Source organism: Pantherophis guttatus, chromosome 1 (genome assembly GCF_059756535.1).
Source record: "Pantherophis guttatus breed Tessera chromosome 1, ASM5975653v1, whole genome shotgun sequence".
Lineage (NCBI taxonomy): Eukaryota > Metazoa > Chordata > Lepidosauria > Squamata > Colubridae > Pantherophis > Pantherophis guttatus.
The window spans coordinates 8,834,125-8,975,428 of record NC_142063.1 but is presented as its reverse complement, the minus strand read 5'-3'; the positions used below and the strand labels follow the sequence as shown (position 1 = coordinate 8,975,428).

Here is a 141,304-nt window from a genome sequence, read left to right as displayed (position 1 = left end):
TGGCAAGGAAGGTCATAAAATGGGCCAAAGCTCCCTTGAGAAATGTCTCGCTTAGCAACGTAAATTTTGGGCTCGCTTGCGGCCATAAGCTGAGGACCTGTAGCAACAACGCACACTACTACCCCAAGGCCGGGCAGCTGCTAGTAGGGTGTAGATCAGGGGTGTCCAACAGTGGTTGAAATCCAAATGTTTTTACTACCGGTTCTGTGGGTGTGGTGTGGCTTGGGTGGGCGTGGCTTGGTGGGCGTGGCAGGGGAAGGATACTGCAAAATCCCCATTCCCACCCCACTCTAGGGCCAACCAGTGGTGGTATTTGCCGGTTCTCCGAACTACTCAAAATTTCCGCTACCAGTTCTCCAGAACCTGTCAAAGCCTGCTGGATTTCACCCCTGGTGTTATGGACTTCAACTCCCAGAATTCCCTCGCCAGCATAGAATTCTGGGAGTTGAAGTCCGCAAGTCTGAAAGTAGCCAAGCTGGACATTCCTGTTGTAACACAGTGCGACAGCAACAACATGGGTGTTTCTCCCAAAGTTTGGGTGAATGCTTTCTTTGTTTTTAAGCCCCAGCTGGGAATCTAGTAGATCACCCAGGGATCCCCGTCTACCTTGAGCTGTAGCGTTTCGAGCAAAACAAAGACATGTAAAAGAAGGTCAAAATACTGAACGGGCACCCAGCCAAACACAGCTGGAGTAGGCCGTCTTGGCACACGCTGTCCGTTCGGAGAATGGCTTTCTGGACAGGCGATCTTTCGTCGGCAAGCAAGCATTCCTGCAAGCCCACATCGGAACACAATCGTGACATTAAAGCTGTAGAAACAGAAAACCCTCCAGTGGGTAGCTGTGGGCATTCGGAGATGCAGTGGTTTTGATAGTGGTCAGATGCAGGCTGGGAGCTGAACGGGCCTGAACAGCTTCTGGTTGGGGACTCGGGTCATAAATTGTGCCTAGCCACGCTACGTAATGTAGTTTACTGCATTAAACCATAATTAGCTGTGTTTCTACTTTGCACTAAAATGACGTCTAAAGAAGAAGAAGGATTCTTGGATAATTCTTAGGCTAAGCCATACTAGTTTCCTGCATAAAGTATAATTAGTTGTGTTTTTTCGTTTCAAATTAAGCCAACATCTGGAGAAGACACAACGTGGCTTAGCGTGATGGATAATTGTTGGGCTAAGCCATACTAGTTTTCTGCATAAACTATGATTAGCTGTGTTTTTGTTTCACATTAAACCATCATCTGGAGTAAACTCAAAGTGGCTTAACGTGATAGATAATTGCTGGGCTAAGCCATACTGGTTTACTGCATTAAACCATAATTAGCTGTGTTTCTACATTGCACTAAAATGACGTCTAAAGAAGAAGGAGAATTCTTGGATAATTCTTAGGCTAAGCCATACTAGTTTCCTGCATGAAGTATAATTAGTTGTGTTTTTTCTGTTTCACCTTAAGCCAACATTCTGGAGAAGATACAACATGGCTTAGCGTGATGGATAATTGTTGGGCTAAGCCATACTAGTTTTCTGCATAAACTATGATTAGCTGTGTTTTTGTTTCACATTAAACCATCATCTGGAGTAAACTCAAAGTGACTTAACGTGATAGATAATTGCTGGGCTAAGCCATACTGGTTTACTGCATTAAATCATAATTAGCTGTGTTTCTACTTTGCACTAAAATGACGTCTAAAGAAGAAGGAGAATTCTTGGATAATTCTTAGGCTAAGCCATACTAGTTTCCTGCATGAAGTATAATTAGTTGTGTTTTTTCTGTTTCACCTTAAGCCAACATCTGGAGAAGATACAATGTGGCTTAGCGTGATGGATAATTGCTGGGCTAAGCCATACTGGTTTACTGCATTAAACTATAATTAGCTGTGTTTCTACTCTGCACTAAACTGACATCTAAAGAAGACACTATGTGACTTAGCCACATTGGATAGTTCTTAGGCTAAGCCATTTATTGTATAAACTATAATTAGCTGTGTTTCTATTTCACATTAAACCAATATCTGGAGAAGACACAACATGGCTTAGCGTGATGGATATTTTTTGGACTAAGCCAGGGGTCGGCAACCTTAAACACTCAAAGAGCCATTTGGACCCGTTTCCCACAGAAAAGAAAACACCGGGAGCCACAAAATCCTTCCCGGGCCTGACTATTTCCTGAGAGGCCACAAAATTAGCATATGTAGTTGAATTAAACGTTCTGTTTTCTTTGGAAACTTTTCTTTTCTTGGATTTATCCATGGTTGGCCTACTGGGGGTCAAAAAGCTCAATAAATCACATGCCGCCACATGTCACACATTGGCGGCTGTGACGCATATTTTGAACGACGGAGCTGCAGCAGAGGAGTGAAAGAGCTGCATGTGGCTCCAGAGCCACGAGTTGCTGACTGGGCTAAGCTGTACTAGTTTACTGCATGAACTATAATTAGCTGTGTTTGTTTCACATTAAACCAACATGTGGAGAAGACACAAAATGGTTTAGGGTGATGGCTGTTATGCTAAGCCGTGCTAGTTTACTGCACAAACTACAATTAACTATGTTTGTTTTGCATTAAACCGACATCTGAAGACGAAACATGGCTTAGCGTTATGAATAATTGTAGCTGGCAGAGAGAGAGAGAGAGAGAGATTAAGTGATCTCCAAGATAATGTGATAAGTGATCTTCAAATTTTTCTATCTTCCAGAATTGCTTGATAACCAGGCAGTAGTCTGATTCACACATTGTGCTAAGCTATGGTTAAGTTCGAGTTTACTGGATCAAGCCAAAATTAGCTAAATTCACACAATGTGCTTAGCAATGAATCAGTTTATAAAACGAGTCCTAAGGTGGTTTGAGCTAAAGCCCAAGCAAACCACAGCTTGGCTTAGCACAAGCCCACTTTCCATCTGTTGGGGCCATGCTGGCTGAGAAGTCCTGGGAATCCCTCTTCCAACACCTCCAGACTCGGGAACGCTGGCGTCTTGCAATTTGCTAACTCCGTCTCTGTGTCTGGGGTTTGCAAATTAGATGCCATGCAAAGAAGGTTAGGCAAAGAGAGGCGTCTAATTACTTCCAAGGAGCCTCCATATTCAAGAGTATTCGGCCTTAACAATGATTAGAATTGCATTTCTCAACCTTGTCAGTGTGAAGCGGGGTGGACTTCAACTCCCAGAATCCCCTAGGCAGCGTCTAATGTCCTCTAACGAGCCTCCATATTCAAGAGCACACGGCCTTAACAAATGATTAGAATGGCGTTTCCCAAACGTGGCAACTTGAAGCGGGGTGGACTTCAACTCCCAGAATTCCCCAGCCAGCGTTTAACCTCCTCGGGAGGAGCTTCCATATTCAAGAGCAGTCTGCCTTGAAATAAACAGGGCAGTGTTTCCCAACCTTGGAAACGGCAACTCCAGGAATGGAGCTTCCCCATCATTTTTATAGCATGTGATGGTCATAAAACAGGCTGGTTATGTGTTGGACGGGATTTTATGAACCTTTTTGCACTGGTCACTAAATGAATCAGTGTGGCTGCTAAGTGAATCTGCAGCCTGGTTGGACCCGGAAGTTTTTGGATCATGCTTTCAGGAACACTGGCAAGTGGATCGCTCTGAAGCTTGGCAACTGGAAGATGGGTGAACTTCAATTCCCAGAATTCCCCAACCAGCGTCTAATGACCTCTGAAGAGCCTCCATATGCAAGAGCATTCTGCCTTGAAATAACTAGGGCATTGTTTCCCAACCTTGGCAACGTCCGTTCCCAGAATGGAGCCTGCCCATTATGGTTGTAACATGTGATGGTCATAAAACGAGCTGGTCATGTATTAGACTGGGTTTTATGACCTTTTTTTTTTTGCAACGGTCATTAAATGAATTATCATGGTTGTTAAGTGAATTCGGAACCCGGTTGGACTTCCAAGGTCTGTGGATCATGCTTTCAGGACCATCCTGGTTATAGCACATGAAATAGACTGGTTGTGTGTTGTACTGGAGTTTATGACCTTTTTTGCACTGGTCATTAAATGAACCAGAGTGGTTGTTAAGTGAATCTGCAGCCTGGTTGGACCTTCAAGGGTCCGTGGATCATGTTTTTAGGAACACTGGCCTAGGGGAGTAGATTAGTAGTGGGTTTCAATTTAGTTTGCTACTGGTTGGCTCGTGTGCACACGCGTGTTCATGTGTGAGCGTGACGCTTCTGTACATGCACAGAAGCGTCCGAGTGGGTGGGCGGAGCCTCCCGCTGCCGCCGCTACCAGTTCGTCCAAACTGGGGCGAACCGGTAGCAAACCACCACTGGAGTAGATAGCACACAAGCTTGGCAAGCGGAAGACAGGTGGGACTTCAACTCCCAGAATTCTCCCGTGCTGGCTGGGGAATTCTGGGAGTTGAAGTCTGCATCTCTTAGGCTCCGTATCCAACACATCATTTGTCTTCCAGTTTAAACACGGAAATCCGGAGACCAGTTGCAGGAAATCTAGTTTTTTGTCCCTAGCTGCCCGGAGGGAAGCCTTCGTGGGAAGGAGCAGATGGCAGCCCAGCTGGTGTCACAACCCTTGTGATGAACCACAACCACACTCCAGGTGAAGGACTCTGCCAAGCCAAAGGCGGAAACCCGGACAGAGAGAGAGAGAGAGAGAGACGCTCGGCTGTCGAGCCGTCCGACTTGTTTGTCAACCTCTGGAGAGGTTTATTATTCATGCCGCAGTCCGGGAAACCGAGCCAGGGTGGCTGGCGTCATTAAAAACACACAGGGCAGGAAATGTTTTGCTACGATGTTGACAGGTGTGTGTGTGTGGATGTGGGTGTTTCCCCATTGTGTGGTCTTCCAGGCCAGCTACTCAAGAGTTGCGTAAGAGGAAAAGAAATATCGGAGTAGGAGTCACGTCTTCCTGCAGAAGATTCTTTAAAGCGAATATACGGGCGGCCCTCGACGTACGACCACAATTCTTGCTAAGCGAGGCAGCCGTGAAGTGAGATTTGCCCCGTTTTACAACCATTCTTGCCACAGTCGTTAAATGAATCACCAGACAGAGTTAAGCTAGGGACACTGCTGAAATAGATTGCTTAGATTAAGAAAGGAACACAATTAATTTAGTTTCCACTCGGAAACCGTTTGTGGACTTTGTGCTTGGGGTGGGAAAAAAAAACGAAAGTTGGATTTTCAGTTCTGCTGATTAGGTAGGTTTGTGGTCACAGAAATGGCTAGTGTAAATTATTATATAAAAGTAAAAAGTTGAGGTAATAGTAATAATATTATTACTTTATTCTACTGCGCCAAAAAATCAGAAGTCAATGCTTTTTCTTATTCCCTGCTCCTTTCCTGTTATTTTCATTTTTCTTTTTGTATTTTTATATGTTGACAAACTAATATAAATTTGCAACAAAAGAAAGTTGCACGAGAGAGGACAGATTAAATTTACAGTCTGGATTAGTGCGCCACACCTCTCTGGGTTCGACCAAATGAACTGAGTATATGTTGCAGGAGGCAGCTGTAAAATGGGTCAATAAATCAAGCTGAGGTGGAGATCGTCTCTGAATAAGAAGGCTGGATCAGGAATTCTGGGGAAAAGGGATGGGGGATTTCAAAAAGGGAGGCCCTCTTGGATATTGTGAGCCCAGACACCATTCCTACCTGATGGATGAGCTTCAGTGAAAGTCTCCACTCACAACTTCTGAAGGCAAGTTGTTCCACTGGTTGATTGTTCAAATTGTTCTGGGTGGACTTCATCCACCCAGAATTCCCAACAAAACATTCTTTAAGATGGGTGGACTTCCACTCCCAGAATTCCCCAGCCGGCATGCTTTAAGATGGGTGGACTTCCACTCCCAGAATTCCCCAGCCGGCATCCTTTAAGATGGGTGGACTTCCACTCCCAGAATTCCCCAGCCGGCATTCTTTAAGATGGGTGGACTTCCACTCCCAGAATTCCCCAGCCGGCATTCTTTAAGATGGGTGGACTTCCACTCCCAGAATTCCCCAGCCGGCATTCTTTAAGATGGGTGGACTTCCACTCCCAGAATTCCCCAGCCGGCATTCTTTAAGATGGGTGGACTTCCACTCCCAGAATTCCCCAGCCGGCATTCTTTAAGATGGGTGGACTTCCACTCCCAGAATTCCCCAGCCGGCATTCTTTAAGATGGGTGGACTTCCACTCCCAGAATTCCCCAGCCGGCATTCTTTAAGATGGGTGGACTTCCACTCCCAGAATTCCCCAGCCGGCATTCTTTAAGATGGGTGGAATTCCACTCCCAGAATTCCCCAGCCGGCATTCTTTAAGATGGGTGGACTTCCACTCCCAGAATTCCCCAGCCGGCATTCTTTAAGATGGGTGGACTTCCACTCCCAGAATTCCCCAGCCGGCATTCTTTAAGATGGGTGGACTTCCACTCCCAGAATTCCCCAGCCGGCATTCTTTAAGATGGGTGGACTTCCACTCCCAGAATTCCCCAGCCGGCATGCTTTAAGATGGACGGACTTCCACTCCCAGAATCCTCCAGTCGGCATTCTTTAAGATGGACGGACTTCCACTCTCAGAATCCCCCAGCCGGCATGCTTTAAGATGGGTGGACTTCCACTCCCAGAATTCCCCAGCCGGCATTCTTTAAGATGGGTGGACTTCCACTCCCAGAATTCCCCAGCCGGCATTCTTTAAGATGGGTGGACTTCCACTCCCAGAATTCCCCAGCCGGCATTCTTTAAGATGGGTGGACTTCCACTCCCAGAATTCCCCAGCCGGCATGCTTTAAGATGGGTGGACTTCCACTCCCAGAATTCCCCAGCCGGCATTCTTTAAGATGGGTGGACTTCCACTCCCAGAATTCCCCAGCCGGCATTCTTTAAGATGGGTGGACTTCCACTCCCAGAATTCCCCAGCCGGCATTCTTTAAGATGGGTGGACTTCCACTCCCAGAATTCCCCAGCCGGCATTCTTTAAGATGGGTGGACTTCCACTCCCAGAATTCCCCTGCCGGCACGCTTTAAGATGGGTGGACTTCCACTCCCAGAATTCCCCAGCCGGCATTCTTTAAGATGGGTGGACTTCCACTCCCAGAATTCCCCAGCCGGCATTCTTTAAGATGGGTGGACTTCCACTCCCAGAATTCCCCAGCCGGCATTCTTTAAGATGGGTGGACTTCCACTCCCAGAATTCCCCAGCCGGCATTCTTTAAAATGGGTGGACTTCCACTCCCAGAATTCCCCAGCCGGCATTCTTTAAGATGGGTGGACTTCCACTCCCAGAATTCCCCAGCCGGCATTCTTTAAGATGGGTGGACTTCCACTCCCAGAATTCCCCAGCCGGCATGCTTTAAGATGGACGGACTTCCACTCCCAGAATCCTCCAGTCGGCATTCTTTAAGATGGACGGACTTCCACTCTCAGAATCCCCCAGCCGGCATGCTTCAAGATGGGTGGACTTCCACTCCCAGAATTCCCCAGCCGGCATCCTTTAAGATGGGTGGACTTCCACTCCCAGAATTCCCCAGCCGGCATTCTTTAAGATGGGTGGACTTCCACTCCCAGAATTCCCCAGTCGGCATGCTTTAAGATGGACGGACTTCCACTCCCAGAATTCCCTCATGCCAACTCTACTATGGAGAAATGGATCTTTTCTTTTTTCTTCCCAGCCATTCTCTTTCCCCTCAAGTCAGTTTTTTCTAGGGAGGACTAAATATTGCCAAAAACCCGAGTTTAGCTATTCTCACAACATTGGATGGAGTCAGTTTTAATCTGTGGTGCACGATTAAATCGATTTGAGGCTAAATTTAAAGGAGGGATTAGCAGTCGTGGGCGTGTGTGAGTTGGTGTGTCAAAATGCCAAGATGGCAGCTACAATTAAGAGGATCAAACTCCACCCGCCGACTTTCACTCATCACCGCATGGGACGACGATGCTCCCGTTAGTCACCCCATTAAGTGTAGGCTGCTGAAAGTTCATACGCCATCTTGAATCCGTAACCTGGACAATGTTTTGGAGTTCAATGTAATGTGTGATTTCAGGTTGGGCGGTTTGTGGAATTGCGTCGAATAAACTTTGGATCTGTTAATCCAGGGGGCGCATGCGGGGGGGCCGCATGAGCGTGTGCGGGGGGCGGGGTGCACGCATTGCATTTGGGGGACCTCCGGTTTGGCGTTGCAGCGATCCAGTCTGGGAAATAGCAGGGTTCTGCCGAGCCCCGCGAAAACTCCGACTGTTGAGCCACCACCGACAGGTCTGTGGACCTACCTTGTCCTGTAGGGACAGGAGGAAAGAGAGGGACCCCTTGGACGGCCGAGAAGAACGGGCAAGTTCTTCGGGGCCGGAGGAAGCCCTCTGAGCCGGCGGCGGGGGAGCGGCACCCATGGCGGCTGCCTTGAAGCCGGGGCCACAACTTCTGAATAACAGAATAATAACAGAGTTGGAAGGGACCTTGTAGGTCATCTAGTCCAACCCATCCAAGCAGGAACCCCTACACCATTTCTGACAGAGGACAGTCCAGTCTCTTCTTGAAAGCCTCCAGTGATGAAGCTCCCACAACTACTGAAGGCAGCTTCTGTTCCATGGGTTGATTGTTCTCACGGTCAGGAAATTTCTCCTTATTTCCAGGTTGAATCTCCCTTAAGAAATGTCTCGCTTAGCGACAGAAATTGTGGGCTCGAATGTGGTCGTAACTTGAGGACCCGCTGTCTTTTCTCCTCTTTGGTAAGGGAAGCGAGTTGGGAAAGGCAGGCGGAAACTCGCCGGAGTTGAGGATATAAATCTGTTTTTATTATACGATTGCTCCATTTCCACGGGAGGGGCGGGGGAGGTGGATTTTTAGCGGGGAGGTGACCATTCGACCAGTATATGGGGAAGAAGCGGGAAGAGGGGAGAAGGAAACTTTTTGGAGGGGATTACGCGCGCGAGCAAAACACGCACACACCAATTCCTGCAAAGGGATGGACTTTCTGCAAGACTTTTGGGCTAAATCCTGCTCCAAGTGGATACGGCCAGATCCTATGCAATCAGTTTTTGCAGCATCGGATCCGAGATGCATTAATCCTGTCCCCAGTTCGCTTCTCACGCGTTGCAGGACACGGAAGAATGCCGTGGAAGGGAGCTCCCGAGTCCAAGGGTCATACGCATGGCTTGTGTTTCTTCCCCAAATGTGTTCTTCTTAAAATGGCGCGCTCAGGTGGACCTTGGGATCCGTGAAAAGAAGAGTCCCCACCAAGAGCGACCTGAGGTCTTCGCCGAGGCCAAGATGGACGGGGCTCACAGTTCGTCGTGGGATTTTTCGGCCACGATCATCAGCTTGGAGAGTTCGGAGTGGAATTTGCCCTCCCGGTGAGACACTGGAAAGAGGAAGAGGATAGCAGGAAGATTAGAAATAGAATAGAAATGAGATAGGGATAGAAGAATTAGAATTAGAATTAGAGAATGAGAATTAGAGAATGAGAATTAAAGAATTAGAATTAGAGAATTAGAATTAGAGAATTAGAAGTAGAGAATTAGAAGTACAGAATTAAAATTAGAGAATTAAAATTAGAGAATTAGAATTAAAGAATCAGAATTAGAGAATTAGAATTAGAGAATTAGAATTAGAGAATTAGAGAATGAGAATTAGAGAATGAGAATTAGAGAATGAGAATTAAAGAATTAGAATTAGAATTAGAGAATTAGAATTACAGAATTAAAATTAGAGAATGAGAATTAGAGAATGAGAATTAAAGAATCAGAATTAGAGAATGAGAATTAGAGAATGAGAATTAAAGAATCAGAATTAGAGAATTAGAATTAGAGAATTAGAATTAAAGAATTAGAAGTACAGAATTAGAATTACAGAATTAAACTTAGAGAATGAGAATTAGAGAATTAGAGAATGAGAATTAAAGAATTAGAATGAGAGAATTAGAATTAAAGAATTAGAATGAGAGAATTAATTAGAATTAGAAATAGAATAGAGAGAGTTGGAAGGGACCTTGGAGGTCTTCTACTCCAGAGTTGGTTGAAAGACGGGTGGCTGTCTAGATGTTATAAACAAACAAACAAACAAACAAACTCACCTGCCTGTTCCGTGACCAAGAATTCCTCCTCTTTTAATGGGACATCGTTCTGTCCTCCGACACTAGCCGAGGACTGAAAGAAACAAACCCGTCAGTCAAGCAGGAGCACCCAAAGGGCTCGATCCCAGCCCTACTATTTTAATGGCCGGTCACTGAGACAAGAGGGAAGTGGGCCCAGGGTGTTGGCAACGTTCAAAAAAGGTCAAGATGGCAGCCCCAACTCCACAGAGGAGATACTAGTGCACCCAAGGAAATCCTGTGTAGTTAAGGTTTCACAACTTTCACAAGTTGATGTATGTGGTCTTTAATGCCCAGAATTCCCCAGCTAATATGGGTGGACTACAACTCCCAGAATTCCCCAGCCAGCATGGATGAATCATCAAAATGGACACCAACCCCCCTCAGGCAGTATGGTAGGACTTCAACCCCAAGAATTTCCCAGGTAGCATGGATGGATTTCAATCCCCAGAATCCCCAGCCAGCATGGATGAAATCATCAGCATGGACGTCAACCCCAGAATTCCCCAGCCCACATCGGTAGACGTCAACTTCCAGAATTCCCTAGCCAACATTTTTGGACTTCAACTCCCAGAATTCCCTAGCCCACATGGGTGGACTTCAACCCACAGAATTCTCCAGCCAACATTTTTGGACTTCAACCCCCCACAATTCTCCAGGCAGCAAGCTGGCTGAGGAATTCTGGGAATTGAAGTCCATATATCTTCAAGTTGTCCAGGTTGAAAATCCCTGCTCTAGAGCAGGGGTCTCCAACCTTGGCAACTTTAAGACTTGTGGACTTCAACTCCCAGAATTCCTCAGCCAGCTTGCTGCCTGGAGAATGCCGGCTGGCTGAGGAATTCTGGGAGTTGAAGTCCACAAGTCTTAAAGTTGCCAAGGTTGGAGACCCCTGCTCTAGAGGCTGTGAGGTATGGGGGAGAGGGAGCCAAGCAGATGTGGTTGAGAACAGCAGCACACTTGAGGGGTGGGGCGTCAATGAAAGAAAGACAACATGATCTACGCTTAAAAGTACCCGATGGGAAGCTTAAAAAGGAGTCCTCTACTCTACCATAACGAGACCAGGGAGGAAGGCCAGGGTTGAACCAAGAATAGTCTAAGGTTTATAACCAGGAGTAGGGCGACGAATGGATGCAGTTGAGAGACGCCATTTTTCCTCATTATTTACCCTTTCAAACCAGAGAGTTTATTTATCATAGATCTGGAAGGGACCCTGGAGGTCATCTACTCCAGCCCCCTGCTCAGGCAGGAAACTCTACCCCATTCAAAACAAATGATTGTCCAGTCTCTTCTTAAAAACCTCCAGTGATGGAGCACCCACAACTTCTGGTGGCAAGCTGTTCCACTGGTTAATTGTTCTCACTGTAAGAAAATTTCTCCTTCATTCTAGGTTGCTTCTCTCCTTGCTTAGTTTCCACCCATTGCTTCTTCTCCTGCCGTCGGGTGCTTTGGAGAATAGCTTGACTCCCTCTTCTTTGTGGCAGCCCCTGAGATATTGGAAGATGCTATCGTGTCACCCCTAGTCCTTCTTCTCATTAAACTAGATCAGGGGTGTCAAACTCACATCGTCACGGCATCGTCATGTGACGTATCGGGACTTTTTCCCCCTTCGATAAACCGGGCGTGGGTGTGGCCAGCATGTGACACATCTGGCCCGTGGGCCGGGAGTTTGACAGCCCTGAACTAGACCTACCCAATTCCAGCAACTGTTCTTCATATGTTTTAGTCTCCAGCCCCCTCATCAACTTTGTTGCTCTTCTCCATTAGTTCTGTCTTATCACTGTTAGTTCTTTCTGGGCCTCCTAGCAGAAGCCTCGGAGTCTTTCCCCTATATCCCTTTTTTATATGTTCTATTTACTATTGACCATTCGAAGGCACTCACCATAAGATCAGTTTTGTCCTCGAATTGCATATATTATATATGCAGGTAGACCTCGACTTACGACAGTTCATTTAGTGGCCGTTCAAAGTTACAACGGCACTGAAAAAAGGGACTTATGACCGTTTTTCCCACTTACGAACGTTGCAGCATCCCCGTGGTCACGAGAATTACAATCGGGTGCTTGACAACTGGTTCACATTTATGACGGTTGCAGTGTCCCCGGGTCACGCGATCCCCTTTTGCGACGAGCAGAGTCAATGGGGGAAGCCAGATTCGTTTAACGACCGTGTTACTAATTTAACAACTGCAGTGATTCGCTTAACCAATGGGATGAGAAAAGTCGTAAAACGGGGCAAGACCCGCTTAACAAGTTTCTCACTTTGCAATATCAATTTTGGGCGGAATTGAGGGCTACCTGTATTAGGTATATCTATGTACCTCATCAGTCCCAATATAAGGGTGAAGCTGGTTGGGTAGTGCCTCCTAGTGGTCAGCAGAAAATATAGGAAGGGCCAAGAATTTTGTAGTAGGCGAACCCTTAAACTGAGAGGGAGAAAGGGACTCCTCAATTCAAACTGGCATACAAATCCTGAGTTACAGGCACTACCTTCCCCCAGCCCCCTTCAGACGGGACTCACGTAAGCCATGGCGTACTGGATCTTTGCTCCTTTCATCTCAGCTTTAAACTGGGTGAAGAAAAGGTAAGATTTTCCTTGGGGCCTAAAAGAAAAGGGAAAAAAAAGAATGGGGATGGAGGAGGAGGAGGAGGAGGAGAAGAAAAAGAATAGGAGGAGGAGGGAGGGGAGAGGGGGGAGGAGGAGGAGAAGAATAGGGAGGGGAGGGGAGCAGGAGGAGAGGGAGGAGGAGGAGAAAAAAAGAAGAATAGGAAAGGGAGGAGAGGAGGAGGAGAAGAATAGGGAGGGGAGAGGAGGGGAGAGGAGGAGGAGAAGAGGAGGGGGAGGAGAAGAAAAAGAAGAATAGGAAGGGGAGGGAAGGAGGAGGGGAGGAAGAGGAGAAGAAGAAGAAGAGGAGGAGAAGAGGAGGGGGAGGAGGAGAAGAAAAAAGAATAGGAAGGGGAGGGGAGGAGGAGGAGAAGAAAAAGAGGAGGAGGGAAGGAGGAGCAGGAAGAGAAGGAGAAGGGGGAGGAGGAGGAAAAGAAAAAGAAGAATAGGAAGGGGAGGGGAGGAGGGGGAGGAGGAGAAGAAAAAGAGGAGGAGGAGGGAAGGAGGAGCAGGAAGAGTAGAAGAGGAGAAGGAGAAGGGGGGAGGAGGAGAAGAATGGGGAGGGGAGGAGGGGAGGAGGAGAAGAGGAGGGGGAGGAGGAGAAGAAAAAAGAATAGGAAGGGGAGGGGAGGAGGAGGAGAAGAAAAAGAGGAGGAGGGAAGGAGGAGCAGGAAGAGAAGAAGAATAGGAGAAGAAGGGGGAGGAGGAAAAGAAAAAGAAGAATAGGGAGGGGAGGGGAGGAAGAGAAGAAGAAGAATAGGAGAAGGAGGAGGGGGAGGAGGAGGAGGTGGAGAAGAAGAATGGGGAGGGGAGGAGGGGAGGAGGAGAAGAGGATGGGGAGGAGGAGAAGAAAAAAGAATAGGAAGGGGAGAGGAGGGGAGGGGTGGAAGAGGAGAAGAAGAAGAGGAGAAGAAGAGGGGGGGGAGGAGGAGGAGAATGGGGAGGGGAGGAGGAGAGGAGGAGAAGAGGAGGGGGAGGAGGAGAAGAGGAGGGGGAGGAGGAGAAGAAAAAGAAGAATAGGAAGGGGAGGGGAGGAGGAGGAGAAGAAAAAGAGGAGGAGGGAAGGAGGAGCAGGAAGAGAAGAAGAATAGGAGAAGAAGGGGGAGGAGGAAAAGAAAAAGAAGAATAGGGAGGGGAGGGGAGGAAGAGAAGAAGAAGAATAGGAGAAGGAGGAGGGGGAGGAGGAGGAGGAGGTGGAGAAGAAGAATGGGGAGGGGAGGAGGGGAGGAGAAGAGGAGGAGGAGGAGAAGAAAAAGAAGAATAGGAAGGGGAGGGGAGGAGGAGGAGGAGAAGAAGAGGAGGGGGAGGAGGAGGAGGGCAGAGGAGAGAAGACAGAAAGGGGAGGGAAAGAGAAAGGAAAAGGAAAGGAAAAAATGAATTCAATTGAATTGCATGTTTTATTTGGCCAACTCTGATTAGACACCCAAGGAGTTTGTCTCCGGCACAGAAACACTCAGTGTACTTGCAAAGCCACAGAAAGAAGAATAACAATAATAATAATAATACCAACAAAAGGAAGATTTAAAGAAGATGATAAAAAGCATAAATACTAACACAGGTAAGCCCTTGACTTACGACCCCCAATTGAGCCCAAAATTTACGGTGCTAAGGGAGAAATTTGTCAAGTGAGGTCTTGCCCCATTTTGTGACTTTTCTTGCCTTGTTTCTGAAGGGAATCACTGCGGTCGTTAAATTAGTCAGACGGTTGTTAAGTGAATCTGGTTTCCCCATTGACTTTTTTTTTTCATCAAACTAGACATACCCAATTCCTGCAACCCTTCTTGGTATGTTTTAGCCTCCAGTCTCCTAATCTTCTTCGTTGCTCTTCTCTGCACTCTTTCTAGAGTCTCAACATCTTTTTTACATCGTGGCGACCAAAAGTGAATGCATTATTCCACGTGTGGCCTTACCAAGGCCTTATAAAGTGGTATTAACACTTCAGGTGATCTTGAGTCTATCCCTCTGTTGATGCAGCCTAGAACTGTGTTGGCTTTTTTGGCAGCTGCTGCACACGGCTGGCTCCTATTTAAATGGTTGTCCACTAGGACTCCAAGATCCCTCTGTTGCTACTATTGAGCCAGGTACCACAGGAGAAGGGATGGAGGAGGAGGAAGAGGAAAAAAAGAAGGGAGAGAATGAAGGAGAGGAGGAGGAGAAGACAGGAAGGAGAGGAGGAGGAGGAGGACTCTGGGGTCCTTGGCACTTTCTGAGCTTGGTTGTTTTTCTGTAGACGTTTCATGACCCAATTAGGTAACATCATCAGTGCTAGAAGGGAGTAGGGTTTGCAGAGAGACGAGGAGGAGGAGGAGCTTACAATGGGCTGAAGATTTGCGTTGGCAACTGACCCACATTTATGATGGTTTAAGACCTGCAGTGATTCACTTGTGAGAAGAAATGTCGTAAAATGGAGCCAACTCACCTGACAGCTGTTTGACGGTCATAAGGCGAGGACTACCTGTAAAGCTTATACCCGTAACCGGGGGGGTGGGGGGTGTTGTAAAGACATACCTCCAGATTGAACAGGAAATTAACTTCTTGTCTTCGCTGACCCCAATAATCATTTCCCATTGCTGAAATCAGAGAGAAGGGCAAAGGTCAATAAATGAATAGAATAAAATAAATAGAGAAGAGAAGAGAAGAGAAGAGAAGAGAAGAGAAGAGAAGAGAAGAGAAGAGAAGAGAAGAGAAGAGAAGAGAAAATAGGAATAGAAGAGAAGAGAAATAGGAAGAGGAGAGGAGAGGAGAGGAGAAGAGAAAAGAGGAGAGGAAAATACAATATACAGTATAACACAGAAGTGAGTACACCTCACATTTTGTAAATATTTAAGTATATCTTTTCGTGTGACAACACTGAAGAAATGACACTTGGCTACAATGTAAAGTAGCGAGTATACAGCTTGTATAACAGTGTAAATTTACTAATTTACCATTTACTAAGTCTGCACTACTATTAATGTTCTCATCGTTCCCATCACCCATCTCCTTCCACTTATGACTGTATGACTGTAACTTTGTTGCTTGGATTCTTACGATTTATATTGATATTGTTTCCTAATATGATTTGATTGCTTATTTGTACCCTATGACTATCATTAAGTGTTGTACTTTATGATTTTTGACAAATGTATCTTTTCTTTTATGTACTCCGAGCACTTATGCACCAAAGACAAATTCCTTGTGCGTCCAATCACACTTGGCCAATAAAGAATTCTGTTCTGTTCTGTTCTGTTCTGTTCTGTTCTGTTCTGTTCTGTTCTGTTCTATTCTACTCTACTCTACTCTACTCTACTCTACTCTACTCTATTCCATTCCATTCCATTCCATTCCATTCATTCCATATATTCCATTCCATTCCATTCATTCCATTCCATTCCATTTCTTCTCTTCTCTTCTCTTCTCTTCTCTTCTCCTCTCCTCTTCCCTTCCCTTCCATATCTTCTATTCCATTCCATTCCATTCCATTCCATCTCTTCTCTTCTCTTCTCTTCTCTTCTCTTCTCCTCTCCTCTTCCCTTCCCTTCCCTTCCATATCTTCTATTCCATTCCATTCCATTCCATTCCATCTCTTCTCTTCTCTTCTCTTCTCTTCTCTCTTCTCTTCTCCTCTTCCCTTCCCTTCCCTTCCCTTCCATATCTTCTATTCCATTCCATTCCATTCCATTCCATTCCATTCCATTCCATTCCATTCCATTCCTTCTCTTCTCTTCTCTTCTCTTCTCTTCTCTTCTCTTCTCTTCTCCTCTTCCCTTCCCTTCCCTTCCCTTCCATATCTTCTATTCCATTCCATTCCATTCCATTCCATTCCATCTCTTCTCTTCTCTTCTCTTCTCTTCTCTTCTCTTCTCTCTTCTCTTCTCCTCTTCCCTTCCCTTCCCTTCCATATCTTCTATTCCATTCCATTCCATTCCATTCCATTCCATTCCATTCCATTCCATTCCATTCCATTCCATTCCATTCCTTCTCTTCTCTTCTCTTCTCTTCTCCTCTTCCCTTCCCTTCCCTTCCCTTCCATATCTTCTATTCCATTCCATTCCATTCCATTCCATTCCATTCCATTCCATTCCATTCCATTCATTCCCTTCCCTTCCCTTCCCTTCCCTTCCCTATCTTCTATTCTATTCCATTCCATTCCATTCCATTCCATTCTAAATGTGCCGTCCCCAAAATAACGCAACACACAGCCATTAACGTCTACACGGCTGGCAACAGCCAAGCTCAAAGAGCCTCCAGGACCCTGCAGAGAATGAGATTCTCAGGCCAATTTGGCTTCCTCACCATCACCTCCACTTCTCCCTCTTCTCGGGCTGAGACCCTCCCTCTGTAGAAGCTGGCGTGCTTCTGTATGGGAGTTCAGTTTTGCGAAACGCAGAGGTCTTGTCTAGATCCACGTCAGGGGTGGGTTCTACATTTTTTTACTACCGGTTCTGTGGGCGTGGCTTATTTTGTAGGCATGGCTTGGTGGGGGAGTAATGTGACTGGGTGGGTGTGGCCAACTTTTTTTTTTTAACTTTTAAAAGCATTTTTTCTACAACCTTAAGAGGTTGCAGAAAAAAATGCTTAGAAAAGCCTCTGACGATCCCAGCTGAGCCGCGGGCTTTTTTTTTTTTTTTACTTTTAAAAGCATTTTTTCGGCCAAAGGGTTGTAGAAAAAATGCTTTTAAAAGTAAAAAAAAAAAAAAAAAAAAGCCTCTGATGAGGTGGGGTAAGCGAGAGGTGACCGGTTCGGGGGCGTGACCAGCCAATCTTATTACCGGTTCTCCGAACTATTACAAATTTTTACTACCAGTTCTTGCGAACCGGGAGCAACCCACCACTGATCCACCTAGAATGGATCACAAGGATTGAAAGAAAAAAAAAACTTACCTCGTTCGTCCCGCCCTGAGCTGCGTAGGTAAAAGTGCAGGTAACGTCTCCCTGTTAAAAAAATAACACAAGAAATGGTAGGGAAAGCCACGGTCTTCAAAACACAAAAGGTTGGACCTGCGCGACATGCCTCATTAGAGGAAGTCCTTGGCTCACGACTGCAATTCCCGCTGCTAAGCGAGAAAGTGGTTCCGTGAGTTTTGCCCCCTTTTACGACCTTGCTTTGCCGCAGTGGTTCAGCGAATCGGTGCCCTGGTTAAGTTCGTAACACGGTTATTTAAGTGAATCGGGCTTCCCCGTGGACTTTGCTCGTCAGAAGGGATCGCAAAGGGGGATCACGTGACCCGGAACACGCTACAACCGTCATAAATATGAAGCCGTTGCCAAGTGTCCAAATTTTGATCCGGTGAACTGTGGGAAAGGGTCATTAAGTGGGAACTGCCATTCCGTGGGAAAATGATCAAAAGTCACTTTTTTCAGCGCCGTTATAACTTTGAACAGTCACTAAATGAATGGTTATAAGTCAAGGACTACCCCTCTCCTAGAAGAATGAAATATTTTAGGAAATATTAAAAAGGCAGAACATTTCCCCTAAAAGAGAAATAGATCTTAAGACAGAAACTCAGCCCCAGCTGATATTTTAGTTATCTACAAGACAAAAGACTGGGCCAGCTTATCTACAAAACAATATATCTTCACCCTCGGGACATAATAGGATTAGCCCTCTACTGTTGTGGCCCGTCAGCGGCCTGTGCAGATTGTAGCTGATTCTGACAGTGAGGAGGCTGGTGTGGTGTTGGGCCAGCAGCCTGTGCAGCTAGCACCCGAGTCAGACAATGAGGAGGCTGGAGAAGATGTGGTGCCAGAGGCGGGGATTCAGCCAGGGCCTTCAGAACCTCCAGAAGCTCCCATAAGTGAAGAGGAGGAAGAGGAGGAGCCTCTCCTCGATGCACGGGCGCGCAGAGCTACCAAAAGGCAGGAGTGGCTCCTCAGGAGGAGGTCTCCTCGAGAGTAAGGTTTGGGGCTAATTGGCCACTCCCTTAGCCTATTTAAGGAGGAACGCCGACTGAAGCAAGTTGTAGGGAACAACTTTAGTTCACTCTACTTCGCGTCTGGATTCTCTGCACATTGCTTCTGGGCTTTATTCCAACCTTCGTAAGATTGTGATTACTTTATCTTTGGTTTCTTGTAGGCTGTTAAGAAAGTTTATTAACAACCTTTGTTTTGAAAAAGACTGAGTTATTTTAGTAAATTAAGTTTTGTACAAACTTTGTGTGTGCTGTATTCTTTGGGGTCCGTAGCTGGGGCAGAACATCTACCCATCTAGCAACAGAACTCACCACACGCAATTTGGGGAGATTGCATCACCCAGCAAGATTCAACCAAGCCTGGGACACAAGACAACCTACAAAGTTACCCCTGCACAGCCCCATGGGAGTCTGTCAACTAATCAGAGTACATTTCTTACACAGGAACAGGAAGCTCCAAGGCAGGGCCCAGGAGAGGGTATAAATCTCTCTCTCTCTCTCACCCATATGCTCTTTTTGCCCAGGACCTTAACCCACATGGTCCTGTCCACCATTAAACCATCTTTCCAAGCAGCCGTCCATGTTTCCAGTGTTTTTCTCTCCGCTTGGAACTGAACCCAGATGGACATTTCTTCCAACACCATTTAGCAGCTCCTGATTTATTTATTTTTTTAATTTGATTTATATGCCGCCCTTCTCCGGAGACTCAGGGCGGCTTACAATGCGTTAAGCAATAGCCTTCATACTTTTGTATATTTATACAAAGTCAGCTTATTGCCCCCACAAACTGGGTCCTCAATTTACCTACCTTAGAAAGGATGGAAGGCAGAGTCAACCTTGAGCCTGGGGAGATTCGAACTAGCAGTAATTGCAGGCAGCTGGATGATAATAACAGGCTATTAGTCTGCTGCGCCACCAGGCTCTTCATTTGACCTGACACAAAAGCCAGGGATTGTGGTTTAATCATGATTACCTAAAAACTCTTGTTTTTAGCTTCCGTTTCACGATTAAGTTCTACTTTTGTTATGTATTTAGATTGTGCTGCTTATTTTTATTTTTTTTTCTATCCTTGTGTTGGTTTTCTTCTGGACTGTTTACAGGATAATGTTTATTTTAATTATGCTCTCCATCCACCTTTTACTGGTTGCATGTTTTTACTGGACGGCTGCGACACGCTGGAATCTGTAAATTTGGCAGTATGGAGAAGGAACACTTCCCTTTTTTTACGAAGAATGAATGAATGAATGACTAAAATTAGCTACCTACCTATTTTAATTTTAATATTTTTTATTCTGACTTTATTACTTTTTATAAGTAACGCAAGGTGGCAAACATATCTAATAGTCTTTGAATTCTGACCAAAATTGAGCCGAAAATTTATGTTGCTAAGCAAGATAGTAGTTAAGTGAGTTTTGCCCCGTTTTACAACCTTTCTTGCCACACTCGTTAAGGGAATCCCTGCAGTTGTTAATAACATGATTGTTAAGCGAATCTGGCTTCCCCGTTGACTTTGCTTGTCAGAAGGTCACAAAAGGGGATCACATGACCACGGGACACTGTGACCGTCATAAATATGAGTCGGTTGTTAAGCGTCCGAATTTTGATCACGTGACCACAGGGATGTTGCAATGGTGTGAAAAATAGAGCCGAGGTGGCGCAGTGGTTAGGGTGCAGTACTGCAGCTAGTTCAGTAGATCTGCTAGTTCAGCAGATCAGCGGATCAAATCTCACCGGCTCAAGGTTGACTCAGCCTTCCATCCTTCCGAGGTGGGTAAAATGAGGACCCAGATTGCTGGGGGCAATAGGCTATTTAGTATTCTGTCAATTGTTGTAAGCCGCCCAGAGTCCTCGGAGAGTGGGCGGCATAGAATTATGACTAATAATAATATTCTATTCTATTCTATTCTATTCTATTCTATTCTATTCTATTCTATTCTATTCTATTCTATTCTATTTTCTATTCCATTCCATTCCATTCCGCTTGAGCAGGGGGCTGGACTAGATGACCTCCAAGGTCCCTTCCAGCTCATTCATTCATTCTATTCATTCCATTCCATTCCATTCCATTCCATTCCATTCTATTCTAGATGACCTCCCAAGATCCCTTCCAACTCTATTATTCTATATTCTCTTTGGGACTAACTGTGGTCGCTCTTTATTTTTCTGCAGGACGATTATATTAAGTAATAAAAAAAAAAAAAGTAAAAAATGGGCATGTCAGTTTTTTCAGTGCTGTTATAACTTCGAATGGTCACTAAATGAACTGTTATAAGTGGAGGACATCCTGTATTCTTTCTTCCTATTCTATTTTCCCTGTAACAACAATCCTGTGAGGTGGGTAGGCTGAGAGAAAGCCCAAAGTCACCTAGCCAGCTTTCATGCCTAAGGAAGAACTAGAATTCACAGTCTCCTGGTGATTGGCCCAAAGTCACCCAGCTGGCTTTCATGCCTAAGGAAGAACTAGAATTCACAGTCTCCTGGTGATTGGCCCAAAGTCACCCAGCTGGCTTTCATGTCTAAGGAAGGACTAGAATTCACCGTCTCCTGGTGCTTGGCCCAAAGTCACCCAGCTGGCTTTCATGTCTAAGGAAGGACTAGAATTCACCGTCTCCTGGTGCTTGGCCCAAAGTCACCCAGCTGGCTTTCATGTCTAAGGAAGGACTAGAATTCACAGTCTCCTGGTGATTGGCCCAAAGTCACCCAGCTGGCTTTCATGTCTAAGGAAGGACTAGAATTCACCGTCTCCTGGTGATTGGCCCAAAGTCACCCAGCTGGCTTTCATGTCTAAGGAAGGACTAGAATTCACCGTCTCCTGGTGATTGGCCCAAAGTCACCCAGCTGGCTTTCATGTCTAAGGAAGGACTAGAATTCACCGTCTCCTGGTGATTGGCCCAAAGTCACCCAGCTGGCTTTCATGTCTAAGGAAGGACTAGAATTCACAGTCTCCTGGTGAATGGCCCAAAGTCACCCAGCTGGCTTTCATGTCTAAGGAAGGACTAGAATTCACAGTCTCCTGGTGATTGGCTTAAAGTCACCTAGTCAGCTTTCACAAGTAAGTAAGGACTAGAACTCAGTGTTCCAGTTTCTAGCCCAATACTTAACCACTAAACCAACATTCAATATAAGCTACCCTAACTGCAATGAACATCGATGTTCATACTTTTAATAAATACATATTCCTACTAATAATAATCCAATTCCCATATTGCCCAGCAATTCCCAGATATACTATGTTACCTCATTTTTTTTAACTGAAAAGGCCCTCAGAAATACTGAAACAAACGAACATGGTTAGTCCGTCTGTCACCTATTCTACTGCATTCGGTGACACTTGTCATCAGAGAAGGCATTGACAGGAGTTTCTCCGCAGCTGAATTCAGACCACCTACTCAATGGGCTCAATTGTGGTCATAAGCCGAGGACCACCTGGCAATCACCAGGAATTAAGATCCTTAACTTTTTAAAATGTTTATAGGCAGTCCTCGACTTACAACCGTTTGAAAGTTACAATGGTACTGAAAAAAAGCGACTTATGGCCATTTTTCACACTTAACCAACGTGTTATTAACTTGACTGCAGCGATTCGCTTAATAACTGCGGCAGGAAAGGTCGTAAAATGGGGGGGGCAAACCTCACTTAACAAGTGTCTCACTTAGCGACGGAAATGTTGGGCTCCATCGTGGTCGCAAGTCGAGGACTACCTGCACTTTATATAATATACAAAAAAAAAAAAAACCTTCAGCAATAACCCTGGGGAAAAAATAAGAAGTGTAACCCAACGTGCAAAGCCCGCAAAAATCGAATTTACCCCACTAATCAAGATATTAATATATAATAAAAAAAGTAATAGAAATGTTGGAAATATTTGGAAAGAGGTTTAAAGGGGCAGCCACATAAATGTAAAAAATTAAGAGGAAAGAGGCACAGCATACATGGAGCCAACGGCAAGTGCCACCATCTCATAGGCAGGAGGAAAACCATGGCAGAGGCTCTACCACCCATTTACCCCGGGCACCCACTATGAACTACAATTCTGCATTTAGCCACTTTCTACGGAAGCCTGGCCGGAACATGCCAAAACGCTCCGTCTCGCCCGCCTTCGGCTCCTAAGAGACCAATCACAGCATCACAAAAAAGACCCGCCCCTCCTTTCAACCAATCAGAAGCTATCTTTTCGGGACTGAAGACTCAAGCCCGACCAATCAGCAGGCGCCACCTAGCTCTCTGCTCTGGCTCGTTCGCTCTCACCAGATTTTTCGAATACGAGTGAACCATCCCGCCGGGTCTGACATCGAAGTCGGCCTTGATGGGCTCCTGCTTTGCCCCGACCGCCGAGAGAAGGAGTTGCAGGAGGAAGAAGAAGGACGTCGAACTGTCCCAAAGCCTCCGGTTGCCGAGTAACCTGGGCGCCACCATCTTGGAAGAAGAAACGAAAAAAAAAAAAAAACCGTGGCCAGCTGATTGAGCTACGGGGAGCTGGAGCAGCCAAAGCGCGTTTTACTGTTCAACGCAGGCGCTTCTGTTTCCGGGAGGCCAAGGCGGCCATCTTTTAAAGGGGGCGCCGGCGGCTATTCAGTGGGAGTTACCAAAACTGGGCTGCAAAGTGTGCGGACGACCTGTAGAGGGCAGCAAAGAATATCAAAATCAGGGCCTCTCTGCTGCCATTGGCTAGCAGGGGAATTCTGGGAGTTGGAGTTCACACAGCTTCACGTGGCCTAAACTGCAAAGCCGTGGCAAATCTGTTCTTATGCAAAGTTGTCTGAATAATTGTTGCATTGACCTATCTCTGTGTGGGTACCAGAGCACCCACCCAGTATCCAGTATCTCTGGTACTGGATGCAACATCAGCAGGAAGAGTGAGATGAGGCGGTAGCTAAATGTAATAAAATACTTTAAATAAGAAGAAGTGGCTGCATTACTATTAGGACCCAATGAAAGAGCTACAAAAGTCAGAAGTTGCGGAAAGGAGGAGCAAAGAGCCAATTTGGTCTAGGGGTTTAGGCACCAGAATGAAAACTGGGAGACTGTGAGTTCTAGTACTTTCTTAGCAATGAAACATGGCTGGGTGACTTTGGGCCGATCACCGGGAGACAGTGAGTTCTAGTCCTGCCTTAGCCATGAAAGCCAGCTGGGTGACTTTGGGCCGATCACCAGGAGACAGTGAGTTCTAGTCCTGCCTTAACCATGAAAGCCAGCTGGGTGACTTTGGGCCGATCACCAGGAGACAGTGAGTTCTAGTCCTGCCTTAGCCAAGAAAGCCAGCTGGGTGACTTTGGAATAATCACCAGGAGAGGATGAGTTCTGGAATTAAGGAGAAACTTTCCAACAGTAAAGACAATTAACCAGTGGAACATCCTGCCTCTAGAAGTTGTGGGTCCTTCATTACTGGAGATTTTTAAGAAGAGACTGAACTATCACTTGTCTGACATGGTATAGGATCTCCTGCTTGAGCATGGGGTTGGACTAGAAGACCTCTAAAGTCCCTTCCAGCTCTATTCTGATTGATTAATTGACTCTACATAGACTTTCTCCTGAATGCTCTTTGCTCAGCCTGGCCTTAATGTCTCTCAGTCGTGCATTTATTACTGTCGTAAATGAATCCATCTACCACCTCTTCTCGTTCCTTACTTTCCTCGTGTTAATCCTCAGCAGAGCCCCGGTTCCTGAGGGTTTCTTCACCCATTTTAATAATCGCACTCATTAACAATCCCTCTGGGCGACACGGTGCTCTCTTTTATTGCTTTTTTAAACGTCGTCAGCTGTCGGAATTGTTCCGGAGCTGAGCAAGGTTTCGAAAACGTGTCTCGTAAGTCAATTACAACTTCCCTCGAGAGATATTCGGCATACGGATTGAGTTATCTGGAAGCTGTGATAACGACAGTCAAGGCAGACAGGGGAAAGTGGGTGGGGAATATAAAGAAAACCAAACTAATCATCATTAAGTATGTCCACCAGCTATAGAACTGGCAAGGGGGATTATTAAAGGGGTGACGAGCGTCTGCCTTTTAGGATCAACCGTCGAGAGGAAAACAACTGACACCCGGCTTCTGAAGAACATTTTGTGGGGGAAAAAATTGAAAATTGACGGTGAGGATAGAAACAACATTTTAGATCTGACTTGTTTGGTTTGCTTTCGTTGGCGACTGAGCCAGGGGTGAAATGCTCCTGGTTCGGACCGGATCACCCGATCCAGTAGCGACGGAGGCAGTTGGTTCGGAGAACCGGTAGCAAAAATCCCTTCCCCCCCCCATTGCCCAGCTGAGCCGCGCAATCATCAGAGGCTTTTTTTTTATTTTTAAGAGCATTTTTTCTACAACCTCTTCGGCCGAAAAAATGCTTTTGAAAGGTAATTAAAAAAGCCTCTGATGATCGCGCAGCTGGGATCATCAGAGGCTTTTAAAAGCATTTTTTCTACAACCTCTTCAGCGGAAGAGGTTATAGAAAAAAATGTTTTTAAAAGGAAAAAAAGCCTCTGCCGATCAGGCAAGTCAGTGGGATCGTCAGAGGCTTTAAAAGCATTTTTTTTACAACCTCTTCAGCTGAAGAGGTAGAAAAAAATGGTTTTAAAAGTAAAAAAAAAAAAAAAAGTTGGCCACGCCCATTCAGTCATATTAACCCCCCCCACCAAGCCACGTCCACAGAACCGCTAGTAACAAATTTTACATTTCACCACTGGATTGAGCCAAATGAATGGATTTATAGGTCGTCCTGGACTTGGAATAGTTCATTTAGTGACCGCTCGATAGTTCATTTAGTGACTTTGAATGGTCACTAAATGAACTATTCCAAATCCAGAACGACCTATCAATCCATTCGCTTGGCTGAATCTCCAAGGAAAGCAAACCAATCAAGTCAGATCTAAAATAAAAACCACACTGAAAAGGGAACTTGGACCGTTTTTCACACTTATTTATTTATTTATTTATTTATTTATTTATTTATTTATTTATTTATTTATTTATTTAATTCAATTTGTATCCCGCCCTTCTCCTAGTGGACTCAGGGCGGTGCACAGCCAGAACTAAAACACATACCAATACAAAATTTAAAATTTTTAAAAGAATTACATGACTTTGGCCCAAAATTTAAAACATTCAAACTAAAACCCATTGACAATTTAAAAAGCTAAAAAAAAAAAGGGGAGGGGGTTTCACACCAGCCCTGCTTGATGGAAAAGAAACGTTTTTAGGGCACGGCGAAAGACCCGGAGATCCGAAATCCTTCGTATCTCCGGGGGCAAATCGTTCCAGAGGGCAGGAGCTGCCACAGAGAAGGCCCTCCCCCTGGGAGTCGCCAGCCGACATTGCCTGGCTGATGGCACCCTGAGGAGTCCCTCTCTGTGGGAGCGTACTGGTCGGTGGGAGGCTGTCGGCTGTCTTGCAGCATCCCCATGGCCAAAATTCAGAGGCTTGGCAACTGACTCATATTTATGATGCTTGGACTGGTTTAAGGGTCACGTGATCCCCTTTTGCGACCTCTTGACAAGCAAAATCAAGGGGGAAGCCAGATGCACTTAAACAACTGGGTTTATTTATTTATTTATTTATTAGTTCAATTTATATGCCGCCCTTCTCCGGAGATTCAGGGCGGCTTACAATGCGTTAAGCAATAGCCTTCATACTTTTGTATATACCTGCTTAGTAGGGCTTTTGCCCCCACACACCCCCAAGCGGTGTTTTTTTTATACAAAATCAGCTTATTGCCGCCACAATCCAGGTCCTCATTTTACCTACCTCGGAAGGATGGAAGGCTGAGTCAACCTTGAGCCTGGTGAGATTCGAACTTGCCAGTAATTGCAGGCAGCTGGTGCTAGTTAACAGCACTTTAGTCTGCTGCGCCACCAAGGCTAACTTAACGACTGTGGCCAGAAAGGTTGTAAAACGGAACAAAATTCACATGGCACATTTTCACTTCGCAGCAGAAATGTTGAGCTCAACTGTGGTCGTAAGGTGAGGACTACCTGTATAATAGTCCAATTCAGTGAAAAGCAATTACGCACATTAACAGAGTAACAGAGTTGGAAGCAGGGATGAAATCTAAAATTTGTTACTACCGGTTCTGTGGGCGTGGCTTGGTGGTGGTGGGGGTAATGTGACAGGGTGGGCGTGGCCAACTTTTTTTTTTTTTTTTTAACTTTTAAAACCATTTTTTCTACAACCTCTTCGGCCGAAGAGGTTGCAGAAAAAAATGCTTTTAGAAGCCTCTGACGATCAGGCAACTCAGCTGGGATCGCCAGAGGTTTTTAAAGGCATTTTTTTTTCCTACAACCTCTTCGGCTGAAGAGGTTGTAGAAAAAATGCTTTTAAAAGCCTCTGATGATCCCAGCTGAGTTGCCTGATCGTCAGAGGCTTTTTTTTTACTTTTAAAAGCATTTTTTTGGTTGAAGAGGTTGTAGAAAAAATGCTTTTAAAAGTAAAAAAAACCAGCCTCTGATGATCACGCGGCTCAGCAGGGCATGGGGGGGGTGCACAGGGATTTTTGCTATCGGTTCTCTGAACCACCCGCCGCCATCGCTATCGGATCGGGCAAGTCGGTCCGAACCGGGAGCATTTCACCCCTGGTTGGAAGGGACCTTGGAGGTCTTACAGTCCAACCCACTGCTCAAGCAGGAGACCCTATGCCAGTGATGGCTAACCTTTTTGCCATCACGTGCCTGCTGCGGGGGGGGGGAGAGGGGGTGTCACGCGCACACGTGCCCACATCCATAATTCTATGTGCCCCGCCCCTGCGCATGTGTGTGCGACCCCCCCTCCCCCCTGTTCCTGGCATGCGATGGCATGTTTCTCTCTCCCTCCCCCACCAGGCTCCAGAGCCTTTCTAGGAGCTTGGGGAGGGTGAAAACAGCCTTCCCCACCCCCCGGAGGCCCTCTGGAGGCCGGAAACGGCCTGTTTGTCAACTTCCGGTGGGCCCAGAAGGCCCGTTTTTTGCTCTCCCCAACCTCCAGAGCTTTTCTATGAGCCTGGGGAGGGCAAAAACGGCCTTCCCCACACATACCCCGGAGGCCCTCTGGAGCAGGGGTGGGTTCTAAATTTTTTTACTACCGGTTCTGTGGGCGTGGCTTATTTTGTGGGTGTGGCTTGGAGGTCATGTAACTAGGTGGGCGTGGCTAGCTGGTCAGAGTCATTTTTGGAAGGTCCTCGCACTTTCGACCCGACTCATTTGTTTGCTTTTAACACTGATCAGCTGTAGGACGGCCCTTTGAAGCGGCAAGAGTTTAAACAGTTTTTTTCCCTCTAGTCATCAGCTGGGACTCAGGAGGCAGCAATAGGTTGGGGGTGGGGCCAAATAAAAGGTAAGAATAACGTGGGGGGGTGGGGAGGTGGGAGGCTGGGGGAGAGAACTGGTTCGGTGACGTCATATCGTCACCGCTACCGGCTCGGCCGAACCGGACCGAACCAGGAGGAACCCACCACTGCTCTGGAGGCAGGAAACAGCCTGTTTCCCTACTTCCAGTGTGCCCAGAAGGCCCAAAAATCAGCTGGCCGGTGCATGCATGCGCACTGGAGCTGAGCTCGCGTGCCCATCAATATGGTTACGTGTGCCACCTATGGCACGCGTGCCATGGATTCGCCATCATGGCCCTATGCCATTTCAGACAAATAGTTGTCCAATCCCTTCTTAAAAACCTCCATTGGTGGAGCACCTACAACTTCTGGAGGCAAGATGTTCCACTGGTTAATTGTTCTCACTGTTAGGAAGTTTCTCCTTAGTTCTTGGTTGCTTCCCTCTTTGATTAGTTTCTGTCCTTTGCTTTTTGTCCTGATCTCAGGTGCTTTGGATAATAGGGTGACCCCCTCTTCTTTGTGGCAGCCCCTCAAATATTGAAGGACTGCTATTGTGTCAACCCCTATTCCTTCTTTTCAATAAACTAGACATACCAAATTCTTCAATTCATATGAAGACCGATGGCTATCCTTAAGCAACTGTGCCCCACCGCAGACCAAAGACAGAATTGAGGGGAGGTTTTCCAATGGTGGGATTCAGCCGGTTCGCACCACTTCGGGAGAACCGGTTGTTAACTTTCTGAGCAGTTTGGCAAACTGGTTGTTGGAAGAAATCATTAGGGCAGAGAACCGGTTGTTAAATTACTTGAATCTCACTGAGGTTTCCTCTGCTGGCCGGAGACACCAAATGGAAGGGGAGATCACCACTGCTTTGCCATTGTCCCTACTGACGCTTTCCTACGGCCATGTCGTAAACCAGTAGGCCCGATAGGCCGCTAATCAGGACAAAAAAGGGCAAAAAAGAGCAACTAAGATGATTAAAGGCATGGAGCCTAAAACGGTTGCAGGCATTGGATATGTCTAGTTTAACGAAAAGAAGGACCAGGGGTAATATGATAGCAAGAGTTTTACGGTAATATTTGAGGGGCTCAAACTTATTTTCCAAAGCCCCTGAAGGCAGGACAAGAAGCTGAAGGGAAACAATAATAAGGATATAATAAATAATACTAGATTCTGTAACCATTAGGTTCCTGTAATACATATATGCCTTTATATTTGTATCTCCTGTAACAAACATATTCTGTTATTAGGCCCCTGTATCTGGTATTTGTCAAACGTATGCCCCTGCCATTTGACCTGAACCCATATCAATCTTCTTCCAATTTTTCTTGTGCCATCTAAGAGCATGGTAGGTATCTCCAAGGGATAATTTACACCTCAGTTCTAATTTATGTTTGATCTGGATAAACTCCTGGGTCTTCCAGAGCCAGGGGGCTAAGTGGCCAATTGGGTAAACAAAGAAATGCTTAAGATAAAACTAATTGGGAAGTTTCTATTCCCCCTTGCAAGGCAACAAGGAATACACAAACCTAAATTAGGAGGCCAGAATTGGGTACTAAGCTGACGTCTCTGAGGGTATAAAAGGAAGCCATACCTTCCCCAAGGTGTGGCTATCTCCTCGCATGCATTGTATCTGTATGTTCTGGATATAGTTCCACCCAGTATTTTGTTTTTGGCCATAAATAAAATCTGGTTTTTTTTGCAAGCCTCGTCTTGAGTCTTTCTCTTTGGCATTCTGGTGACTCAAGTGTATTTTGGGACCTTACAAAGCAAAGGATGGAAACTAACCAAGGAGAGAAGCAACCTGGAATTAAGGAGAAATTTCCTCACAGTGGGAACAATTAATCCAGTGAAACGACTTGCCACTAGAAGTTGTGAGGGCTTCATCACTGGAGGCTTTAAAGAAGAGATTGGACAACCATTTGCCTGAAATAGTATAGGGTTTCCTGCCTGAGCAGGGGGTTGGACTAGAAGACCTCCGAGGTCCCTTCCAACTCTGTGATTCTGTTAAATTCACCTCCAAGGTCCTTTGCAAATCTGTTATTCTGATCTCTTATTCTGATTGCTAAACTGGGCTTCACAGGCCTCTAATCTGATTCTGATTCCTATCATTAAAGCTGTTTGGTTACAACACCACAAACGATCCGAAGCTGTTCATTAAAGAAGCAGATAAGGGTGGAATGAAAGATAACCATCAAGCAGTTAAGATTGGGGTGGCACTGAAAGTGAAGAGAACCACCAGATGCTCTATCTTCTTTTAGTCACTAAGTGGGACCTTCGATGAAGAGCCCTTCAGTTGATTGCAGGTAGCTCTCGACGTAGGATCACCGCCGAGCCCAAAATTTCTGTGGTTAAGCGAGACATCTGTTCAGTGAGTTTCGCTCCATTGTACAGCTTTTCCCGCCACAGTTCTTAAGCAGAATCACTGCCGTTGTTAGAGTTAGCAACACGGATGTTACTGTAAGTGAATCCGTTCAATTCAGAATAGAGCTGGGAGGGACCTTGGAGGTCCTCTAGTCCAATCCCCTGCTCAATCTGATCACATGACCTCGCCGGGATACTTTATCTTTCTCCTTCTGTCCTGGCCACTTTTTACAGAGGCACGACTGAGGGTGTTTTAACAAACTGCGTCACGGAATGTCTACAGAGATTCTCAGTCATCCAGGCCATGGTTGTCCCCAAAGTGTATTTTTTCTTTTTTTCTTTTTCTTTTTTTTTTTATTGAAAAAGTTTTACAAACAACAAATTTTTCCCCCATTTCCCCCCCATCCCTCCCCAACCCCCGCAAACCCTCCCTCCCCATGACTTCCCCAAGGTGAAATCCATCCACATTATATTATGTCATACTTTACCACCTCTCTATTCCCCTCCCTGTGCACTATAAATTTTGACATCACAATAAACAATTTCGCCTCCTATAAACTATACATTTCTACACAACATTTAGCTAAAAACTATCTGGTACTTCCTGGTTTGGTATTTATTCTGCACATAATCTATGCAATTCTTCCATTCCCATACATAACTCTCTTGAGTCCGGTCTTTTAAGTATGCTGATATCTTCGCCATTTCTGCGAAACTGGCCATCTTCAAGGTCCATTCTTGAATTGTAGGCACATCAACCCTTTTCCAATATTGACCAATCAGTAACCTGGCTGCTGTCACCATATACAATATCAATTTTGTTTCACCCACTGAAAAACCCTTAACTATACCCAATAAGAACAAATGAGGAGAAAATTGAATTTTTTTCTTTAAGACATTTTGCATAACCCACCAAATTTTTATCCAAAAAGCATTAACTTTCTTGCATGTCCACCATATACGATAATATGTAGCATCTAAACAATCGCATCTCCAACACTTCGGTTGCACATTAGGATACATACATGACAATTTCTTAGGATCTAAATGCCACCTATAAAACATTTTATAAAAATTTTCCCTTAAATTCTGCGACTGTGTAAACTTAACATTCTGAACCCATATTTTTTCCCATGTTTCCATCATAACTGGTTCTCCAAAATTTTGCGCCCATTTTATCATACAGTCTTTAACCAATTCATTTTCTGAATCTCTCTCTAATAAAACATTATAAATCCTCTTAATATGCATTGGGCCTTTCTCTTTTATCTGTCTAACCAATTCTTCTTCATGCAGCATTAAACCAGTTTTCTGATCTTCTCTCCATCTCAATTGAAGTTGATTATACTGTAACCAAGTTAAATTAATCCCTTCTTCCAACAGTGTCTTCAATGTCTTTAGTTGCCATCTGCCCCCATCATTAAAAAGTGTATTTTTTCAAGAGGCAACTGGACTTTCTGGTTTTTCCTTGAAGACATTTCACTTCTCATCCAAGAAGCTGCTCTTATTGCATCATCAGATAACTGCCCGACCGCCCTGTTTAGGGCGACCCACTCCCTGCTCCACCAGGAAGCGCGGGAGGACCCCTTGGAGGGTAGAGCCGAGGACTTTGTTCAGTATCTGTATGACAAAATCACTCAGATTCAGGAAGATCTGGACTCTGACTGGGTAGTTTCAGGAGGGATGACTGAGGCAGGTCTTGAGAATGTTATCTGGGATGGATTTGATCCTGTGACTCCTGATGACTTGGACAGGATTCTGGGTGGACTGAATGCGACCACATGTTTATTGGACCCGTGCCCCTCCTGCTTAGTGCTGGCTTCCCGGGAAGTGACGCGAGGCTGGCTCCAGGGGATTATAAATGCTTCGTTGGGTGAGGGTGTCTTTCCCGCCGCCTTGAAAGAGGCGGTGGTGAGGCCTCTCCTCAAGAAGCCTTCCCTGGACCCAGCAGTGTTGGTTAATTATCATCCAGTCTCCAACTGGGGTGGAGTTCCATCAGTACGCTGACGACACTCAGCTGTACATCTCCACCCCGGGCCACCCCAACGATGCCCTTGAAGTGATGTCCCAGTGCCTGGAGACCGTGCGGGCCTGGATGGGGAGAAACAGGCTCCAACTCAACCCTTCCAAGACCAAGTGGCTGTGGCTTCTGGCGTCCCGATATAGCCAGCTGGTGCCATCCCTGGCTATTGGGGGCGAATCACTGGCCCCCACAGAGAGGGCTCGCAACTTAGGCGTCCTCCTGGATGCATGGCTGTCTTTAGAAGAGCATATGATGGCCGTGGCCAGGGGGGCTTTTTATCAGGTTCGCCTGATACGCCAGTTGTGTCCCTTTCTGGATCGGGACTCCCTACGCACAGTCACTCAAGCACTCATCACTTCCCGCCTGGACTACTGCAATGCTCTCTACATGGGGCTCCCGTTGGGGTGCACCTGGAGGCTGCAGTTGGTCCAGAATGCAGCCGCGCGGGGGATTATGGGAGCGACGGGGCGCTCACATATAACACCTCTCCTACGCGAGCTGCACTGGCTTCCTGTGGTCTTCCGGGTGCACTTCAAGATGTTGGTGACCACCTTTAAAGCGCTCCGTGGCTTAGGGCCGGGGTATTTGCGAGACCGCCTTCTGCCGCCAATAGCCTCCCACCGACCGGTTCGCTCGCACAGAGAGGGCCTCCTCAGGGTGCCGTCGGCCAGACAGAGCCTTCTCTGTGGCAGCACCTGCCCTCTAGAATGACCTGCCCCCTGAGATACGCACGTATCAGACCTCTGGACTTTTCGTCGGGCCCTGAAGACACACTTGTTCCATCTAGCTGGGCTGGCTTGATCCCATGCTCTCAGTTTTTTAATCGAATTCGGTTTTAATTGGGTTGTTTTAAATTCGGGCCAAAATTATTTAATTGTTTTTTAAAATGTTTTTAAATTTTATATGCTATGTTTTATCCTGGCTGTACACCGCCCTGAGTCCCGCAGGAGAAGGGTGGTATAGAAATAAAATAAAATAAATAAATAAATAAAATTCACAATCAAATATCTCAATTCTCTATTATATGTTTCTGGCAAAATCCCTAATAAAAAAATCTCTGGTTTAAAATCTATATGTTTTTTTATCATTTTTTCCAACCATGTGTGGATTTTAGTCCAGTATCTTTTAGTTTCTACACATTTCCACCACATATGGTAATATGAGCCCGGTGTCTGATGACATTTCCAACACTTTTCAGATGTACTTCACGTGATTTTGATTCTGTGCCTCTGTTTAACAAGTGACATTCTGTAGTTTACAACCTTTGCTATGCAATTTGCAAATAAGCATATGTTTTGCTATGCACAGTGAAATTTAAACACTAGCAGCTGTCGGATGATTTGTTCTCAAAAGATCGGGGGACTGGGAATGATATTCCCCTCAATTTCCCTTTAATAAACTCTTTTCTTTCAGTTGCACCAAGTTCACCAACACTTTTGTGGTTGCTGTCAAAAGTGCCGTCTGACAACTTGACGTACGACATGGAACACTTTCATTACACATAATGCTTCCCCACTGCGTTCAGTCACGCCAAATGACTCTGTCCAGGCCTCTTGCAATGATCTTCCACGATCTGTTTTTGCTTTTTTTGCAAATGGGATGGGGGGGGGAGGGAGGTGTGATCTATACATGAAGTCTGCTGCTGGGCAGAAAACAACTTGGCATGGCAACGGTGCACATGCCCACAGAGACGGCTCTGTGTGCCACTTCTGACACGTCTGCCATAGGTCAGTGGTAGGTGGGGTAATGTGCCATACGTCAGTGGGGGGTGAGTAATGTGACTGGGTGGACGTGGCCAATTTTTAAAAAAAAAACTTTTAAAACCATTTTTTCTACAACCTCTTCAGCAAAGAGGTTGTAAAAAAAATGCTTTCAAAAGCCTCTGACGATCCCAGCTGAGTTGCCTGATCAGCAGAGGCTTTTTTTTCTTTTAAATGCCTCTGATTTAATTTAATTTAATTTAATTTAATTTCCAATTTATATACCGCCCTTCTCCCTGAGGACTCAGGGCGGTATACAGCCAAGATAAAAAACATAGAATACAAATATTAAAACATTTAAATATATATATAAATTTTGGCCCGAAAGTTAAAAAATCACAGATTAATTAAAAGAATTTAAAAATTTCTTCTTAAGCCAACCCGGCTTGCTGGAAAAGATGGGTTTTCAGGGAACGACGGAAAGCATTGAGGTCATGGATTCTCCTTATCTCCGGGGGCAGCTGATTCCAGAGGGTGGGAGCCCCCACAGAGAAGGCCCTCCCCCTGGGGGCCACCAGCCTACATTGTTTGGCTGATGGCACCCCGAGGAGGCCCTCTCTGTGGGAGCGCACGGGACGATGGGAGGTCGTCGGTAGCAGCAGGCGGTCTCGCAGATAGCTAGGCCCTAAGCCATGGAGCACTTTAAAGGTGGTAACCAACACCTTGAAGTGCACCCGGAAGACCACCGGGAGCCAGTGCAGCTCGCGCAGGAGCGGTGTTACATGGGAGTGCCATATTGCTCCCATCACTACCCGCGCTGCTGCATTCTGGACCAGCTGGAGCCTCCGGGTGCTCTTCAAGGGGAGCCCCATGTAGAGAGCATTGCAGTAGTCAAGGCGAGAGGTGACGAGGGCATGAGTGACTGTGCACAAGGAATCCCGATCGAGAAAGGGCCGCAACTGGCGAATCAGGCGAACCTGATAAAAGGTCCCCCTGGTAACAGCCGTCAGATGTTCCTCCAAAGACAGCTGCCTATCCAGGAGGACTCCCAGATTGCGAGCCCTTTCAGTGGGGGCCAAAGACTCGCCCCCAATAGTCAGTGATGGAGTCAACTGACTATATCGGGATGCCGGGAGCCACAGCCACTCAGTCTTGGAAGGGTTGAGCCTGAGCCTGTTCCTCCCCATCCAGATCCGCACAGCCTCCAGGCACTGGGACATCACTTCAAGGGCATCGTTGGGGTGGCCTGGGGTGGAGATGTACAGCTGGATGTCATCAGCGTACTGATGGTATCTCACCCCAAAGCCACGGATGATCTCACCCAGCGGCTTCACATAAATGTTGAACAGAAGGGGCGAGAGGACCGATCCCTGCGGCACTCCACAGATAAGAGGCCTTGAGGTCGACCTCTGCCCCCCTGCCAACACAAACTGCGACCGGTCGGAGAGAAAGGAGGAGAACTACCGCAACACAGTGCCTCCCACCCCCAACTCTTCCAGCCGGTGCAGCATGATACCATGGTCGATGGTATCAAAAGCCGCTGAGAGATCTAATAGGACCAGAACAGAGGAATAACCCCTGTCCCGAGCCCTCCAGAGATCATCCACCAACGCGACCAATGCCATTTCCGTGCTGTGCCCAGACCTGAAACCCGACTGGAACGGATCTAGATAGGATGTTTCCTCCATGAATTGTGGAAACTGTTGTGCGACCACACTCTCAACAACCTTCGCAATGAAGCGAAGGTTGGAGACAGGACGATAGTTAGCCAATATTGCCGGATCCAGGGACGGCTTCTTGAGGAGAGGCCTCACCACTGCCTATTTCAGGGCAGCGGGGAAGTGACCCTCACTCAACGAAGCATTAATGACGCCCTGGAGCCAGCCTCGTGTAACCTCCCGGGAAGCCAGTACCAACCAGGAGGGACACGGGTCCAGTAAACATGTGGCCGCACTAAGTCTCCCCAAAATCCTGTCCACATCATCGGGAGTCACAGCATCAAACTCCTCCCAGATAACATTCTCAAGACTGTTCCTCGTCACCCTGCCCTGATCTACCCAGCTGTGTTGCCTGATTGGCAGAGACTTTTTAAAAAAAGCCTCTGGTGATCAGGCAACTCAGCTTGGATCGTCAGAGGCTTTTAAAAGAAAAAAAAAGCCTCTGATGATTGTGCGGCTCAGCTGGGCATGGCGGGGGGGGGGCGGTCAGGGATTTTTGCTACCAGTTCTCTGAACCACCTGTCTCCATCGCTACTGGATCGGGCGATCTGGTCCGAACTGGGAGCATTTCACCCCTGCCATAGGTTCACCATCACAGTGCTAGGCAAAACCCGTAGAACATAGGTCCGGAAAAGCTCAATCGACATCATTTGTTATAAAATGGTTCACGGTTGAAGAACCCAACCCTCCGTTGCTCAAATAAAGGTGGACCCACAATTGACATTTTCTGCCCACAGTTAATAACAACTGTGGTTGATTTTGAACCCCCTGCTTGTGGGTGGAAGGAGCAGGGTGGAGCAGGATATGCTTCTCGGAAGGACCAAGATAGACAGAAAAACTAGATGGAAATCAAATATGAAATTTATCTCCTTAAAAGTGTCGCAACCACTGAAAGCCACGGAATTTTCCAGAAACAGGAGATACAAATCAGATCAGCAGTCTGAATAGGGGTGTGGGGAGTGGGCTCTGGTCACTTTCCCCAACATTAGACGCCCCCAAAGAGAGAGATTTAAAAGAGCATTATCTGATTGCAGCAAAAAAACATCCGTTTCCAAGATATCTAGAGATACGGTGGGCATTCCCTTGCCAGTGTCCGTTAAAGGCAGTGGGGAGTGGCAATTTCATACTGTCTGCCTTTATATAAAAAGGGGGCAGCTACAGTTTGGTTTTCACAACTGCCTCTTCGCCTTCCGCTTGAGGTGAGGTCTCCGTTTTCTTGCTAAAGTCCACTCTGTGTAGCTCTTACAAAGCCACACTTTTATTTTTCCAGTTGCCATTAGGTTAGACTCTCCAAATATTTCCGAGGTACTTATTGGGTCCGTGTATTTATTGATTTATTTATTGGCAGTAATTTATATAGAATTGTTTTATCATCCAAGGTCAGGGATGGGGAAGCTGTAGCCCACCAGTTCTTGCTGGCTTGCAAATCTTAAGAATTCATGCCCCATTAATGCTGTTCTCTGCTTCTCTTCCTTCTCCTAGAGAAAGACAATGTTGTCCATCTCGGTGGTGGCCCTGGCCTGGCTGTTCTCCCTGAGGACCTTGTCCACAGCGCTGGATCCGACCCTGGAGGGGACATGGAGAGACTGGAAGGCCACTCACAGTAAAGAATACGAATTGGTGAGTTTGCTCCACCAGAAGTCCAATCAATCAATCCGAATAGAGCTGGAAGGGACCTTGGGGTCTTCTAGTCCAGCCTTCTCCTCAAGCAGGAGACCCTATAGTATACCATGTCAGACAGGTGACTGTCCTTTCTGTCCTTATTCAATCAGAATAAGAGAACAGAATAACAGATTTGCAAGGGACCCTGGAGGTCTTCTAGTCCAACCCCCTTCTCAGGCAGGAAACCCTATACTATTTCAGGCAAATGGTTGTCCAATCTCTTCTTTAAAGCCTCCAGTGATGAAGCACTCACAACATCTGGAGGCAGGTAGTTCCACTGCTTAATTGTCCTCGCTATCAGGAAGTTTCTCAATTCCAGGTTGCTTCTCTCCTTGGTTAGTTTCCATCCGTTGCTTCTTGTCCTGCCTTCTGGTGCTTTTGAAAATAAGTGGACACAGCCCCCCCCCTCCTCATCTTTGGGGCAGCCCCTCAAATACTGGAATACTGCTATCATGTCACCCCTAGTCCTTGTTTTCTCTAGATTGGCCATACCTAATACCAAAGGTGAAATTTTTATATTTCCTTTTCTTTTTAATCTTTATTTACATTTTACCATTAAAAACAAAAAGAGAACGACATATTATATAAATAAAGGAGAGACTGGAAGAGCCTTGATAGCACAGTGGTCTAGAGCACCCTGTTATTAACACAGCTGCCTGCAATTACTGCTGGTTCGAATCTCTCCAAGGCTCAAGGTTGACTCAGCCTTCCATCCTTTCTAAGGTAGGTAAATTGAGGACCCAGATTGTGGGGGCAATAAGCTGACTTTGTATAAATATACAAAAGTATGAAGGCTATTGCTTAATGCATTGTAAGCCGCCCTGAGTCTCCGGAGAAGGGCGGCATATAAATCAAATTAATAATAATAATAATAATAATAATAATAATAATAATAATAATAATAATAAACATACAAAACAACACAACAAAAACCAACAAAGCTAGCATACCTATAAACAGTACCTTAATAACCTAATACTTGGTACTGTATATCTATATTATAATCCGGAGAAGAAAGAACATCTTACATATCTTTATAAAACAATTAGGTCTATCCAACCTCACTTTACTTGTATAATATAAGTTTCTCAGTACATATAGTTCCTCTTCTAATTTGGGTTATATTTTCCTTTTCTCTAGCCACCTATAGAATTTTTCCCAAGATAAACATACTTGTGTTTGATCTCTATCTTGTAATTTTTTGGTCAATTTATCTGCTTCCGCACAGTCTAAAATCTTTTTTATAATAGCTTCCTCTGATGGGATACTTTGATTTTTCCAAAGATGAGCATACGCCAATCTCGCCGCTGTGACAATATGTAATGCAAGATACCATACATTTCTTTTAATACCTTCCGGTTTGGGGCCGAGCAGGCATGTCTCTGGTCGCCATTCAATCGTTTGATTTAGAATCTCATTCAGCCATTTTTTTAATTTTCCCCCAGAATTCTACTCCTTTGGGGCACGTCCACCACTGATGGTAGTAAGTGCCACGCTCACACCCACATTTCCAGCATTCTGCTGATTGTCCAGTGAACATTTTAGCTAGTCTATTGGTTGGGAAGATGCCATCTGTATATCACCTTGTAAATATTTTCTTTGAAATATGAAAGGTGAAATTTTTATATTTCAATTCAATAACTCTGCCACATTTGGAGCTGAGCTGGCTGTCACCACTGATGTTCTCAAGAGGCTGTGTCCCACAGAATTTTTTTTTTCTTAAATTCACTTCAAGTGTACCGGTTTCATACCTTGATTTTAAAGAACAGAACAGAATAAAAGAGTTGGAAGAGACCTTGTAGGATTTAGGTCATCTAGTCCAAGGGTCTCCAACCTTGGCAACTTTAAGGTTTATGGACTTCAACTCCCAGAATTTTGGGAGTTGAAGTCCACAAGTCTTAAAGATGCCACGGTTGGAGACCTCTGATCTAGTCCAACCCCTGACCCAAGCAGGAGATCCTACGCCATTTCTGACAGATGGCAGTTCAGTCTCTTCTTGAAAGCTTCCAGGGATGAAGCTCCCACAACTTCTGAAGGCAACTTCTGTTCCATGGGTGGATTGTTCTCGCTGTCAGGAAATTTCTCCTTATTTCTAGATTGAATCTCTCCTTGTTCAGTTTCCATCCATTATTTCTTATCCTGCCTTCAGGTGCTTTGGAAAATAGCTTGACCCCTTCCTCTCTCTCTCTTTTTTAAAAAGTTTTTTAGTTTTATTTCTCATAAACACATTTACATGTACAGTCATTTATCTATCATTTTTCATTCATCTTATCTTTTAACTTTCATTTTTCATTTTTACTTTTTCGGGGCTGCTCTTTTACCCTTTACCTTTACTCCAACCTTTCCTCTTCTCCTCCCCTTCTCTTCCTTCCTTTTTCTCTTCCTACTTTCTTCTTTCTTCTCCTCCTTCTCCTTCCTACTTCCCTTGCCCTTCCCCCACTCCTCTCTTCCTCCCCCCTTCTAACCTTCTCTTCTACTCCTCTTTCCCCTCCCTTTTCTTCCTCTCCTTTTCCCTTTCTTCTTTCTCCTCTCCTCTCTTCTCCCTGCCTCTCTCTCTACTCCTTCCCCTCTCTCTTGTTGTTTCCCTTTTCGGTTCAATCTAAAGTGAAATTCGAGCAGCCCCGATTTTCTAATTATCTTTATTCTCATTTCAATTTTTGATTCAATTCATATTTATTTTTATTTCATCATTTGTGTACATTTTTATAATATTTCACTTTTTTTCCCGTTCTCCTTTTACTTGGCATCATCTGGGTATCTATTTTTTTAATTGTTTTCTCCCATCTGTACTCTGTCTATTTTATCTCTATACCCTTATTCATATTGCCTTTCTAATCAATCATAAATTTTTTTCCCATGTCTTGAAATACATCGACTCCTCTTTATTCTCAATGTTAATCTATTCATTTCTGCACATTCTAAAATTTTCTTTATAATTTCTCCTTCCAACAGGATTTTATCTGCTTTCCAGTTTCGTGCAAATACAATTCTAGCCGCTGTTATTATATGAGTAATCAAATATGTATCTTCTTTACTGTAATTCTCTGGTAAAATTCCCAGTAAGAACATGTCTGACTTTAACTCTATATGTTGCTGCAACATTCCCTCTAACCATGTTTGTATTTTCACCCAATAATGTTTTGCTTCTTTAGACCCCTTCCTCTCTGTAGCAGCCCCTCAAATATTGGAAGACTGCCATCATGTCTTCCCTGGTCCTTCTCTTCTGGCAATGTTTATAAAGTTACTTTCTGCTATCTGCCTTCAGACAGGGTTTGTGAGGAATAATGTCTGGTATATCAAGTAGAAATGGAAAGAGCTTTTGGTCCCTTCCTGGGCGATTGAATTCTAGTTTGGGAAACCTTTTACGGAAGAGAAGAATGTGAGTTCTAGATCTTCTAGGTGCCACTTGTTTAGGCAGATGCGACTAAGGGATCTTCTTGATCTTGGCTTCCCAGGAAGAGGAAGAATCCTATCGAAGAGCCGTGTGGGAGGAAAATTTGCAGATGATCCAAGACCATAACCAGGAGGCTGACCAGGGAAAACACTCCTACAAGCTCGGGATGAATCACTTTGGTGATATGGTAAGTCTGGATCAGGGCTAGTTTGATTTATTTACTAGACATAGATGGTGGTTTGTTCAATTTCTATAGCTGCCCATCTCAGTCAATGACCCCGAGCAGTTTTCAGTTCATCCATTCAACTAATTTACATCCTGCGTTCCTCGTTTTTGTTTTTGTTTTACAAATAATTCAGGATAGTGAATGTATCCAAGATACCTTCCTCCTCCTATTTTGCCAAAAACAATCCTGTGAGGTGGGTTGGGCTGAGAGAGGGACTGGCTCAAAGTCACCCAGCCAGCTTTCATGCCTAAAACGGGACTAGAACTCACATTCTCCTGGTGATTGGTCCAAAGTCACCCGGCCGCAGGGGTGAAATCCAGCAGGTTCTTACAGGTTCTGGAGAACCGGTAGCGGAAATTTTGAGCAGTTTGGAGAACCGGCAAATATCACCTCTGGCTGGCCGCAGAGTGGGGTGAGAAATGGAGATTTTGCAATATCCTTCCTCGAGGAGTGGGGAGGGAATGGGTATTTTGCAGTATCCTTCCTCTGGAGTGGGGTGGGAATGGGTATTTTGCAGTATCCTTCCCCTGCCACCCCACCAAGACACGCCCACCAAGACACACCACACCCACCAAGCCATACCCACAGAACCAGTAGTAAAAAAATTTGGATTTCACCACTGCCCAGCCAGCTTTCACGCCTAAGATGGGACTAGAACTCACCATCACTTGGTAATTGGCACTAAGTCACCCAGCCAGTTTTTCTTGCCTAAGGTGGGACTAGAATTCACTGTCTCCTAGTGATTGTCCCCAAGTCACACAGCTGATTTTCATACTTAGGGCGGTACTAGAACTCACAATTTTCTTGCTTCTAGCCTGGTGCCTTAACCACTAGACCAAACTGGCTCCGGTAACTGATGTTTGAAATTCATACTCTTTGCAATCCTCAGACTAATGAAGAGATTAACAAGAAGCTGTACTGCTTGCTTCCTGACTTGGATCTTGCATCGCAAAAGAACGTAGTCACTTTCAAATCCTCAGAAAACCTGCAGATTCCCTCTCGGGTGGACTGGCGAGCGAAAGGTTTTGTGACTGAGGTCAAAGATCAGGTGGGTGAATGGTTCTGACAAGCCATGAATTGAGGACTGATGCAGAGATGCTTTTTAAAGAAAAGGAAGGAGTTATGATTTGCCTATTTAGACCCGAGTCAGAATTTGATGGCTTCATGAAAACTTGAAACTAAATTATTTCCTCTCTTAGTTGAATCTCTGAAGCTTCAATCTTGTCGGAACTCTTATATCAACAGAGCACACCTCTAGCACTGATCATGTTACTTAGTTGGGTAATGAAACGTTTGCAAGAAAATACCTAAGCTCAGAAAGTACCAAGGACCCCACAGTCTTCCTCCTCCTCCTCCTCCTCCTCCTCCTCCTCCTCCTCCTCCTCCTCCTCCTCCTCCTCCCTGTAATCTGCTCCTCCACTCCACAAACCCCCACTCCCTTCTAGCACTGATCATGTTACTTAGTTGGTTAATGAAACATCTGCAAGAAAATACCCAAGCTCAGAAAGTACCAAGGACCCCACAGTCTTCCTCCTCCTCCTCCTCCTCCTCCTCTTCCTCCTCCACAAACCCCATTCCCTTCTAGCACTGATCATGTTACTTAATTGGGTAAAGAAATATCTGTAAGAAAATATCCAAGCTCAGAAAGTACCAAGAACCCCACAGTCTTCCTCCTCCTCCTCCTCCTCCCTGTAATCTGCTCCTCCAATCCACAAACCCCCACTCTTTTCTAGCACTGATCATGTTACTTAGTTGGGTAATGAGACCTCTGCAAGAAAATACCCAAGCTCAGAAAGTACCAAAAACCCACAGTCTTCCACCTCCTCCTCCTCCTCCTCCTCCTCCTCCTCCTCCTCCTCCTCCTCCTCCTCCTCCTCCCTGTAACCTGCTCCTCCACTCCACAAACCCTCACTCCCTTCTAGCACTGATCATGTTACTTAGTTGGGTAATGAGACATCTGCTCAAACCCCATCAAACTCGGAGAGCACCAAGAACCTCACAGTCCTCCTCCTCCTCCTCCTCCTCCAAACCCAACTCTGGTCTAGCACTGATGATGTTACCTAGTTGAGTAATGAAAGGTCTGCAAGAGTTCAGAGAGCACCAAGGAAGCCCTCGTTCCAACCCTAAGCCGCTCTTCTATCGGAACTCATACCTTGCCCAGCTGCCTACTACCAAAAACTGAGAACAAGTCATTTGTGAAAGGAACATTAATTGGGTTGCTCCGTGGGTCACTGCAGCTTTGTTTTTCCACAGGGTTCATGTGGCTCTTGCTGGGCCTTCAGTGCCACCGGAGCTCTGGAAGGCATGAATTTCAAGAAGACGGGGAAGCTGATCTCGCTGAGCGAACAAAATCTTATCGACTGTTCTAAGCAAGAGGGGAATCATGGGTGTCAGGGTGGATTTACGACCCAAGCTTTTGTAACTGTACACCAGCTACACGGGATCAATTCAGAGGAAAGCTACCCATATGATGGACTGGTAATTTTCAATGTGTTCCTGTGAATGCTTCAAACTATAGCTTGTTTACTTTGCTTTGGCTACTTTGGCTAGTTAGCAATGGCACTAGCAACAGCACTTAGACTTATATATCACTTCATAGTGCTTTTACAGCCTTCTCTAAGCGGTTTACAGAGTCAGCCTCTTGCCCCCAACAATCTGCGTCCTCATTTTACCCACCTCGGAAGGATGGAAGGCTGAGTCGACTTTGAGTTGGTCAGGATCGAACTCCAGGCAGCGGGCAGAGTTAGCCTGCAATACTGCCTTCTAACAAGAGGGAGGGAGGGAGGAAGGAAGGAAGGAAGGAAGGAAGGAAGGAAGGAAGGAAGGAAGGAAGGAAGGAAGGAAGGAAGGAAGGAAGGAATAGCACTTATATACCACTTATATAGTGCTTTTACAGCCTTCTCTAAGCGGTTCTAAGCAGTTTACAGAGTCAGCCTATTGCCTATTCTATTCTATTCTATTCTATTCTATTCTATTCTATTCTATTCTATTCATCCTATTCATTCCATTCCATTCCATTCCATTCCATTCCATTCCATTCCATTCCATTCCATTCCATTCCATTCCATTCCATTCCATTCCATTCCATTCCATTCTATTTCTATTTCTATTTCTATTTCTATTCTATTCTATTCTATTCTATTCTATTCTATTCCATTCCATTCCATTCCATTCCATTCCATTCCATTCCATTCCATTCCATTCCATTCCATTCCATTCCATTCCATTCCATTCTATTCTATTCCATTCCATTCCATTCCATTCCATTCTATTCTATTCTATTCTATTCTATTCTATTCCATTCCATTCCATTCCATTCCATTCCATTCTATTCTATTCTATTCCATTCCATTCCATTCCATTCCATTCCATTCCATTCCATTCCATTCCATTCTATTCTATTCTATTCCATTCCATTCCATTCCATTCTATTCTATTCTATTCTATTCTATTCTATTCCATTCCATTCCATTCCATTCCATTCCATTCCATTCTATTCTATTCTATTCTATTCTATTCATCCTATTCATTCCATTCCATTCCATTCCATTCCATTCCATTCCATTCCATTCCATTCCATTCCATTCCATTCCATTCCATTCCATTCTATTCTATTCTATTCTATTCATCCTATTCATTCCATTCCATTCCATTCCATTCCATTCCATTCCATTCCATTCCATTCCATTCCATTCCATTCCATTCCATTCCATTCCATTCCATTCTATTCTATTCCATTCCATTCCATTCCATTCCATTCTATTCTATTCTATTCTATTCTATTCTATTCCATTCCATTCCATTCCATTCCATTCCATTCTATTCTATTCTATTCCATTCCATTCCATTCCATTCCATTCCATTCCATTCCATTCCATTCCATTCTATTCTATTCTATTCCATTCCATTCCATTCCATTCCATTCTATTCTAGATGACCTCCCAAGATCCCTTCCAACTCTGTTATTCTATATTCTCTTTGGGACTAACTGTGGTCGCTCTTTATTTTTCTGCAGGATCATTATGATTGTCGTTATGAAGCTGAGAATTCTGTCACAGCTTGTTCCAACATGGGACTCATCCCGTCAGGAGACGAAAAGGCCCTTTTGCAGGCAGTGGCCACGATTGGCCCGATTGCTGTCTCAGTGGATGCCAGGAGCTCTAAGTTTCAGTTTTACAAGTCGGGTAAGGTTCCTGTGGAATAGGAAGGAGGGGGGGGCTCTTGCATTTCAACTTTGAATGTTCCTTTGATTACCTCGATTGGCTGATACTCAATGCCCTGGATGGGCAACCCTCATCTTGAGGAAGGAGGGCGAATACTATTCCAGCAGTGGTGGGTTTCAATTTTTTTTACTACCGGTTCTGTGGGCGTGGCTTGGTGGGCGTGGCAGGGGAAGGTTACTGCAAAATCTCCATTCCCTCCGGATCAACTGGGACTTGGGAGGCAGGGAATAGATGGGGGCGGGGCCAGAATTTTTACTACCGGTTCTCCAAACTACTCAAAATTTCCGCTACCGGTTCTCCAGAACTGGTCAGAACCTGCTGAAACCCATCTCTGTATTCCAGGTAGGAAGACATATCTTCCCTTGAAAAATATCTCTTTTGTTATGTTTTTTATTATTATTATTATACATTTTCCTTCGTTATACATCACGTTTCCTTTTCTGCAATGACAGTGTACTGTCCGTATCAAAACTTTTTTGAATACACATAATATTATACACCATATAGCCATTATTCTCATAATATATACAAAATAATCTTCACTTCTGGGCGTTCTACACAATTTAATCTGTAATCAAATGGAATCCAATAATAATAATAATATTGCTGATAGTGTTATGCTTATATATATATATCCATATATCCATTTTACCTCTATTTTATTAATCATCCTAAATTATAAATTTACTAACTTCTTATTGAAAAATATCTGAAGGGCTCTACGTAAAAGCCTCTTCAGGGGTGCCTGTTTTACCTAAGCGGTGCTCCCATTAAAAAGAGTAAATTCTAAGATGGAGTGACATTCCTGGCTGCCCTTTTGGAAATCCAGATGATCAGGCAAAGAAGCATGGAGCTTTCCCTTGATCAAATCTTCCAATATTTGAGGGGCTGCCACAGAGAGGAGGGGGGGTGCCAAGCTCTTTTCCAAACCACCCGAAGGCAAGACAAGGAATAACGGATGGAAACTGATCAATGAGAGATTCACCCTGGAAATAAGGTGGAATTTCCTGACAGTGAGAACCATCAACCTATGGAACTGAAGTTGCCTTCGGAAGTTGTGGGAGCTTCATCACTGGAGGCTTTCAAGAAGAGACGGGGCTCAATCTGTCAGAAATCGTGTAGGGTTTTCTGCTTTAAGGGCGGGTTGGACTAGGTGACCTACAACCGTGATGGCGAACCTATGTCACGTGTGCCACCGGTGGCACGCAGAGCCATATCGGTGGGCATGCGAGCGTTGCCCTAGTTCAGCTCTGGCACGCAGGTATGTGCCAGTCAGCTGATTTTCGGGCCTTCCGGGCCCACCGGAAGTTGGCAGACAGGCTATTTCCAGCCTCTGAGAGCCTCCAGAGGGGGTGGGGCAGGCTGTTTTTGCCCTCCCCAGGCTCCAAGAAAGCCTCTGGAGCCTGGGGAGGATGAAAAACGGGCCTACTGGGCCCACCGTGCCATCGCATGCCAAAAGAGGGAAAGCGCAGGGGTGTTGTGCGCACATGCGCGTGGGGACAAGGCGTATTGAATTATGGCTGTGGACACACGTGGGTGTGACACCCCCCCCCCATGCTCCTTCTTCTTTTGGCACACAAAGGCAAAAAGGTTAGCCCTCACTGACCTACAAGGTCCTTTCCAACTGTTTATCTATTATCTCTTCAATGTTTTCTCATCTTCCTTCTCTAGGTATCTTTAAAAATCCCTGGAGTGGAGACCTGCAATTGACTCATACTATGCTGGTGGTTGGTTATAACAGCACCAGGTACTGGATTGTGAAGAACAGGTGAGGGAAGGGAAGGTCCCTAGAGGGGAACTTCTACTATTGTACTATTGCAGATTGTCTCAGTCTTGGCCACTTGAAGATGCCTGGACTACAACTCCCAGAATTTCCCAGTCAGCAAGATTTCCTATACCCGTGATGGTGAACCTATGGCACGCGTGCCACAGGTGGAATGCGGAGTCACCTCTGCGGGCAAGTGAGCTGTCGCCCTAGGTCAGCTCCACCGCGCATGCGGGCGCCTCCTGCCGGCCAGTTGATTTTTGGGTCTCTGAGAGATGTATGCACATGCATGGAGGCAGGGAGTAAAGCGCGCATGCATGGTGGTGGTGGAGTCATGCACACATGGGCGGGGACTGGGGAGGGAGCGGCATGCCCCCCCCATTTTGGGCCTAGCAGACCTCCCTGAGCTAGACCCAAAATAGGGCCCGGGGGGGTTATGCGCACATGTGTGTGGGGGTGGGAGGAGCAGGGGGGTCGCACACGCATGTGCAGGGGGCAGGGGGAGCATGGGGGATTGCATGCGCATGCATAGGGCAGTGGAGCGCAGCGGAGGTCGCATGTGCAGGGGGACAGGGCGTGCAAGGGGGCATTGCATTATGGGTGTGGGCACACATGAACGCGCTGTCGCACGCGTGCACATCAGTGGTGGGTTCCTCCCGGTTCAGCCCACTTCGGCCGAGCTGGTAGCGGTGACGATATGACGTCACCGAACCGTTTCTCTTTGTTCGGGAACTGGGCCCTCCCGCCCCCCCCCATGTTATTCTCACCTTTTATTTGGCCCTGCCCCCAATCTATTTGCTGCCTCCCGAGTCCCAGCTGATCGGCTAGAAGGAAAAAGACTGTTTAAACTCTTGGCGCGGGGCTTCAAAGGGCCGCCCTACAGCTGATCAGTGTTAAAAGGCAGTGTGGTGGTAGACCACGACGCTCCAAGAATTAATGGGTAGACCGGTACAGCTCTGCAAGCAGTTAAAAGCCTGGTAGACCAGTACCTCTGCTAAATCCTAAAGAATTGTCACATGACCATCAAGCCACGCCCACAAGAGAAGCCACGCCCAAAGAACCGTAGTAAAAAAATTTAGAACCCACCCCTGGCGCACATGCTTTCGGCACCCGAGAGAAAAAAGGTTAGCCATCCCTACCCTATACTGACACTCCCCAACAATTCTAGTTCCATGGACCGGCAGCAGCGGCGGGGGTGGGGTGGGTTGGTAGAGGGGTGGGATCCTACCAGTTTAACAACCGGTTCTCTGAGCATGCGTGCTCAGTTTGCAGAAAAGTCACCTTCCGCATTGCTGACGGCTAGGAAAACAGCTGAAACGCGGCAATCCACTCTGCCGCGCCAATCAGCTGGGCTTCGGAAATGGAAATATAGGTGACTATAACACAGGGGCGGGCAGGCGGCCCCATTTCAAAGTCAGAGCGAACCGGTTCACTCACGGCTGAAAGTCGGAGCTAACGGTTCGCCTGAACCAGTCTGAACCGCTAGAATCCTACCACTGGTTGGTGGAGCGAATGGTTTCATGTGTGCAATCTAGTTCCCACACATGTGCAAATGAAGCTTCACGTGCTCGCCCACCGCTTGTGCGGCCCACACAGGTCAGTACCAGTCCACAGCCCGGAGGTTGGGGACCCCTGCCCTACATGGTTTTGAAAAAAATGTCTTGCATGCTTCTCTTCACAGTTGGTCACGCGCATGGGGAGCCAACGGATACATGTTCATGGAACAGGGATCAAATCCATGCGGCATCGCCACCTTAGCTTCCTATCCCATTCCGTAACCAGACAAGTGGACCATTTGAGAAGCAGGACCAAAAGGCCACCAGGAATAATCTGCAGTTTCTGAAGCTTCTGGAGAACCAGAAAAAAATAGATATATACGCTAAAAATCAATAAATGCTTTGATGCAATGCTGCCTATTATCTAATCTGACTCTTTTATGATGTGTCTGAATTTGAATGGACGCCACAGTATTATCAATGCTGGCACATCTTCTCAGGGAATTCAGAAAGTCTGAGGCATCTAAGTTGGTAAAAGGCACCTAAAAATTGAAAGGTATAGCATTTAATCTAAAGAGCATACAAAGAACGGTTGCCGGAATTGGGTATGTCTAGTTTAAGGAAAAGAAGGACCAGGGGTGACATAGCAGTGTTCCAGTATTTGAGGGACTGCCACAAAGAAGAGGCGGTCAAGCTATTCTCCAAAGCGCCTGAGGGTAGAACAAGAAGCAATGGGAAACCATCAAGGAGAGGAGCAACTTAGAACTAAGGAGAAAATTCCTAACAGTTAGAATAATCAATCAGTGGAACTACTTGCCTCCAGAAATTGTGGGTGCTCCAACAATGGAAGTTTTTGAGAAGAGATTGGACAACCATTTGTCTGAAATGGTATAGGATTTCCTGCTGGAGCAGGAGTTGGATTAGAAGACCTCCAAGGTCGATTCCAACTCTATTATTCTATTCTAACTGCAGCAACTTTAAGACTTGTGGACTTCCAACTCCCAGAATTCCCCAACCAGCTATGGTTGAAGTCTACAGGTCTTAAAACTGCCAAGGTTAGATACCCCCTGTATAGAGGTTTCATTCAAATCCAGTTTCAGATCACTTTTCACAAGCCAGTTGTTAAGAGTCCTCTGATTCTCATTTGTCATCTGCAACCGGTAACATACAAGTAACAATCTCCAGATACCATTTTCATCCTGCGTGATGGCATTATGTGTCACCCTAGTTCATATCAGAGGGGATATGATTTGCAGAGCCCTTGATGCTCTCTGGGCTTGGTTATCTTCTTGTGCACATTTCATTACTCAACTAGGCAACATCATCAGTGCTAGCCTGATTTGGATCTGATTTTTAACATCTCAACTCATATGAGTCCATTGGTTCATGGAACACATTAGCCATAAGCCATTATAAACTACAGAAACTAGATTCAGCCAAGATGCTAAGCCAAAAACATCCATGTTTTTTCTCAGTGGAATACGTAGGAAGCAAACGAGGTTCTTCTTATCCAACTTCCAAGGAAGTCCGTCTCTGTGTGTGTGTCTCTGTGTCTCTGTCTGTCTGTCTGTCTGTCTGTCTGTCTGTCTGTCTCTCCATCCATCCCTCTCTCTCTCTCTCTGTCTCTCCGTCCGCTGACCCCGCCGTCACCAAAACGCTTCTGTGCATGCGCCGAAGAGCACACGTGTGGCCCCACTGCGAACTGGTAGTAAAGGTAAGTAGAATCCACCCCTGGCCTACACGGGCTCCTGCTGGGTGGGGCTGTCAGTGCCACTGCTGTGACGTGAGAGAGTGGAAGACATCCTCCAAAAATACGGCGTAATGCCTCTTTTGGAGGGGGGAAAAAAGACTGGGCCTTATTTTCAGGGAAAGACGGCATCTATTGCGAACCCCAAGGCCAAATGTTTGCCTGTGGACACATACCACCACCACCAATATAGTAATTCAAAGCTTAGAATAGCAGTGACTGCGAAACAGCTTTGAAAGGGACCTTGGAGGTTTCCTAGTCCAATCCTCTCCTCAAGGGGGAGACCCTACACCAGTGATGAGTAACCTTTTCCGCACTGAGTACCCAAAGCACGTGGGGGAATGCGCCCAAACCCCCAAAATGGAATGTGCGTGCGGCAGGGGTGGGTTCTAAATTTTTTTACTACTGGTTCTGTGGGCGTGGCTTATTTTGTGGGCGTGGCTTGATGGTCATGTGACAATTCTTTAGGATTTAGCAGAGGTACTGGTCTACCAGGCTTTTAACTACTTACCGTCTACCCATTTATTTTTGCAGGCACCAGTCTACTCATGTGTTTTTGCAGGCACCGGTCTACTCATGTGTTTTTGCAGGCACTGGTCTACCCATTTATTTTTGTAGGCACCAGTCTACCACCAAACTGCCTTTTACCACTGATCAGCTGTAGGGCGGCCCTTTGAAGCCCCGCGGCAAGAGTTTAAACAGTTTTTCCTTATAGCCCATCAGCTGGGACTCAGGAGGCAGCAATAGGTTGGGGTGGGGCCAAATAAAAGGTAAGAATAACACGGGGGTGGGGGTGGGAGGGGGCCAGAACCGGTTCAGTGACATCATATCGTCACCGCTACCGGCTCGGGGGAACCGGGCCGAACTGGGTTTCATCCCACCACGTTTCTGTGATTCCAACCAGTGGTGATATCCAAAATTTTTTTACTACTGGTTGTGTAGGCGTGGCAGGGGAAGGAAACAGCAAAATCTCCATTCCCACCCCACTTCAGGACCAGCCAGAGGTGGTATTTGCTGATTCTCTGAACTACTCAAAATTTCTGCTACCGGTTCTCCGAACTGCTCACAATTTCCGCTACCGGTTCTCCAGGACCTGCCAGAACCCGCAGGATTTCACCCGATTCCAACTATATCATATCTACTTTCATGTATTAATAATTTGAGTTCAACCTATTTGTTCCCCAGGCTTTGTGCAGTTGTATATATTTGAGATCTTTATGTCTGACTCTAGGTATGCTTCCTATGTCTCCCACTTGGTATTTGTCTTCCTTCCCATCCGTCCTTATCTCATTATTTGACTTGTTTCCTAGGGGTTTTTGCTTGGAATTAGATCCTGGAGATCCTAAAGATTGAGCAAAGATTGGTTCTCTTTTTATATGTTTCAGCCATTACTCCTTGTCTTACGCACAGATGTTTGGAGAATAGGTTGACCCCCCTCTTCTCTGTGACAGCCCCTCAAATACTGGGAGACTGCCATCAGGTCATCCCTAGTTCTTCTCTTTGTTAGATGAGACATATCCGGCTGCAATCATTCATCGTATGTTTCATCCTCCAGTCTAAACTAAGCCAAAAAGCAAATATGTCCAGATTTTGCCACACAAATAAGCTTAAAATCTATTAGATTTGATTTGATTTGATTATATTTCTATACCGCCCTTCTCCCAAAGGACTCAGGGCAGCGTACAGCCATTTTAAAACAAACCCAACACAAAAATTAAAAACCATTAAAACTAATATAAGCAATTGGCCGTTATTAAAACCCTTAGCTAAAATCACTTTAAAACCAATTTAAAACCCATTTAAAATTTATTTATTTGGTCAGGTCGGCTTGGTGGAACAATAGAGTCTTCAGAGCCCGACGGAAGGCGCGGAGATTGGGGATCCTTCTTATATCTGGGGGTAGTTCATTCCATAGGGCAGGAGCCTCCACAGAGAAGGCTCTCCCCCCCGGGGGTCGCCAGCCAACATTGTTTGGCCTATGGCACCCTGAGGAGGCCCTCTCTGTGAGAGCGTATTGGACGGCGGGAGGGCGGTCCTGTAGGTATCCCGGTCCTAAGCCATGGAGTGCTTTGAAGATGGTGACTGGCACCTTGAAAGGCACCCGGAAGACCACTGGGAGCCAGTGCAGCTCACGCAAGAGAGGTCGCTCCCCTAACCACTCGCACGGCTGCATTCTGGACCAGTTGGAGCCTCCGGGTGCTCCTCAAAGGGAGCCCCATGTAGAGAGCATTACAGTAGTCCAGACGGGACATGACAAGGGCATGAGTGACTGTGCGTAAGGCGTCCCGATCCAGAAAGGGACGCAACTGGGAAATCAGGCGAACCTGATAGAAAGCCCCCCTGGCCACGGCCGTCATATGATTGTCTAAAGTCAGCTGCGTATCCAGGAGGACGCCCAAGTTGCGAACTTTCTCTGAGGGGGGCAAGATCTTATCCCCAATAGTCAGCCCTGGTGTCAGCTGGCTATATCGGGGCACTGGAAAACACAGCCACTCGGTCTTGGAGGGGTTGAGTCTGAGCCTGTTCCTCCCCATCCAGATCCGCATGGCCTCCAGGAAACGGGACATCACGTCAAGGGCATCATTGGGGTGGTCCGGGGTAGAAATGTACAGCTGTGTGTCATCTGCATACAGCTGACACTTCACCCCAAAACCACGGATGATCTCACCCAGTGGCTTCACATAAATGTTGAACAGGAGGGGCGAGAGGACTGACCCTTGTGGCACCCCACAAGTAAGGTGCGTCGAGGTCGACCTCTGTCCCCCCGTCAACACAGACTGCATACGGTCAGAGAGAAAGGAGGAGAACCACCGCATCATGGTGCCTCCCACTCCTAGTCCCCCCAACCGACGCAGCATGATACCATGGTTGATGGTATCAAAAGCCACTGAGAGATCGAGGAGGACCAGGACTGAGGAGCATCCCGTCCCGAGCCCTCCAGAGATCATCAACCAATGTGATCAATGCCGTTTCTGTGCTGTAGCCCGCCCTGAAGCCCGACTGGCATGGATCTAGATAGACAGCTTCATCCAGGTATCGAGGGAGCTGTCGCGCCACCACACTCTCAACAACCTTCGCCGCGAACCAAAGGTTGGAGACTAATTGGCTAATACAGCCAGGTCCAGGGAAGGCTTCTTGAGGAGGGGCCTCACGACCGCCTCTTTCAAGGCGGCTGGGAAGATACCCTCACTCAGAGAAGCATTAATAAGTCCCTGAAACCAGCCTCGCGTAACCTCCCGGGAGGCGAGTACCAGCCAGGAGGGACACGGGTCCAATAAACATGTGGTAGCGTAAAGTCTCCCCAAAATCCTGTCCATGTCCTCGGGAGCCACAGGGTCAAACTCCTCCCAGATAACACTCTCAAGATCCGCCCCTATCACTCCATCTGAGGCCACCCAAAATTTATCTCCTTATCTCCTTAAAACTGTCGCAACCACAGAAAGCCAGGGAAGTTTCCAGAAACAGGAGATACAAATCAGATCAGCAGTCTGAATAGGGGTGTGGGGAGTGGGCTCTGGTCACTTTCCCCAACATAAGAGGCCCCCAAAGAGAGAGATTTAAAAGAGCATTATCTGATTGCAGCAAAAAACATCTGTCTCCGGAGATAACTAGAGATACGGTGGGCATTCCCTTGCCAGTGTCCGTTAAAGGCAGTGGGGAGTGGCAATTTCATACTGTCTGCCTTTATATAAAAAGGGGGCAGCTACAGTTTGGTTTTCACAACTGCCTCTTCGCCTTCCGCTTGAGGTGAGGTCTCCCTTTTCTTGCTAAAGTCCACTCTGTGTAGCTCTTACAAAGCCACACTTTTATTTTTCCAGTTGCCGTTAGATTAGACTCTCCAAATATTTCCGAGATACTTATTGGGTCCGTGTATTTATTGATTTATTTATTGGCAGCAATTTATATAGAATTGTTTGATCATCCAAGGTCAGGGATGGGGAAGCTGTAGCCCACCAGTTCTTGCTGGCTTGCAAATCTTAAGAATTCATGCCCCATTAATGCTGTTCTCTGCTTCTCTTCCTTCTCCTAGAGAAAGACAATGTTGTCCATCTCGGTGGTGGCCCTGGCCTGGCTGTTCTCCCTGAGGACCTTGTCCACAGCGCTGGATCCGACCCTGGAGGGGACATGGAGAGACTGGAAGGCCACTCACGGTAAAGAATACGCCTTGGTGAGTTTGCTCCGCCAGAAGTCCAATCAATCAATCCGAATAGATTGTTTCACTGCTTAATTGTCCTCGCTGTCAGGAAGTTTCTCAATTCCAGGTTGCTTCTCTCCTTGGTTAGTTTCCATCCGTTGCTTCTTGTCCTGCCTTCTGGTGCTTTTGAAAATAAGTGGACACAGCCCCTCAAATACTGGAATACTGCTATCATGTCACCCCTAGTCCTTGTTTTCTCTAGACTGGCCATACCTAATACCAAAGATGAAATTTTTATATTTCAATTCAATAACTCTGCCACATTTGGAGCTGAGCTGGCTGTCACCACTGATGTTCTCAAGAGGCTGTGTCCCACAGAATTTTTTTTTTTCCTAAATTCACTTCAAGTGTACCGGTTTCATACCTTGATTTTAGAGAACAGAACAGAATAACAGAGTTGGAAGAGACCTTATAGGATTTAGGTCATTTAGTCCAGGGGTCTCCAACCTTGGCAACTTTAAGATTTATGGACTTCAACTCCCAGAATTTTGGGAGTTGAAGTCCAGAAGTCTTAAAGATGCCACAGTTGGAGACCTCTGATCTAGCTCAACCCCTGACCCAAGCAGGAGACCCTACCCCATTTCTGACAGATGGCAGTCCGGTCTCTTCTTGAAAGCTTCCAGGGATGAAGCTCCCACAAATTCTGAAGGCAATTTCTGTTCCATGGGTGGATTGTTCTCGCTGTCAGGAAATTTCTCCTTATTTCTAGATTGAATCTCTCCTTGTTCAGTTTCCATCCATTATTCCTTATCCTGCCTTCAGGTGCTTTGGAAAATAGATTGACCCCCTTCCTCTCTCTCTCTTTTTTAAAAAGTTTTTTAGTTTTATTTCTCATAAACACATTTACATGTACAGTCATTTATCTATCATTTTTCATTCATCTTATCTTTTAACTTTCATTTTTCATTTTTACTTTTTTGGGGCTGCTCTTTTACCCTTTACCTTTACTCCAACCTTTCTTCTTCTCCTCCCTTTCTCTTCCTTCCTTTTTCTCTTCCTACTTTCTTCTTTCTTCTCCTCCTTCTCTTTTCTACTTCCCCTGCCCTTTCCCCACTCCTCTCTTCTTCCCCCCTTCTAACCTTCTCTTCCACTCCTCTTTCCCCTCCCTTTTCTTCCTCTCCTTTTCCCTTTCTTCTTTCTCCTCTCCTCTCTTCTCCCTGCCTCTCTCTCTACTCCTTCCCCTCTCTCTTGTTATTTCCCTTTTCGGTTCAATCTAAAGTGAAATTCGAGCAGCCCCGATTTTCTAATTATCTTTATTCTCATTTCAATTTTTTATTCAATTCATATTTATTTTTATTTCATCATTTGTGTTCATTTTTATAATTTTCACTTTTTTTCCCTCCCCCCCCCTTTCTCCTTTTACTTGGCATCATCTGGGTATCTATTTTTGTAATTGTTTTCTCCCATCTGTTCTCTATTTTATCTCTATACCCTTATTCATATTTCCTTTCTAATCAATCATAAATTTTTTCCCATGTCTTGAAATACATCGACTCCTCTTTATTCTCAATGTTAATCTATTGATTTCTGCACATTCTAAAATTTTCTTTATAATTTCTCCTTCCAACGGGATTTTATCTGCTTTCCAATTTTGTGCAAATACAATTCTAGCCGCTGTTATTATAATCAAATATGTATCTTCTTTACTGTAATTCTCTGGTAAAATTCCCAGTAAGAATATCTCTGGCTTTAACTCTATATGTTGCTCCAACATTCCCTCTAACCATGTTTGTATTTTCACCCAATAATGTTTTGCTTCTTTAGACCCCTTCCTCTCTGTAGCAGCCCCTCAAATATTGGAAGACTGCCATCATGTCTTCCCTGGTCCTTCTCTTCTGGCAATGTTTATAAAGTTACTTTCTGCTATCTGTCTTCAGACAGGGTTTGTGAGGAATAATGTCTGGTGTATCAAGTAGAAATGGAAAGAGTTTTTGGTCCCTTCCTGGGCGATTGAATTCTAGTTTGGGAAACCTTTTACGGAAGAGAAGAACGTGAGTTCTAGATCTTCTAGGTGCCACTTGTTTAGGCAGATGCGACTAAGGGATCTTCTTGATCTTGGCTTCCCAGGAAGAGGAAGAATCCTATCGAAGAGCCATGTGGGAGGAAAATTTGCAGATGATCCAAGACCATAACAGCCAGGCTGATCGGGGAAAACACTCCTACAAGCTCGGGATGAATCACTTTGGGGATATGGTAAGTCTGGATCAGGGCTAGTTTGATTTATTTACTAGACATAGTCAGCCACCCAGCCAGTTTTTGTTGCCTAAGGTGGGACTAGAACTCACTGTCTCCTAGTGATTGTCCCAAAGTCACACAGCTGATTTTCATACTTAAGGCAGTACTAGAACTCACAATTTTCTTGCTTCTAGCCTGGTGCCTTAACCACTAGACCAAACTGGCTCCGATAACTGATGTTTGAAATTCATACTCTTTGCAATCCTCAGACTAATGAAGAGATTAACAAGAAGCTGTACTGCTTGCTTCCTGACTTGGATCTTGCATCGCAAAAGAACATAGTCACTTTCAAATCCTCAGAAAACCTGCAGATTCCCACTGGGGTGGACTGGCGAGCCAAAGGTTTTGTGACTGAGGTCAAAGATCAGGTGGGTGAATGGTTCTGACAAGCCATGAATTGAGGACTGATGCAGAGATGCTTTCTAAGGAAAAGGAAGGAGTTATGATTTGCCTATTTAGACCCGAGTCAGAATTTGATGGCTTCATGAAAACTTGAAACTAAATTCTTTCCTCTCTTAGTTGCATCTCTGAAGCTTCAATCTTGTCGGAACTCTTATATCAACAGAGAACACCTCTAGCACTGATCATGTTACCTAGTTGGGTAATGAAACATTTGCAAGAAAATACCTAAGCTCAGAAAGTACCAAGGACCCCACAGTCTTCCTCCTCCTCCTCCTCCCTGTAATCTGCTCCTTTTCTCCACAAACCCTCACTCCCTTCTAGCACTGATCATATTACTTAGTTGGGTAATGAGACATCTGCAAGAAAATACCCAAGCTCAGAAAGTACCAAGAACCCAGTCGTCGTCCTCCTCCTCCTCCTCCTCCTCCTCCTCCTCCTCCTCCTCCTCCTCCTCCTCCCTGTAATCTGCTCCTCCACTCCACAAACCCCCACTCCCTTCTAGCACTGATCATGTTACTTAGTTGGGTAATGAGACATCTGCTCAAACCCCATCAAACTCGGAGAGGACCAAGAACCTCACAGTCCTCCTCCTCCTCCTCTTCCAAACCCAACTCCTGTCTAGCACTGATGATGTTACCTAGTTGAGTAATGAAAGGTCTGCAAGAGCTCAGAGAGCACCAAGGAAGCCCTCGTTCCAACCCTAAGCCGCTCTTCTATCGGAACTCATACCTTGCCCAGCTGCCCACTACCAAAAACTGAGAACAAGTCATTTGTGAAAGGAACATTAATTGGGTTGCTCCGTGGATCACTGCAGCTTTGTTTTTCCACAGGGTGAGTGTGGCTCTTGCTGGGCCTTCAGTGCCACCGGAGCTCTGGAAGGCATGTATTTCAAGAAGACGGGGAAGCTGATCTCGCTGAGCGAACAAAATCTTATGGACTGTTCTAAGGAGAATCATGGGTGCCAGGGTGGACTTATGCCCCAAGCTTTTACATTTGTACACGAGCAGCAAGGGATCAATTCAGAGGAAAGCTACCCATATGATGGAAAGGTAATTCTCTATGTGTTCCTGTGAATGCTTCAAACTATAGCTGGTTTGCTTTGCTTTGGCTACTTTGGCTAGTTAGCAATGGCACTAGCAACAGCACTTAGACTTATATATCCCTTCACAGTGCTTTTACAGCCCTCTCTAAGAGGTTTACAAAGTCAGCCTCTTGCCCCCAACAATCTGGGTCCTCATTTTACCCACCTCGGAAGGATGGAAGGCTGAGTCGACTTTGAGTTGGTCAGGATCGAACTCCAGGCAGCGGGCAGAGTTAGCCTGCAATACTGCCTTCTAACAAGAGGGAGGGAGAGAGGGAGGAAGGAAGCAAGCAAGCAAGCAAGCAAGCAATAGCACTTATATACCACTTATATAGTGCTTTTACAGCCTTCTCTAAGCGGTTCTAAGCAATTTACAGAGTCAGCCTATTGCCTATTCTATTCTGTTCTGTTCTATTCATCCTATTCATTCCATTCCATTCCATTCCATTCCATTCTATTCTATTCTATTCTATTCTATTCTATTCTATTCTATTCTATTCTATTCTATTCTATATGACCTCCCAAGATCCCTTCCAACTCTGTTATTCTATATTCTCTTTGGGACTAACCGTGGTCGCTCTTTATTTTTCTGCAGGACGATTATAGTTGTCGTTATGAAGCTGAGAATTCTATCGCTTCGTGTTCCAGCATGGGACTCATCCTGACAGGAGACGAAAAGGCCCTTTTGCAGGCGGTGGCCACGATTGGCCCGATTTCTGTCGCAGTGGATGCTGGGAGCACTGAGTTTCACTTTTACAAGTCGGGTAAGGTTCCTGCGGAATAGGAAGGAGAGGGGGGGGGGCTCTTGCATTTCAACTTTGAATGTTCCTTTGATTACCTTGATTGGCTGATACTCAATGCCCTCATCTAAATAAGAGCCTTGGTGGCGCAGCAGACTAAAGCACTGTTAAGTAACACCAGCTGCCTGCAATTACTGCGAGTTCGAATCTCACCGGGCTCAAGGTTGACTCAGCCTTCCATCCTTCCGAGGTAGGTAAAATGAGGACCCAGTTTGTGGGGGCAATAAGCTGACTTTGTATAAAAAAGAACACCGCTTGGGGGGGGGGCAAAAGCCCTACTTAGCAGGTATATACAAAAGTATGAAGGCTATTGCTTAATGCATTGTAAGCCGCCCTGAGTCTCCGGAGAAGGGCAGCATATAAATCGAACCAATAAATAAATAAATAAATAATTCTTGAGTACAGAGGGCAAATACTATTCCAGCAGTGATGGGTTTCAAATTTTTTTACTACTGGTTCTGTGGGTGTGGCTTGTTGTGCGTGGCATGGCTTACTGGGTGTGGCTTGGTGGGTGTGGCAGGGAAAGGATACTATAAAATCTCCATTCCCTCCCCAATCCAGGGGAGGTTACTGCAAAGTCCCCATTTCCTCCCGATCAGCTGGGATTTGGGAAGCAGAGAATAGATGGGGGAGGGGCCAGTCAGAATTTTTACTACCGGTTCTCCGAACTACTCAAAATTTCCGCTACCGGTTCTCCAGAACTGGTCAGAACCTGCTGAAACCCATCTCTGTATTCCAGGTAGGAAGATATATCTTCCCTTGAAAAATATCTCTTTTGTTATGTTTTTTATTATTATTATACATTTTCCTTTGTTATACATCACGTTTCCATTTCTGCAATGACAGTGTACTGTCCGTATCAAAACTCTTTTGAATACACATAATATTATACACCATAATTACAGCCATTATTCTCATAATATATACAAAATAATCTTTACTTCTCGACGTTCTACACAATTTAATCTGTAATCAAATGTAATCAAATAATAATAATATTGCTGATAGTGTTATGCTTATTCAAATAATAATAATATTGCTGATAGTGTTATGCTTATATATATATATCCATACATCCATTTTACCTCTATTTTATTAATGATACTTAATTATAAATTTACTAACTTCTTGTTGAAAAATATCTGAAGGGCTCTACGTAAAAGCCTCTTCAGGGGTGCCTGTTTTACCTAAGCGGTGATCCAGTGGTGAAATCTAAAATTGGTTACTAACGGTTCTGTGGGCGTGGCTTGGGGGGGTAATGTGACTGGGTGGGCGTGGCCAATTTTTTTTTTTAAAAGTTTTAGAACCATTTTTTCTACAACCTCTTCGGCGAAGTGCTTTCAAAAGGCTCTGATGATCCCAGCTGAGTTGCTCAAAAAGCCTCGGCTGATCAGGCCACTCAGCTGGGATCGTCAGAGGCATTTAAAAGAAAAAAAGGTTTTTTTTCTTTTAAAAGCCTTTGAAGTTCCCACCTGAGCCCCGCGATCATCAGAGGCTTTTTTTATTATTTTTAAAAGCATTTTTTCAGCCAAAGAGGTTGTAGAAAAAATGCTTTTAAAAGTTAAAAAAAAAAGCCTCTGATGATTGTGTGGCTCCCGCCTCCATCGCGACCGGATCAGGCGAACCGGTCCAAACCAGAAGCATTTCACCCCTGCGGTGATCCCATTAAAAAGAGTAAATTCTAAGATGGAGTGACATTCCTGGCTGCCCTTTTGGAAATCCAGATGATCAGGCAAAGAAGCATGGAGCTTTCCCTTGATCAAATCTTCCAATATTTGAGGGGCTGCCACAGAGAGGAGGGGGGGTGCCAAGCTCTTTTCCAAACCACCCGAAGGCAAGACAAGGAATAACGGATGGAAACTGATCAATGAGAGATTCACCCTGGACATAAGGTAGAATTTCCTGACAGTGAGAACCATCAACCCATGGAAGAGAAGTTGCCTTCGGAAGTTGTAGGAGCTTCATCACTGGAGGCTTTCAAGAAGAGACTGGACTGCCATCTGTCCGAAATGGTGTAGGCAGGGTCTCCTGCTTTGGGGGAGGTCGGTCGGACTAGATGACCTACAAGGTCCTTTCCAACTGTTAATCTACTATCTCTTAAATGTTTTCTCATCCTCCTTCTCTAGGTATCTTTAAAAATCCCTGGAATGGAGACCCGCACTTGTCTCATGCTATGCTGGTGGTTGGTTATAACAGCACCAAGTACTGGATTGTGAAGAACAGGTGAGGGAAGGGAAGGTCCCTAGAGGGGAACTTCTACTATTGCAGATTGTCTCAACCTTGGCCACTTGAAGATGCCTGGACTACAACTCCCAGAATTGCCCAGTCAGCAAGATTCCCTATACCCGTGATAGCGAACCTATGGCACATGCGCTGTCGCCCTAGGTCAGCTCCACCACGCATGCGTGCGCCACCTGCCGGCCAGCTGATTTTCGGGTCTCTGCAGAGATGCGTGCGCATGCATGGGGGCAGGGGGTCACGCATACATGCACGGTGGTGGGAGGGTCATGCGCACATGGGCGGGGACCGGGGAGGGAGCAGCAGCCTCCACCCACCCATTTTGGGCCTAGCCGGCCTCCCTGAGCTAGACCCAAAATTGGCCATGGGGGTTGGGGGTTGTGCGCCGATGTATGTGGGGGTGGAAGGAGCAGGGGGTCGCACACGCATGTGCAGAGGGCAGGGGGAGCATAGGGGGTTGCACGCGCATGCGTAGGGCAGTGGAGCGCAGCGGAGGTTGTGTGTGCATGTGCAGGGGGGCAGGGCGTGCAAGGGTAGCATTGTATTATGGGTGTGGGTACACACATACGTGCTGTTGCACGCACGCACATCAGTAGTGGGTTCCTCCTGGTTCGGCCCAGTTCGGCCAAGCCGGTAGCGGTGCCGATATGACGTCACCGAACCGGTTCTCTTTGTTCGGGAGCAGGGCCCTCCCACCCACCCACCCCCACCCCCCCACCCCCGCGTTATTCTTACCTTTTATTTGGCCCAACCCCCAATCTATTGCTGCCTCCTGAGTCCCAGCTGATAGGCTAGAAGGAAAAAAACTGTTTAAACTCTTGCCACGGGGCTTCAAAGGGCCGCCCTACAGCTGATCAGTGTTAAAAGGCAGTGTGGTGGTAGACCGGTGCCTCAAACAAATGAGTAGACCCGATTTCCAATGGGCCACAGATCGGTACCAGTCCACGGTCCGGGGATTGGGGACCCCTGCCCTACATGGTTTTGAAATAAATGTCTTGCATGCTTCTCTTCACAGTTGGTCACGCTTATGGGGAGACAATGGCTACATGCTCTTGGAACAAGGATCGAATCAATGCGGCATCGCCAATTTAGCTTGCTATCCCATTCCGTAACCAGCCAAGTGGACCATTTGAGAAGCAGGAGGAAAAGGCCACCAGGAATAATCTGCAGTTTCTGAAGCTTCTGGAGAACCAGAAAAAATAGATATATACGCTAAAAATCAATAAATGCTTTGATGCAATGCTGTCTATTATCTAATCTGACTCTTTTATGATGTGTCTGAGTTCGAATGGATGCCACGGTATTATCAATGCTGGCACATCTTCTCAGGGAATTCAGAATGTCTGAGGCATCTAAGTTGTTAAAAGGCACCTAAAAATTTAAAGGTATACTATAGCATTTAATCTAAAGAACAAACAAAGAACGGTTGCCGGAATTGGGTATGTCTAGTTTAAGGAAAAGAAGGACCAGGGGTGACATAGCAGTGTTCCAGTATTTGAGGGACTGCCACAAAGAAGAGGGAGTCAAGCTATTCTCCAAAGCACCTGAGGGTAGAACAAGAAGCAATGGGTGGAAACCATCAAGGAAAGAAGCTACTTAGAACTAAGGAGAAAATTCCAGCTAGGCAACATCATCAGTGCTAGCCTCATTTGGATATGATTTTTAACATCTCAACTCATATGAGTCTATTGGTTCATGGAACACATTAGCCATAAACCATTATAAACTACAGAAACTAGATTCAGCCAAGATGCTAAGCCAAAAATGAATCCATGTTTCATCTCAGCGGAATACGTAGGAAGCAAACAAGTTTGTTCTTATCCAACTTCCAAGGAAGTCCGTCTCTCTCTGTGTCTCTCTCTGCATCTCTGTCTCTCTCTGTGTGTGTGTCCCTTTCTCTCTCTGTGTGTTTCTCTCTCTGTCTCTTTCTCTCTGTCTCTCTCTCTCTCTGTGTCCCTTTCTCTCTCTCTGTCTCTGTCTCTGTCTCTGTCTGTCTCTCTGTGTCTCTTTCTCTCTCTCTGTCCCTGCTCTCTCTCTGTCTCTGTCTCTTTGTCTCTCTCTGTCTCTGTCTCTTTTTCTCTCTGGGTCTCTCTCTGTTTCTCTCTCCATCCCTCTCTGTCTGTCTGTCTGTCTGTCTGTCTGTCTCTCTCCCTTTCTTTCTCTCTGTCTCTCTCTGTCTCTGTCTCCCCTTCTCTCTTTCTCTCTCTCTGTCCCCCCTCTCTCTGCCTCTGCCTCTGCCTCTCTGTCTCTCTGTGTCTGTCTCTCTCTGTCTCTGTCTCTTTCTCTCTGTCTTTGTCTCTCTCTTCTCTCTCTCTCTTCTCTCTCTCTCCCTCTCTCTCTCTCTCTCTCTCGTGTGTGTGTGTGTGTGTGTGTGTGTAAGAATGTTTGGTTTCATTCAACAGCGTTCTAATTTCAATTCTTAAAGTTGCCATTCCCAAGAGTTTAAAGCTAATTTTAAAAAGACAAAACATCGACATTCCAAATCACATATAAAATACGTTTTATTTCAAGTCAAGTTCTATTTTCTTTGGGGAATCACACCGCTAATACTTCCTTTTTTGAAAAGCCACAATGGTGGAGTCAATCTGCAACTTGAAACCCAACTTAAAGGATGCATATAGCAAGCAGTGCTAGTGTTAATCCAGATAAGGAAGGATTCACACCAGACAAATAATCCAGCAGAAAACAATGTCCTAATCAAGGCACTACCAAAGAGAAAACTGCAATCCTATCAATACTGGCAGGACATACTACTATATATTAACAGGGAGAAAACCCCACATTCACCAACAGGGATGATGTTCCCTAGTCGGGTAACGAAACCTTTACTCAAGAAATAAATGAAACTCCAACAAAGGAACTATCAACTCAGACAAACAAGCTAACAGTAAACAACAGCCTAATCAATGAACTACCATGAAGAAAACAACATTCCCACCAATACTGACAGGACAAGCACTTGAAAGCAAACTGCAACCTTCTTTCTAATACTGATGATGTTACCTAGTTGGGTTATGAAATGTCTTCAAGAAAACAACTAAGCTCAGAGAGCACTAAGGGTTCCACAATTCAATCTTCAGCTACAGTTACAAATATTTTCTTTTATTAACAGCCCAAAGAAAGACACTAAAAAGGAGTCAGATGCCAGCTGTTCTGCCAATTGTTACTATTGAATTGGTATTCATTGGATATTGCTAGCTCTTCATCTCCTTCTTACCCCATGCCATATTTTGGTTAGGCCTAAGTGCAGGGTTTCCCCAAAAATAAGACCTATCCCTAGCTTGATTTTTACCCGTGCACCCAATATTTTATTTTATTTTATTTTACTTCAAATTTATATACCGCCCTTCTCCCTAGGGACTCAGGGCGGTGTACAGCCAAGTAAAAATACATAAATACATAATACATAATACATAAATTAAGAACAGATTAAAAGGAAATATCTCAATTTGGTCCAAAATTTAAAAAGATAAACAAATTTAAAATCATTTAAAAGGATTTGTTAGGCCAGCCCGGCTTGTTGGAAAAGGAAAGTTTTAAGGGTACGGCGGAAGGCACGAAGGTCTTGGATTCTCCTTATCTCTGGGGGCAGTTGATTCCAGAGGGTGGGAGCCCCCACAAAGAAGGCCTTCCCCCTGGGGGTCACCAGCCTGCCCTACCCCCAAAATAAGCCCTAGTGAAGACCCTGCCAACTCTGTTGCAAGAGGTGCATGGGTAAAAATCAAACTAGGCTGGGAATGGGGGCACTGGTGAAATCCAATTTTTTTTACTACCGGTTCTGTGGGCGTGGCTTGGTGAGCATGGCAGGGAAAGGATACTGCAAAATCTCCATTCCCACCCCACTCTGGGGCCAGCCAGAGGTGGTATCTGCTGGTTCTCCGAACTGCTCAAAATTTCCGCTACTGGTTCTCCAGAACCTGTCAGAACCTGCTGGATTTCACCCCTGGATGGAGGGTGGAGCTGCCCCATGTGACCACACCCACTTACCTTAGGACAGTTGCAGCCAGGCCTTTCACGCCCCAACACCTGCCTCAGCTTGCCGGTCCGTTTCTTCTGCGGCCGCTTGCACCCATTGCCCCTGACCTCCATTTTGCCATCAGAGGCCTTCAGGAAAGGCCTCTGCAGCCCACAAATGATATGTGTGGTGCCTCCCGGCCTCTGTTTCACCGTCAGAGGCCTTTCCTGAAGGTTTTTGATGGCAAAACGGAGGAAGGGAGGCACCATGCGTAAGCAGCGGCAAGTGACTGCAGAAAAAGTGAGCTGGCAGTGTCTACACCAGTGGTGGGTTGCCCCCAGTTCGCACCGGTTCTATAGAACCGGTAGTAAAACCGGCAGGAGGCTCCGCCCACCGATCCCACTGTCACCAAAATACTTCTGTGCATGTGCAGAAGAGCATGCGTGCGGCCCCACTGCGAACCGGTAGTAAAGGTAAGTAGAACCCACCCCTGGCCAGCACGGGCTCCTGCTGGGTGGGGCTGTCAGTGCTACTGCTGTGACGTGAGAGAGTGGAAGACATCCTCCAAAAATACGGCGTAATGCCTCTTTTGGAGGGGGAAAAAAAGACGGGGTCTTATTTTCAGGGAAAGACGGCCTCTATTGCGAACCCCAAGGCCAAATGTTTGCCTGTGGACACATACCACCACCACCAATATAGTAATTCAAAGCTTAGAATAGCAGAGACTGCAAAACAGATTTGAAAGGGACCTTGGAGGTTTCCTAGTCCAATCCTCTCCTCAAAGAAGAGACCCTATACCAGTGATGGCTAACCTTTTTGCTGTCGTGTGCCAAAAGCATGGGGAGCGTGGGGGGAGTGTCACGTGCGCATGTGCCCACACCCATAATTCAATGTGCCCCGCCCCCCCCATGCATGCGCGCATGACCCCCCCCGTACTTCCCCTGCTTTTGGCACGTGATGTCACAGTGGGCCCGTTAAGCCCATTTTTCGCCCTCCCCAGGCTCCAGAGGCTTTCTTGAAGCCCGGGGAGGGCAAAAACGGACTTCCCCACACCCCCAGAGGCTGGAAACGGTCCATTTCCCGACTTCCGGTGGGCTCGGAAGGCCCGAAAATTAGCTGGCTGGTGTGCACGTGCGTGCTGGAGCTGACCTAGGGCAACGCTCGTGTGCCCACTGATATGGCTGGTAGAGTGGTACAGTCTCCCCATGCGGAGCTGCAGCTCACTTCGCCCTTCACTGCCTCTCTGCCCCAGCTCCTGGAAGACTTGGCAACAAGCAGCTGGCCCGACCAGCATCTTCTCCGCTTCCAGCGGCTTGAGCCGGGTGCTCACTGGCTTCGCCTACATCAACATGGTGAGGCCTGGGAGGCGTGCAAGTGGGGGAGGGAACAGGCGCTCGCGCGGGGCTTGATGGCGCACGGAGGGAGCCTCTCTCTGCTGGACCCCCTGATAATAAGGCCAAGCCCTTATTTCGGGGTTCAAAAGAAAATAAGAACCTGTCTTATTTTTGGGGAAACCCGGTAGTTAAAAGTATTCCAAACATTACAATCTCATCTAAACCTTGCTTCAATTCATTTATAGTTCTATTTCTCAAATCTCATTATTTTTTAATGTAAATCCAATTTTTGATTGTTTTTTCAAATATATATATTTTCTATAGCTCTTCAACACTATCTTACTCTCCTCTTATTAAACAATAAACCTAATTAATTTTCATAATACAATATAATTTCCAATGTTTTAGCTAAATTCCATGGTTACAATTAAAAATATTCAGAATATTACAATCTCATATATTGAACTTATTTGTATTTATAAATCTTATTTCAATTTAAACAGAATTAATTTTCAGCTTAATTTCTAAAATTCATTCATATCTATAAATCTTACATCATGCTTTTTCAAATATATATATATATTCTATATTTCTTCAACAATATCTTAATCTCCTCTTATTAAACAATAAACCTAATTAATTTTCATAATACAATATAATTTCCAATGTTTTGGCTAAATTCCATGGTTACAATTAAAAATATTCAAAATATTACAATCTCATATATTGAATTTATTTGTATTTATAAATCTTATTTCAATTCATTTATAATTCAAAGATTTTCTGCTTAATTTTAAATGTTTTAGTTAATTTCATTATTAAAATTAAAGACATTCCAAGTATTACAACCTAAACTATTGAGTTTCCTAAAATTCATTTATATCTATAAATCTTACTGTAATTCATTTTTAGTTCTAAATGTATACAACATATTTCTCTTTTCCCTTTCCATCAATTACTTTTTTCTCTCTTTCTTCCATTTTTTTTTTATTTTCTTCTTTTCCCTCCTTTTTCCCCCTCCATTTTAAAATCCTGAACTCTTCTATTTTGCCCTATATTTCCAATTACTCAGTCCTGCTGAAATTCAATGGGGAGGGCATTTCTGGAAAATAAATACCAAATCATAACCATTTTAACGTGAGCAGTAATAAACAAGGTTGAAGAACCCAACGTGACATTTGCCCAAATAAAGATGGATCCTCAATTGACATGTTCCCCCACAATTAGTAATAACTGCAGTTGTCTTTGTCTATGGAGATTCTCAGTCAGCCAGACCATGCTTTTTTTCAAGAGGCAAGTGGACATTCTTGTTTTTCTTTGAAGATGTTACACTTCTCATCCCAGAAGCTTCTTCAGTATGGGATTGAGCTAGAAGACCTCTAAGGTCCCTTCCAACTCTGTCCTCTTATTCTGATTGCCAAACTGGGCTCGATAGGCCTCTAATCTGATTCTGACTCCTATCATTAAAGCTCTTTGGTCACAAGGAAGTCACAACACCACAAACGGTCCGAAGCTGGGCATGAAAGAAGCAGATATGGGTGGAATGAGAGATAACCATCAAGCAGTTATGACTGGAGTGGCACTGAAAGTGAACAGAACCACCAGATGCTCTATCTTCCTTTCGTCACTAAGTGGGACCTTTGATGAAGAGTCCTTCAGTTGATTACAGGTAGCCCTCGACGTACCACCACCGTCAAGCCCAAATTTCTGTGGTTAAGCGAGGCAATTGTTGAGTGAATTTTCCCCATTGTATGGCCTTTCTTGTCACAGTTGTTAAGCGAATATCAACACGGTACAGTAACACAGATGTTACTGTAAGTGAATCGGTTCAATTCAGAATAGAGCTGGAAGGGAACTTGGAGGTCCTCTAGTCCAGGGGTCCCCAACCTTTTGGACCTCAGGGACCACCAAGTTCATAATTTTAAATTTCGCGGACCACTAATACAAATCCAGCGCGCCGCTTGCTGAAGCACCTGGACTCCCAGTGACGGGATGGGGTCCTTCAGGCACTCTCCCTCCTCTCTCTTTCTCTCTCTCTCCCCACTCTTTCCCACACTTTCTCTCTCTCTTTCTCTCTCTTCCCCCTCTCTCTTTCTCTCTCTCCCTCTCCCCCACTCTCTCTCTCTCTCATTCTGATTCTCTCTCTCTCATTCTCTTTCATTGTCTCTCTCTCATTCTCTCTCTGATTCTCTTTCATTCTCTCTTTCTCTATCTCTCATTCTCTCTCTCACACTCTCTCTCTGATTCTGTCTCTCTCTGTCTCTCATTCTCCCTCTCATTCTCTCTCTTTCATTCTCTCTCTTTCTCTCTCTCTCTTTCATTCTCTGTCTCTTTCTCTCTGTCTCATTCTGATTCTCTCTCTCTCTTTCTCTCATTCTCTCTCTGTCTCTTTCTCTCTCTCTCTCTCATTCTCTCTCTTTCATTCTCTCTCTCTCTCATTCTCTCTGTCTCTTTCTCTCTCTCTCTCATTCTCTCTCTTTCATTCTCTCTCTCTCTCATCTCATGGGCCAGCCAGTGTCTTGGGGCTGAGAGGAAGTCAAGCATCTCCCTGAGAGACCAAGGTGCATGGAGCACCAACAAGGGCTAGAAGAAGTGCAGGAGCGAAGCACTACTTGAACTTGCGTGGCATGAGCATTCGCCTCGGTATATTTGCGCCAGCCAGTGCCGCAAGGCAGCCCTCTTCTCCTGCTGCTTAGGACTTGGAGCGGTAAATGGCGTCTGGTTCGGGGAGCAGCCAGATTTTGCTCTCCATCGCGGACACCAGATCGGCCTCCTGAAAGCTCTCATCTCTTGAGGAGCGCTCCCTGAAGAGGCGCTGGAAACTTTGGTTGGGCTCCTTGAGAGACGAGAGCTTGCAGGGGGCCGATCTGGTGTCTGCAATGGAGAGCAAAATCCGGCTTCTTCTCTCTGCTGTAGTGCGGTATCAGGATTCTGCCTTGGTATATTTGCAGCGCAAGGCAGCCCTCGTTTCCTGCCGTTTGGGACTCAGAGCAGTAAACAGTGTCTGATTCGGGGAGCAGCCAGATTTTGCTCTCCATTGCGGAATGCTGTTGCTATGCAAATGAAAGTAGTGCTTCACTCCCGCAGCTTCCAGCCATCACAACTGCCACTTTTGCCCGCTTGTGCCGCCCCCTCCCCCACTGCCACAACAGCACCATTATTTCATTCCAGACAGTGAGGGCTGCGCTCCTTTTTCCGTATTTTTTTTTTAAATTTGATTTATATGCCGCCCTTCTCCGGAGACTCAGGGTGGCTTACAATGCGTTAAGCAATAGCCTTCATACTTTTGTATATTTATACAAAGTCAGCTTATTGCCCCCACAATCCAGGTCCTCATTTTACCTACCTTAGAAAGGATGGAAGGCTGAGTCAACCTTGAGCCTGGTGAGATTTGAACTTGCAGTAATTGCAGGCAGCTGATGTTAATAACAGTGCTTTAGTCTGCTGCGCCACCAGGGCTCTTGCACCACCTGCAAAGTTGCACAGAGCAGAGATTTCCAGCCCCACCACGGCCAGTCCCATATTCCAGAGCTGTAGTAGTCTAACTCACAGGACTGACCCATTGGTCATCCCGGAGCAGCTCCTCTAGCAGGGTACACCGGCCTGCCGGGGAGTAGGCAGCTGCTTTGGGATGACCAACCGGCCAGTCCTGTGACTACTACAGTCCCATCCAGAGGCCTTGCAGAAGGAGAGATGTAGACCCGAAAGGTGGCTGAAGCTTCCCCCCAGGCAACCATTCGGCTGAGCATGGCGAGCTCTTGGTCTTACCTTCCAGTTCCAATTCATGTGGCTCGCACTGCTCTACTCAAGGTGAGGTTTGCGCTCGGCCTTAAGAGTGTGGGCTGACGTGTGGGCAGGGTGATATCGGCGGTGCAGCTGTGTGTTCCCACATGCGGGCCAGATTAATTGCTCTTGGGCCATATCCAGCCCAGGGGCCATAGCTTGAGGATGAGTGCAATATAAAAAATGCAAAAATACGAAAATTTCTCCCCGGACCACCAAAATTTTCTCCCGGACCACCAGTGGTCCATGGACCACCGGTTGGTGACCACTGCTCTAGTCCAATGCCCTGCTCAATCTGATCACATGATCTGCATCTGCATCTTTTCCCTTCTGTCTTGGCCAGTTTTTACAGAGGCACAACTGAGGGTGTTTTAACAAACTGCGTCACGGAATGTCTATGGAGATTCTCAGTCATCCATGTCATGGTTGTCCCAAAGGTGCTTTTTTTCAAGAGGCAACTGGACTTTCTGGTTTTTCCTTGAAGACATTTCACTTCTCATCCAAGAAGCTGCTCTTATTGCGTCATCAGATAACCGCCCGACCACCCTGTTTAGGGCAACCCGCTCCCTGCTCCACCAGGAAGCGCAGGAGGACCCCTTGGAGGGTAGAGCCGAGGACTTTGTTCAGTATCTGTATGACAAAATCACTCAGATTCGGGAAGATCTGGACTCCGACTGGGGATGGTGGGGAATGGAAGGATATTTATTCCTTGCAGAAAGCTGGTTATTTGCATTCTTTTAGCAGGTCGTTAAGATCACCTGGAGGTTTCTCTGTGTCATCAGGGTCACCTGAGTGGTGCAAATGGGTATAGAGTCTTCTTGGAATTGTTGAAAGGACTGTGTTGTAGATTGGAGGTAGATGATGTCATATCCCTCCTCCTCGGTTGAGAGAGGGCTGTTCAGTTTTGACATAGATGCCCTCTTTAATCCTTCTTTCAAACCAGAGATCCTCTGTTCAAAATATGGATTTTGTTGTCTTCAAAAGAGTGGTCTGTGTCTTGTAAATGCAGATTGACTACGGAATCTAGTCCTGATATGTTTGCTCTCCTATGTTGTGCCATGTTTATGAAGTGGTTGTTTTGTTTCCCCAATGTACAAATCTGCACATGGTTCACTGCATTGTACTGCATATACGACATTGCTTAGTTTCTGTCTGGGTATTTTATCTTTGAGGTGGACAAGCTTCTGCCTTAGTGTATTCTTGGGTTGGAAGTATGCACATACAGTATGTTATGTTGGCTGAAGTTCCTCCTGAGCTTTTCCGATATACTTGCAACGTACAGAATGACAATGTTGCTTCATTTATTATTCTAGTCATTGTCTGTTACAGAGGGTCTTTGTTGTCTTTGAATCTCCTGCTTGGGGGAAGGAGAAGGGTAGATGGAGCACATGCATGATAGACAGAGGAGCTAGATAGAAATCAAGCATGAAATTTATCTTCATTAACCGTTATTAAAACGGTTGCAACCACAGAAAGTCAGTGAAGTTTCCAAGGATAGGAGATACAAATCAGGTCAGCAGTCTAACCAGTGCCTTTTTTCAGTTATTTTGCTTTATAGAATTACCTCCCACCAATATAAAATCTCCAAGAAAGAGATTTAAATGATTATCTTACTGAAATGAAAAAAAACATTGCCTTCCCAAGATATCTAGAGATATGTTATTTCCGTGTAAATGTCAATTAAATCCAGTGGGAAGTGGCAGTTATATGTTTGGAGGAAAGTTGTTTGGAGAAAGTTGTCCATGGGGTTGCGATGGGTCGGACACAAGTTCGCAACTAACAACAACAACATTAAATTTCTATGCTGTCCATCTCCCCTACAAGGTGGCTCTGGGCAGCTTGAACGTTACACAAATGAAGGAATACATTATTGTGTGTAGGTCACTCAAGAAAACAGAAAGTTGTGAAAAAATGTATAAACATAATGAAAAGAAGGAAAGGTGTGTAAACATATTTTTGGGGACAAAAGGAAATCATATCAAAGTCCATTCTCCTTGTGGACAAAGAAGTGCAAGCAAGCAAGAAGATGAAGAAAGAAGAAAAGTTTTGCATTTTTTTCACATCTTCAGAAGCCGGACACATTAAAGATAAGATCACCTTTATTGTCATTTTTTAAATGAAATTCTGTTGCCTGCTCTCAAAAGAACCTATATATCAGTGGTGGGTTGCCCCCGGTTCGGACCAGTTCTATAGAACCAGTAGTAAAACCGGCGGGAGGCTCTGCCCACCGACCTTGATGTCATCAGGGAGATTCTGTGCATGCGCAGAAGAGCGTGCACGAGAGAGAGAAAGCGAACAGCGTGCATGCGTGCAGCCCTGTTGTGAACCAGTAATAAAGGTAAGTAGAACCCACCCCTGGTATATATCTAACCCAGGATTTTATTAGTTTCTTTGCTGCTGCTGCACACGGCTGGCTCACATTCAAATGATCATCCACCAGGACTCCAAGGTCCCTCTCTCAGTTACTGTTTGGAGCCAGGTCTCGCTTAATCTGTACTGATACTTTTGATTTTTCTGTCTAAATGTAAAACTTTGCTTTTCTCCACATTAAAATTCATTTTGTTCAAGTTTGTCAAGATCTTTTTGGATCCTGAGCTTGTCTTCAGGGTTAACAACTGTGGCAAAAATGGTCATAAAATGGGACTAAACTCATCTTAACAAATGTCTCACTTAAACACAGAAATTTTGGGCTCAATTGTGGACGTAAATCGAAGACTACTTGTATAAAGAATCATATGTCTTCATGGGATCGAAAGGCAACTCCAACAACTGGGTGGGAAGTGTCACACAGAAATGCTTAACATATAACCCACATGCCAGGCAGCGTGGGGAGGTAAGGGTTAAACTGAAACACCCACACATACCCTCTCTCCTCAGCCCCTCCTTACCTTGACTCTGCCTCCAGGGTATATAAATTGATGTCCAGCAGTCCAGAGGTTGTCCTGGATGATCACCTGTAGAGTGAAAGATATGTTTGAATAAATGTTTATTGGTTTAACTACCTCAATTGAGGCTAGATCCTCAATTTTATTGTCACAATATGGTAGCAGAGGATGGTTCAAAACGCCCATAACTCCGAATTATGAACAAAAATAAGAAGAGAATAAATACCCGAGCATATACGAGGCTAATGGCGGCGCAACTATCACCAACCGGAATCATCACAGAGGGAACGCCAGACAAGGGAGAACAAGCAATGGACCCAAAGCGCATGCCAGAAAACGATGGAAAGATAACCGCAGAGAAAGTCAAACCTACAACCGACCCATGAGAGGGCTACGACCTGAGGCAGAGCCTACTGAAACTGCTAAGGACACCCACCAACAACGAGGACCTCGTCGCGAACCTCCGACACCTGATCGAGGAACATGGAGCAGCGAACAAGAGCCACGGACTGGACTCCGGGAACATTGGAGCCTGCCCGGTAGGTGACGAGTCGCCCGGCGACACTCCACATGGGGCTGCTGGGGACAGTTTCGCGCCACTTTCCGAATGGTGGCCATCTTTGATTGAGCAATCAGCAAAGGTGGCCGACCTCCAAACAATAGGATGCCCTGATTCAAAATGGCCGGCGTGAAACGAAACTTGCCCAGACCCAAGGGAAACAACGACCGACGACCACGAGGAAGAATCCGAACCAAACCACGAGAGCTCGCCTATCAAGCTCGAAATAGAAAGGGCCATAAAAACACTCACTACTGCTTTTGGCCCCGACTTAAAAACACCTGCTCTCCTCCTGAACGAAGGCGGAGCCCACTCGGGAGGCATCCCCGCCAACACCTGGACACCCACACCGTGACCCATTCTGGATGAGGACCACACCCACACACCACCGACGCAAGCACCGAAACCCAGAGACCAGAACAGAGGCTCACCGATCCTGCTGATTCACCCGGACGACCAGGACTCCCCGCCGGACGACACTCCAGCGATCCAGGCAATGACTCGACCACTTCCCGTTCACCGCTGGCTCCCAAAGGCTGAACCCCAACCCTGACTAATAGGACAAGGCCTCTACTCAGGAGCTGCAGCAACAGGAACCTCTCCCGACAACGCCAAGACGAAAATGAGACTCGCGCAGGCGCAAATCCACCCTGAAGGACCTGAAGGAAAAAAAAATGCAAGCCTGTCTGTTTAAATTGCCGGCTAGCATTCCGATGCCATACTGTGGCTTCCCACACATTCAAAACCATGGACAGCTGCCCTCTGTAAGTAATATTTCTCATAGCCCTGGGACTTTACCCAGTGATTTCCCAAAACTAAAATTAGATGGGTCTAACCTTATAGAATGGAACCAACAACTCCAGGTGGCTTTCTTAAGAGAAAATATTCTATTTCTAATTACTGACCGTCCTGAGAGACCATGGACATTTGAAATAGATTGTTTGCACCACAAAGCTTTTTACCTGCTGATAGCCAGTATCTCACCTAGTATATATCCCAGCATCAACCACTACTTGACCATGACTGAACTGATCTAGGAAATGTTTGATCTATTTTATAGTAAGAGTGTGGCCACCACAACTAGAATCTCTAGAGAATTTCATTCAGCTAGACTCAAGGCAGGAACATTCATGAGTGTGCATCTACTAACTTTAAACGCCACCAAAGCCGAACTATCACAGAGGGGGGAAATCATATCTGAAGAGAGTATGAAAAGTATTATAATTAATTCATTAGACCGCAGCTGGGATAACTTTATCGCACAGCTAGACAGCCTTACTCTAGGACACTTCTCAACAAAAACCCTAACAAATAAATTGATAGCCGAAGACAATCTAAGGAAAGACCGCTCCCTACAATGCAGAGATCACAGACCCATTAAGAGAGTGGGGTTCCAAAATAGAGACCACGACATACCCGAGTGTTTCCTATGCAGCTCTAAGAACCACTACAGAAGGGACTGCCCCAGAAATACCAGAGGAAGGGAACACAATCAGCACAGGGACAGACAGGATTACAGGCCCAGGTTTCAAGAGAGACACTTCCCAGACCGCAGATACAGGCGCAGGGACTCACCAAACCCAAGAGACAGGATAGGGCTGAGAGACAGTTCTAGGGAAAGTCAGTCAGGATCACTTTACGGTCTCGGAGATCAGGGACACACAGTCAAACAAGCAAGAAAGGGAAACACCTGGCTCATAGACTCAGGGGCAACTAATCACACCACATATAACCAGAAGTTACTAACTTCATTCACGAAGGAGAACTACCTAATCAAAGTAGCTAATCAGAACAATGTTTTAGTAACTAGAAAGGGAGACATACATATACCAGGAATAGGCAAAGTAGAGGGGGTATTACTTGTACCCAAAATACCCTACAACATATTAGCCACATTAAAGTTAAGTAAAGACACGGGCATTGAGACCACATTCAAAGAAGGGAAGGCATATATGACTAGGAATAAGAAAAACATAGGTAAGGTCATAGTCAGCGGAGGTCTACCATACCTCTACCCTGAAGGGGATATTCACCCACGTGTAAATGCCAACCTAGACACCAAGGAGAGCCCAGCACCCACCGAAAGAGAAGAGGGTGATTGTGAGGAAATAGAGGGAGACAACCCAGAAATCACACTCAATGACAATCACACGCTCAATCCACCAAACAGGGAAAAGGTTTCAATAGGCAAGCCCATACATGATGACTGCACACATCTCTTACATAGGAAACTGGGTCACACTAGCTTCCCTGTCATACAAAAGATGATTGATTGTTCTGATGGCTTGAAAGTAAAAGGTTGTAAAAATTATCTTGAGTGTTCCGTGTTCTAAACTTAAAACCAAGCCTACACCAAAAAAGGCAACACGCACCACTAATTCCATTTTTCAGTTAGTTGACATGGACCTAGTAGGACCATTGAAACCTTCCATAAAATACAAAAAAAGATTCTTTCTGACCATCATGGACGACTTTAGTCATTACGGGTTTGTATACATGCTCAACCACAAGAACGAAGCATACCAAAAATTTAGGGAATTTTACAAGAGAGTGGAAGTACAGCACAACACAAAAATTAAGCAGATAATGACTGATCGGGGGTCTGAATTTCTGTCAAGGGATTTTTCAAACTGGCTAAAAATGCAAGGGATACTACATTTCACTTCTTCACCGTTTTCTGCCTTTCAGAACGGTGTGGTAGAACACAGGAACAACACACTGCAAACCATGATGAGGTGTGCCTTAGAGGATGCAGGGTTAGGGCAATCTTTTTGGACTGAGGCACTCATTTATTCCAATTACACTCTAAATATGGTCCAGTGTAATAGACAAAACACCCTATGAGATAATGTATAAAAGGAAACCACAAATTGCACACTTACATATATTTGGGGTCACTGCAGATGTACACATACCAAAGCAACTACGACATAAGGGAGACAAAGTGTCGAGAAGGTTGAGATTTATGGGATACGAACCTGGAACAAAGGGATTCAGGTTCATAGATAAAAACAATAGATTTATAATATCCAGAACAGCAGTTTTTCATGAACATGCCAAGTGGTCAAAGATACACCTAAATGAAGTACTCTACAATTGGGAACAAACAAATGACAAACAAGGTGAGGCTAATCAAATCATAACGAGGAACAGGGAAGCAGGGAAACACAAACCAAAACACCAGGAAGTACAGTCAGGTCCAGAAATATTGGGACATCGACACAATTCTAACATCTTTGGCTCTATACACCACCACAATGGAGTTGGAATGAAACAAACACAATGTGCATTAACTGCAGACTGTCAGCTTTAATTTGAGGGTATGTACATCCAACTCAGGTGAACGGTGTAGGATTTACAGCAGTTTGCATATGTGCCTCCCACTTGTTAAGTAATGGGACAGAATAATAATCATAAATCAAACTTTCCCTTCTTAATACTTGGTTGCAAATCCTTTGCAGTCAATCACAGCCTGAAGTCTGGAACGCATAGTCATCACCAGACGCTGGGTTTCATCCCTGGTGATGCTCTGCCAGGCCTCTACTGCAACTGTCTTCAGTTCCTGCTTGTTCTTGGAGCATTTTCCCTTCAGTTTTGTCTTCAGCAAGTGAAATGCATGCTCAATGGGATTCAGGTCAGGTGATTGACTTGGCCATTGCATAACATTCCACTTCTGTCCCTTCAAAAACTCTTTGGTTGCTTTTGCAGTATGCTTTGGGTCATTGTCCATCTGCACTGTGAAGTGCCGTCCAATGAGTTCTGCAGCATTTGGCTGAATGTGAGCAGATAATATTGCCCAAAACACTTCAGAATTCATTCTGCTACTTTTGTCAGCAGTCACATCATCAATAAATACAAGAGAACCAGTTCCATTGGCAGCCATACATGCCCACGCCATGACACTACCACCACCATGCTTCACTGATGAGGTGGTATGCTTAGGATCATGAGCAATTCCTTTCCTTCTCCATACTCTTCTCTTCCCATCACTCTGGTACAAGTTGATCTTGGTCTCATCTGTCCATAGGATCTTGTTCCAGAACTGTGAAGGCTTTGTTAGATGTTGTTTGGCAAACTCTAATCTGGCCTTCCTGTTTTTGAAGCTCACCAATGGTTTACATCTTGTGGTGAACCCTCTGTATTCACTCTGGTGAAGTCTTCTCTTGATTGTTGACTTTGACACACATACACCTACCTCCTGGAGAATGTTCTTGATCTGGCCAACTGTTGTGAAGGATGTTTTCTTCACCAGGGAAAGAATTCTTCAGTCATCCACCACACTTGTTTTCCATGGTCTCAGAGGTCTTTTGGTGTTGCTGAGCTCACCGGTGCATTCCTTCTTTTTGAGAATGTTTCAAACAATTGTTTTGGCCATGCCTAATGTTCTTGCTATCTCTCTGATGGGTTTGTTTTGTTTCTTCAGCCTAATGATGGCTTGCTTCACTGATAGTGATAACTCTTTGGATCTCATCTTGAGAGTTGACAGCAACAGATTCCAAATGCAAATAGCACACTTGAAATGAACTCTGGGCCTTTTATCTGCACATTGTAATTGGGGTAATGAGGGAATATCACACACCTGGCCATGGAACAGCTGAGAAGCCAATTGTCCCATTACTTTTGGTCCCTTAACAAGTGGGAGGCAAATATACAAACTGCTGTAAGTCCTACACCGTTCACCTGAGTTGGATGTACATACCCTCAAATTAAAGCTGACAGTCTGCAGTTAATGCACATTGTGTTTGTTTCATTCCAACTCCATTGTGGTGGTGTATAGAGCCAAAGATGTTAGAATTGTGTCGATGTCCCAATATTTCTGGACCTGACTGTAAATACCAGGGAGTGGAAGGAAGATCACCCAGTTATAAAGTTAGACACACTCACCAAAAAGGAAGCCAGAGACGCAACCAGACAGACCAATTAGAACGAGCAGGAACAGAATCCCCAAAAGATTTGAGGACTATGTATTATCCATACGAACCGACTCACTAACCCCTAACTCTTACGAAAAGGTAATCAACCTGCCCCAAGAGGAAAGAGTTAAATGGGAGCAAGCCATGGAAAAAGAGATGATCAGTCTTAGGGAGCTAAACGTATACAACCCCTCCAAAGTACCAAGTGATAAAACCCCAATTGGAACCAAATGGATCTTTAAAATCAAGACATTAGAAGACAATAAAGCATTATACAAAGCTAGATTGGTAGCGCAAGGTTTTGCACAAAAATATCCTGATGACTACACTGACACATACTCTCCCGCTGTCAGAGCTGAGAGTGTCAAAAGTGCATTAGTGATAGCATCCATCTTGGGGCTCGAGGTATATCAATTTGATGTACAGACTGCATACCTACATGCAGACCTTGACAAAGAAATTTACATTAGAGCCCCACCTGGAAAAGACACACAAAAAGGGGACACATGGCTCTTAAACAAAAGCTTATATGGAGTGAAGCAATCAGGGAAAAGGTGGTATGAATGCCTAGCCAAAATCCTCAGGTCAATGGGCTTCACCGCCACTTCAGCAGACATCTGTTTTTTCATCAGGAGAGAAGGGACATCCATTGAATATGTACTCATATACGTAAATAACATATTGTACATGGGCCACCAAAAACACAAATGTGATGAATTCGCTGAAGAACTGGGCAAACACTTCACTCTAAAAATCTTGGGAAGGGTAAACAAGTATTTAGGAGTACAAATCAACAGGACAGAAAAGGGTTCCGGCTCTCACAGAAAGACAAAATCATAGAGCTCTTACATAAATGCAATATGATGGATGCAAAACCCAGTGAAACACCAATGCAACCGGACTTCTTGAAGAACATGTATAATGAAGCCGACGCATTCAAAGACAACATGCTCTAAAGATCTATTTTGGGGTCCCTACTGTATATCGCAAACTGGACAAGGCCAGACATTACCCTGTCCGTCAACCTCCTATCCAGGCATGTCAGCAATCCAAACACATATCACTGGGAGGCCATTAAATGAATACTCAGATACCTAAAACACAGCTTAGATGCTCGCCTATGTCTGGAGCCAGAAAACTCCAAGGAACCAATTCTAACTTGTTACGCCGACGCCGACTGGGCAGGGGACGTAAAAAGCAGAAAGAGCACATCTGGGTATATATTTTTCATAAATAACAGTCCAGTACACTGGTATACAGGCAAGCAAAACTTAGTGGCAACTTCCACCGCAGAAGCAGAATACATATGTTTGTCCAAGGCGGCCAATAACTTAACTTGGTTTGATGACTTGCTCTCCAGCATCTGGGCCGAACCCACGTACCCAATAATAATACACGAGGACAATAAAGCGGTCATCGATATATCCAAGGCAGACGCAGTAGGCCAAAGGTCAAGGCACATTGACATCAAACACAAACACGTCAGACAACTTTCGAACATTGGGTTCATCAAAGCCACACATTGCGAGACTGAAGAACAAACCGCTGACATCCTCATCAAACCATTGCAGAATAAACAACATGCTTATCTAACATCAAAACTGTGTGTTCACTGATAACACTCCTTCATCATGGTCAACACACACTCCAATCCCTGTTAGGCATTTAGAGGGGGTTTTGTCACACATAAATGCCTAACATATAACCCACATGCCAGGCAGCGTGGGGAGGTAAGGGTTAAACTGAAACACCCACACATACCCTCTCCCCTCAGCCCCTCCTTACCTTGACTCCGCCTCCAAGGTATATAAATTGATGTCCAGCAGTCCAGAGGTTGTCCTAGATGATCACCTGTAGAGAGAAAGATATGTTTGAATAAATGTTTATTGGTTTAACTACCTTGGCCTATGTGAATTATTGGGCTAGATCCTCAATTTTATTGTCACAGGAAGTAACTTATTTTCTTGGGGGAATTATACCGCTAATACCTCCCTTTTTGAAAAACCATAATGGTGGAGTCCATCTACACCTTAAAACCCAAATTAAAAGATGCATATAGGCAAGCAGTGCTAGTGTTAACACCCAGATAAGGAAGGATTCACACCAGACAAACAATCCAGCAGAAAACAATGTCCTAATCAAGGCAATACCAAAGAGAAAAACCACAGTCCTACCAATACTGGGAGGACAAGCTACTATATATTAACAGGGAGAAAACCCCACATTCACCAATAGGGATGATGTTTTTTTTTTTAATTTGATTTATATGCCGCCCTTCTCCGGAGACTCAGGGCGGCTTACAATGCGTTAAGCAATAGCCTTCAAACTTTTGTATATTTATACAAAGTCAGCTTATTGCCCCCACAATCCAGGTCCTCATTTTACCTACCTTAGAAAGGATGGAAGGCTGAGTCAACCTTGAGCCTGGCGAGATTCGAACTTACAGTAATTGCAGACAGCTGAATGTTAATAACAGGCTATTAGTCTGCTGCACCACCAGGCTCTTATGTTTCCTAATCAGGTAACAAAACCTTTACTCAAGAAATAAATGAAACTCCAACAAAGGAACTATCAACTCAGACAAACAAGCTAACAGTAAACAACAGCCTAATCAATGAACTACCATGAAGAAAACAACACTCCCACCAACACTAACAGGACAAGCACTTGTATATAAACAGAGAGCAAACTGCAACCTTCTTTCTAATACCGATGATGTTACCTAGTTGGGTTATAAAATGTCTTCAAGAAAACAACTAAACTCAGAGAGCACTAAGGGTCCCACAATTCAATCTTCAGCTACAGTTACAAATATTTTCTTCTATTGACAGCCCAGAGAGACACTGAAAAGGAGTCAGATCAGTGGTGGGTTGCCCCCGGTTTGGACCGGTTCGCAAGAAACCAGCGGGAGACCCCACCCACTGCCCCGGATGTCGTCATCGGCGATTTGCGCATGCGCAGAAGCAAGGCTCGTGCACTCGCTTTGCTCGCTCGCGCGCACGATCCCATTGTAGTAAAGGTAAGTAGAAGCCACCTGAGTCAGATGCCAGCTGTTCTGCCAATTGTTACTACTTAATTGGTATCCATTGCCTATTGCTAGTTGTTCATCTCCTTCTTACCCCATGCCCTATTTTAGTTAGGCCTAAGTATCTGTTGAAAAGCACAAGGACAAGAGTTTGGAACTTTGGACACATACCACCACCACCAATAAAGTAATTAAAAGTTTAGAATAGTAGTAATGGAATAGCAGATTTGAAAGGGACCTTGGAGGTTTCCTAGTCCAACCCTCTGGTCAAGCAGGAGACCCTATACCATTCTAGACAAATGGTTGTCCAATCTTTTCTTGAAAACCTCCAGAGATGGAGCCTCCATAACTACTGAAGGCAAGCCTTTTCACTGGTCGATTGCTCTCATGATGAGAAATTTCTCGTAGTTCAAGATTTATTTTTTATTTTATTTATTTTATTTTATTAAATTTCTATACCGCCCTTCTCCCGAAGGACTCAGGGAGGTGAACAGCCAGAAGATAAAACACAGAGATACAAAATTTAAAATAGATTAAAACGAATTAAATAATTTGGCTGAATTTTAAAATACCCCATAATTAAACAGATTAAAATTTGTATTTAAAATTTAAATTTAAAAGAGGAGAAGATTTAGGCCAGGCCAGCTTGGTGAAATAAAAACGTTTTAAGGGCGCGACGGAAGGTGCGCAGATCCGGGATCCTCCGTATCTCCGGGGGGAGCTCGTTCCAGATCGTAGGTGCCCCCACAGAGAAGGCTCTCCCCCTAGGGGCCGCCAGTCGACATTGTTTGGCCGACGGCACCCAGAGGAGCCCCTCTCTATGGGAGCGTACTGGCCGGTGGGAGGCTATTGGTGGTAGCAGGCGGTCCCGTAGATAACCAGGTCCTAAACCAAGATTGGTCCTTTACATACAGTGCAACTCCACCTTCTCTTTTTTGGGCTCTGGGTTTTTTTTTTTGAACAGTCTGTATCCTTCTATCAGTATGTTCCAGTCATGGGTTTCATCCCACCATGTTTCTGTGATTCCAACTATATCATAGCTACTTTCATGTATTAATAATTCAAGTTTACCCAGTTTGTTCCCCAAACTTTGTATATAGGCACTTGAGATCTTTATGTCTGACTCTGCATGCTTCCTATGTCTCCTGTTTGGTGTTTGAGTTTGTCTTCCTTCCCACCCCTCCTTATCTCACTGTTTGACTTGTTTTCTAGTGGGTTTTGCTTGGAATTAGATCCTGGAAATCCTAAAGATTGAGCAAAGGTTGGTTCGCTTTTTATAGGTTTCAGCCATTACCCATTGTCTTACTCTCAGATGCTATGGAGAATAGGTTGACTCCCTCTTCTCTGTGACAGCCCCTCAAATATTGGAATATCAAGTCATCCCTAGCCATCTCGTCTTTGTTAGACGAGACATATCCAGTTCCTGCAACTGTTCGTCATATGTTTCGTCCTTCAGTCTAAACTAAGCCAAAAAGGAAATATATCCAGATTTTGTGGAACAAATAATCTTAAAATCTATTAGACAAAAGTCTGCACCCAAAAAAACATATTTCCATTAGGAAAACATTCAAAAATGCATGACAATTCAGAGTTGTTTGCCAAACCTTTATTAGGCCTGCTGAAATTGCATATAGATGCTATGTCTGGTAAATTGTGGGGGCAATAAGTGACTTTGTATAAAAAGAACACCGCTTAGGGGGACCCAAAAGCCCTACTAAGCAGGTATATACAAAAGTATGAAGGCTATTGCTTAACACATTGAAAGCCGCCCTGAGTCTCCGGAGAAGGGTGGCATATAAATCGAACCAATAAATGAATGAATGAATGAATGAATGAATACCAAATCATAACCATTTTAGCGTGAGCATTAATAAACAATTCTAAAGGTTGAAGAACCCAACGTGACATTTGCCCAAATAAAGATGGACCTTCAATTGACATGTCCCCCAATATTAGTATTAACTGCAGTTGTCTTTGAATCTCCTTCTTGGGGGAAGGAATAGGGCGGAGCTCATGCTTTCTCCAAGAATCAAGATAGACAGAAGAGCTAGATAGAAATTAAACATGAAATTTATCTTTATGAACCGTCATTAAAACGGTTGCAACCACACAAACTCAGTGAAGTTTCCAGGGATAGGAGATACAAATCAGGTCAGCAGACTAACCAGTGGCTTTTTTGCAGTTATTTTGCTTTATAGGATTACCTTCCCTGCCCAAATAAAATCTCCAAGAAAGAAAGATTTAAAAGAAGATTATCTTACTGAAAGGAAAAAACATTGCTTTCCAAAGGTATTTAGAGATATGCTATTCTGTTGTAAAATGTCAATTAAAGGCAGTGGGAAGTGGCAGTTATATCTTCACTTATAAAAGGGGCTGCTGCAGTTTTGTTTAACAGCTGCCTCTTTGCCTTCTGTAAAAACCTGCTTGAGGTGAGGTTCCAGCTGGTTACTCTTACCTCAAACTTTCCAGAGATTCTCATTTGATCAATGCATTTATTAACAGTAATTGAATAGTTTTAATTTCTCTTTTTAGCACTGTAAATCAGAGTTTGCAATCTGTAGTCAGCTAGATGTTGCTGGCCTTAATTCTTACCATGTTGCTACATTGACCCTGTTTTCTCTTCTCTTCTCTTCTCTTCTCTTCTCTTCTCTTCTCTTCTCTTCTCTTCTCTTCTCTTCTCTTCTCTTCTCTTCTCTTCTCTTCTCTTCTCTTCCCTTCCCTTCCCTTCCCTTCCCTTCCCTTCCCTTCCTTATTCTATTCTTTCTGTTCTAATCTGTTCTGTTCTGTTCTATTATTCTATCCTATCCTATCCTATCCTACCCTACCCTACCCTACCCTACCCTACCCTACCCTACCCTACCCTACCCTACCCTACCCTACCCTACCCTACCCTACCCTATCCTGTATTATCTATTTTCGTCTCCTAGAGAAAGACAATGCTGTCCATCTCGGTGGCGGCCCTGATCTGGTTGGTCTCCCTAAGGACCTTGACCACAGCTTTGGATCCAACCCTGGAGGGAACATGGAGAGACTGGAAGGCCACTCACAGTAAAGAATACGTTCAGGTGAGTTTGCTCCAATAGAACTCAAGTTAAATTTCTGTATTTTGGTTGAAGAGTTCCGATTACAATGGGGGCAGAGTTGGCTGTCACTGCTGATGTTCTCAGAGTCTTCTGTAGTTTCTGTCCCACAGGAACTAAAATCCTACTTTCACTTCAAGTGTTCCAGTTCCATACCATGATTTCAACTTAGAATAGCAATGTTTATAAACTTTCTTTCTGCTATCTGTCTTCAGACGTGCTTTGCGAGGAATAATGTCCTGTGTACTAAATGAAAATTGAAAGGAGTTTGGTCCATTCCTGGGCAATTGAATTTTAGTCTGAGAAATCTTTTATGGAAGAGAAGAATATGAGTTCTAGATCTTCTAGGTGCCACTTGTTTAGACAGATGCAACTAAGCAATCTTCCCGGTCTTGGCTTCCCAGGAGGAGGAAGAATCCTTTCGAAGAGCCGTGTGGGAAGAGAATCTGCAGATGATCCAAGATCATAACAAGCAGGCTGACCTGGGGAAATACACCTACTGGCTTGGCATGAACCACTTTGGCGATTTGGTAAGCCTGGATCATTAATCTATCTATCTACCTACCTACCTACCTACCTACCTACCTACCTATCTATCTATCTATCTATCTATCTATCTATCTATCTATCTATCTATCTATCTGTTATCTATCTCTATCAGATTTCTTTAGTCACCAATCTCAGCAAATGACTCTAGTTTTGACTTATTTATTAGCCATAGACATCCCTTTTCCTAGAAGTTCCAGATGCCAAATCTAGTATCAAATATCAAAAACCTCAAGACAACGATTGGGGTACTTGCTCTTTCTCAGACCAAAGGCATCCAGTGAGCTTCCATGACTGAAGAGGTCATGAACTTGTCTTTTCCAGTCCATGGCTTTTACAATTGTACTATACTGCAGAATTTGAATCCAATGACCAATGTTATATTGATGACTATATATATTACGCTTAGGTCAGACCAAAGATGGTGAAGTTCTAAATTGTCTAAGCCCAAAATTCCAAGTCTGGTGGCATAAGGTATTTTGTTGTGAGCAGAGGAGTGGAGGACACTTCTGGTGAAATATCTCTGGACTCGTTCGATTGTATTAATGTTCAATATGCAGTACGGGTTCCAGACAGATGAGCTGCATCCAAGAATTGAATACAGTAGTTAAGTAGTTAAGTAGATTTAACTAAACACAAAATCCTCTGTGGTAACCAGGTTTGGTTTGTTCATAACATATATTCTTTGTATTTGATCATGGGATAAACTGATTAAGGAGAAAGATGAGAAGTGGAAATGGAGAGCTGTTAAGATTGTCCTTCTCCTCCTCAGACCAATGAAGAGCTTGACAAGAGGCTGCATTGCCTGCTCTCTGATGTTGATAATGTAACTAAAGTCAACGGGATCACGTTCAAATCCTCAGATGATCCAAATATTCCTGACCACGTGGACTGGAGAATCAAAGGTGGTGTCACCGAAGTCAAGGATCAGGTGGGTTGTGGTGGATGGTTCTGGGTATTACGTAGAGATGTTTTGAAGGAAAAGAAGAGTGTTCTGATCTGTCCATTGGGCCACAAGTCAGAATTTGACAGATTCACGAAGACTGGCAGATAAAGCTAAATTCTTTTCTCTCTTAACTTCATCCCCAAAACTTTAATCCTGTCAGAACTCATTTTTGCCCAGCTGCTTACTACCAAGTACTGAGAGCAAGTAACCTGTTAAAAGGAATATAAATTGAGATCATTTAATCAGTGTTTCCTCGAGAAGTTGTGTGTGTTTTATCACTGAAAGTTTTAAAGAAGAGATTGGATAGCCATTTGTCCGCAATGGTATAGGGTCTCCAGCTCAAGCAGAGGGCTGGATTAGAAGACCTCTGAGTTCCCTTCCAAATCTGTTGTACTATATTCGGAATTTTCAGATGCTCAGTGGATCACTCCAGCTTTTTTTTTTTTTAAACCCAGGGTGAGTGTGGCTCTTGGTCCTTCAGTGCCACTGGTGCTCTGGAAGGCATGCATTTCAAGAAGACGGGGAAGCTGGTCTCGCTGAGCGAACAAAATCTTATCGACTGTTCTACAGAACGACAGAATAGTGGTTGCTTCGCTGGATTTATGCACCTAGCTTTTGAAACTGTGCGGAAGCAAGGAGGGATTAATTCAGAGAAAAGCTACCCTTATGATGGAGAGGTAATAAATTATTAAATCTGTGCATCTCCCAGCCCTTTCCTTCTGCATGCTTCAAGCTGAATTGTTTTACTCTATGTCTCTGCCTGAAAATGCCTCCGGCAATAGGATGGAAAAGGTTTGAGTCATGGGTGGAGACAATTTCTATTAAAGCCCATCAATGGCAACGATTTCTTTGGATCACCATTTTTTTTCTGCAGTATAGGGGGAGTTGTCGCTATGATCCTGAGCAATCTATTACCAGATGTAAATCATTCGGAAAGATCATGGAGAATGATGAAAAAGGTCTTCAGGAAGCTGTGGCCAAGATTGGTCCAATTTCTGTTAAAATAGATGCTCGGAGTATCAAGTTCCAGTTCTATAAGTCAGGTAAGATTCCTGAGGGCTGTCACTGTTGACCTTCTGGTTCTTGCCATCTCCTCTGCCAACAAATATTCAACACTGATGAGGCCAAACTCCATCTAAGTATTAAGGGGTTATGTTGTTCTTGTTGTTTTCAAGATGGTGACAAGAAGGAGAGCTCTTTGTTTATTTCAGGTCAGGTAATGGAGCTTTTTATGTTAGATTTGCTGGTTTGTTTTGAAGGCTTTGCTTTATTAGGTTAACATGGTGGCACAGTGATTGGAACGCAATATTGCAGGCTAACTCTGCCAACTGCTACCAGTTTGATTCTGCTAACTCTGCCAACTGCCACCAGCTCAAGGTTGACTCAGTTCTTCCAGATTGGTAAAATGAGGGCCCAGATTGTGGAGGGCAAAATGCTGACTCTGTAAATTGCTTAGAGAGGACTGTAAAGCATTGTGAAGCAGTATATAAGTCTAAGTGCTACTGCTCAGTTATCTTGGTGGTTATTGGGGCAATTTTCATTTGATCTCAGAGGCTTCTCGGATTGCATCATTGTTGGAATGGTGGGGCCAACTGTATCTCTCTCAGAGCCCAACTTTTGAACACAGCTCTTTCCTTGGAGATGGTCACTACTGTCCATCTTCCAACTAACAGCCCAGTGCCAATCAATATTCTCCATCATCCACTGCTTTATTTATTAGTTATCTATCTTTCAAATTGTGTGTATCTCTGGAGAAGAAAAATGGCTGTGTGACAGAATGTCTATCATCTTGCTTCTTCTGGACCTCTTACTTGTCTGTGGGTTGTTTACTCCATCTTTTGTGGGATATACTGTGTTTGGGAGCATTCGGTCCCTCCAGGATCAAACATTTGGGGATTTTAGCAATTGAATATAAGCCCAGATGACCTAGAAAAAGAGCAGAGAAGAGCAACAATGATGATTAGGGGACTGGAGGCTAAAACATATGAAGAACAGTTGCAGGAATTGGGTATATCTAGTTTAATGAAAAAGAAGGACTAGGGGTGACATGATAGCAGTCTTCCAATATCTAAGGGGCTGCTACAAAGAAGAGGGGGTCAACCTATTCTCCAAAGCATCTCGTTCCTTCTCTTGACTTTCTGACCACCGCACCCCAACGCAGGGAGGCGGAGCCGACCAGGTGGTTCCTCCCCAGGCGCCTGATGGATCCTGATAGGTTCCAGATGGAGCTTGGGCCATTTCCTGAGACTCTGGCTCACGACTCAGTTGAAGACCTGATGGCTGCCTGGGATAGTGCGGCTGCCGGGGCTTTGGACCGTGTCGTGCCTTTGCGGCCTCTGACCCCGCATTGAACTCACTTAGCTCCTTGGTTCTCCAAGGAGCTGAGGGAGATGAAGCGCTGGAAAAGATGCCTAGAGAGCGGTTGGAGGGCCATCCGATCCGAATCTGACTTGACACTGGTAAGGTCTCAGATTAAGACCTACCTAGTGGCGATAAAAGTGGCGAAATCTAGCTATTTTGCCGCTCTTATCGCGTCATCAGATAACTGCCCAGCCGCCCTGTTTAGGGTGACCTGCTCCCTTCTGCATCTGGGAGCGCGGGATGACCCCTTGCAGGGCCGAGCTGAGGATTTTGTACAGTATCTGTATGATAAAATAACTCAGATTCGGGAAGACTTGGCGCTGACTGGGTTAGTTCAGACGAGATGACTGAGGCAGGCCTTGAGAGTGTTATCTGGGAGGAGTTCGATCCTGTGGCTCCCGAGGCTGTGGACAGGATCTTGGGACGGCTGAACGCGACCACATGTTTATTGGACCCGTGTCCCTCCTGGTTGGTGCTGGCTTCCCGGGAGGTTACACGAGGCTGGCTCCAGGGGATTATTAACGCTTCTTTGAGTGAGGGTGTCCTGCCAGCCACCTTGAAAGAGGAGGTTGTGAGGCCCCTCCTCAAGAAGCCATCCCTGGATCTGGCTGTTTTGGCTAAGTATCGTCCAGTTTCCAACCTTCGTTTTATTGCGAAGGTTGTTGAGAGTGTGGTGGCGCGACAGCTTCCCCAGTACCTGGATGAAGCTGTCTATTTAGATCCGCTCCAGTCCGGCTTCAGACCTGGGTACAGCATGGAAACAGCATTGGTCGCGTTGGTGGATGATTTCTGGAGGGCTCGGGGTAGGGGTTACTCCTCTATCCTGGTCCTGTTAGATCTCTCAGCGGCTTTTGATACCATCGACCATGGTATCATGTTGCGCCAGCTGGAGGGACTGGGAGTGGGGGGCACCGTCTTGTGGTGGTTCTCCTCCTATCTCTCCGACCGGTCGCAATCCGTGTTGACAGGGGGGCAGCTGTCGACCCTGAGGTGCCTTGTTTGTGGGGTGCCACAAGGGTCGGTCCTCTCGCCCCTCCTGTTCAACATTTATGTGAAGCCGCTGGGTGAGATCATCCGTGGTTTTGGGGTGGAGTTCCATCAGTACGCTGATAATACTCAGCTGTACATCTCCACCCCAGACCATCCCAACGATGCCTTGGAAGTGATGTCCCAGTGCCTGGAGGCCGTGCGGGTCTGGAGGGGGAGAAACAGGCTTCGACTCAACCCTTCCAAAACCGAGTGGTTGTGACTGCCGGCATCCCGGTATAGCCAGCTGGCGCCATCGCTGATTATTGGGGGAGAATCATGGGCCCCCATGGAAAGGGCCCGCAACTTGGGCATCCTCCTGGATGCACGGCTATCTTTAGAAGAGCATATGATGGCCGTGGCCAGGGGGGCTTTCTATCAGGTTTGCCTGATACGCCAGTTGCGCCCCTTTCTGGATCGGGACTCCCTACACACGGTCACTCAAGCACTCGTCACTTCTTGTCTGGACTATTGTAACGCTCTCTACATGGGGCTCCCCTTGGGGTGCACCTGGAGGCTCCAACTGCTGCAGAATGCGGCCACGCGGGGGATTATGGGAGCGACGGGGCGCTCCCATGTGACTCCTCTCCTGCGCAAGCTGCATTGGCTTCCGGTGGACTTCCAGGTGCGCTTCATGGTGTTGGTGATCACCTTTAAAGTGCTCCATGGCTTAGGGCCGGGGTATTTACGGGACCGCCTTCTGCCGCCAATTGCCTCCCACCGGCCAGTTCGCTCCCACAGAGAGGGCCTCCTCAGGGTGCCATCGGCCAGACAATGTCGGCTGGCGACCCCCAGGGGGAGAGCCTTCTCTGTGGTGGCACCTACCCTCTGGAACAATCTACCCCCAGAGATAAGAGTGATCCCAGACCTCCGGACTTTTCGTCGGGCCCTTAACACTTATTTTTTTCAGTTAGCCGGGCTGTCCTGATTTTATGGTTGGTTTTTAAAATTTGATACTGATTTTAATTCAAATGTTTTAAATTATGGGTCAAACTTTATTTAATTATTTTAAATCTATTTTAACTTTTGTGTACAAATGTTTTATTTTGGCTGTTCACCGCCCTGAGTCCGAAAGGAGAAGGGCAGTATAGAAATCTGAAAAATAAATAAATAAATAAATAAAAATAAATCTGAAGGCAGGACAAAAAGTAACCAGTGGAAGATCAGGAGCCTTGGTAGTACAGTGGTTTAATGCACCCTGTAATTAACACAGCTGCCTGCAATTTCTGCAGGTTCGAATCTTACCAGGCTCAAGGTTGACTCAGCCTTCCATCCTTTCTAAGGTAGGTTAAATGAGGACCCAGTTTGTGGGGGCAATAAGCTGACTTTGTATAAATATACAAAAGTATGAAGGCTATTGCTTAACGCATTGTAAGCCGCCCTGAGTCTCCGGAGAAGGGCGGCATATAAATCAAATAAAAATAAATAAATAAATAAATAAATCATTAAAGAGAGATCCAACCTGGAACTAAGGAGAAATTTCCTGACAGTGAGAACAGTTAATCAGTGGAACAGCTTCAGAAGTTCTGGGTGCTCCAACACTGGACGTTTTCAAGAAGAGATTGGAAAGTTGTTTGACCAGTATGGTGTTGGGTCACCTGCCTGACCAGGGATTGGAATAGAAAATCTCCCAGGTCTCTTCCGATTCTGTTATTCTGTCTCCTGTAACATCAGTGCCTGACATGTCTTTATGGGGCTGTGCACAGGAGGCATATGGGTCCCTTCTTAAAAGCCTCCAATGTTGGAGCACCCATAACTTTTGAAGGCAAGTGGTTTCACTGAGTGATTGTACTTACTGTCAGGTTGAATTAATAAAGCTAGTTCGTCTGAGATGCTTCAGATAGTTGGAGAACTTCTTAAGGTTATTCTTTGAAATACAAAAGAGGTGATTGCAGCTTCAGATAAATCTCTATTTACTCAGGCCACTGGGATCCCAACCAGAAATTGTCAAATTTCCTCCTGGCTTCAGATGTATATATTAAACATACATAGAACTGCTAAGTTTACAACTAAGACGCTGTTCCTATGAACCCAATACACTGAACAATTGGGGCACGTTGTAAGGGGGATTCATTTATTTAATTATTGTCTCTCTGTATTAACACATTTGTATCTCAAGAATGAAGGTGAATACACGTATCCCAGGATAACGCTGCAAGATTCAATCTGGGTTGGTCACCGTGACCAGAAATTAATCAATCAACTACTAGTACGCAGAAGTAAAGAATTTTTCTTGAGTTACACCACAACGACACAAACCCTTCTCAATCAATAAGAGGAGAATGTTTGTAGCTCAGGGTGGAAATGAGGGGGCTTTAGTGCTGCGTTTGGTGGTTTCCTTGCAGAGGTTTCATCAGTAATGATGTTACTTAGTTGGGTTATGAAATGCCTGCAAGAAAACATCCAAGCTCAGAGAGCACCAAGGACCCTTCTCGATATTCTCTATTTTTAGAGTGACTTTTTTTTTCAGCACAGGATAAAATAGTTACTAAACATATTAAACGGACAAAAAAAGAAAAGCTAAAAGACACCAATAAAAAATAAGAAATCTGTTTGATCAACATAGTCCTAGGGGATTGGTTCTCTAGAAAAAGCTGAGAGATACCATTATAGTCTAAGGGTTTTGTCCAGTGCTTGAACATCTGAGGGGCCCAGGTGAAAACATCTCCAGGAAGACATGTTTCAAATTAGAGATGCAATCATTAAAAAGGCAGGTAAGATAGGGCGGGGCATCTGGCAACGACCAAGGATGGGTCATTTCTTATTCTCTCTATCCAGGAATATTTAGAGAACCCAACAATGGAGCAAAACAGACAAATCATGATATGCTGATTGTGGGTTATAACAATTCCAGTGAGGGCAAAGGCTACTGGATCCTAAAGAACAGGTGAGTAAATAGACATCAGTCTGCAGAAGTGTAAGAAATGGGAAATTTATTTACTGTATAACTTACTTGTTTTCCCCATTGAATTTTTCCACAGAAAAAAATATTTTATTTATTAAATTTATTGGCTGTCCATCTTACCACAGGGTACCTCTGGGCGTCTTAAAATGTTAATTTTGCTTCTCCGAAGAATGTCCTTTGGCTGGGTTGGAAGACAATGCTCCTGAAGTACTTGGAGATAGAGGGTGTTGTTATCCAACTCCTACCGAGGATGTTAGCTGAGGAACATTTTATCTAGATTAAAAAGTCCATATAAAATATGAATGTTAAAAAATTCTGTATTCAGATAAAAATGTCTAGGCCATCTAACCATTAAGGCACAGCATCATTTATATGAAAAACAAAATCTGATACTGGAGCGGTATATGCCCTCAGTTTACAGTCAGTCACAGTGTGATATACACCCAGTCACACTGAGGGGAGGATACTATGCCCCATTTATGCAGTGAGTCCCAGCAGATGCTGAGTGACATCTGCAGGCTAAACATACCCAGATCTTCTGATGCTTAGTTTCCATCTTGAAGTCATGTTGCATATCCTCTGTGAAGCCATGGACCCGGAAGCTGGTCTGTTGTTGCTCCTTTTAAAGATGGCTGCCTCCCTGTTAACCTATGGCAAAAAGCCTCCTTTTGCACCAGGCTTTTGGGGATGGCGAAACTTCAGCTAGAATCATGACTGATCCACCTTGCTGCAGAATTCTAGAAATAAACATTCTGTATTCTTCCCTTCACAGCTGGTCCACTCTTTGGGGTGAGAAAGGTTACATGCGCCTAGCCAAAGGATCAAATCAATGCAAAGTCACTGAATACGCCGTCTTTCCTGTCCCAGATCCCAAGAAGGGAAAGTAATTTCTTCTTTCAGCATAAGGATCGTTTGAGATATAGAGCTAAAAGTCACCAATGAATGACCTGCTGCTTCTGAAACTTCTGGAAGAAAAAAAAATGTTAATAAATGCTTTTGGGCAATGCTACTCAAAACAGACCCAGCACACTCTGTTCTATTATGTGCATGTGTTTGTTAGGGACATAGTGTTGGAATAAATGTGGCATATTTCCTCATGGAATGTCAGAATTCCTGATGCATCTAGCCCTGTAAAAAAACACAGAAAATATGCATTAGAAATATGTATTCATTTCATACACATGTGGTTTGAGACAGTGGTGAAATCCAAATTTTTGTACTACTGGTTCTGTGGGCGTGGCTTGGTGGGCGTGATGTGGCTTGGTGGGTGTGGCAGGGGAAGGATACTGCAAAATCTCCATTCCCACCCCACTCCAGGGGAAGGATACTTCAGAATACCCATTCCCTCCCCATTCCAGAGGAAGGATATTGTAAATTCTCCATTCCCACCCCACTCTGGGGCCAGCTAGAGGTGGTATTTGGCAGTTCTCCGAAAGGCTCAAAATTTCCACTACCGGTTCTCCAGAACCTGTCAGAACCTGCTGGATTGCACCCCTGGTTTGAGATAACAGTTGAGATGACAGTTTATTGGGTGCAGTGCAAAGAAATGTGCTCCTAGGACTACATCACACAACATTGCCCATTGAGAGCCCTCAGTACTCAAATTGGCATGCCTATTACACACGTTTGGAAAACAAAGCACAGGATCAATAATAAGTAATTGGTGGGTTCATTCCTACAATATCACATTCCACACCCCTCTATCCCTAATTGATAGGGCTGATAGTTAAGTATGCAAACCTTTCAAGATAATTTATCAGCAACATGAAAATGGGAGATGATGATGATGATGATGATATTCATTCAATTGTGTCCAACACTTGGCATCTTATGTGTCAGGTCTCTCCACATCTTCCAATCTTGCACTATTTCTTTGAGTTGTTCTATGCTTTGTTGGTGTTAGGTTTGAGGGTGTCCAGCCACCCTATTCTTTCGTGGGCTGGTTTCCTTTTACCGCCAATTCTTTCAAACATAATTGCTTTCTCCAGGGAATGGTCAAAAATAATGGGATACATTTTAAGTAATGGTTTGCAATAAGAAGAGGGGTCAGCCTTGTTTTCACTGCTGCTTTCCTTCAGGATGATACGTATTCTTTGCTGCCATGCAGCCTTCCAAGAATTTTAGGGCCAGGATCAGTGGTGGGTTTCTACCAGTTCACCCCCGTTCAAGCGAATCTGTAGCAGGAGTGTTGGGAGGCTCCGCCCACCCACCTGGATGTCATCAAGGACGCTTTGCCAATGCACAGAAGGTTTTCTGCAGGCACAGAAGTGCCGCGTGTATGCGGAGCAAGCAAGCGCACATTTGCACTCACAGTTTTGAACCAGTAGCGAAGGTAAGTAAGTGAAACCTACTATTGGCCAGGATGTAAAGCCCAAGAATGAGAGGCTCCAAGACAAAAACATCTAAGAAAAAGTAGTGAGCAAAATGAACATCTTTCAACAAATGGGATCTCTCTGGCTAAAACCAGTTATACAGCCAGTCCTCTACATACCACCATTCGCTTAATGACTGTTCGAAGTTATAACACCACTGAAAAAAGTGACTTACAACCAGTTCTGATGCTTGTGATCTGAGCAACATCCTCACAGTCAAGTGATCAAAATTCGAGAACTTCGCAACAAGCTCATGCAAAGACGGTTGCAGCATCTCAGGGTTTTGTGATCGCCTTTTGCAATCTTCCCAGCTGGCTTCTGACAAGCGAAGTCAATGGGGAAACCAGATCCACTAAAAACTGTGTGAATAATTCAACAACTGCAGTGATTCACTTAACAAATGTGGCAAGAAAAGTCATAAAATGGGGCAAAACTCACTTAACCAATTTCTTACTTAGAAACATAAATTTTGGGCTCAATTGTGGTCATAAGTTGAAGACTACCTATATTTCACTACCTGCTGAACTTGCATGTAGAACCCATGTCTGGAATACCAAATCATACCAAATCATTTTAGCGTTATTCCTAAACCATTTTAGGAAGTTTGAAGAATCCAACGTGACATTTGCCCAAATAAAGATGGACCCTCAATTGACATGTTCCCCCACAATTAGTAATGACTGCAGTTGTCTTTGAGTCACCTGCTTGGGGGAAGGAGCATGGTGGAGCTCATGCTTTTTTCAAGAATCAAGATAGACAGAAGAGCTAGATAGAAACCAAACATGAAATTTATCTTCCTAGGACATTAAAACAGTTGCAACCACAGAAAGTCAGTGAAGTTTCCAGACATAGGAGATACAAATCAGGTCAGCAGTCTAACCAGTGGTTTTTTTTGTAGATAATTTTCTTTATAGAATTACCTCCCCCCTGCAAATAAAATCCCCCAAAAAGAAAGAGTTAAAAGAAGATTATCTTACTGAAAGGAAAAAACATTGCTTTCCAAAGATATTTAGAGATATGCTATTCTGTTGTAAAATGTCAATTAAAGGCAGTGGGAAGTGGCAGTTATATCTTCGCTTATAAAAGGGGCTGCTACAGTTTTGTTTTAACAGCTTCCCCTTTGCCTTCTGTAAAAACCTGCTTGAGGTGAGGTTCCAGCTGGTTACCCTTTGCTCAAACTTTCCAGAGATTCTCATTTGATCAATGCATTTATTAACAGTAATTGAATAGTTTTAATTTCTCTTTTTAGCACTGTAAATCAGGGTTTGGAACCTTTAGTCAACCAGATGTTGCTGGTCTTAACTCTTTGCATGTTCCCACATTGACTCTGGTCTCTGAGCTCTTCTCTTCTCCTAGAGAAAGACGATGCTGTCCATCTCGGTGGTGGCCCTGATCTGGTTGGTCTCCCTGAGGACCTTCTCCACAGCTTTGGATCCAACCCTAGAGGGGACATGGAGGGACTGGAAGGCCACTCATGGTAAAGAATATGTTCAGGTGAGTTTGCTCCAGTAGAACTCAAATTAAATTGCTGTATTTTGGTTTAACATTTCCGATACAATGGGGACTGAGTTGGCTGTCACTACTGATGTTCTCAGAGTCTTCTGTAGGTTCTGCCCAGTGGTGGGTTGCTCCCGGTTCTGTCCGGTTCTATAGAACCATGCGCTCCCTTTGCGAACTGGTAGTAAAGGTAAGTAGAACTCATACCTGGTTCTGTCCCACAGGAAAAAAAATCCTACTTTTCCTTCAAGTGTTCCTGTTCCATACCTTGATTTCAACTTAGAATAGCAATGTTTATAAACCTTCTTTCTGCTACCTGTCTTCAGATATGTTTTGTGAGCAATAATGTCCTGTGTACTAAATGAAAATTGAATAGAGTTTGATCCATTCCTGGGCAATTAGATTCTAATCTGAGAAACCTTTTATAGAAGAAAAGAATATGAGTTCTAGATCTTCTAGGTGCTACTTGTTAGGGGAGATGTGACTAAGGTATCTTCCCTGTCTTGGCTTCTCAGGAGGAGGAAGAATCCTTTCGAAGAGCTGTGTGGGAAGAGAATTTGCAGATGATCCAAGATCATAACAAGGAGGCTGACCTGGGGAAATACACCTACTGGCTTGGCATGAACCACTTTGGCGATTTGGTAAGCCTGGATCTATCTATTTATCTATCTATCTATCTATCTATCTATCTATCTATCTATCTATCTATCTATCTATCTATCTATCTACTTACCTACCTATCATCTATCTCTATCTGATTTCTTTAGTCACCAATCTCAGCAAATGACTCTAGTTTTGACTTATTTATTAGGCATAGACGTCCCTTTCACTAGAAGTTCCAGATGCCGAATCTAGTACCCCCACTTCCCAAATCAAAAAACTCAAGGCAAAGATTGGGGTGCTTGCTCTTTCTCAGCCCAAAGGCATCCAGTGAGTTTCCATGACTGAAGTGTTCATGAACTTGTCTCTTTCCAGTCCATGGCTTTTACAATTGTACTGTACTGCAGAACTTGAATCCTATCAGCAATGTTATATTGATGACCACATGATTCCGATTCTGTCACCTGGCTCCCTCATTTACATCATATTGTAGCTTCATAATGCCAAGAGCACATCCAGCAGACTGAACCAAAGACCACTAGCAATGTAATTATTGATAATTTGCAAGCATTCCATCTGAGTACGGAATTCTAATATTCCATCACTTACAAAACATAATTTTAAACACTGGATGCATTTAGCCATTTCTGTGAATTCATCTTTACCATCTCTCCCAGTCTATTATCCAGATTGGGAATGTTACCATCTTACTTGCCAGGTGTTTGACCTGATTCATGGAGGTTGTGCAATTCTGGGAGTTGAAGTTTAGACATCTTAAAAGTTGCTAATTTTTTTCAAATAACTTTTTATTTTATTTTATTACAAACAATCCATCTTCCATTAAACAGTGTATCATCTGGGTACAAATGTTTTGTGCAATAACATTTAAAATTTACAATCATATTCATTATTTAATCTATTCTTAGGTTAATACCAATACCTTTAAGTATCTAATACTATGACAATAACAACAATCCTCTTCTTGATTTATTTAACTCTATTGACTCTATTAATATGTTTTCTATATTTTACTCATCTACTTCTATTTCTAATTTTTATATGTATTCTCTTACCATCGATAAAATGATTCCCATATAGTATAATAATTGTTTTGTTCTTTCTCTTTGATTGCAGTATTAATTTGTTCATTTCTGTACATTCTAATATTTTCCTAATCACATTCTCCTCTGTAGGAATCTCTTCACTTTCCCAGTTTTGTGCAAATTCAATTCTAGCTGCTGTTATTACATGAATAATCAAATATACATTTTCTTTGCTGTAAGTTTCTTGTAAAATCTCCAACAGGAATAATTCAGGTTTTAAATCAATATGTTATTGTATCATCTTGTCCAATTTTGGTTGGAAAAGTTGCCAAAATTGGGAAACATGCTGTAGACTTAACTAAATACAAACTGCCAAACCAGGTTTGGTTTGTTCATAACAGATATTCTTTGCATTTGATCATGGGATAAAATTTATTGAAGAGAAAGATGAGAAGTGGAAATGGAGATCTGTTAAGATTGTTCTTCTCCTCTTCAGACCAATGAGGAGCTTGACAAGAGGCTGCATTGCCTACTCTCTGACGTTGATAAAGTAACTAAAGGCAACAGGATCACATTCAAATCCTCAGATGATCCAGATATTCCTGACCAGATAGATTGGAGAACCAAAGGTGGTGTCACCAAAGTGAAGGATCAGGTAGGTTGTAGTGGATGATTCTGATTATTACGTAGAAGGAAAAGAAGAGGGTTCTGATCTGTCCATTGGGCCACAAGTCAGAATTAAACAGATCCACAAAGACTGGCAGATTAAAGCTAAATTCTTTTCTCCCTTAACTTCATCCCCAAAACTTTAATCCTGTCAGAACTCATTTTTACCCAGCTCCTTACTACCAAGTACTGAGAGCAAGTAACTTGTTAAAGGAACATAAATTGAGAACATTTAATCAGTGGAGTGGCTTCCTCGAGAAGTTGTGTGTGTTTTATCACTGGAAGTTTTTAAGAAGAGATTGGATAGCCATTTGTCCGCAATGGAATAGGATCTCCAGCTCATGCAGAGGGCTGGACTAGAAGACCTCTGAGTTCCCTTCCAACTCTCTTATTCTGTATTCTGAGTTTTCAGATGCTCAGTGAATCACTCCAGCTTTTTTTTTTTTTAAATCCAGGGTGAGTGTGGCTCTTGCTGGTCCTTCAGTGCCACTGGTGCTCTGGAAGGCATGCATTTCAAGAAGATGGGGAAGCTGGTCTCACTAAGTGAACAAAATCTGATTGACTGTTCTGAGGAGAATTATGGCTGCGATGGTGGAATTATGGAGCTAGCTTTTGAAACTGTGCGGAAACAAGGAGGGATCAATTCAGAGAAAAGCTACCCTTATGATGGAGTGGTAATAAATTATTAAATCTGTGCATCTCCCAGCCCTTTCCTTCTGCATGCTTCAAGCTGAATTGTTTTACTCTATGTCTCTGCCTGAAAATGCCTCCGGCAATAGGATGGAAAAGGTTTGAGTCATGGGTGGAGACAATTTCTATTAAAGCCCATCAATGGCAACGATTTCTTAGGATCACCATTTTTTTCTGCAGGATAGACAAAGTTGCCGCTATGATCCTGACGAATCTATTACCAGATGTAACTCATTTGGACAGATCATGGAGAATGATGAAAAAGGTCTTCAGGAAGCTGTGGCCAAGATAGGTCCAGTTTCTGTTGGAATAGATGCTCGGAGTAGCAAGTTCCACTTCTATAAGTCAGGTAAGGTTCCTGAGGGCTCTCACTGTTGACCTTCTGGTTCTTGCTATCTCCTCTGCCAAGTAATATTCAACAATGATGAGGCCAAACTCCATCTCGGTATTAAGGGGTTATGTTGTTGTTGTTTCAAGGTGGTGACAAGAAGGAGAGCTTTTAGTTTATTTCAGGTCAGGTAATGGAGCTTTTTATGTTAGGTTTCCTGTTTTGTTTTGAAGGCTTTGCTTTGTTAGGTTAACATGGTGGCACAGTGATTGGAATGCAGTATTGCAGGCTAACTCTGCCAACTGCCACCAGTTCAATTCTCACCGGCTCAAGGTTGACTCAGCCTTCTATTCTTCCAGATTGGTAAAATGAGGACCCAGATTGTGGAGGGCAAAATGCTGACTCTGTAAATCATTTAGAGAGGACTGTAAAGCACTGTGAAGCAGTATACAAGTCTAAGTGCTATTGCTCGGGTATCTTGGTTGTTATTGGGGCAATTTTCATTTGATCGCAGAGGCTTCTCGGATTGCATCATTGTTGGAATGGTGGGGCCAAATGTTGGGCCAATGGTGGGGCCAAAAGTTGGGCTCTTTCAGAACCCAAATTTTAACACACTATTAATATTAATAATTCAATTAAATTACCTAATCCTAAATCTCTATCTACTAATCTTAACTTATTTTAGTTGTGGTAAGTTATATTATCTATTAATATATTCCTATTTCTCCCATTTTATTAATATATTTTCTCATTATCCATCATCTCTTAATCTTTTTAAAGTTCCGTCATTTATTGACTTTTTAATCAGCCTTTTCTCTCTCTCTCTTGGAATCTTGTATCTCTTTTTGATGTTTTTGTGCCTACTGAAATTTCCCTTCTGGGTACCCTTTTAAAATATTAAGGATTAGAAATTGTGAGGATTTTGAGATAGATTCCCGGGATTGATTAAATATTGTTAATATCTAGCATTATTAGTAATACTACACATCTGGAATATTGAAGTTATGGTGGAATAATGAGTAATTCTTAAAATATTAAATAATAGTAATTTAATAGAGGATAATAAATACATGGCATAAAGAAATGTTATGTATGTTTAAATGAATTAATGGGAAAAATGATAAAGGATTATGAAGAGAGAATAGTATTGTTGAAGTTGGAAGATTAGAATTATACATACTTATTTGTATTATTATTGTCAGCATTGTTTTAAAAAGACTTGACCTAGTCAATACACTGTCCACAAAATATGTATGGAATTATTATACTAAAAAGTAAAAAAATATATATATAAAAAAGAAGTTGTGGGTGCTCCAACACTGGAAGTTTTCAAGAAGAGATTGGAGAGTTGTTTGACCAGTAATGGTGTTCGATCTTCTGCCTGAGCAGGGGTTGGAATAGAAAATCTCCCAGGTCTCTTCCAATTCTGTTATTCTGTCTCCTTCAACATCAGTGCCTGACATGTCTATATGGGGCTGTGCACCTTTTGTTCCCTTGGTTCCCTTATAGCTTCTGGTGGAGTTAATGGAAAATAACAGAATTATTATTCTGTTGGAAGGGACCTTGGAGGTCTTCTAGCCAATAAACCCCCTGCTCAAGCAGAAGACCCTATACCATTTTTGACAAATTCCAGTCCCTTGTTAAAAGCCTCCAGTGTTGGAGCACTCACAACTTTTGAAGGCAAGTTGATTGTTCTTACTGTCAGGTTGATTTGATAAAGCTAGTTTGTCTGGGGTGCTCCAGATAGTTGGAGAAATTCTTAAAATTGTCATGTTTCCTCCTGGATTCAAATGTATATATTGAGCATAGAACTGCTAAGTTTATAACTAAGACATTGGTCCTATGAACCCATTACACTGAACAATCGGGGTTCCTTGCAAGGAGGATTAATTTATTTAATTATAGTCTTCTTGTATTAACACATTTATATCTAACGAATGAAGGTGAATAACATTGAAGAACTGAATCTGGGTTGGTCACCAGGACGAGAGATTGTCATCTTCTGAGCTTTTGGACTGGTGCTGGAGAGAAATTCCCTGAAGATGACCTCCAGCATGAGTCCGAATAAGTCAGAAGACAAAGCCTTTGGTCCCGGTGACCGATCCAGATAGCATCCTACAATATTTGTATCTTATCACTTTATTTCCTCCTGTCGACTATGTAATTTACTCTATTTTATTGGTAAGATTGCAAGACTAATCAATGAACTACTAGTACGCAGATGTAAAGCTCAGAATTTTTCTTGAGTTACACCACAACGACACAAACCCTTCTCAATCGATAAGAGGAGAATGTTTGTAGCTCAGGGTGGAAATGAGGGGGCTTTGGTGCTGCGTTTGGTGGTTTCCTTGCAGAGGTTTCATCAGTAATGATGTTACTTAGTTGGGTTATGAAACGCCTGCAAGAAAACATCCAAACTCAGAGAGCACCAAGGACCCTTCTTAATATCTTTATTTTTAGAGTGACTTTTTTTTCTAGCACAGGATAAATTAGTTGCTAAACGTATTAAACGGACAAAAAAAGAAAAGCTGAAAGACACCAATGAAAAATAAGAAATCTCTTTGATCAACATAGTCCTAGGGGATTGGTGCTCTGGAAAAAGCTGAGAGATACCATTATAGTCTAAGGGTTTTGTTCAGTGCTTGAACATCTGAGGGGCCCAGGTGAAAACATCTCCAGGAAGACATGTTTCAAATTAGAAATGCAATCATTAAAAATGCAGGTAAGATAGGGTGGGGCATCTGGCTACCACCAAGGATGGGTCATTTCTTATTCTCTCTATCCAGGAATATTTAGAGAACCCAACGATGGAGAAAAACAGACAAATCATGCTATGCTGATTGTGGGTTATAACGACTCCAGCGAGGGCAATGGCCATTGGATCCTAAAGAACAGGTGAGTGAATAGACATCAGTCTGCAGAAGTTTAAAAAAATGAGAAATTTACTTACTGTATAACTTACTTGTTTTCCCTATGGAATTGTCCCACAGAAAAATTTATTTTAGTTATTAAATTTATTGGCCGTTCATCTTACCACAGGGTACCTCTGGGCGGCTTAAAATGTTAATTTTGCTTCTCCCAAGAATGTCCTTCGGCTGGGTTGGAAGACAATGCTCCCGAAGTATTTGGAGATGGAGGGTGTTGTCGTCCAACTCCTACCGAGGATGTTAGCTGAGGAAGGTGATCTCCATGTAGCATCACCTGAAAATAGAATGGGAAGCTTTTGCTTACCTGGAGCACTTGGATATATGAACTCTGTATCTTATCTTCCTGTAAAGATGAGCAAGACAACCTAGAGGACTTGCTCTGAGCACGCAGTGTTCTCAGGAGTGCATCTTCCTTACAACCCCTATCTTGTGTTAATATTCCATGTGAAGATATCATGCTGTGCTATGGGAAATTGCAAATGAATTCTCATTGGGGCCAAACGTTTATCCAAATTACCTCGAAGGTCCTTCTGAAGTTTAGCTTCTTCCGTCTCCCTTGTAATTTTGGCCCAGTGCTTCTTTTCTAGTCATGTCATCTGGGGCAATATGGAAAAAGGCCATTCCCATGTTACAACCCCCTTCAGACATCAGTCCCCCTCGGCCATCCCTTCTGCAGACAATTTATTTATTTAGCATATTTAGCATATGGCATATTTAGCACAGCATCGTTTATATGAAAAACAAAATCAGATACTGGAGCGGTATATGCCCTCAGTTTACAGTCAGTCACAGTGTGATATACACCCAGTCACACTGAGGGGAGGATACTATGCCCCATTTATGCAGTGAGTCCCAGCAGACGCTGAGTGACGTCTGCAGGCTAAACATATTCAGATCTTCTGATGCTTAGTTTCCATCTTGAAGTCATGTTGCATATCCTCTGTGAAGCCATGGACCCGGAAGCTGGTCTGTTGTTGCCATATAGTTCCTCTTTTAAAGATGGCTGCCTCCCTGTTAACCTATGGCAAAAAGCCTCCTTTTGCACCAGGCTTTTGGGGATGGCGAAACTTCAGCTAGAATCATGAATGATCCACTGTGCTGCAGAATTCTAGAAATAAACGTTCTGTATTCTTCCCTTCACAGCTGGTCCACTCTTTGGGGTGAGAAAGGTTACATGCGCCTAGCCAAAGGATCAAATCAGTGCAAAGTCGCTGAATACGCCGTCTTTCCTATCCCAGATCCAAAGAAGGGAAAGTAATTTCTTCTTTCAGCATAAGGATCGTTTGAGATATAGAGCTAAAAGTCACCAATGAATGACCTGCTGCTTCTGAAGCTTCTGGAAGAAAAAAAAATGTTAATAAATGCTTTTGGGCAATGCTACTCAGAACAGACCCAGCACACTCTATTCTATTATGTGCATGTGTTTGTTAGGGCCATTGTGTTGGTATAAATGGCATATTTCCTCATGGAATGTCAGAATTCCTGATGCATCTAGCCCTGTAAAAAACACAGAAAATATGCATTAGAAATATGTATTATTTTCATACACATGTGGTTTGAGACAGTGGTGAAATCCAAATTTTTGTACTACTGGTTCTGTGGGTGTGGCTTGGTGGGCGTGATGTGGCTTGGTGGGTGTGGCAGGGGAAGGATTCTGCAAAATCCCCATTTCCCCCCCCACACTCCTGGGGGAAGGATATTGCAAAATCTCCATTCCCACCCCACTCTGGTGCTAGCTAGAGGTGGTATTTGCCAGTTCTCCGAAAGGCTCAAAATTTCCACTACCGGTTCTCCAGAACCCGTCAGAAGCTGCTGGATTTCACCCCTGGTTTGAGATAACAGTTGAGATGACACTGTTTATTGGGTGCAGTGCAAAAAATGTGCTGTCAGGACTAAATCACACAGCATTGCTCATTGAGAGCCCTTGGTACTCAAATTGGCATGCCTATTACACACATTTGGAAAACAAAGCGCATGATCAATAAGAAGTAATAGGTAAAAAGCAACAAAGTATTCATACCCCTGATAGAGGATGCTCCTTCCAGAAAGTGGGTTCATTCTGTTGGAAATGAATTCAACCAACAAGCATGGATCGATGAAAACAAAGAGATTTTATTAAAAGAAAATAGTAAAAGCTATTTTGCAAAATAGGGTGGGTATACCCCAGCAGATCTCAACAGAGGAGTTTAAGCCAGGAAGCCACACCTAAAATTTTAAAAGCATTACATTTCATAGTTTCCTATTCTGACAGCCCATTTCCCACCTCCTTTGGATTTATTGGACAGGTCCTCCGGGGTTTCAGCTAATCCAAGATGCCTCAAAGGAATACATTATCTATCTCTTTGTTTTCTCAGATTACTTTCTCTTCAGCACCTCCCGTACCTCTCCGTACCTGTCCATTACCCATCTACATAGCATCTCAAAACTGAGAGATGTCTCCGTGCACCCTCAGCAGGCCCCTCTCCTACGCCAAAGAACAGAATAATGCCCACATGTCCTTCTCCAAGCATATGCACCATAGACACGGGAGAAAAGTTCCACAAAGCATGTAATCTAACTACATTGTAGATGGGAGATGATGATGATGATTATATTCATTCAATTGTGTCCAACACTTGGCATCTTATGTGTCAGGTCTCTCCACATCTTCCAATCTTGCACTATTTCTTTGAGTTGTTCTATGCTTTGTTGGTGTTAGGTTTGAGGGTGTCCAGCCACCCTATTCTTTCGTGGGCTGGTTTCCTTTTACCGCCAATTCTTTCAAACATAATTGCTTTCTCCAGGGAATGGTCAAAAAAAATGGGATACATTCTAAGTAATGGTTTGCAATAAGAAGAGGGGTCAGCCTTGTTTCCACTGCTGCTTTCCTTCAGGATGATACGTGTTCTTTGCTCTCATGTAGCCTTCCAAGAATTTTAGGGTCAGGGTCAGTGGTGGGTTTCTATTGGTTTGCCCCGATTCAGGAGAACCGGTAGCGGCAGCAGTGGGAGGCTCCGCCCATCCACCTGGATGTCATCACGGACACTCTGCCAATGCACAGAAGGTTCTGTGCTGGTGCAGAAGTGCCGCGTGTACGTGAAGCAAGCACGCACACATGTGCATTCACAGTATTGAACCAGTAGCGAAGGTAACCTACCTACTAACCTAACCTACTATTGGCCAGGATGTAAGGCCCGAGAATGAGAGGCTCCAAGACAAAAACATCGAAGAAAAAGAAGTGAGCAAAATGAACATCTTTCAACAAATGGGATCTCTCTGACTAAAACCAGCTATACAGGCAGTCCTCTACATACCACCATTCGCTTAATGACTGTTCAAAGTTATAACACCACTGAATAAAGTGATTTACAATCAATTCTGATACTTGTGACCTTAGCAACATCCTCACAGTCAAGTGATCAAAATTCGAGAAATTCAGAAACCAGATCCACTGAACAACCGTGTGACTAGTTTAACAGCTGCAGTGATTCACTTAACAAATGTGGCAAGAAAAGTCATCAAATGGGGCAAAACTCACTTAACAAATTTCTTACTCAGAAACATAAATTTTGGACTCAATTGTGGTCGTAAGTTGAGGACTACCTATATTAGGCCTGCCGAAATTGCATGCAGACCCCATGTCTGAAAAATAAATACCAAATAATAACCATTTTAGTGTGAGCATTAATAAACAGTTCTCAAAGTTGAAGAACCCAACATGACTTTTGCCCAAATAAAGATGGACCTTCAATTGACATGTCCCCCAATATTAGTATTAACTGCAGTTGTCTTTGAATCTCCTGTTTAGGGGATGGAGCTCATGCTTTTTCCAAGAATCAAGATAGACAGCAGAGCTAGATAGAAATCAAGCATGAAATTTATCTTCATAGGACATTAAAACGGTTGCAACAGAAAGTTATTCAAGTTTCCAGGGATAAGAGATACAAATCAGGTCAGCAGTCTAACCAGTGGCTTTTTTTAGCTATTTTGCTTTATAGAATTACCTCCCCCCCCGCCCCCGCCAAATAAAATCTCCAAGAGAGAGTTAAAAAAATATTATCTTATTGAAATGAGAAAAAAAATACATTGCTTTCTAAAGAATTGTAGAGATGTGCTATTTCCTTGTAAAATGTCAATTAAATCCAGTGGGAAGTGGCAGTTATATGTTCGCTTATAAAAGGGGCTGCTGCAGTTTTGTTTAACAGCTTCCCCTTTGCCTTCTGTAAAAACCTGCTTGAGGTGAGGTTCCAGCTGGTTACTCTTACCTCAAACTTTCCAGAGATTCTCATTTAATCTATGCATTTATTAACAGCAATTGAATAGTTTTAATCTCTCTTTTTAGCACTGTAAATCAGGGTTTGGAATCTGTAGTCAGCTAGATGTTGCTGGCCTTAATTCTTACCATGCTGCTACATTGACCCTGTTTTCTCTTCTCTTCTCTTCTCTTCTCTTCTCTTCTCTTCTCTTCTCTTCTCTTCTCTTCTCTTCTCTTCTCTTCTCTTCTCTTCCCTTCCCTTCCCTTCCCTTCCCTTCCCTTCCCTTCCCTTCCCTTCTCCTAGAGAAAGACAATGTTGTCCATCTCGGTGGTGGCCCTGATCTGGTTGGTCTCCCTGAGGACCTTGTCCACAGCTTTAGATCCAACCGTAGAGGGGACATGGAGAGACTGGAAGGCCACTCACGGTAAAGAATACGCTCAGGTGAGTTTGCTCCAGTAGAACTCAAATGAAATTGCAAATTTTAGTTTAACATTTCTGATACAATGGGGGCTGAGTTGGCTGTGACTACTGATGTTCTCAGAGTCTTCTGTAGGTTCTGTCCAGTGGTGGGTTGCTCCCGGTTCTGTCCAGTTGTATAGAACCGTGCGCTCCCTTTGCGAACTGGTAGTAAAGCTAAGTAGACCTCATACCTGGTTCTGTCCCGCAGGAACAAAAATCCTACTTTTCCTTCAAGTGTTCCAGTTCCATACCTTCATTTCAACTTACAATAGCAATGTTTATAAGCTTTTTTTCTGCTATCTGTCTTCAGACATGCTTTGCAGGGAATAATGTCCTGTGTACTAAATGAAAATTGAAGGGAGTTTGGTCCATTCCTGGATGATTGAATTCTAGTCAGATAAACCTTTTATGGAAGAGAAGAATATGAGTTCTAGAACTTGTAGGTGCCACTTATTAGGTGAGATGCGACTAAGGGATCTTCCCCGTTTTGGCTTCTTAGCAGGAAGAAGAATCCTTTCGAAGAGCCATGTGGGAAAAGAATTTGCAGATGATTCAAGATCATAACAAGCAGGCTGACCTGGGGAAATACACCTACTGGCTTGGCATGAACCACTTTGGCGATTTGGTAAGCCTGGATCTATCTATCTACCTATCTACCTATCTTTCTATTTCTATCAGATTTCTTTAGTTGCCCATTTCAGCAAATGGCTCTAGTTTTGACTTATTTATTAGGCATAGATGTCCTTTTTTTTAGAAGTTCCAGATGCCAAATCTAGTATCCCCACTTCCCAAGTCAAAAAAACTCAAGACAAAGATTGGGGTGCTTGCTCTTTCTTAGCCTAAAGGCACCCAGTGAGCTTTTATGACTGAAGTAGTCATGAACTTGTCTCTTTCCAGTCCATGGCTTTTACAATTGTACTATACTACAGAACCTGAATCCAATGACCAATGTTATATTGATGACCACATGATTCCAATTCTGCCACCGGGCTCCCTCATTTACATCATATTGTACCTACAGAATGCCAAGAGCACATCAAACAGACCCAGCCAAAGGCCACTAGCAATGGAATTATTGATAATTTGCAAGCATTCCATCTGAGTACAGATTTCTAATATTACAGCATTTATGAATACTTAATTTTAAACACTGGATGGCTTTAGCCATCTCTGTGAATTTATCTTTACCATCTCTCCCAGTCTATTATCCAGACTGGGAATATTAGCATTTTACCTGCCAGGTGTTTGAGCGGAATTCTGGGAGTTGAAGTCTAGACATCTTAAAAGTTGCCAAAATTGGGACACATGCTGTAGACTTAACTAAACACAAACTGCTCTCTGATAACCAGGTTTGCTTTGTTCATAACATATATTCTTTGCATTTGATCATGGGATAAAACGTATTAAGGAGAAAGATGAGAAGTGGAAATGGAGAGCTGTTAAGATTGTCCTTCTCCTCCTCAGACCAATGAAGAGCTTGACAAGAGGCTGCATTGCCTACTCTCTGACGTTGATAAAGTAACTAAAGGCAACAGGATCACATTCAAATCCTCAGATGATCCAGATATTCCTGACCAGATAGATTGGAGAACCAAAGGTGGTGTCACCGAAGTCAAGGATCAGGTGGGTTGTGGTGGATGGTTCTGGGTATTACGTAGAGATGTTTTGAAGGAAGAGTGTTCTGATCTGTCCATTGGGCCACAAGTCAGAATTTGACAGATTCACGAAGACTGGCAGATAAAGCTAAATTCTTTTCTCTCTTAGCTTCATCCCCAAAACTTTAATCCTGTCAGAACTCATTTTTGCCCAGCTGCTTACTACCAAGTACTGAGAATTGTTAAAGGAATATAAATTGAGAGCATTTAATCAGTGGAGTGGCTCCCTCGAGAAGTTGCGTGTCTTTTATCACTGGAAGTTTTTAAGAAGAGATTGGATAGCCGTTTGTCCGCAATGGTATAGGGTCTCCAGCTCAAGCAGAGGGCTGGACTAGAAGACCTCTGAGTTCCCTTCCAACTCTGTAGTTCTCTATTCTGAGTTTTCAGATGCTCAGTGGATCATTCCAGATTTTTTTTTTTTTTTAACCCAGGGTTCATGTGGCTCTTGCTGGTCTTTCAGTGCCACTGGTGCTCTGGAAGGCATGCATTTCAAGAAGACAGGGAAGTTGGTCTCGCTGAGTGAACAAAATCTTTTGGACTGTTCCAAGGAGAATTATGGCTGTGATGGTGGAATTATGGAGCTAGCTTTCGAAACTGTGCGGAAACAAGGAGGGATCAATTCAGAGAAAAGCTACCCTTATGATGGAACGGTAATAAATGATCAAATCTGTGTATGTCCCAGTCCATTCCTTCTGCATGCTTCAAGCTGAATTGTATTGCTCTATGTCTCTCCTGGAAAATGCCTCCAGCAATAGGATGGAAACTGTTTGAGTCATGGGTGGAGACAATTTCTATTAAAACCCATCAATGGCAACTATTTCTTCAGATCACCGTTTTCTTCTGCAGGATGGGGAGAGTTGCCGCTATGAACCTGAGGAATCTATTACCAGATGTAACTCATTCGGACAGATCATGGAGAATGATGAAAAAGGTCTTCAGGAAGCTGTGGCCAAAATTGGTCCAGTTTCTGTTGGAGTAGATGCTCGGAGTAGCAAGTTCCACTTCTATAAGTCAGGTAAGGTTCCTGAGGGCTCTCACTGTTGACCTTCTGGTTCTTGCCATCTCCTCTGCCAACAAATATTCAACACTGATGAGGCCAAACTCCATTTAAGTATTAAGGGGTTATGTTGTTGTTGTTTTCAAGATGGTGACAAGAAGGAGAGCTTTTAGTTTATTTCTAGGTCAGGTTATGGAGCTTTTTCTGTTAGGTTTCCTGTTTTGTTTTGAAGGCTTTGCTTTGTTAGGTTAACATGGTGGCACAGTAATTGGAATGCAGTATTGCAGGTTAACTCTGCCGACTGCCACCAGTTCGATTCTCACTGGCTCAAGGTATACTCGTTCTTCCATTCTTCTAGATTGGTAAAATGAGGACCCAGATTGTTGGGGCAAAATGCTAACTCTGTAAATCGCTGAGAGAGGGCTGTAAAGCCCTGTGAAGCAGTATATAAGTCTAAGAGCTATTGCTCAGGTATCTTGGTGGTTATTGGGACTGCTAAGTTTATAACTAAGACATTGGTCCTATGAACCCATTACACTGAACAATCGGGGTTCCTTGCAAGGAGGATTAATTTATTTAATTATAGTCTTCTTGTATTAACACATTTATATCTAACGAATGAAGGTGAATAACATTGAAGAACTGAATCTGGGTTGGTCACCAGGACGAGAGATTGTCATCTTCTGAGCTTTTGGACTGGTGCTGGAGAGAAATTCCCTGAAGATGACCTCCAGCATGAGTCCGAATAAGTCAGAAGACAAAGCCTTTGGTCCCGGTGACCGATCCAGATAGCATCCTACAATATTTGTATCTTATCACTTTATTTCCTCCTGTCAACTACGTAATTTACTCTATTTTATTGGTAAGATTGCAAGACTGATCAATGAACTACTAGTACGCAGATGTAAAGCTCAGAATTTTTCTTGAGTTACACCACAACGACACAAACCCTTCTCAATCGATAAGAGGAGAATGTTTGTAGCTCAGGGTGGAAATGAGGGGGCTTTGGTGCTGCGTTTGGTGGTTTCCTTGCAGAGGTTTCATCAGTAATGATGTTACCTAGTCGGGTTATGAAACGTTTGCAAGAAAACAACCAAGCTCAGAGAGCACCAAGGACCCTCCTCAATATTCTTTATTTTTAGAGTGACTTTTTTTTCTAGCACAGGATAAAATAGTTGCTAAACACATTAAACGGACAAAAAAAGAAAAACTAAAAGACACCAATGAAAAATAAGAAATCTCTTTGATCAACATAGTCCTAGGGGATTGGTTCTCTGGAAAAAGCTGCGAAATACCATTATAGTCTAAGAGTTTTGTCCAGTGCTTGAACATCTGAGGGGCCCAGGTGAAAACATCTCCAGGAAGACATGTTTCAAATTAGAGATGCAATCATTAAAAAGGCTTCTGCTGCCGCTAAGATAGGGCAGGGCATTTGGCTGCCAGCAAGGATGGGTTATTCACTAGGTCATTTCTTATTCTCTCTGTCCAGGAATATTTGGAGAACACAACAATGGAAAACAAGAGCTAACTCATGCTATGCTGATTGTGGGATATAACCATTCCAGCGAGGGCAAAGGCTATTGGATCCTAAAGAACAGGTGAGTGAATAGACATCAGTTTGCAGAAGTTTAAAAAATGAGAAATTTACTTACTGTATAACTTACTTGTTTTCCCTATGGAATTGTCCCACAGAAAAATTTATTTTAGTTATTAAATTTATTGGCCGTCCATCTTACCACAGGGTACCTCTGGGCAGCTTAAAATGTTAATTTTGCTTCTCCCAAGAATGTCCTTCGGCTGGGTTGGAAGACAATGCTCCTGAAGTTCTTGGAGATAGAGGGTGTTGTCGTCCAACTCCTACCGAGGATGTTAGCTGAGGAAGGTGATCTCCATGTAGCATCACCTGAAAATAGAATGGGAAGCTTTTGCTTACCTGGAGCACTTGGATATTTGAACTCTGTATCTTATCTTCCTGTAAAGATGAGCAAGACAACCTAGAGGACTTGCTCTGAGCATGCAGTGTTCTCAGGAGTGCATCTTCCTTATAACTCCTATCTTGTGTTAATATTCCATGTGAAGATATCATGCTGAGCTATGGGAAATTGCAAATGAATTCTCATTGGGGCCAAATGTGTATCCAAATTACCTGGAAGGTCCTTCTGAAGTTTACCTTCTTCCGTCTTCCTTGTAATTTTGGCCCAGTGCTTCTTTTCTGGTTGTGTCTTCTGGGGCAATATGGAAAAAGGCCATTCCCTCTTCCATGTTACAACCCCCTTCAGACATCAGTCCCCCTCGGCCGTCCCTTCTGCAGACAATTTATTTATTTAGCATATGGCATATTTAGCACAGCATCATTTATATGAAAAACAAAATCAGATACTGGAGCGGTATATGCCCTCAGTTTACAGTCAGTCACAGTGTGATATACACCCAGTCACACTGAGGGGAGGATACTATGCCCCATTTATGCAGTGAGTCCCAGCAGAAGCTGAATGACGTCTGCAGGCTAAACATATTCAGATCTTCTGATGCTTAGTTTCCATCTTGAAGTCATGTTGCATATCCTCTGTGAAGCCATGGACCCGGAAGCTGGTCTGTTGTTGCCATATAGTTCCTCTTTTAAAGATGGCTGCCTCCCTGTTAACCTATGGCAAAAAGCCTCCTTTTGCACCAGGCTTTTGGGGATGGCGAAACTTCAGCTAGAATCATGAATGATCCACCTTGCTGCAGAATTCTAGAAATAAACATTCTGTATTCTTCCCTTCACAGCTGGTCCACTCTTTGGGGTGAGAAAGGTTACATGCGCCTAGCCAAAGGATCAAATCAGTGCAACGTCGCTGAACACGCCGTCTTTCCTATCCCAGATCCAAAGAAGGGAAAGTAATTTCTTCTTTCAGCATAAGGATCGTTTGAGATATAGAGCTAAAAATCACCAATGAATGACCTGCTGCTTCTGAAGCTTCTGGAAGAAAAAAAAATGTTAATAAATGCTTTTGGGCAATGCTACTCAGAACAGACCCAGCACACTCTATTCTATTATGTGCATGTATTCTTTAGGGACATAGTCAGGATTCCTGATGCATCTAGCCCTGTAAAAAACACAGAAAATATGCATTAGAAATATGTATTAATTTCATACACATGTGGTTTGAGACAGTGGTGAAACCCAAATTTTTGTACTACTGGTTCTGTGGGTATGGCTTGGTGGGCATGGTGTTGATTGGTGGGCGTGGCAGAGGAAGGATACTGCAAAATTCCCATTCCCTCCCCACTCCAGGGGAAGGATATTGCAAATCTCCATTCCCACCCCACTTTGGGACCAGCTAGAGGTGGAATTTGCTGGTTCTCCTAACTACTCAAAATTTCCACTACCGGTTCTCCAGAACCTGTCAGAATCTGCTGGATTTCACCCCTGGTTTGAGATAACAGTTGAGATGACACTGTTTATTGGGTGCAGCCCAAAGAAATGTGCTGTCAGGACTAAATCACACAGCATTGCTCATTGACAGCCCTCGGTACTCAAATTGGCATGCCTATTACACACATTTGGAAAACAAAGCGCATGATCAATAAGAAGTAATAGATAAAAAGCAACAAAGTATTCATACCCCCCTCAGGGGTCACAGAGTCAAACTCTTCCCAGATAACATTCTCAAGACTATTTCTCGTCACCCTGCCCGAATCTACCCAGTCAGAGTCCAATTCCCCCCCGGATCTGAGCGATTTTGTTATACGGATATTGTCCAAAATCCTCAGCCCTGCCTTATAATGCCCTGGTAAGACCACACTTGGAATATTACATCTAGTTTTGGTCACCACAATGTAAAAAAGATGTTGAAACTAGAAAGGGTCCAGAGAAGAGCAACAAAGATGATTAGGGGACTGGAAGCTAAAACATATGAAGAACGGCTGCAGGAACTGGGTATGTCTAGTTTAATGAAAAGAAAGATTAAGGGAGACATGATAGCAATCTTCCAATATCTAAAGGGTTACCATAAAGAGAGGGTCCACCAATTCTCCAAAGCACCTGAAGGCAGGACAAGAAGCAACGGATGGAAACTAATGAAGGAGAGAAGCAACCTAGAATGAAGGAGAAATTTCCTGACAGTGAGAATAATCAATTTAAGAGATTGGACAACCATTTGTCTGAAAGGGTTTTCGGTTTCCTACTTGAGCAGGGGGTTAGACTAGAAGACCTCCAGGGTCCCTTCTAACTCTATTATTCTGTTTAATTTTACAAATATTAAAGGGACTCCAGTGGGTTTCTAAGTCAGTTTAGTTCCTTGCACATTGGTGTTGGAAAGCCAGATAAATAGGAAGTGACATTTTCCAAAAAGATTTCCCAGAGAAGATCAGAACATTTTGAGGTTTGCAAAAAGCCAGAAATAATAGCAACCAAGGGTCAGCTTTATATCACTTAATGAAGGATGTGGCCAACTGATACTGAAATGACCCCAGGTCTGGATTGCACAATTTGCACAACCCCTCACATCCTGGACATAAATTGTTTCAACTCCTACCCTTAAAACGCCGCTATAGAGCACTGCACATCAGAACAACCAGACACAAGAACAGTTTTTTCCCCAAACACCATCACTCTGCTAAACAAATAATTCCGTCAACACTGTCAAACTAGTTACTAAGTCTGCACTACTATTAATTTTCTCCTTGTTCCTATCACCCATCTCCTCCCACTTATGACTGTATAACTGTAGCTTATTGCTGTATCCTTACGATTTATATTGTTTCCTAGTAAGATTTGATTGCTTATTTGTACCCTATGACTATCATTAAGTGTTGTACCTTATGATTCTTAACGAATTTATCTTTTCTTTTTATGTACACCAAGAGAAAATGCACCAAAGACAAATTCCTTGTGTGTCCAATCACATTTGGCCAATTAAGGATTGGATTGGATCTATGAAGGCATTTTGTCTGACAGTTTGGTCTTGGTCATTTTCCCAAAGCCCAAACCTGTGTGTGTTTAATGCAGTGTTCCACAAACTTTAAGACAGGTAGACTTCAACTCCCAGAATTCCCCAATCAGCCATGCTGACTGAGGAATTCTGGGAGCTGAAGTCCACCTGTCTTAATAGAATAGAATAGAATAGAATAGAATAGAATAGAATAGAATAGAATAGAATAGAATAGAATAGAATAGAATAGAATAGAATAGAATAACAGTGTGAAGGGACCTTGGAGGTCTTCTAGTCCAACCCACTGCTCAGGCAGGAAACCCTATGCTATGTCAGACAGTTGTCCAATCTCTTGTTAAAAACTTCCAATGTTGGACCACCCACAACTCCTTGAGGCAGGTTGTTCCACTGAATAATTGTTCTAACTGTCACGAAATTGTCAAGGCTGAGAAACACTGACTTAACACGTGGATTTCAACCAGTCCCTTAATGAAATAGTCGATTTAAAAAATCTTGGTTCCTTTCCCACAAGAGTCCCTGAGGGTTTCCCGCCAAAACGAGCCGGGCGAATCAACCGCGCCCGCCGTTTTCCCGCCCGGGAAGGAATGCCCTTCAGAGGTGTAGCTGTACAACGATGAGTGACATGGCCGCCAACCCATCAGCGGCCGCCCTTGCCGCCTTTCTGAGCCCGCCCCTCGGCGCCTGCGTGTTGGCGGCTGTAGGTCTGAGGGAAAACAAAATTGGCGCGCTTTTGTTGGTTTTTCCCGCCAAGCGCGCTTCGCCTCATCGATTCTTCTGAGGAGATGGAGCGAGCCCGGCCAGATATGGCCTCTCAGCTTGGGCCATGGCAGGAGAGACGAAAAACTGCACCCTCTGGTCGTCCTGAGGGGATAAGCTCCTGAGAGAAACGCAAGGAGTCCGGGAAAAGCTCCCCTCAGGGGCTGAGGAAGTATCATGAGCCCTCAGAATAATGACCTCAAGGCATTTAGCGGGGTTGGTTACCTCACAAAAATGCTGCCAATGCTTTCGTGGTGTGGAAAGGGGGCGCTTTTCGGAGAACTCAATTTACCCACCATATTGCAGCAGGTCTTGGGACCTTCGTTTGGGTCATTTATGTGAGTGGGGGGGATTAGACTTTTTTTGTCTCCTCTGTGTTTGCAGTGAGGCTTTTATTATATAAAATTAACTATCTGATTTCTTACCTTAATCATTTGTTACTAACACTATGTTATTTTACCTTAAAGTCATACCAGTATTTACGTTTATCTTATTCCCAAAGAATCCATTCTTGGTTTATTTATATATTAGATATCTGTCCTGCCTTTATTACTTCATCAAGTAACTCAGGGCAGTAAACATGCCTTTTTACTTCTTCCTCCTATTTTCCCCGCAACAACAACCCTCTGAAGTGTTAGGCCCAAAATGTCTATGGAGATTCTCAGTCATCCAGGTCATGGTTGTCCCAAAGGTGTTTTTTTTCAAGAGGCAACTGGACTTTCTGTTTTTTCTTTGAAGACGTTTCGCTTCTCATCCAAGAAGCTTCTTCGGCTCTGACTGGATGGTGGGGAATGGAAGGATTTATTCCTTGCAGACAGCTGGTCATTTGCATTCTTTTAGAGAGTCCTTGACTTGGAGAACCCTCAATAGAGGGGGAGAGATAGGACATCATCTATCTCTAGTCTACAACACAGTCCTTTCAGTAGTTCCAAGAAGGCTCCACACCAATTTGCACCACTCAGGTGATCCTGATGACACAGATAAACCTCCAAATGGCCTTAATGATTCTCTCAAAGGATGTAAATGACCAGCTGTCTGCAAGGAGTATAAATCCTTCCATTCCTCACCATCCAGTCAGAGCTGAAGAAGCTTCTTGGATGAGAAGTGAAATGTCTTCAAAGAAAAAACAAAAAGTCCAGTTGTCTCTTGAATAAAAGCACCTTTGGGATAGGCCCCAAAATACCTAGTTGGCTTTCGTGCTGAAAGTGGAACTGGAATTCACTGTCTCCTGGTGATTGGCCCAAAGTTATCCAGCTGATTTTCATGTCTAAGACGGGACTAAAACTCACCATCTGTTTGCTTTCTCAACTACTACCCAGATTGACACCAAGCATTGGCTTGGCAGTCTCTCAGTCTCTGCTGGGATAGAAAAGGAAGGAAGTTGGCTGGGACTTCTGAGTGAGGTTCTGTGCTGTTTTCAGTTTGTCTGATCCTCCCTTACTATTGGTTGCTGTTTGAGCTGATAATTACTTATCTCCCTCAACTGCAAATTCTTGTTTTTGCTCTCCTACACAGTACAAATTTTACTCCCAACCTACCTACTCTGGGTGCTATCCTTTTATAATTGAAATCCAGATATGGTACAATGCTTTTCAGATTGCCTTAAAGCCCCAGAGAAGAAAACCAAGAGAACTGAGAATGTCTATAGAGATTCTGAATCATCCAGGTCATAGTGGTCCCAAAGGTGCCCACCATTTTGGAGCATGGAAAGAGCAGGTCTTGGGAACTTCAGTTGGGTCACATCCAAAAGGCAACTGGACTTTCTTGCTTTTTTTCTTGAAAATGTTTCACTTCTCATCTAAGAAGCTTCTTCAGTTCTAACTGACTGCCGGGGAATGGATTTATATTCTTTGCAGTCATTTGGTCATTAGCACTCAGGATCAGTCATAACCCTGAGAAGCAAAAGGTTTTCAAAGAAAAAAAACCAAGAAAGTCCAATTGCCTTTTGGAAAAAGCGCCTTTGGGACAAGGAAATTGTTATCTTTCATGGTTCAGTGGAAAAGGCATTCTGTATTAGAGATGAAGGTGTTTTACTAGTTACACAACAGATTGCTGGAGTGCCCTTTGCTCTTAGATACACAATGTATTATTTTCAAATCATTATTTTAAGATTAAAAAGAAATGGCTCTATTAGGAACTGTAACGTAGCCTAGAGGCAAGTCATTAAATGAACAGCTGTGGAGTGGAGGTTAAGGTTATTGGCTAGAAGCAGGAAGATCTTGAGCTTGAGACCATCTTTATCTCTTAAAAGTTGCTTGTTGACTTTAGGCTGGTGAATCTCTTTCACCCCAATGATCTCAGGGTTGATGGTCTTTCTGGTCCCTTCCAATTCCAGTTTTTTTTTAAATTTATTCTATGACAATAAAAACAAACTCAAAGGAATAAATAGAAATAGTAAAAGCTCAGGAAATAGAACAGGAAAGGCACTTAATCCAAAATATCATCAGCAAAAGCAAATACAGGTAATCCTCAATTTACAACCACAACTCTTTTTCAGATGTTGGAATACTGCCCAAGTAAACGCTATTTTCCAAATAAACCACAGATTGTGGTGTAGAGAAAAATTGAGAATATCATTACTGTAAAAACAACAAGACCTCAATGAAAAAACAAATTAATTGAAAACAGAAAACTGCCTGGAGAAGAAGTTCAATACAGAGACTAAACAAATACTAAAGAAGAAACATTTCAAAGAAATTAAATTAATTGAATTGGGCTGTACTGTATAAATCTGTCATGAGGTTAAACTTGAATCCTGTTGACTAGCAGAAACCTCCGTGCTGTTTTCTTGGCATAATAAAAAATGAGTTCAGCATTTCTTTTTAATTTGTTGAATTGCTGCTACAGAAATCTAAGCTTATGTTCACCAAGCAATAACATTTACACTTATATACTGCTTCACAGTGCTTTACAGCCCTCTCTAAGCAGTTTACAGTGTCATCCTCTTGCCCCCACAGTCTGGGTCCTCATTTTACTGACCTGTGAAGGATGAAAGGCTAAGTCAATCTTGAGCCAATCTGGATCAAACTGCTGGCAGTGGTCAGTTAGCCTGCAATACTTCATTCTAACCATTGTGCCATCACAGTTCTTCAGCTCTGGCTTTTGTCCAAATGTCAGTTTTGGAAATTGATACAAGTACTTTATATTTGTCTGAATATTGATACATTTAATAGCATGTTCAGAAAATTGATTGATTACAAGACTGAAAATATAAGTATGATATAGCCTCACTTATCCAAGAAGGGTATAAAACTAGATCTAATGTCTTAATGCTTAACTAATGATTTTTTTTAATTGATTACATGCCATCAAGTCTTTGTCAACTTGTTCTTTTATGAGAAGAGCTTTCCAATTTTCAGTAAAAGATAAGACTTCAAGCTCTGCTTCTGATTCTTAGTTGTTGGAGAGGAGCACTAAGAGCCTTGTCCTGTCCTATGGAAAATAGGAATTTATATAGGGGAAAAAGCAAGTTTTTACAGTGTTGGCTTTCAGTTACATTTAGTGTTACAGTCACAGCTAACAAGAGATCAATGAATGGTTTTTGAGGATTGTCTTTCAGTCCAGCTATCTCACAAGATTGCTTTTATGAGAAAAAAAACCTGGGAAATCTCCCATGTACAGTAATTTGCCTTGATAAAGCCATTTTATTTATTCATAAATGCAAAGAATAAGTAAGTGGATCTCTGAATATTAGCTTTCTAATTCTTCCTGCAACCAAGATAATATGAGTGCAAAAGAAAATGACTTGGGATAAATACAAAAATACACAATTTCGAAAATTTATTTCAAAATTCAAAGCAAAAAAAAACACATTCCCATCTATGACAAACAAGTTGTGGCACAAAAATATTACAGACGAAACTGAAGTGATTCGCTATGTACCATGCAGTTGGTGTTGACTATTCACCATAGAAATATTTTTCCATTAAAATCTGCCCAATACAATTGTGCACAAGTGAAATTCAGATGGAGGAAAAGCAAAAGCATAATTCAAAGCAAGGTTTTACCTGCACAATTTACAACATCTTGATAAACTATAGAATTTATACAGATTCAAAAGGCAAAATGTGATTCAGTGTATGAGTAGGTATGTACATAACCTTAATATAACTTGGTATTTTCCTGGGCTTGTGCAACTAACCACACAATTCAAGAAAAGATGTGTTTGATAAAGTATTCCCAATATGAGTACCAGTTTGGTATTGTGGTTAAGGTGCTGGCCTAAAAACCAGGAAACTGAATTCTAGTTCTGCCTGAGGCATGAAAAACCAACTGGGTTACTTTGGATCAGTCCCTCCCTCACAGCCCAACCCACCTCACAGGGTTGCTTTCTTTAGGGAAATAGAAGGAGTATTGTGTATGTTCACTACCTTAAGTAACTTATAAAGTACAATAATTAAAAGCAGGATAAAATCTTTATGCTACATATGCACCCATGCACTTTCCAAATCACACTTTTGCCTTTTGCCAAATTCATATTGCTTCTCAGATCCAATAAACTTAATTTGCATCAGAAAAGTAATAATAACCATGAAATGAAGTGGCCATATGTAATAGTTATAGCAGGCACAATTAGCAATTTTTATTAAAATTTAAGTTTGCTAATTCTTAACAAATTTGGAGAAATTGATAGCAATGGACATTGGAAAAAGTCAGTCAAATATCTAGGAAGATCCAGATAAAAGTTATACAGAATAGGGCTGAAATAAAATTTCCATTAGAAAATATAATACAAACGGTGAACTAAAGCTTTTAAAAAACAATAAACCCTAATATTGACAGTTTAGGGACCAAATAGGCTGAGCTGAACTGAAAACTAGTCCTCTATTTATAATGGGTCGCTTAGCAATCATTCAGATTTATGAAAGATGCCCATAAGGTTCTTACCACCCAATTTTGAAGTTACAACACTTGATTCAAAACACATGCAGTCATGTGATTGCACTTTGGGTGCTTAGCAAGCAGCTTACATTTACTGCTATTTGCAGCATCCCATGGTCACACAATCACAATTTTTGACATTTTTTGCAATTTTCCAGTATTTATTTCCAGTTTCCAATAAAAATGCCCATTGGGTATAATGGATTTGGTTGCATTTGGTTAAACACGGTATTTGCTTAACAGCCACTGCAAAATATGTAAAGGTGTGTCCAGTCACATGGTGACCTACTTAATATCCACATTGACTTACAACCGTAATTCCAGATTCAATTATGGTTGTAAATCAAGGGTTACTTAAAATCTGAGGTTAGCCTGAGCTCTGCAAACAGGACATAGACCAAAGAACAATGTCTTACCTACTTTCTCAGAGAAAGCAAAAAGAAGCTGCAGTTCAAAATGCTTTTTGTGTTTCTTTGTTTTTTAAAACAAAAAGTTATGAACCACAAAGATCAAACAAGAATATTAAAAGGGAGAGTCTACAGACACTTCCAAATGTCCTGCTTTCAGGCTATTTTCCTCTTGTTTTCACTAAACATTTGTTCTATATTTATTTTTCTAATGGATTCATCACTATATTTTTAAAAAGATGAAACTTTCGGACCTAAATATATTGCAGGACAGGGGAGAAAAACCTACAGTACTAGGAAACTAAGTATTAGAACAAAAAGTGAGAGACAGCTCTAGTCTGGGGGAATCTGTTTGCCTAGCAGATGGGAAATCTGCTAGATTCTGTTTAATCCTGCTCATATTATTATAAGCAATCTTGAGTCACAGCCTTGTCTTCACTACAAAGCCAGCTTACAACATTTCTGGCAACGACGACGATAACGGCTTATACACCCACACCGCCTTCCTAACAGTTTCTTGGTTCCGTTGATGGATATTAGACAAAGCTTTCCCAAATTTTCAGACCGATGCTTGCTCCGTTTTCTTCTGTAGGCGAGAGCCAGCTGTTAAAATAATAATCATCTTGTTGTGATTCAGACTTGACAATGGAGCTATGCAATTAAAGCAAAGGCAATAAACTGAGATACAGATAGAATGGCTTAAGCCTGATTATTGCCTTGGTTTGGCAGGATTGTCCTGGTTTGGCACCCAAAATCAGGCATCCCTGCCAACCTACAAAAGAATCCTGGAAAATGGGATTTAATTCCTTGAAAACATGGTAAGCCTAGTCAAAAAACAGAGTTTGAAGTTTTCTTTCCTGAGGTGGGAGGGAAGCAGGTATACAGGTTTTCTTTGGTGCAGATTTGAGAAACTAAAAGACTCCTTAGAAATAGGACTTGTTTCATCAGCTAAGTTTTTAAAAAATGTGACATGAAGTTAGCTGAGCTGAAAATGTATGGCTTTGAGGACAGAGCCTAGAGTAGATTGTAAACACAACTAGTACAGGCAGTCCTCGACTTAAAACCAGAATTGTGTCCAATGTCTGGCTAAGCAAGATAGCTGTTGAGTTTTGCCCCATTTTACGGCCTTTCTTTCCATTGTTATTAAGTGAATAACCGCAGTTGCTAAGTTAGGAACAAGGTTGTTAAGTGAATCTGGCTTCCCCATTAACTGCTTCAGAAGGTCACAAAAAGTGATCACGCATGATCCCGGGACATTTCAACCATCATAAGTACATGTCAGTTGCCAAGCATCTGAGTTCTGATCACGTGACCATGGGGATGCAGCAACCATCAAAAGTATAACAACTCTGATGACACTTTTTTCAGTGCTTTTGTAACTTCTCAAAGGTCACTAAATGAATGGATATAAGTTGAGGAGTTCCTGTACATCATCTCCATATCTACCATGGCCAAGGACATATGATGACCACTTGAGGAACATAAGTGAAGTGGATTGCTCCAAAAACAGGACCAAAGCAGATAAGTAATTTGTGTTAAGGCTGGACTGAAAGCAGCTGAGGAGAAACTGAGTCTGCAGGATTGAACCCCGTTCAAAATGGAAACTGGAATTCTCTGCATGAAAGGAAGGGTCTCTGGCTTAAAGCAGGGGTGTCAAACTATATTTCATTGAGGGCCACATCAGGGTTTGTGTTTGACCTCGGAGGGGTGGGGATGGGGGTGGTTGGGGTAGGAGTTTGACACAGGCTCAAGATGCATTTTTCCCCCTTTGATTTCAAAACAGCTATTCCAGACAAAAGGAGATTTACTTTCTGGCACAAATAGTCTCAATTCCATAATGTAGAGATTAAAGACAAGTAGAGTCCCCAGCTACAATGGAGCTTGACTCTTGTATAGAGCAGAGCATAAATGAACTGACAATTTCTCCAGATGTCTCTAAAAACTGTCTGTCCAACAGACTATCAATCTTTGTTAGTACCTCTGACGCAGCCCTAGAGGAGAACTTAATATTAGTAATAATTTACAGTATAATATAAGTATATTATGTCCACAGTATTTCAGTGGTATACTAATTTAGTCACTTACTGGCTGGAAACCCCTGATGGACTTTGCTGGAAAAAAAAATGTACCTCTCCTCCCAAAGCATCTGACAGGCTTTGTTTCTTCCATTCCTACTTTAAGGGAGATGCCAGAATGTAATTTTGGGAGGGTCCACTTCTCCATGGCCTTGGTCTATGGAAGACTACAGGCCCTCCTCTTCCCCCCCTCCCTTACGAATGTCCCAGGTGGGATCACCTGGAATTCTGGAGCTCGACATTATTTTTATGGGGTAACTCTGAGATCTGTTTATGCAGCACTGCTGGCCAAAACAGGCTACGAGGAGACCCCTGCGTGGCCCATTTTCAGCCTCCATGGCTTCCTGCAGCACTCTGCCAGCTATAAATGGTCCAGGGGGGGGGCTTGCGTGGCCCATTTTGGCCAGCAGAGGCACTGCAGGCTGGTCCTTTTGATATTTGCAGGCCGACCCCGCAGGCCAGATCTAAGCACCTTGCAGGCTGGATCTGGCCCACAGGCCTTGAATTGAACACCCCTGGCTTAGAGTGAGCTATCTATCCAAGACTGTTCAAGGACTCACCTGGTCTTTTCTTGAAGTGCCATAACGTCTCTGATGACATTTCTTGGGCTTGGGTGTCTGCTGAATGTCTGGTGCTTGGGGAAAGCCTTGAGAAGCATTGTCAGGATCAACTGTCTCAGGAAGAAGACCTCCCATCATGTGTTTCAATTCTTCATCGGTCTGAGAGAAGAATGAAGTTACATTACCTTTTGCTTAAAAGGAGGCTTTCTAGGGCTTAAAAGTACCACTTTATAAAACCTTAGTAAGATCACACCTGGAATACAGCATCCAGTTTTGGTCACATTACAAAAAAGATGTTGAGACTTTGGAAAAAGTGCAGAGAAGAGCAACTTGCAGGAAGTGGGTATGGCTAGTCTAGAGAAAAGAAGAACTAGGGGATAACATGAGAGCAATGTTTCAGTATTTGAGGGGCTACCACAAAGAAAAGATGGTCAACTTATTCTCCAAAGCACCCGAAGGCAAGACGAGAACAATGGATGGAAACTAATCAAGGAGAGAAGCAACTTGGAATTAAAGAGAAACTTCCTAACAGTGAGAATAATTAGCCAGCGGAACAGCTTCCCTCCAGAAGTTGTGGGTGCTTCATCACTGGAAGCTTTTAAGAAGAGATTGGACAGCCACTTGTCTCAAATTGTACTGGGTCTCCTGCTTGAGCAGTGTGTTGGACTAGAAGACCTCCAAGGTCCCTTCCAGCTCTATTCTGATTGAATTGATTGAGGCATACTTGTGTGGCATATTTGCCTGATCCCTGCAGACTCCTTCAGTCATTTTTGTCTCAACTCCTGCAAAAGACAAGATTTGGCAAGCCGAATCCAGGAAATTGTAAATGTCTCTGACCACAAGACGTGATCCCAGGCACTTCAGGCTTGTTGTAATTGCTTGTTTACATGTCTGCCTCTCTGAGGTCATTACATTTGATTTTACAAATTGGACAGTGAGAGTGATCAGAATGATGCCTATTACCTTTTTCAGGCTGATGTGGACCCACTCCTCTTCTCTAGTCTGAACATTATTGTATCCTGCCATTTTAATCTCCCCTTCAAACTTGTTTATGAGCAAGAAAAGTTTGTCTAGCAGAATAGTGAAACAGGGCTAGAATGCTCAGATAACAGGATGGGAGTTCAAGGCTGAAATAAACACTGGACACGTGCACATCCCTGTCAGTTACATCCCAAAAATTGCATAGAGGAATCTGGAAATAGACACTCGGGTCTCCCTGGATGAACACAAGTCACTCAGCCTGACCTATATCATGAGATTTGTGTGGGGGAAAACGGGAAGATGGAGAACTGCAAATAGAGCTTTGAGCTCCAGATAAATGGCAGGATTTTAATAAATAAACAAGGAACGAAAGGAAATGACTAAAACATGTGAGTCAGATCCCTTCATGGCTCCTGTTTGTTTAAAAAGAACAACTCGGCTTGAATTACGACCAAACGGTGTAAGTATAAGAGAAGGAACAAAGAAAGAGAAGAGCCAGAAAAAATATGTAGCCACACTTATCCCATTCTTGCTGAAATACCACTGTCAGATGTTGTCCTTTCTGGCTGGTGATCCGCAAAGCAGGGAGAGCATCAAAGCCAGAAGGTTCGAATCATCTTGCTTGTCACATCAGACAAATTAAGAAAACCCTATTCAGCACAGAACAGTCAAAAGAGGCAGGACAAGGAAAGAGTGCAGAGAAGAGCAACAAAGATGATTAAGGGACTGGAGACTAAAACATATTGCTGGAATTGGGTAGGTCTAGTTTAATGAAAAGAACTCGGGGTGACATAGCAGTCTTCCAATATTTGAAGCGCCACAACGAAAAGGATGTCGACCTGTTCTCCAAAGCACCTGAAGGCAGGACAAGAAGCAAAGAATGGAAACTAATCAAGGAGAGAACCAACCTAGAACTAAGGAGAAATTTCCAAGACAGTCAGCACAATCAGTGGAACAACTTGCCTCCAGAAGTTGTGAATGCTCCAACACTGGAAGTTTTCAAGAAAAGATTGTACAACCATTTGTCTGAAATGACATAGGATTTCCTGCCTGAGCAGGAGGTTGGACCAGAAGACCTCCAAGGTCCCTTCCAACTCTGTTATTCTGTCAAGGACCTGCAATCTTTATGCTGCTACTTAATCTTCCAACTCAAGCATTCACCCATGGGGGGGAGGAGAGACACACCTGCTTCTAAATAGCAATGGATGCGTGCTAATATGAAGTATTACTACCGCTTTCTAAAGCCTTAGGCCACTCCTGGAATACTGCATCCAGTTTTAGTCACCACATTACAAAAAAGATGTTAAGCCTTTGGAAAAAGTACAAAGAAGAGCAACTAAGCTTATTAAAGGCTTGGAGACTAAAACATATGAAGAACAGTTGCAGGATTTGGGTTTGGCTACTCTAGAGAAAAGAAGAATAAGGGGGGGATATGATAGCAGTATTCCAGTATTTGAGAGGCTTCCACAAAGAGAAGGGGGTGAATTTATTTTCCAAAGCATCAGAGGGCAGGACAGCAAACAATGGATGGAAACTAATCAAGGAGAGAAGCAACCTGGAATTGAGGAGACACTTCCTAACAGTGAGGACAATTAACCAGTGGAACAGCTTGCCACCAGAAGTTGTGGGTGCTACAACACTGGAGATTTTTAAGGAGAGACTGGACAGCCACCTATCTGAAATGGTATAGGGTCTCCTGTTTGAGCAGGGGGCTGGACTAGAAGACCTCCAAGGTCCCTTCCAGCTCTATTCTGATTGTATGAAGATTTTCCTTCAACATGTATGAACTCTGAATCAGCGGTATACTCCCGAGTTTGCTTACCAAATCACTAAACTGGTTCATATTCACCCAATAGGTGTGTTTTCCCTCATCGGCCTCACGGTTGTGCTGCTCAACCATCTGCAGATTCTTCTCCCATGTGGCTCTCCGGGAGGCCTCTTCCTCCTAAGGGAACCAAATTAGACATGGTATATTCTCTCCTATCTCAAAGCATCATTTGTGGATTGAAGAACAGCTTAAATCTTAGCTTCTCAAAATGGATCTGATTTATTTGATTTTTATCCAGCCTTTTATTTTAGAACTCAAGGTGGTGAACATACATAGTACTCCTTTCTCCCAATGGTGGTGAGATTGGTGTTCAGCAGGAGAGTAGAAGGCCTCTGAGTACATATTGAATGTTTTTCCCTGGGTTTAAGATGAGTACCAACCAGTGGTGGGTTGCTCCCGGTTTGGTCCGGTTCTATAGAACCGGTAGTAAAACCAGCGGGAGGCTCCACCCACTCACCACAACGTCATTATGGGTGATCAGCGCACACTCCTATTGCGAACCAGTAGTAAAGGTAAGTAGAACCCACCCCTGGTACCAACCTCTATATACTCTAGTTCGGAGCATGTGTTAAAATAGAATTGTAGGACCCTGAACAAAGGCCACAAAAATCTAGAAAAAGATGTAGGAAAATGGAAGACAGTCCTTCAAAAAGTAAGTTTGTACCTTCAAAGAGCAAGTTTGCACCGCATCTCTTTGGGTGCCATTGGAACTTTCTTTAAAAAGAGGAGGAGAAGCAGAAAGAAGGAGGGAGGAGAAGGAGAAGAATCTTAGAAGCACTAAATTGATGTCTTAGAATTACTGAAACATGAATTAGACATTTATCTCTTTCAGAACAAAGCAAACTCACATCAGTGTACACTTTCTCATAGGTCTTCTTCCAGTCTCTCCAGGCTTCTTCTAGAGCCGAATCCTGCGCTACGGAAAACTCTTTCAGGAAAACCATCCAAGTAAGCAACATCACCCAGCTTGAGAGCATTGTCTTCTTCTAGAAAGGCAAAAAAAAAACCCTTCGTTACCTATTTGAAATCAGCCAAATTCCCCAATATCACCAGGTAAATCCCTGCCATGAAATTACCACGGTTGGCACCTTTCTCAGTGTCTTCTACCGGTAGTCATATAATCCGTTTTCACTTTCTAATTTCCTGGAGAAACAAGTATTTAGTTTTATCCTTCAGCCCCGTTGCTGTAACTGCATCCACGAAGGGACTTTTGAGTTGTAAAGACTGCCTTCTAACCTTTGAACTGTTGCTCTGCGTTTAAAAGGACTGGCTTAATAAGTCTCTGAAGAGTTCCGGAGAGCCTTTACAGTGCCTTGGTTCAACCTATCTGTCAGGATAAAGCACATGCAATTTTTAGGGATGGGTTGCATGCCCTGTTTGTGGCTATCTCACCAACTTCAATCTGCTTCTGAGGATGGGAACATCAGGAGGAGTGTGTGAGAGCAGCCAATTGTTGTTTTTGTTAGCCGGCTGAAAATCCTCCTCCTGTTGCACTGGGATATTTATTGGAATTTGGGACCGAGGGGGGAAAAAAATAACAGCTTTCCCTGCTCGCTCCTTGTTCACATCAGAAAAACGAATGGACTGGCCAGCAGTCTTGTTTTTCTTTCCCTGCCGTACTCCTGTGACTTATGGGTTTCTCTCAGACAAAAAAACTGCAGCCAGGAGAATTGGCAGGAAAAGAAACACGATGAGGGATGGGAAATCAAGAGATATTCAGTGAGGATAGATAGCATGTGTGACAGAGGGAGAGCCTGAGTAAATAAACTTCATGCAGTGAGGAATTAAAAGGAAGTTCAGAGAAAGAATGGAAGGAAACCCTCCTGTTGCTGCTGAGGGAAGGCAGGCAGTGCAGATCTTTGGAGGAGGCCGCAACTGGGGGGGTGGGAGAGGGAGGGAGGGAGGGAATGAGGAGGGAAGGGGAAAGAGAGACAACAATAACAGTTGGAAAGGATCTTAGAGGTTTTGTAGCCCGATGCCCTGTTCAAACAGATTACCATTTCAAACAAGTGGCTGTCCAATTTTGTCTTAAAAACTTCCAGTGATGGAGCACCCACAACTTCTGAAGGCAAGCTTTCCACTGGTTAATTGTCCTCGCTGTCAGGAAGTTTCTCCTTAATTCCAGGTTGCTCCTCTCCTTGGTTAGTTTCCATCGGTTACTTCTTGTCCTGCCTTCAGGTGCTTTGGAGAATAGGTTGAACCCCCTCTTCTCTGTGACAGCCTCTCAACTATTGGAACACTGCTGTCATGTAAACTACTCTTAAAGGCCGCCTGAATTGGCTGTGAACACCACATATTGTGGCATCATCTTCCACAGATTGATTACCTGCTTCATGGCGAAATACATTTTCTTTCTGGCTTCTATCTTATTTCCTGTGAAAATTGCCAATTTTACCTGGTCTGTAGTTTTCCATTAGTAAACCAGGCACCAGCCCCTCAGGACCTCCTCTGCACTCCTATGATGACTCAACTCACTCAAGAAACTTGGATGAGCGTCGTCAGAAGCAATATCAACAGTTGCTTCCATCCCATAATTGTTGATATCTTGAAAGAACTCAGATCAATGTGGTTGGACCTATCTTGCTGACTACTTTTTCCCAACTGGTCAAAGAAGTGGCTGTCCCTCTTCACCCACCACTTTCCCAAGCCTGGAGATCAGCCACCTGAGATGAAAGATGACAACTAAAACTTTGAGTTCAGGGACCTGAAATCTTCAAAAGGGTTGACTCTGCCCTTTCAGGAAAAGGGAATTAAGCCTGCAGATCTAGCCATCTTTCAAAGTCATCGTCAAGTCCTGCTATGCTACAACCAGTACCTGGTTCTCTTTCTGGCTAGTGAGGTTGAGAAGTATATTTAGAACATGGAACATAGAATCATAGAGCCAGAAGGGACCTTGGAGGTCTTCTAGTCCAACCCCTTGTTCAAGGCAGGAGACTTACACTATCTCAATGGCTGTCCAATCTCTTCTTGAAAACCTCCATTGATGGAGCATCCACAACTCCAGGAGTCTTCAAGCCATTCCACTGATTAAACGTCTGTGGAGATTCTCAGTCATGGTTGTCACAAAGGTACTTTTTCCAAAGGCAACTGGACTTTGTTTTTCCTTTAAGATGTTTTGCTTCTCATTTAAGAAGCTCCTTCAGTTCTGACTGATGGTGGGGGACGGATGGAAGGATTAGTTCTGATTGGATGAACTAATGAACCAATTGGAAATAATCCTTCCATCCCCTTCCACCATCTAGTCAGAACTAAAGAAACTTCTTGGATGAGAAATGAAACGTCTTTGCCAAGGAAAAAACAAATGCTTTTAAAAGGTTTTTAAAAAGGCTCTGACAATCACAGCTGTGACACGCGATTGTCAAAGCCTTTTCTTTACCTTTTAAAAGCATTTTTTACAATATTCGCCCAAATAGTTTGTAAAAAAATGCTTTAAAAAAGTTTTTTTTTAAAGTTGGCCATGCCCACCCCAATGACATTAGCCCCTCCCAAGCCACGCCCACAGAACCAGTAGTAACAAATTTTACATTTCACCACTGCCTCAGATGCTTTGGAGAATAAAACAATCCCCTTTTTTCTATGACAACCTCTCAAGTACTGGAAGACAGTCATCATGTCCCTATAAATATTCTTTTCATAAACTACATAGCCAGTTCCCTCAGCTGTTCATACGATTCAATCTCCAATCCTTTAATCATCTTTGTTGCTCTTCTTTGCACACTTTCCAGGGTCTCAATATCTTCTTTTATATCGGAAGACCAAAACTGGATGCACTATTCCAAGTATGATCTCACCAGTGCGGTATAAAGAGGTACTATCACTTCTCATGATCTTAATACTATCCCTCTGTTCATGTAGCCTAGGACTTGCACTGGCTTTTTTGGCAGCTGCAGCACATTGGGGCAGGCTTCCACATCTGGAAATGGAGAACGCCATTCTCCAGCGGCCAGTAAAATAGGCCATTTGGATTTGCAGAGAGGATAACAAAGCTATGTCTGTTTCATTGCCTGCTCGGAGGCACAATAATTAGTTTTTAAATCAATCTCAGATGTGCATTATTTTCCTTTTGTCGAGAACACAAATATATTCTGGAATGCAAGTATCAAAATGAGGCCTTTGTTGAGATGGCTGTAATAACAGAATCTTGCAAGTCTGATTATGCAGGGGGTTGGACTAGAAGACCTCCAAGATCCCTCCCATCTCTGTCTCCCATCCCTTCTTATTTTTATTTATGTATTTATTGAATTTATATTGCCGCCTATTCGCCAGGGGTGAAATGCTCACGGATCAGACTGGATTGCCCGGTCCGGTAGCAATCTTGGCTGTTGATTTGGCGATCCAGTACCAATGGCGGAGCAAAGCTCCGCCCACCCACCCAGGTGTCATTACTTCCTGGTTTTAACCAGAAAGTAATGTGTTTTTTACCTTCTGCGTATGCGCAGGTTTTGCACATGTGCAGAAGGCTTTGCGCATACGCAGAAGGTCTGCACACAGCGCGTGCACTTCCAAACCGTAATGAAGGTAAGTAGATTTCACCCCTGCTATTCGCCCATGGCGACTCAAGGCGGCTTACAGAATATAAGACCACATTTAAAACAATAAAATCTAACAAAAAGAATCAAATAAATTAATATAGTACAATATAACAAAATCACCCCCTACCTCCCACCCCCTGTCCTGGCGTCAGCAGTTCACATGAGCCATTTAATGGGCTCCATCCCGCTCTGGATTCCCCAGGCCCGCTGGCAGAACCAGGTCTTCAGTGCCTTCCGGAAGAGTGTTAAGAGTGGGGGCCATTCTAATCTCTGGGGGAATGAATCAATTATGATCCAATGAATGAAGAAAGTGTCTCTGAGCCACTTCCAAATGTTATCTCGCTGTTCTGGACTTTAAAAATAGAAATAGCATGGATATATTACTGTACTAAGAAGTATTGACGTTGCAGAGCAAACTTGTAATTTACAATTCCTCTTTTCTCAACTGTAGTACCACAATGTTGATCCCAGTCCATTTGTCTACTAAGATAACCAACATTGGTCTCCAAATACAAGTAGTCCTCGACGTCCAACCGCAATTGAGCCCAAAATTTATATTGCTAAGTGAATTTTGCCCCGTTTTATGACCTTTCTTGCCACAGCTGTTCAGTGAATCACTGCAAGTGTTAGTTTAGTCACATGGTTGTTAAGTGAATCTGACTTACCCCATTGACTTTGTTTGTCAGAAGGTCACAAAAGGGGATCACATGACCCCAGGACACCGCAACCGTCATAAATATGAGTCAGTGGCCAAGTGGCTGAATTTGGATCACGTGACCAAGGGGATGCTGCAACGGTCATAAGTGTGAATAATGGTCATAGGTCACTTTTTTCAGTGCCATTTTAACTTTGAACAGTCACTAGATGAACTGTTGTAAGTCGAGAACTATACCAGCAATTATGTGTAAGGGTGTGTAGAACCTGCTCAGTTGCACAAAGTAACATTTCCAAGCTGAAAGGGTCCCTCCCGGCATCAGATACAAACTATATCTACAGGAACAGAAAAGACTCAAATTACAGATGATTGAATGCAGGACAGGTGTCAAATGACTTTGTAGCTGGATATAAATCAAGTCATGATAAGGTAAATATGGGTATTGTGTTTCACAAAAATATGCACCATGTGGTTTTTTGCCTCTTATCTGCTTAATGGTGTATAACTAGCAAAGCAAACAAACTTTCTGACAAGTGTGAGAAATGGCTATGAGAGTACAATACTCTAGAATACTAGAAATTAAAAATTCTCATTCTAGAACGATTACAATGAGAGTACAATATTGTGACGCTGAAAAAACGTAGGAAAATCCCCATTTGGGATGTTAAAATTGTTGCACATCAACATAAGCATGCAGCATAATAAAAGACAGAAATACAAGTAGTCCTCGATTTACAATGGTTCATTTAGTGACCAAAGTTACAACAGCTTTGAAAAATGTAACTTGTGACCATTTTGCACACTTACAACCATTGCAGCATCCCCCATGGTCCCGGGATCAAAATTCAGATGCTTGGCAACTTACTCGTATTAATGATGGTTGCGTGGTTTGGCTTCCATCGCTGTCAGACGGTCCCTTGGGACCGCCAGCCCCGTCGCCCGTAAAGAGCCGCCTTCACAGCTGAAAGGCAGCTCAAAAAACTCCATTTCCATAAGGAAATGTGAGATAGAGCAGGCGAGGGCAGGTAGAGCCCTCTGCGAAGTCCCCAGAGTTTTTCTTTTACTCTTGGGGACGAAGCAGGATGAGGCTCCCTATTTCCTTCGCCGCTGCTCCGGGCTTCGGGAGACCTCTGCCTTTTGCAGAGCCAGGCGACATGATCAAGCCTTTTAACAAAAATCAACATGGTTTAATTAAAGAGGACGAGATTTGGACTTGGGACCCTAAATCGCAAGTATTTTTAACGATTTTACAAGCGTTTTTAAGTGAAGGGAAAAAAAGTTTAAAATGGCGACTGCTGAGGCTTGAGAAGAAGAAGAAAGCTGAAAGCGAAAGTCCTTCCGTAACAAGCTACAAAGTAGCAGAATAAACAGTGCTGGCTAGAATCTAGAAGAAAAATATCTATTCTATTTTAAGGTGGGGTTTTTTTGGAGATTTGATATTGATCTTGTTTGGGGAGAAGTTTTCTTTCTTTAAAAAGAGTTCGTCTGTGTAGCAGGATGGCGTTAAAACTAATAAAGCCTGACAAACAAGCAGCGGGGGGAGTGTTCCCCCATTCACAATTATGTGAACAAGTTTCGAGCTTACAGACTCAGAAGAATGGCTTTAATTTAAAAGAATTTGTCCTGGAGGAAATGGCAAGATATCACGAGACTGTGAACCAGAATTTTGAAAAATTTAGGCAGGAAATTAAAGAATTGATACAACTAAAGTATGATAATTTGCAACGAAAGATTGTAACAGTGACTAATGCTTTTTCAGAAATAGTTATAAAGATGGATACAAATATCAAGTTATTAGAGTCTAAAATGGAGGAAGTTGATGATAAGATTTATAATTTGGACAATAAAATACAAAGAATTGAAAATGATTTGATAAATATTCAAGACTATAGTTTAGAAGTAAAGTCTAAAAAGGAAGCTGGTCACGAGACTTACAATGCAGAAGATATAAAGCAAGGGATTGAAAAAGAAGTTACAATGATGCAATACAGGCTCACGGAATTTGCGGTTAGAATGAGGATTACAGGAAAATAATAGAGATGATTTAAGAAAAATATCTGCTCAAGTTCTGGCCGGGATTTTAAAGGTTCATCCTGAGGAGGTATCTTGTAAGATTGACAAGGCCTATAGAGTAAACTCTTGGATTGCAAAGCAAAGGCAATTGCCTAGAGATGTGGTGATTTACTTTACAGATAAAGAAATAAGAAATGATATTGTGCAGAAATCCTTTAATTCTACTCTACAATTGTATAGAAGAAAGATTTGGATATATAAAGAGTTGCCGCCCAAGATGTTAAAAGATAGAAAGAAATTTGGATTTTTGGTGACTGAGCTAAAGAAACAAAACATTTCATTCAGGTGGGGCATTCCAGTTAGCATAATATTGAGATATCAAGGAGAAAGAGATCAACTAAATACTGTTGAAAAAGCGGAAGAATTTTACTACAAGGTTCTCAAAAAGCAAAATCAACAAGAGATAGAAATTCAGGATAAGCAGAAGGAGGTGGAAGTAATGGAAAAACAACAAGTTACAGAGGTTTTTGTAGATGAGCCGATTCTGGACTCTCCTTCAGAGGTCTCAGCTGGACTATTTATAAATACAAGAGAGGCGGCTCTGGACTCTAATGTGATGACTTATCAAGTTACAGACCAGCACGGAAATCAGTCAGTTGATATACAACTCAGAACCAGAATGGAGATTTAAGCCACAAAAGCAAAACCAACAAGATCAAGTTATAGATCAGCATGAAAACCAAACAGTTGATATACAATTTATAGAAAGGAAATCAGGATGGAGATCTAACCCACAAAAAGTCAAGAAAAGAAGAAGCAGGTCTCACAAAAACAAAAACTTTTAAACTAAACAACAGTGTAATGCCAATTATCTAAGAGATGATTGAATATATGAAAAGATAGCTGAGGCAAAGTATTGGTTGATATTATCTTGAGGAGAGTGACAGATCTCTGCAGTGCTGTACTTTTGGGATGTGAAAAGGGCCTTAAACTGAATGGATTGGAACTATCTTTTTTTTTTTTTGATTCTTTGATAAATGTACTACGTTTATGCTGAGCTACAAGGCAAGAGAGTTATGGGATTGGGGCACGCAGATGATCTGGTTGTTACCCTATTACGGTGGTTGGAATTAATAATTTAGATGAAAGACACTACTATAGACACTACATGGAATACAAATATAAAGTCACTCGGGTGGTTTTTTGTTTTTTGTTTTTTAGAAGTTATTTGCTATTGATGGGGGCAGATGGTAATTGAAGATACCGAACATACTGTTGGAATTAGGATGTGATGTTACCCTAACATGGGTGATGGAGTTAACAACCCAGCTGAAAGACATTACAGAAGATATCATATGGATTATAAGCTTAAAGTCATTTTAAGAGGATTTTATTTACATAAGGGAATACTTTTTAGTGGTGTGGGCAGAAGAATAAAGATATTAAAAATTATTAAGTATGGTAGTCTTGTAGGAAAGTGGGTGGAGACAGATTAGCTTATTGATTGTTTAGTTTAAGAAAAGGGATATTGTGTAGATATGAATATATGTAAAAGATTTGAGTTAAGAGATATATCTATGGGGGTGGAGGAAATGGGCAGACTATGAGTTGAATCAATGTTAAATTAGGACTTATTATATAGTCTTATAGTGGAAGGTTGCTTTGAAATGTTATATTAATATACATAAAAGATTTGATTTAAGAAATATATGTATGGGGGAGAAAAAGCGTAGATTATGAGCAGAAATTGTTAAACTGGGAGATATAATAATATTATGCTAAATTAGTTATTATATAATGTTATAGTAGAATGTTATTTTGAAATGTATAGTATAAGGGGGATATAATAATAATATTAGAAAGAAAGGGTCAGCGTATGGTGGATGGAGCAAGGGGATGTTAAAGTATTATATAATCTGTTATGAATTTGGGTTTTATTTTGAAGAAGCCACAGGGGGAGGGGAGGGGGAGGGGGGTTAGGGAGGAGGGGGGGGAAAAGGGGAAAAATTTGTATTTGAAAAACTTTTTCAATAAAAAAAAAATGATGGTTGCAACATCCTGCGAGGTAATCACTTTTCATAACCTGACTAGGAAAGTCAATGGGAAAACCAGATTCACTTAACAATCGTCTTACTAACTTAAATGCCCTGATTCACTTAACAACGGTGGCAAGAAAGGTCGTAAAATGGGGCAAAACTCACTTAACAAATGTCCCACTTAACACAAATTTTGGACTCCATTGTGATCATAACTCGATTAACTGTATTGGATGAAATTGGATTATTTTGCATTGTGCATGCTACCTGAAGCCACTTAAAGACTCAACTTCCACCTGCCTGACTAGCTTTGCAAACATAATTCTTACACATGTTTACTCCAGAGGAAATCTCACTCCAAAGAGATTAGGGCACGCATGCATGACAGCCTAACAGCGGCTATCCTAAATATCTTTATTAATTCCCAAACAGCTCAGTAGGACTTTCTCCTAAACAGGATGCCATTCTGATGATTAAGCTGATTCTTGAGAATCTGCAGATACATTTACACAATTAGGGTCCACAGTGCCGAAGGAGACACATTTTTCCAGGATTCTGCATCTCTTGGTCTTTTCACTTTTAAAAAAACATTCTGTCTTTGCTTCATTTAGGATGAAGTGACAACCAGGCCGAAATCAGGAAAAGCATCTTAGGCAGTAAAGAGGGAAAGGGACTCACCATGGTCACCCTTACGTTGTGAAACGAATTAGAAGAAAGCCTCAGATTTCAAGCTCTCTTGGCTTGCAAAGTTCCTCAGCCGCACTATTTACACAACTGGCTCTCTCTTAACTCCCTCAGATGCTCCTTAGAAAACATGGGCTGATTAAGGCCATGTGGGTTGACATGGGAGGGCAAGCGGGAAGTTGGGTTTGTAATACACCCACATGGGAAGAATAGAGTGAGTCAGAGATGGGAAGTCAACACTGAGACAGGAATTAATAGGATGGGTGAGTGCAACGAGGGAGAGATCCATTCTGTTCAAAATAGACTGGGTTAATAATTCAGAATAACAGTTGGGAGGGACCTTGGAGTCCTTTATTCCAACCCCCTGCACAAGCAGGAGACCCTAGTCCATTCCAGACAAATTATTGTCTAATCTCTTTAAAATCTCTAGTGTTGGAGCACTCACAACTTCTGGAGGCAAGTTGTTCCACTGATTAATTTTTCTCACTGTCAGGAAATTTGTCCTTAGTTCTAGGTTGTTTCTCTCCTTGATTAGTTTCCATCCATTGCTTCTTGTCCTGCCCTCAGGTGCTTTTTTTGGGGGGGGATTTATATGCCGCCCTTCTCCGGAGACTCAGGGCGGCTTACAATGCGTTAAGCAATAGCCTTCATACTTTTGTATATTTATACAAAGTCAGCTTATTGCCCCCACAAACTGGCTCCTCATTTCACCTACCTTAGAAAGGATGGAAGGCTGAGTCAACCATGAGCCTGGGGAGATTCGAACTGGTGTAATTGCAAACAGCTGGATGTTAATTTGTTAATCTTTGGAGAATAGCTTGACTCCTTCTTTATGGCAGCCCCTCAAATATTGGAACACTGCTATCATATCACCCCTAGTCCTCTTCACTGAGCTAGGCATGCTCAGTTCCTGCAACCATTCTTCATATGTTTTAGTCTCCAGTCCTGGAATTATCTTTGTTCCTCTTTTCTGAACTCTTTCTAGAGTCTCCACATCTTTTTTATATTGTGGTGACCAAAACCAGATGCAGGATTCCAAGTGTGGCCTTACCAAGGCATTATAAAGTAGTACTAACACTTCATGTGATCTTGATTATATACATCTGTTTAAGTAGCCTAGGATTGCATTGGCTTTTTTTGCCAGCTGCAGCACAGTACTGGCTCATATTTAAGCAATTGTCCACTAAGCCTGTAATTTCTTGTCTGTATATCTGATTTTTGTTGCCTAAGTGTAAAAACCGTACTTTCCTCACTGCTGAATTTCATTTTGTTAGATAGGGCCCAGTGTTCACGTCTGTCAAGATCGATCAATCTATCAAGTCCTTGCAGGAATCTGGACCTTCACAGAATCCAGTTTGAAAAACTCAGGCCAATTTAGTTCCCAATTCCGAAGAATGTCCCAATTCTTCAATAACAGGTACTGTGCAGCAAAATTAAAGAATCAGAAGGCAGGTGTTATCGGGACCCACTAATATCAGGTATCTCTGATTTTTCCAAATTAAGTACATAAGGACAAGCATCTAGAAACAGTATAAATCAGGGTACCCAACCCCCAGGCCAGTACCGGGCTGTTTGGAACTAGGCTGCGGAAGTGGTGGTGTGTGCACGCAGCTCCATTTACACACTCACACAACTCACCACCACTCACACAAATGCATGGACGTGCTCACCCATCACTTGTGTGGGACCATCCCATCTCCCCCCCCCAACCGATCCACAATGCCAGAAAAAACGGGACTGCTGGTGTAGATAATGACAGTCCATTGAAGCAAACCAACATTCTCCTGTTTTGTGCCCATCCGAGGAAGTGTGGAAAGTGTTTTTTATTCAATAGTGAAGTCTGAATATGGCAGTATGAAACCATTTGGTTCCTGGTCATCTGAAGACAATAGGTATAGCAATAAGATCCCCAAATCTGCTGCTTCTGTGAAGTTCCTTGGAACTCTCCACTGATAGAGCTCTCATGATCTCAGTTATGGCCATTTTTCACATGACTGACCGTTGCAGCATCCCCATGGTCCCATGTTCAAAATTGAGAAGCTTGGCAACTGATTCATATTTATGACAGTTGTAGTGTCCCATTATCACGCGATCCCCTTTTGCAACCTTCTGACAAGCAAAGTCAACGGGGAAGCCAGATTCAGTTTACAACCGTGTTACTAATTTAACAACGGTAGTGATTCGCTTAACAACCACAGCAAGTAAGGTCATAAAATGGAGCAAAGTTCAATTAACAACTGTCTCACTTAGCCACAGAAATTTTGGGTTCATTTGTGGTTGTAAGTGGAGGACTCTCTGTATTCCATCACTGGAATATAATGGAATATGGAAGGATGCTCCATCACTGGAAATTTTTAAGAAGAGATTGGACAGCCATTTGTCTGGAATCATATAGGGTTTCCTGCTTGAATTATGGGTATGGACTAGAAGACCTCCAAGGTCCCTTCCAACTCTGTTATTCTGTTATTTTCCTCTCGTGTGTTATCCCTCCAAGATAAAGGATCCCAAATATTTTAGCCTTTTCTCTTTGAGCCCCCCCTCCCCTCCCCTGCCATTCATTTAGTCTGACATCTTCCAAGCTTTTGCCAGCAATATAATAACCCCTTTTCAAATCGGGCAGTCAGAACAGGACAAGAAGGGCACCCTGCGTGGAATGTATTGTGGCTTAATCATGCCTTCAAAAGGATCTTGGGAAACTAAGCTAGCGGGAAGGAGTGAGAAAATAACAAGGAAATGATTTGATTTGAATGCTAATTGTCCCCTGCTCCAGGGAAGTGGATTTTAATGAATGTTTTCTTAAACCTTCCTGCTGTTTGAGGCAGTCATGCTGTGGCTTTAAGCAGACAAAAATGCAGGTTATTGTGTCTTTCGGCCTTAGTCTCCCCACGGGAATTTAGCCGAATAACACAACAAAGTTAGAAGGAACCTTGGAGGTCTTCTAGTCCAACCCCTCACTCAGGCAGGAAATCCTACCCCATTCCAGACAAATTGCTGTCCAATCTCTTCTTAAAGTATTGGAGGACCCGCAACTTCTGGAGGCAAGCAGTTCCACTGGTTAATTGTTCTGTCAGGAAATTTCTCTCTTATTTCTAGGTTAGCTATCTCCTTGGTTAGTTTCCATCCATTGTGTCTTGTCCTGCCTTCTGGTGCTTTGGAGAATAAGTTGATTCCCTCCTCTTCATGGCAGCCCCTCAAATATTGGATCACTGTTATTATGTCACCCTTAGTCCTTCATTAAACTAGACATATCCAATTCTAGCAACCATTCTTTATATGTTTTAGCCTCCAGTCCCCTAATCCTCTTTGTTGCTCTTCTCTGCCCTCTTTCTAGAGTCTCAACATCTTTTTTATATCATGGTAATCAAAACTGGATGCAGCATTTCAAGTGTGGTCTTACCCAGGCATTATAAAGTGGTATTAAGACTTCATGTGATCTTGATTCTAGCCCTCTAGCTGGGACCTCCTTTTTCCCCAATAATGGGGATCAATTCAAGTTTTTATCACCCGCAGAACTGGCAGAAACAGGATCGTCAAACTGCCAGACCTCAAGATTTTGAAAAGAGTTAAATAAGCAGAGCAAAGGCAGATGTTTTATTGCTGTGAATTGTGAAAAGAAAGGCAGCGACACAGTGAATTTTCGTACAGATCCTCTGCTGAACCATGCAAGGAAATTATTAACCACCTTTGTTCCCCTGTTGCTTTATCTTATGATGCCCCCACCTGTCCAGAATTTCCAATTTTTTTAATGTCAGGGTGGAAAAATAGTGGATTGCCAACATTCCTTCTGTGCCCACCCAGAATTACTAGAGCTAAAAATTCCATTGTGCCTTAAAGATGCTTAAGAAAGCCAGTTTCCCCCTTAAAACTCCTGACTGCCCCTCCAGAAATGCCCTCACTCCCCAGCCGCTATTGAAATGCAGTCTCCCTAGGCTACTTTGACCCAGGTTGGCCCTTCAGACAACACACACAGACTTAAATGCAAAAACCGACATCTTAATATTTGGAATAGGCTGAGCATCTTGCTTCCAATGGAGGCGGTCTATGAAGATTCTCAGTCATCCAGGTCACGGTTGTCCCAAAGGTGCTTTTTTCAAAAAAGCAACTGGACTTCCTTTGTTTTTCCTTGAAGACGTTTCGCTTCTTATCCCAGAAGCTTCTTCCGTTCTGACTGAATGATGGAGAACAGAAGGATTGCAAGGAATATAAATCCTTCTGTTCTCCGCCATTCAGTTAGAACTGAAGAAGCTTCCTTGGATGAGAAGCGAAACGTCTTCAAGGAAAAACAATGACAAGTCCATCATTGGAAGTTTTCGAAAAGAGATTGGACAACCATTTGTCCGGAATGGAATAGAGACTCCTGCTTGAGCAGGGGGTTGAACTAGATGGCCTCAAAGATCCCTTCCAACTCTTATTATTCTGTATTCTGAATGCTTAGAGACCATTTGAAGTTACAAACGACTACCCAAAAGCTACTTGCAACTTGGTTTCAAAGATACGATGGCTGCAGTAATTCACTCTTATGACCGACTGCAGGGATGCTGCAGGGCTCACCCACCCATCCGCCATCCCGCTGGGTACCTTCGTCCACCCAATGGAAATCAGGCAGTGGCACCAAATCAGCTGGAGCTCAGAAGCCAAAGAAAGGAAGGAGAAATGAGAATTTGGGGTTCAGAAGCCACAGAAACGAAGGGGAGATCTCACCCAAGCAGGACCCAAGTTTGCTCCAGGGGCCCAGCTAACTTGTCTTTTTTATTTTTAAGCCTCGGAGAAAGTCACCTGCCCCTGCAGGATCAGTTTCTTACGCAGGCAGCCGGCCACATGGCAAACTTCTGCAATATTTTGCAACAGGGTCATGGACCCAACGACCCTGTTCCAAAATACTATAGGAATCAAAAGTTTATGAACCTGTTACAACATTTTGGTGCCACTGATTCTCATCCTCATCAGTTCTCATACAGGAATTGGGTATGCCTACTTCAGGGGTCCTCAAACTTGGCAGCTTTAAGACTTGTGGACTTCAACTCCCAGAATTCTCCAGCCAGCTATGCTGGCTGGAGAATTCTGGGAGATGAAGTCCACAAGTCTTAAAGCTGCCAAGTTTGAAG

General features: G+C 43.7%; 7 protein-coding genes and 2 long non-coding RNA genes across 14 annotated transcripts; 5 read left to right on the top strand and 4 right to left on the bottom strand.

Annotated features, from left to right (window-relative positions):
* Positions 1–8,704: 8,704 nt before the first annotated feature.
* On the bottom strand, positions 8,705–23,087 carry MYDGF (myeloid derived growth factor). The gene is made up of 6 exons (XM_060681693.2): positions 22,762–23,087; positions 17,486–17,536; positions 15,131–15,192; positions 12,539–12,620; positions 10,004–10,076; positions 8,705–9,292 (listed from the first exon to the last, which is right to left on the bottom strand). Exons 1-6 carry the CDS (start codon positions 22,927–22,929, stop codon positions 9,213–9,215), a joined length of 516 nt encoding a protein of 171 aa, XP_060537676.2. The 5' UTR covers positions 22,930–23,087; the 3' UTR covers positions 8,705–9,212.
* A 13,582-nt stretch (positions 23,088–36,669) lies between these two features.
* On the top strand, positions 36,670–48,792 carry LOC117657005 (cathepsin L2-like). 2 transcript variants are annotated; one of them, XM_060681695.2, is made up of 8 exons: positions 36,670–36,802; positions 37,086–37,223; positions 40,721–40,846; positions 41,775–41,933; positions 43,139–43,363; positions 44,901–45,069; positions 46,780–46,876; positions 48,555–48,792. In XM_060681695.2, exons 2-8 carry the CDS (start codon positions 37,095–37,097, stop codon positions 48,649–48,651), a joined length of 1,002 nt encoding a protein of 333 aa, XP_060537678.2. In that variant the 5' UTR covers positions 36,670–36,802; positions 37,086–37,094; the 3' UTR covers positions 48,652–48,792. The 2 variants fall into 2 exon arrangements, with proteins under 2 accessions (XP_060537678.2, XP_060537677.2); XM_060681694.2 differs by having other exon boundaries at positions 36,775–36,908.
* A 4,770-nt stretch (positions 48,793–53,562) lies between these two features.
* Positions 53,563–62,319, top strand: LOC132709052 (cathepsin L2-like). The gene is made up of 8 exons (XM_060681711.2): positions 53,563–53,863; positions 54,147–54,284; positions 56,379–56,504; positions 56,756–56,914; positions 57,779–57,997; positions 58,625–58,793; positions 60,956–61,052; positions 62,083–62,319. The coding sequence occupies exons 2-8, from the start codon at positions 54,156–54,158 to the stop codon at positions 62,177–62,179; spliced, it is 996 nt and encodes a 331-aa protein (XP_060537694.2). The 5' UTR covers positions 53,563–53,863; positions 54,147–54,155; the 3' UTR covers positions 62,180–62,319.
* A 10,707-nt stretch (positions 62,320–73,026) lies between these two features.
* LOC132709056 (uncharacterized) lies at positions 73,027–95,685 on the bottom strand. Of its 2 annotated transcripts, XR_015734165.1 has the most exons (4): positions 92,915–95,685; positions 92,506–92,658; positions 80,282–80,347; positions 73,027–73,093 (listed from the first exon to the last, which is right to left on the bottom strand). It is a non-coding gene; the product is annotated as an uncharacterized LOC132709056 (long non-coding RNA). The 2 variants fall into 2 exon arrangements; XR_015734166.1 differs by lacking the exons at positions 73,027–73,093; positions 80,282–80,347 and adding an exon at positions 85,298–88,019.
* Positions 83,568–93,401, top strand: LOC117660235 (procathepsin L-like). 3 transcript variants are annotated; one of them, XM_087893562.1, is made up of 8 exons: positions 83,568–83,672; positions 84,449–84,586; positions 85,006–85,131; positions 85,920–86,078; positions 86,549–86,770; positions 86,968–87,136; positions 92,259–92,367; positions 93,158–93,401. In XM_087893562.1, the coding sequence occupies exons 2-8, from the start codon at positions 84,458–84,460 to the stop codon at positions 93,270–93,272; spliced, it is 1,029 nt and encodes a 342-aa protein (XP_087749688.1). In that variant the 5' UTR covers positions 83,568–83,672; positions 84,449–84,457; the 3' UTR covers positions 93,273–93,401. The 3 variants fall into 3 exon arrangements, with proteins under 3 accessions (XP_087749688.1, XP_060537681.2, XP_060537682.2); XM_060681698.2 differs by lacking the exon at positions 83,568–83,672 and adding an exon at positions 83,695–83,810; XM_060681699.2 differs by lacking the exon at positions 83,568–83,672 and adding an exon at positions 83,861–83,950.
* Positions 95,686–95,808: 123 nt separating the features above from the next.
* LOC117659541 (cathepsin K-like) lies at positions 95,809–103,895 on the top strand. The gene is made up of 8 exons (XM_087893570.1): positions 95,809–95,903; positions 96,114–96,251; positions 96,770–96,895; positions 98,394–98,552; positions 99,019–99,237; positions 99,434–99,602; positions 102,368–102,476; positions 103,652–103,895. The coding sequence occupies exons 2-8, from the start codon at positions 96,123–96,125 to the stop codon at positions 103,764–103,766; spliced, it is 1,026 nt and encodes a 341-aa protein (XP_087749696.1). The 5' UTR covers positions 95,809–95,903; positions 96,114–96,122; the 3' UTR covers positions 103,767–103,895.
* On the bottom strand, positions 101,755–105,266 carry LOC148116320 (uncharacterized). The gene is made up of 2 exons (XR_015734167.1): positions 103,026–105,266; positions 101,755–102,782 (listed from the first exon to the last, which is right to left on the bottom strand). It is a non-coding gene; the product is annotated as an uncharacterized LOC148116320 (long non-coding RNA).
* Positions 105,267–106,597: 1,331 nt separating this feature from the next.
* Positions 106,598–112,867, top strand: LOC117658072 (cathepsin K-like). Of its 2 annotated transcripts, none has more exons than XM_060681697.2 (8): positions 106,598–106,726; positions 107,047–107,184; positions 107,705–107,827; positions 108,667–108,825; positions 109,289–109,507; positions 109,704–109,872; positions 111,344–111,452; positions 112,624–112,867. In XM_060681697.2, exons 2-8 carry the CDS (start codon positions 107,056–107,058, stop codon positions 112,736–112,738), a joined length of 1,023 nt encoding a protein of 340 aa, XP_060537680.2. In that variant the 5' UTR covers positions 106,598–106,726; positions 107,047–107,055; the 3' UTR covers positions 112,739–112,867. The 2 variants fall into 2 exon arrangements, with proteins under 2 accessions (XP_060537680.2, XP_087749705.1); XM_087893579.1 differs by having other exon boundaries at positions 107,702–107,827.
* Positions 112,868–118,351: 5,484 nt separating this feature from the next.
* Positions 118,352–136,213, bottom strand: LOC117656240 (cathepsin 8-like). Its single transcript, XM_087893548.1, has 5 exons — positions 136,194–136,213; positions 127,128–127,265; positions 126,274–126,396; positions 123,471–123,629; positions 118,352–118,979 (listed from the first exon to the last, which is right to left on the bottom strand). The coding sequence occupies exons 1-5, from the start codon at positions 136,194–136,196 to the stop codon at positions 118,941–118,943; spliced, it is 462 nt and encodes a 153-aa protein (XP_087749674.1). The 5' UTR covers positions 136,197–136,213; the 3' UTR covers positions 118,352–118,940.
* Between the last annotated feature and the right edge of the window lie 5,091 nt (positions 136,214–141,304).

Bases quoted from the DNA above. Each gene is read 5' to 3' on its own strand.
- MYDGF (XM_060681693.2), bottom strand. From the start codon at position 22,929: ATGGTGGCGCCCAGGTTACTCGGCAACCGGAGGCTTTGGGACAGTTCG. The intron at 17,537-22,761 runs GTGAGAGCGAAC...TTTTTTTAACAG, and splicing joins ACTCGTATTCGAAAAATCTG to GGAGACGTTACCTGCACTTT. The intron at 9,293-10,003 runs GTGAGTTTGTTT...TCCTCTTTCCAG, and splicing joins CTTGGTCACGGAACAGGCAG to TGTCTCACCGGGAGGGCAAA.
- LOC117657005 (XM_060681695.2), top strand. From the start codon at position 37,095: ATGTTGTCCATCTCGGTGGTGGCCCTGGCCTGGCTGTTCTCCCTGAGG. The intron at 40,847-41,774 runs GTAAGTCTGGAT...TGCAATCCTCAG, and splicing joins TGAATCACTTTGGTGATATG to ACTAATGAAGAGATTAACAA. The intron at 41,934-43,138 runs GTGGGTGAATGG...GTTTTTCCACAG, and splicing joins TGACTGAGGTCAAAGATCAG to GGTTCATGTGGCTCTTGCTG.
- LOC132709052 (XM_060681711.2), top strand. From the start codon at position 54,156: ATGTTGTCCATCTCGGTGGTGGCCCTGGCCTGGCTGTTCTCCCTGAGG. The intron at 57,998-58,624 runs GTAATTCTCTAT...ATTTTTCTGCAG, and splicing joins GCTACCCATATGATGGAAAG to GACGATTATAGTTGTCGTTA. The intron at 61,053-62,082 runs GTGAGGGAAGGG...TTCTCTTCACAG, and splicing joins TACTGGATTGTGAAGAACAG to TTGGTCACGCTTATGGGGAG.
- LOC117660235 (XM_087893562.1), top strand. From the start codon at position 84,458: ATGCTGTCCATCTCGGTGGCGGCCCTGATCTGGTTGGTCTCCCTAAGG. The intron at 87,137-92,258 runs GTAAGATTCCTG...CTCTCTATCCAG, and splicing joins GTTCCAGTTCTATAAGTCAG to GAATATTTAGAGAACCCAAC. The intron at 92,368-93,157 runs GTGAGTAAATAG...TTCCCTTCACAG, and splicing joins TACTGGATCCTAAAGAACAG to CTGGTCCACTCTTTGGGGTG.
- LOC117659541 (XM_087893570.1), top strand. From the start codon at position 96,123: ATGCTGTCCATCTCGGTGGTGGCCCTGATCTGGTTGGTCTCCCTGAGG. The intron at 98,553-99,018 runs GTAGGTTGTAGT...TTTTAAATCCAG, and splicing joins TCACCAAAGTGAAGGATCAG to GGTGAGTGTGGCTCTTGCTG. The intron at 102,477-103,651 runs GTGAGTGAATAG...TTCCCTTCACAG, and splicing joins CATTGGATCCTAAAGAACAG to CTGGTCCACTCTTTGGGGTG.
- LOC117658072 (XM_087893579.1), top strand. From the start codon at position 107,056: ATGTTGTCCATCTCGGTGGTGGCCCTGATCTGGTTGGTCTCCCTGAGG. The intron at 109,873-111,343 runs GTAAGGTTCCTG...CTCTCTGTCCAG, and splicing joins GTTCCACTTCTATAAGTCAG to GAATATTTGGAGAACACAAC. The intron at 111,453-112,623 runs GTGAGTGAATAG...TTCCCTTCACAG, and splicing joins TATTGGATCCTAAAGAACAG to CTGGTCCACTCTTTGGGGTG.
- LOC117656240 (XM_087893548.1), bottom strand. The intron at 126,397-127,127 runs GTGAGTTTGCTT...TGGTTCCCTTAG, and splicing joins ATGAGAAAGTGTACACTGAT to GAGGAAGAGGCCTCCCGGAG. The intron at 118,980-123,470 runs GTGAGTCCTTGA...TATTTTCCATAG, and splicing joins GCACTTCAAGAAAAGACCAG to GACAGGACAAGGCTCTTAGT.